This window comes from Alosa pseudoharengus, unplaced genomic scaffold, assembly GCF_046254945.1.
Source record: "Alosa pseudoharengus isolate Yale_2024_CS ecotype anadromous, Long Island Sound unplaced genomic scaffold, YU_APseudo_1.1 YU_APseudo_1.1_scf_10, whole genome shotgun sequence".
In the NCBI taxonomy this organism is placed as follows: Eukaryota; Metazoa; Chordata; class Actinopteri; order Clupeiformes; family Clupeidae; genus Alosa; species Alosa pseudoharengus.
Window position 1 is genome coordinate 19,425,349 of NW_027468565.1, and position 142,830 is coordinate 19,568,178.

General features: G+C 41.3%; 9 protein-coding genes across 11 annotated transcripts; 3 read left to right on the plus strand and 6 right to left on the minus strand.

Moving 5' to 3' along the window:
• The first annotated feature begins 1,739 nt into the window (after positions 1-1,739).
• LOC143138100 (inter-alpha-trypsin inhibitor) lies at positions 1,740-7,235 on the plus strand. Its single transcript, XM_076298540.1, has 6 exons — positions 1,740-1,809; positions 5,338-5,541; positions 5,994-6,170; positions 6,532-6,576; positions 6,851-6,929; positions 7,154-7,235. Exons 1-6 carry the CDS (start codon positions 1,740-1,742, stop codon positions 7,233-7,235), a joined length of 657 nt encoding a protein of 218 aa, XP_076154655.1.
• Positions 7,236-13,186: 5,951 nt separating this feature from the next.
• LOC143138107 (voltage-dependent calcium channel subunit alpha-2/delta-4-like) lies at positions 13,187-55,204 on the minus strand. The gene is made up of 40 exons (XM_076298553.1): positions 55,107-55,204; positions 50,341-50,422; positions 49,257-49,373; positions 48,839-48,898; positions 48,555-48,717; positions 48,098-48,229; positions 47,888-47,948; positions 45,607-45,757; positions 45,039-45,113; positions 39,585-39,674; positions 38,995-39,108; positions 33,689-33,767; positions 33,438-33,571; positions 33,176-33,193; positions 32,814-32,891; positions 32,643-32,723; positions 32,369-32,443; positions 32,085-32,174; positions 31,119-31,190; positions 30,344-30,405; positions 30,135-30,202; positions 29,436-29,481; positions 28,901-28,998; positions 28,578-28,671; positions 28,393-28,485; positions 27,638-27,768; positions 27,469-27,537; positions 20,943-21,004; positions 20,683-20,697; positions 20,408-20,452; positions 19,998-20,060; positions 18,437-18,507; positions 18,126-18,201; positions 17,898-17,950; positions 17,204-17,259; positions 16,842-16,862; positions 16,457-16,574; positions 15,920-16,035; positions 13,495-13,577; positions 13,187-13,279 (listed from the first exon to the last, which is right to left on the minus strand). The coding sequence occupies exons 1-40, from the start codon at positions 55,202-55,204 to the stop codon at positions 13,187-13,189; spliced, it is 3,303 nt and encodes a 1,100-aa protein (XP_076154668.1).
• LOC143109585 (uncharacterized) lies at positions 22,578-25,712 on the plus strand. Its single transcript, XM_076272361.1, has 4 exons — positions 22,578-22,715; positions 23,705-23,858; positions 24,110-24,742; positions 25,234-25,712. The coding sequence occupies exons 1-4, from the start codon at positions 22,578-22,580 to the stop codon at positions 25,710-25,712; spliced, it is 1,404 nt and encodes a 467-aa protein (XP_076128476.1).
• A 2,377-nt stretch (positions 55,205-57,581) lies between the features above and the next one.
• On the minus strand, positions 57,582-63,067 carry LOC143103039 (uncharacterized). 2 transcript variants are annotated; one of them, XM_076266835.1, is made up of 7 exons: positions 62,839-63,067; positions 60,447-60,571; positions 60,283-60,349; positions 60,029-60,182; positions 59,192-59,337; positions 58,619-58,729; positions 57,582-58,484 (listed from the first exon to the last, which is right to left on the minus strand). In XM_076266835.1, the coding sequence occupies exons 2-7, from the start codon at positions 60,557-60,559 to the stop codon at positions 58,287-58,289; spliced, it is 789 nt and encodes a 262-aa protein (XP_076122950.1). In that variant the 5' UTR covers positions 60,560-60,571; positions 62,839-63,067; the 3' UTR covers positions 57,582-58,286. The 2 variants fall into 2 exon arrangements, with proteins under 2 accessions (XP_076122950.1, XP_076122944.1); XM_076266829.1 differs by lacking the exon at positions 62,839-63,067 and adding an exon at positions 61,902-62,169.
• Positions 63,068-63,550: 483 nt separating this feature from the next.
• Positions 63,551-73,426, minus strand: LOC143103027 (sorting and assembly machinery component 50 homolog A). Its single transcript, XM_076266818.1, has 15 exons — positions 73,293-73,426; positions 72,688-72,798; positions 72,501-72,602; positions 72,330-72,417; positions 72,146-72,252; positions 71,864-71,994; positions 71,316-71,403; positions 67,955-68,083; positions 67,741-67,812; positions 67,494-67,580; positions 67,241-67,311; positions 66,221-66,288; positions 65,792-65,938; positions 64,119-64,260; positions 63,551-63,923 (listed from the first exon to the last, which is right to left on the minus strand). The coding sequence occupies exons 1-15, from the start codon at positions 73,311-73,313 to the stop codon at positions 63,878-63,880; spliced, it is 1,410 nt and encodes a 469-aa protein (XP_076122933.1). The 5' UTR covers positions 73,314-73,426; the 3' UTR covers positions 63,551-63,877.
• A 412-nt stretch (positions 73,427-73,838) lies between these two features.
• efcab6 (EF-hand calcium binding domain 6) lies at positions 73,839-83,907 on the minus strand. The gene is made up of 27 exons (XM_076298566.1): positions 83,763-83,907; positions 83,316-83,536; positions 83,153-83,232; positions 83,000-83,069; positions 82,740-82,876; positions 82,142-82,260; positions 81,880-82,001; positions 81,629-81,777; positions 81,449-81,532; positions 81,246-81,357; positions 80,466-80,626; positions 80,022-80,144; positions 79,588-79,762; positions 79,381-79,495; positions 78,841-78,965; positions 78,422-78,651; positions 77,945-78,032; positions 77,718-77,836; positions 77,398-77,586; positions 76,682-76,784; positions 76,355-76,549; positions 75,975-76,202; positions 75,666-75,869; positions 75,292-75,481; positions 74,404-74,588; positions 74,097-74,246; positions 73,839-73,961 (listed from the first exon to the last, which is right to left on the minus strand). The coding sequence occupies exons 1-27, from the start codon at positions 83,905-83,907 to the stop codon at positions 73,839-73,841; spliced, it is 3,942 nt and encodes a 1,313-aa protein (XP_076154681.1).
• Positions 83,908-85,262: 1,355 nt separating this feature from the next.
• Positions 85,263-95,000, plus strand: LOC143138123 (patatin-like phospholipase domain-containing protein 2). Its single transcript, XM_076298578.1, has 8 exons — positions 85,263-85,449; positions 87,514-87,746; positions 87,980-88,045; positions 90,574-90,783; positions 93,891-93,951; positions 94,053-94,166; positions 94,371-94,503; positions 94,880-95,000. The coding sequence occupies exons 1-8, from the start codon at positions 85,263-85,265 to the stop codon at positions 94,998-95,000; spliced, it is 1,125 nt and encodes a 374-aa protein (XP_076154693.1).
• Positions 95,001-95,463: 463 nt separating this feature from the next.
• On the minus strand, positions 95,464-100,944 carry tdg.1 (thymine DNA glycosylase, tandem duplicate 1). 2 transcript variants are annotated; one of them, XM_076266840.1, is made up of 11 exons: positions 100,806-100,944; positions 100,103-100,158; positions 99,240-99,394; positions 98,763-99,076; positions 98,413-98,482; positions 98,171-98,306; positions 97,986-98,068; positions 97,780-97,874; positions 97,498-97,669; positions 97,235-97,396; positions 95,464-97,141 (listed from the first exon to the last, which is right to left on the minus strand). In XM_076266840.1, exons 2-11 carry the CDS (start codon positions 100,156-100,158, stop codon positions 97,035-97,037), a joined length of 1,350 nt encoding a protein of 449 aa, XP_076122955.1. In that variant the 5' UTR covers positions 100,806-100,944; the 3' UTR covers positions 95,464-97,034. The 2 variants fall into 2 exon arrangements, with proteins under 2 accessions (XP_076122955.1, XP_076122963.1); XM_076266848.1 differs by lacking the exon at positions 100,103-100,158 and having other exon boundaries at positions 100,806-100,941.
• Positions 100,945-117,652: 16,708 nt separating this feature from the next.
• LOC143103064 (arg8-vasotocin receptor-like) lies at positions 117,653-120,987 on the minus strand. The gene is made up of 2 exons (XM_076266854.1): positions 119,915-120,987; positions 117,653-119,468 (listed from the first exon to the last, which is right to left on the minus strand). Exons 1-2 carry the CDS (start codon positions 120,786-120,788, stop codon positions 119,170-119,172), a joined length of 1,173 nt encoding a protein of 390 aa, XP_076122969.1. The 5' UTR covers positions 120,789-120,987; the 3' UTR covers positions 117,653-119,169.
• Between the last annotated feature and the right edge of the window lie 21,843 nt (positions 120,988-142,830).

The window sequence follows — 142,830 nt, forward strand, 5'->3', positions numbered from 1 at the left end:
AATACATCTGGGCCCAGGGGCCCGAAAGTTCATAATCCGCCCATGGTTGTATTGTTAGTATCATTATTTGTGGTAGCCTGTTTTCACCAACATCTTCATACACTAGGTTCCTGTATCAGTGCAGCAGAGTTTGTGTGTGTGTGTGTGTGTGTCGGCCTGTCTGTCCTGGCATCTGTAGTCCGTTTGTGTGTGAGGAGAGTTCTATTATTTGTATACTGATATGTATATTATATGTGGGTGATTGTACAGTGCCTATAAAAAGTATTCACCCCCGGCTGTGGCGCGAAAACGGATATTACAAAGTAATGTTAGTTAATTAAAAATATATAATGCAAAATAAACGATTGCATAAATATTCACCCCCTTCAAGTATTTAGTAGATGTATTTGGTCGCAATTAAAGCATGTCTGCATGGATAGGTGTCAATTAGGCTTGCACGTCTGCAATTTTACTCCATTTTTCTTTGCAAAACTCCTCAAGTTTCGTCAGGTTGCACAGGGATTGGGCACAGACAACCCTTTTCAAGTCCAGCCACAAATTCTCTATTGGATTGAGGTCTTGGGCACACAAGAACATTCACATTGTTCTTTTTAAACCATTTCTGTGTAGTTTTTACTGTCTGCTTCGGGTCATTGTCTTGCTGGAGAGTAAATCTTCTCCCAAGTCATAGTTCTCTTGTAGACTGAATCAGATTGTCCTCCAGGATTTCCATATATTTTGCTGAATTAATTTGGCCTATAACCTTTACAAATGTTCCAGGGCCTGCTGTCGAGAAGCATCCCCACAGCAGGATGCTGCCACCACCGTGCTTCAAATTAGGGATGGTGCATTTAGTCTGATGGCTCAGCATCTAGTCTGATGGCCAAAAAGCTACATTTTGGTCCCATTAGACCTTGGAGTCTCCCACATGTCTTTGGGTGAACTTTAGTCGAGAATTAATAAGAGCTTTACCTCTCGACCACAGAGCTTTGACTGTTGAAGAACTCAGGCAATAGTTATTGTTTGCATAATTTCTTCCATCTCAGTTGCTGTAGCTTTTAACTCCTTCAGAGCTGTCATACTGTAGGTGCCTTGGTGGCCTCCCCCACCAATATTCTTCTTGAACGGTCACTCAGTTTGTGGTGACGGCCTGCTCTAGGCAGATGTACACATTTGACATATTCTTTACATTCCTTAATGTTGGATTTCTCTGAACTCCAGGGGATGTTCAATGACATTTTTGTATGCATTCCCTCGTTTATGCTTTTCAATAACCTTACCTCTGAGCTGGTTAGAGTGTTCTTTTGTCTTCATGATGGAATTGTAGCCAGGATTACTGATTAATAATTTATCCAACCACTTATTCTACATGATACATACATTACTTTGTAGAAATCTGTTTTCACTTTGACATTGTGAAAATAACTTTGAGTATGTCTTGTAAAAAAGGCCAAATTAAAAGGACATATATTCCATTTAAAAAAGCAACAAAAGGGAAAATATTCAAGGAGGTGAATGCTTTTCATAGGCACTGTGCATGTGTCTTTATGATTGTGTGTATGTAGTATGTACATTTGTGATTGTATGTTTGTTTTATATATGCGTGTTTATGTCATTGTGATTGTGTGTGTGTGTGTGTGTGTGTGTGTGTGTGTGTGCATATTTGTTGTTTGTACTGTATGTGACCAGTGACAGTGACAAACATATTGGTTGGAAATCAAGCTCTGCTGCCACTTGGCAAACATGTTGTGTGGCCCGTCATGGGAAGGCGAGATGACCAGAGACATTTCGAGGGCTGGACACTGAGATGTCCACAGAGCCAGCTCAGAGGTATGTGCTTGCTTGGTTATAATTAGAACACTTGCTCAGCCCTGACCCCGTTTATTGTCTCTTTAAAGGGTCACCTCCTCAGCGCTGACCCCCCTTTATTGTCTCTTTAAAGGGTCACCTCCTCAGCGCTGACCCCCCTTTATTGTCTCTTTAAAGGGTCACCTCCCCTCCTTCTCCCCATCCCCACTCGTGGCCTTCTCTAAGTGGGAAGCTCCTGCACAGAGTCATCCCCTGAAGAGGACAGATCTCTGCCAGCAGGGATTCTGGGAGCTTGCCAAGGTGCTCTGGGTGGTATTTGCTAGAAATGTTGAGCAATGACCAATGTTAAATGATAGAGACTATCATATCTCTCCCTTTCTCTCTCTCTCTCTCTCTTAGGCTTTGAACTACCTATTAGACACGTATGTATTATAAGCTACTCGCTACTCTCTTATTCAGTATTGAAATAAATTTGTGTTTATTGTGCATGCACACACACAGACACACACACACCACTGCTTAAGGGAAGCTCACCTCTGATATGTAAGCTTCCAGACTTGAGTGCTGTCTGTCATCTCATCGAGGTTATCGGAGCTCTCATAGCCAATCGTAGCCAACCGGAGCTCTCTGAGCCAATCATATGCCGATGTTATCATGGGGAAAAAGGCTCTGAGCCAATCATATGCCGCTGTTATCATGGGGAAAAAGGCTGACAGATAATACAAGTGCAGCACCTTAGCATCTGCCAATAAAAGCTAGCCTGACAATCACTCATGTGAATGCCCTGGCCCACACAGTCACAGGGTGACTAATTATGCAGGACCATGGGGCACAGTGGTACTTACATACATAGATAACCTCCAGGATAACGGTGGCATTGCTTCAGTTTTAGGGCGGGGTTGTTTATTGTTTGCTGTTTGAACCACCAATGTGGCTAAGGGATAGAGGAAATCTATGTTTTATTTTGGATCATACAAAGCATTTGATTGTCTTGTGAAATGAATCCACTCATGACTAATTTGCTATCTTAATTAGGGCTTGAAAAAAAAGAAATGCTTCAATTTCAGTGACTTGCCAAACTGATTAAGGAGTGTACATAGTTTATTGATGATCGGGTGAAACTTGATGTCTTTGTCACAGTGCATCATTACCCATGAAACTTATCTAGTGAAAGTACAAAGTCCACTGTTAATGTCCAGCCCACTGACATTGCCCTTTATGATAGGCCTATAACTCACTAGCCTATGCAGCACCTGAAGGAGTAACATCACCATGAGGCAACTGGCGACATTTTTGGTCATTTTTTCCGCTTTTTTCTCTGTCCAGGCACAGATGAATAGTAAGTGAATTTAGCCATATCTTTGTCTTTCTGGGTGATCTTAACAAAATGAATATGAATTCATATAATTCAATAATTTAATTAATATTCAAAAGTGGTTTAACATTTTAGGTCTATACCTTAGCATCCGTTATGCACACAACCAAAACAAATTTTGTTGTGTATCGGCAGGCACTGACTAAGTACAATTTCTTTGGTAAATGCATTGAAATATATACAGAAGGGATGTGATGGCACTATTGAGTAGGGTAACATAGGCCTGAAGTGATAGAGGATTTAGATTAGCCCTGAGGAAGTAGAAATAATTTTAAAAAAAAAGTTATATTTCAACATATATGTTTTTTTTTTGCTAGTTCTAACAAACAACCCGTATGCGTCATATGGATTTACATTTTGAATGAAACATTGCTGTTGCATTGGGAACAAAGGTTACGTTTTGAACCTTTATGATTCGTGTGTCATTGGGGTCCGGAAGTGAGTGTAACGGTTGCACTGAAAGACTACTGGACTACTGCTCTGAATGGGAGTGTCCTTCCTTATTGCCTTAGCATAGAATCGTTGTAGATTAATCCAAATGGCTTCAGTTGGAGAAATCTGATTGCAAATTGTTCAATTTAGACTTTTCTCATACTGTATGAATGTGAAAACACCTTTATAGCAGCTGTGCTACTGTACCCATGTTTTAAAGCACTGGTGTTATCCTACACCTTGAACCAAGGTCATTATGTGCACTATGACATTATTGAACACAGCATACACAGTTAGTTGTGGAAGGTATCAGGGTCAGGTACTGGATACAGGATGCCACTCTACAAGAACACGCTTGATTGACATTATGACAGGCATTTAATGTGCTACCGATGCTGCTTATGTGTCCTTCCACTGGCCAATGTTCCTGAGCCATCCCCTCCCATCAATCTCCCCCTGCAGCCTGTCTCCAGTCCTTCTGTCAAAGCATCATTGCATAAACAACTCTCAGCCTCATTAGCCTGTTTAGATACGCTAAAGTGCTGGTGAACTGGTTGTCACATGACAGACAAAATATAGCACTGCAGAATAACATATTCCTTCAAATCTATGAGCTGGTTTGACCATCATGAGACAAGTTACGCTATAGAGGAAAGATGAAGCACAGGTTCAGAATGCAGCATTGGAACTAGTTGTTGTTGTAATAACAGAAGGTTAGCCACCAGTAGGTTAGCCCCTGAAGTCTATGAGGTGGAGGCTCTCTCATAATCATAAATGGCTTTATTGCAGCCGAACAGCCATAAAGCCAGGGTGTGGGGACTCTCATATAGTTAATCATTAGCGATCAGAGGGATCGGCTCTACAAACTAAAGTGTAAGAAAGCACAAGCTTCACAAGCTTGACCCCGCCAATTTTCAGTCAGACTCAGTTGAGTAGCCCAGTGTTTTTCAACCACTGTGCCGGGGCACACTAGTGTGCCGTAAGAGATCATCAGGTGTGCCGCAGAAAATTACCCAAATGTCACTCACTGGTCCAGAAAAGCAACTGTTGCATCAAATAATTTATAACCACATGCTCTCATTGATTGTATGATTGCACTATTTGTGGTATGCAGGCATTGTACAACGGGGGCCCTATATCCAGTATTCACAGAATCATCACATATCCAGTTCATAACAACAATTAAATTAGATATAGTCACCTACAAATGAAACAGAGGGCGCTTGTTTTATTGAGCAGGTCTTGCATAGAAGCCATAATAAGGCCATATCTGTGTATTATTTGAAATTTTAGGCTATGGTATGTTTATTTTTTCTTCACAACAGGATGTTAGTGTGCCGTGGGACATTTTAAGTGTCAAAAGTGTGCCTTGGCACAAAAAAGGTTGAAAAACACTGGAGTAGCCCACCACACGTTTCTCTCTAGTTCAGCTGGGATCAGGATGGCTGGTAGCTAGGCTAACAATCAATAGCTTTGGTGCTCTACAAGGCGTTAAATTCTGCTGATGCAACAGTGTGATAGACAGACAGACAGACACAACTGAAATAAAGGTGTGCATCAAGGGTATACTTCATCAAAAAAGTAACTGCTCGGAGCAGTTCACTCCATTACCACTGACAACCTATTCAGTTAGGCTAGGCCTATTGCAATTATAGGCAAACCTGTCATCTGTTAGGAACATTTATTTAAAAATAATTTAAAGACTGAACGTAGACATTGCATCTTTTCTGTCCATTCCCTAGATGATATCTGTTCTATGCGTAAAAATGAAGGAACGGCTGCTGAGGGAATCCAACCCATGGTCTACTACTACTATGACAACGTCACAGACCAGTGTGATCCATTTATGTTCTATGGAGCCGGTGGCAATGCTAACCGCTTTAATGTTGAAAAGTACTGCATGAGAAACTGCTCAAGCAGTGGAACCGCTTTGTACCCAATTGATGGTAAGTATCAAATTTAGGGATAGCACTACAGAAAACACACAATGCACAGAGAGGTATAGCATTATGGTGAACATTGAAATTGAAAGTGACTGAGCAAGGTCAGTGAATGTCCTGCCAGACTGCTGCTCATCATCAAAATCCCACCCATCACAACATACCAGGAGGATAATCTCCATCTTTCCTTACACCTCACAAGACTAGTCATTTCACCAGAAAGTAGGTTTAGATTAGTGGGATGATTACCTATAGGATTGTTATCAAGACAATTTCACGCTTTAGCCCTTAAAGCCGAGAAGAAGAGAGAGAAGAAAGGAACATTTCCTGAGTATTTCCTGACACCTAGTGGTGTAATAGCGCTATGCATAATTACAGAATCAGGTGAATTTACATGATAGCTACAGCAATAATTTATTTGTACCATTTTACCAATCGGATTCCCTCACCCCTCACAGAGAGAGAGGCATGTCACTTCAAAAAGGAAGTCGGAAAATGTCTGTCTAATTACCTGCGGTATTATTATGACCCCATCCATCGGAAATGCAAGACCTTCTTCTGGACCGGTTGCGTCGGGAACGGCAACCGATTCCTGGACAATCAAGCCTGCAACAAAACGTGTTATGGGATCGCAGGTGAGTCGGTGTGAACTTCATGTAGGCTACAGTAAATTCCACATGAATGCTATTAAACAGAAAAACAGTTCACACTGCAAGTCTAGGATATAAGAACAACTATAATAATAATAGCCTAGGCTACAATTATGTTGTTGTTGTTGCATTTATATAGCAACTATTCTCAAACTTAAGGCCAGTTTACAAAGAGTAACATACATGAATGAACAAACAAAGCTAACAAGAATGCAAGTTGAAAATGTAATCAAGTTAATTCCTCTTCCTAACAAAGTCCACAGGAAGCTGTCATGCATACAGTTGGTCTGTGATATGAACTACAGTATGAACTGTGACCTGTGTTCTCTGTCCCAATGCTGAACAGATCCTGGTGAGGGCCCCGAGGAAGATGAGTATGACACACCAGTTGGTGAGTTAACACTTGGGAATTTCTCATAATGTTGTACATATACATTTGATCTATTCATTCAGCTAATGCTTTTGTCTAACACGACTTACAATGAGGGATAACATTCTAGCTGCAGTGCAGTAGGAGACCTTAGTCCTTAGACCTCAATAAATAGTAGCCTACTATTGCATACAATACAAAAATGCTAGTATAGCCTACATATTAAAATGTTTATTCATTTAAAAAAAAAAAAAGATATATAATATCATTTCCGTTTGCTCTGGTTTGTGTTCAGCACTGATTTTGGGAGTGGTCTTTGGTCTCGTTGGAGCTGCCATTCTTGTTGGCGTTATAGTTCTTGCTCTAAAGTCAAAGTGAGTATATCCTGCTGAAATCTGCCTACTTTCACACAGAGCTGCTTGCCTGTCTTCATCTGTGATGTACACTTTCGGATCAAAACATGCACAGTATTTCCTTTTGTCTACTGCACGTTATGACGTTTTGATGGGCAGCCTGGTAATTAATATGCATTTATCATTATGAAAAACTAGAATAATGATGATTTATTTTGTGTGTGTGTTTGTGTGTGTGGATCTAGGGAAAAAAGTAAAAAGGGCCCCAAAGAAGACACAGCGAGACAGGCCATGCAGGGCGACGAAGACGTGGAGACAGCACATTAATGCTCATTTCTCACTGGACTGAACATCTGGATTGGGGGGGGGGCAAAAGGTTAAATGGTTTCTGAATCTGCATTGAACCCATGTCCCACAACTACCATTGCCTAAACAACAGCATTTAATTAAAGGTGTAGGTTTTTGAACATTCTAACATAAGATTCCGTTCCGCAACAATTGAAGGTTCTAAAATTCTATGTTGAATTCAATGAACCCAGATATTCTTTAGAACGTTCATTTCCCAACATTCCCGTCACACCGGTGTGACGGTACTCCTTTAAGGGTTAATTCAGAACTAAACTTGTCCATGAATTTTTAAGGCTACCATTTGAACTGAGCTCAGGATTAGTGATCAAATTGGACCATGATCATTTTAAAAAGTGTTGTTTTAACATTTCAACATTACTTTTGTAAAGGTTAGTTTGGTTTAATTCAGCTTGTCTTATTTTGTGTGTAATGATGCAGGTGTGAAGCCCTTGACACTTTTGTTTAACTAAATTAACATTTTGAGCGTTCTGTTGCTTGGATACAAATGTGTGTGTTTTTTATTAAATAAAACCAGAAACTATTTTTCATTACAGTGAAGGGCAAGGATTTTTTTAATTAAGTGACTAGAGAAACACCATAACCAGTTGCTTTGTGCATTGGCTTCATTAACATGTTATATAGAGTGTCTCTTTTATGTGTTTTTTAAGTGTTTTCTCATTCTTTCTCAATAAATGTCACGATACCACCTCAAGCAAGCTCATTATTATATGACTCACTCAGCATTAAGTTTAAGTCCTTGAGTCTGTTTGTATTCACCAAACAGGCTAATATAAAGATTAGCATACATATGGTCCAATTTATTGGTATCCCTTTGGTCTGATATTTTATGCGTTCAAACTTACACAGCATTCCAGACATCTTAAAAGTCCAAAATTTCAGACCTCTGAAATTCCTTCATACTCGAAGTCGGAGGTCTACTCACCAGGTCAGGGCAAATCGATGTATATTCCTGAATGTTAACTTCAAATAATTCCTCCAAAACTATAATTTTGACACTTGAAGTACTGCAGTTATTTTCTCGTAAGGGCTATCAAAAGTAGACTAAATTAAATTATAGGGCGTTTTCTGATGGGTTCGCAAGATTTTGATTAATCATACTCAAAGTTCACAAGACAGATTAATCATATCAGGGATACATAAAATGTGATCTTCATTTCCATGCCTTGCCACTGATGTGGCAGGTCAATGTTAAATAGGTTAGAACATATTGTTACAGTGGCCCTGAAGTGCAAAACACAACACATAAAAAATCACGACAGTAAGCCAAAAAACACAACAGCAAAATGACAATCACAACTCATTGTGTATCCCCTGTAGGCCAGGGGTCTCAAACTCAAATGAGCTGGGGGCCAATTCTGCCAACGTCATCTGATTGGAGGGCCGGCTATTTCTGAAAATGCGATGTTCTTTTTTTCAAATACCACAATGCAAACAGAAAGTGCAAGTGTTTTTATCTAGTTTTAGACACCTGTGCTAGCTACCTTAGCTTATAAATAAAATAATGATAAAATAAATATTAATACAAATTATAAAACAAATGAAAAGCATAAAAACAGGTATGTGTGTGTTTCACACCAAATAAAAATATTTGGTGTGAAGCAACACCATTGGATTTTTATATCAAAAATTCAAAAGGCCATGGCTTGAAAGTGGTCAGAGATAAAGTCCTACTGTAAATGTAAAAATCTTTGAGTAAAACAAAAGTTTATGAAGGGGGTAAATTTACCCATCTAAATTGGCACTGGATGGCAAGCACCTCAAATTATGCACCTTTCAATAAATACTGGATGAACATATTTGAGCAGGTTTACTTTCCTTTTTTCATATTGCCCACATAACAAATTAACAGGAAAACACCTAAGATGTATACCAACACCTAAGATGTATATGGTTTCTAAACCACAAGGCCTACAATAAAGTATTCTGGTCAAATCAGTTCCTATCGCGGGTAATCTGAGTACCCAGAAGTTCGCATCATATTGTGGGTGACTGACCTATTTCTACTAGCCCTGCTGTCTGTACCACGTCCATTACGGACACTATCATCAAGATTACCACTGCAACCTCCAAGCTATGTTGGGCAGAGGGTCGAAATAAGCATGGTATAGTGGACACCGTCGTATACACGCAGACGCACCTCCATTCAATAGACGATCGATCATAATCTACAAAAGGATATTCTCCTTCAGATTTAGAATAGGTGAATAACATAGCCTACCTAAGACTTCATCACACGTAAACGTTTTTCAACATTTGGTGTAGGCCTATTTCTGCTTCAATTTCTGCAACACTATGGCCTGCATCGCTTCCGCGTCATTACAAATGCACGTCTTTGTTTCTCGCGTGTAATACAAGTATTTCCTGAAAACTTTGTGCAGCGATTTTGGGTTTGAATGAAGCTCTGGATGTCTAGCACATAGTGGAGCAGAGTACAAAGAGATTTGTCACCGTACTTGGAAGTATCGTCTATTTTAATCAGTATCGTTGTTTGTCACAATTAAAAAGTCTCAAGGGCCGGATTACATTATTATTTTTGACATACGTCGCGGGCCGGAATTAGGCCGGACGCGGGCCGGATTTGGCCCGCGGGCCGGGTGTTTGAGACCCCTGCTGTAGGCTGTACACCTACTCATTCAACACTTCTCATTTAACAGTAATGTCGCTATCCGTGGTCCAGGTGCCTATGAATTTACAGGCCTAATCTCTGGTTGCTTATAATAACCACACTCTGTTTTGGTCACATGGGCAGGTGCTGCTATGTCTGTCCTTTTGTCCTAATGGAGTGCCACCAATGAGTCCTTTAAGAACTGTGACATACTGTATTTTGAATAGTTGAGGATTATGCTGTTGATGCATTACACCAGCAATGTTGGCGCTGGTTCAAGTTGCCTTGGAGGACAGCCATCGGACAGTGAGTATTTGACAGGAACATCTGTATATCAGTATGCTGGTGGTAATATCAAATGACCTTCGTGTTGAGTCTTTAGCTCATTACACCTCAACATGATGCCATGATGCCCTGCTGGAAAAAAAACAGCTAGAAACCAGCTTATGCTGGTAGCTGGTTTTAGATGGTCTTTGCTGGTTCCAGCTCTTGCTGGTCTCTGCTGGTGTAGCTGGTTGGGCCACCAGCTGGATATGCTGGCGTGACCATCTGAGGAAGCTGGTCATGCTGGTGTGACCAGTCTGTCGTGTGAAATACAGCAGGCACAAGATGGTCATGCTGGTGACCAGCCTGTCAAGCTTGACATTGTTGGTGTAAGATGATCATGCTGGTTTGCTAGAATGACCAACATAAGCTGGCATGGCCAGTTAAACCAGCAGTGCAGACCAGCAACACCAGCTAAAATGACATTGGTCATTGGCCCAATCAGTTACACCAGCAAGAGCTGGAAGAAAACCAGCAAAGACCAGCTAAAACCAGCATAATCTGGTTTCTAGCTGTTTTTTTTCCAGCAGGGCCTACATTGCTTATATTAAAATCATATGATAGTATTTACTGTAGTATACCTGAAAATAACTTTTAAAACATTCTGGTATTTGTGTCATTGGCCCAATACGAATATTTATTGTCTTTTCGTGTGAATCTCACATGCCTTGAAAGACCAAGAGGGGGAAACTCCTGTTACCCGACTGATCTGAAATGGTGGAGGCTGCTGGGACTTCTTACATCTTTGGGTCATTCTGTACAGACAAATGTGTTCAGGCATGTATCAGTCTGGTATCTCTTTTAGAATATGACTCTACCAAGAGCAAGCATGATAAATCTATGCAACCCATATCAGTTCTCTCACATTGGATCACAGAGAGTCACATAGTTTAAACAGTAGAGTGATAAAATACCCTTTTGGGCTACATGATGGAGCATTCCCTGGATGTCCTGCAGGTGGCGCTGCTGAGAGGCTCAGCCACTGCATCTTTGTCTTCTGACGGTCCTCTGGCCCCAGCTGCTGTGGGCATGTGAGCCGCTTGCCTGTGTAGTGACGGGACCATCTCTCCCACTGGGACGTGTAGCTGCCAAGGGTGCTGCAGCCCATTCTGGGGGGAGACGGCCAAGGAAAAAAAGGAAGGGAGGCCAGACCACACCGGCTCTCCACACTCTCTTTCCCCTGAACGCCCCGTTTAGCTCGGTCTGCTTTGGCCCAGGGTGGGCGCTGTGGCTTGAGGTTTCTTGAAGCGTCAGTTAGAGAGCTGGCCCAGGGATTGTGGGCCATGTTCCTGGGTGGGCCCTGTATGAGAACCTGCTGCTGTGCCTGAGCATTGAGGCCTGGAGTTTTTCAATATTAGAGTGGTCAGAGTTTACTAACAACTTATAGATCCACATATTTAACATTGGGTTCCCTTTAAAATACTGTCCATAACACCATTAGTAACACCTATCCATCTATAACACTGAAAATAATCTCAAGTATGTGACAAAAATAAAACAATTCAGTTAACTTTAATTCTGTCAAGAATTACTCTATAGCTCTTGTAACTCAATAATTTCAGTTCAACTCAATAGTTTCAGTTCCCATGATATAAAATATAGGCTAATAAGCCTTTCAGTTGCCTTGTATAATAGCTTTGTCTAAACAGTATTAAGTACATAGGCCCTAATACACATCTATGGTACAAAATAAAAATGGCTGTAATCAACAAAAAACATTCTAAAATTTCATTTGAAATTGTATGATTGAGATTATCATACATTATTATTCATAGACTACATATGTTATGCTCTGTTGTTATTACTTCATTAAAGTCACATTACCAGGTGTTTGTCTCAGTGACCCATGTTCACATGCTCAGGCAGGTACATGATGAGGGAAAAAGCAGCACTTCTGTGTCTGTGGTAACAATGCCATTATTACATACAATAACATAGATTACATACATTAACAGAATCTTACAGTGAGTAGAGTAGAATTTAGTAAAATGGCCCTTTATGCATCAGTGTTCGGTATCTTGTTCTGCAGTTTTTAGCAACAGATATAGAGCTTCACAGTTTACTCATACTTTAGTCGAGTATGATGAAGGGGATACCATGGTACATGGAGAAAATCGTTAGAAATGAGTTAGCTCACAACCAGTTACAACACCTAACATTTGTTTGCCTAAACACAAGTTTATAAAGTTTATTTGAAAAACAAAAAGATAACTGAAAAAAAACATACAGATGGAATAAGAAATACGTGTTTGGTACACTTGTGCAGTTTAGAATAAGTATCTTGTTTCCTTTAACTCTTGCCAACTCTATCAATGCTTTCTAAAGTGATTGTTTTCACCAATCTGTAGACATGTTTAAGATAACCACATGCTTAAGCCTTAGCAAGTCCTACAAATCAAGTCTACATGAAACACACCAGTGAACATCCATGCTGACTGCTGTTACACATAGAGTAATCTTAATAGGTAATTTGACTTGGAGCATTACATGACAGACAGTTCTGATGACCTCTGCCTTCCTTTCACTGTAGGGTAGAATTCACACAGAGTTTCTCTACTCTATGACACTATTCTGAGCATGTACAATCAGTCCATCATTCCAAAGATCTCTCTAAAATGTTTGCGGTTGCACTGCAACCTTAAGTCCAGTAGAGGTCCTCGCACTCAAGCTCCTCCGTGTTCTGTGATGAACTGTCCACAGAAGCCTTATTCTCTGGAGATCATGTGGTGTGTTATTTGGCCTTTAGTCACTGAGTTCATGAATTCAACTATGCTCTATTCTGAATAAGACTGAAGAATATGTATGATGCATTTCAGCAAAGTCCATAATTTTCTAATTTTACAAAATAGCCGTTTTCACTTGTTTTGGATAACCTGGATGCCTATTTGTTTGCATTTTTCTGATGTTATAAACAGCATTAAATGGAAAATTACAGAGTTACAATACATTTTCTGAACTCCTCTTCTGGGACATCTTCCCATCATCGCAAAGCAAGAGAAGTCACCAAGGAAACAAACAGCAGAGCCACTGATATACTGATCTCACAAGCTCCTCCACAATCCTTTGCATTTTCCTGCAACCACAGAGTACATGTGAATGTCAAGTAACACATTGCAATTATTTTGTTTAAATAGTGTATACTAAAACACTGAATTATTATCAAGTCATTCTTGTGAGGTTTTCGCAAAATAGATGTGTGAAATTTGAAATGCATTTGAACGTGTTCATTGGCTGATGTGATGCCAGTGGAAGGATGCATCTGACTCTTGCTGAGCGGGAGGCCCTTACATGAGGGTGGTAAGCGTGGCAGGACTCCGGGCGCCGGCGGATCTTCTGGGACTTCATGCGGTTACACTTGACTGTGGCGTTATGTGCAGAGGTGTTAAGGGTGAGACACTTGCAGTGGGCTTTGCTGTCAAACGCTCCTGCAGCCCTGGAAACTAAACTACATAACTGAGCTGCGCTGTGCTCACTGTAGCGTCAGTGCTCAGGGTCACTACTGAGGTCAAATGTTCTAAAGTAAAGTGTGAAACTAACATTAAAAAAGTACGACTACAGGTCATACTCTATTGTGTAGAGAAATATGCAATATTTTCATTTCTGTCACCTCTTTTTAGCCTCCGCCCATCACCAGCTGGTGATTCTGGCATTCTGAATTTTAATAAAAACAAGAGCAAGCCAAAAATAGATGAAGGACATTTGTACTTCATAAGTTCTGACCTAGGGGTCAATTCTTGATATACGGTAGTTTGATGTAGACAGTCTAGACAAAACAGCAGAATGATAATTACATTAGTGGATTACTAAAGTTGAGTACATAAGAAGTAACATCTCCCCCCCCCACACACTAATCCCTACTGTCTGCCTCAACTGCTCCTCTTCCCTGGCCTGCTTCAATCCCATCTCTTTAACTTCCCTCTCTGAGATGGTTTCTGCCATGAAACCTACTACCTGCCCCCTTGACATAGTGCCCACTCCCCTTCTGAAAGATGTCCTTGTCACAACTGGTCCCACCATCCTCTCCATCATTAATAGCTCCCTGGCCACTGGTACCGTCCCATCCTGCTTCAAACATGCAGTGGTCCAGCCCCTACTGAAAAAAACGAACCTAGACTCCACCCAGCTCAGTAATTACAGGCCAATTTCTAAACTCCCATTCATGTCAAAAGAAAAGGTCATTCTCTCCCAACTGTCCCCCTATCTTACACAGAACAACATCCTGGATAAATTCCAGTCAGGGTTTAGGACGGGGCACAGCACCGAATCAGCCCTGCTGAGAGTGTCTAATGACCTGCTCCTCGCCGCAGATGATCGTCACTGTGCTGTCCTCATGCTGCTTGACCTCAGTGCAGCGTTTGACACTATTGACCATACAATCCTTCTTGGTCGTCTCCAACATGGGGTCAGTCTTGGAGGCACTGCTCTATCCTGGTTCACCTCCTACCTCGCCAACAGATCCTTTTCTGTTAATATCGCCAACTGTTTCTCCCCCTTAGCCCCCCTGTCCTGCGGGGTCCCACAAGGCTCCATTCTGGGCCCCATTTAGTTTTCTCTATATATGCTCCCCCTTGGTTTAATTATTCAGAAATACAAAATCTCCCTCTGAAACCAAACGACCAGTCCAAGATCGACAGTCTCACGTCCTGCCTTGCTGAAATTAAGTCCTGGATGGCACACAACTTTCTGCAACTTAATGAAAGCAAGTGTGAGATTGTCCTCTTTGGTCCCCCAAACTCAGTCAGTACCATCTCCAGCAGCCTAGGCACCCTCTCCACCCTCACTAGGCCCCATGCTAGGAATCTGGGTGTCATTTTTGACTCAGAGCTCTGGTTTGACAGCAGATAAACTCAGTGGTGAAAGCCAGCTTTTTTCAACTCAGAAATATTGCAAAGATTAAGACCCTTCTCAACCACCCAGATCTTCAAAGGGTAATTCATGCTCTTATCACATCACGACTAGACTACTGCAACTCCCTCTATATCGGCATCACTGAATCATCCCTGTCCCGCCTGCAGCTAGTCCTAAACGCAGCCGCTAGACTGTTAACAGGCACAAGTAAACGAGACCACATCACCCCTGTCCTAGCCTCCCTTCACTGGCTTCCGGTTTGTTACAGAATTGATTTCTCAAGCACAGGGGCTACCGTGCCTTTGCTGTCGCAGCCCCCAAACTGTGGAACAGCATCCCTACCTCCATCAGATTCACCCCTTCAGTTGACTCTTTTAAATCCCAGCTCAAAACATACCTTTTCTCTCTAGCGTTTCCCGATTCATCTTGACCGGAGCCCTGCTTGTACTGTTGTCTCTTTCGTGTATTTGTATGGTCTGCTTTATGATGTGTTTTTGTATGGCCTGCCTCTGTCTTATTTGTTATATGTTATATGCTTGCTTCCCACTGGTCTCTGTAAAGCACTTTGGTTGATGCAAGTCATGTTTAAACGTGCTATATAAATAAATCTGATTGATTGATTGATTGATGGGTGGCAAACTGGCAGGTGAATAGTGATAAACATAAGGTGCCCACACATTGCACAACAGGGACTAACTCAGGAGGATCAATTCATTAAGGGTGCTTTAGAAATTATTGAGGAGCCATATTATTTGGTTACATTAAATGTGTGCTTAAACCGAGGGTTTTCACTATGTTACGATTCACTTGCCTGAACCTTTCACAAATTTGATAACACAGGAACAACATAACCTGGAAAGGATATATTTGACCTCCTTTGGGGTCAGTGTGATCGGTGAGTATTGGCGAGAACAGTCACAGTCTGCTTGTGCAACCACCATCACCAAGTTAGTGTTACGGACCTGCTGCAAAACAAACATCCTGGAACAAAAATAAGTATGTACGATTAAAGACTGCCCTCTATCGTAGCCTTAATCTGGCATTACATGCTTAATCTTACATGTGATTGTTAGTGATTTTTTGCAGGTACACAACATGTGAGGGGTTGGCAACACTGGAAAATGCTGCATTTGTACTGCCCCTCTAGAGTAGCACCATGGACAGCAACTGGAGCGCTCTATTAGTCAGAATAGTCATTACACTCTATAATAACACAGTGCCAAAGACTGAGCCAAACAAGAGCACCACACAGATGTGAAAGCAAAATTGCAGGCAGATTCCCTGTTCAACGAAGTGCTCTGAGTGCCTTGTTACAGGAGGATCATAGCTACTGAGATGGGTCTTCGGTGTGATGTTTTACAGGAGATGAGTCTCTTCGGGTTAATCTCTTGCAAGCACTTACTTCTGACAGCGGCCACATTTGATGATGCTGTTGGTCTCAGTAATGGACGTGTCATACATGAAGCCGGGATACTCAGTGTCACAGGGCTGCATGATTTCCACCTTCTTCTGTTTATGGCCTGGGAAGTGAGCATTCACCAGTTACACTGACTCCACATTTCTTTTCTGATTCAAACACTCTCTCTCCTGAATTCTTTCTCTCTCACACTCATACTCACACTCACACAGACACACAGAAAGAGAGAGAGAGAGATACATACCCACAGTCTATCTTTCTGATGTTTTCTATGACAGTCCCATAACTAAGGCTGGACCCAAGTACTAGTTAGTTTCTACACATACTCAAACAAAATGAGGCAAAGTGATGGCATGACAGGTGTACTCACCTGCATGGTACACAGACTTGGCTGTGTATGGACAATGAGAAAGCCACAGATGAGAGCACATCATGGAGGCACAGATGAGAAAAGCAATGATGAGGCCCAGGACATAGGAAATGAGAGGGGTTGTATGAAATGAGTGTCTACAGAGGATTTATGAAGCTGGTAACATGAAGTTACCAAGTACAAAATCCCTCCTTTTTTATGGCAAAAGAGCTCATCCACTTTGATTTTTTCCCTCTCTCACATACACATATTGACTGTCAAGTGACGCTTTAATCTTCCATCATTTTTGAAGGCTTTAAGCTTCTTTAACTTTTGATCTTTTGCAGCAAAGTCGTTAGAGCCACATAAATGCCACAACTTACCATCTGCCACATAATCTGAGTGCCAAAGTCCACAGATGTTGAACTCCAGCAAAAACCTTCAAGTGAGATCAAAACAAGTCAGCCAGCTTTTTCACAGTTTTATTACTGACTAAATATGATTCAAAACAATACATAAAATAGCTTTTTTGTAACACTTTAGTTTAGTGTGTGTGTGTGTGTGTGTGTGTGTGTGTGTGTGTGTGTGTGTGTGTGTGTTATTCTTACTGAATAGGTGATTTATTCTTTGTAAATCCTTGATAAGCAACTAGCTGGCCTTGAACTAAGGTCATTGATAAATAGAATGGATCAAAACAGAAACTTTATAGCCTTCTAATACATTGTTTTAATATGTTACTATTCTGACAGTCTATAAACTTATTTTGATCCATACTATATACTAGTAACCTAATTAAGAATTTACCAAGAATAAATGGCTTATTAAGTAAGAATACGAAACTGTTCAATAAAGACCTAATAAATGTGCAATAATGCTTAATACAGACCTTGTTGAGCACTTATACATACATAAATTAGTAAAGTATGGTTAACATGTTCTCCCTAAACTAAAGTGTAATCACAAGTAGGACATTTTTTATTATTATGAAACAGTATAATTGTATTTATCTAAACAGTAGCAAAATGTAGCAAAATTGACCAATTGAGGCAAAATATTAGAAACCCCAAGAGCACTCACATCAGGAAGTTGGACATGAACCACTTAACCACACCCATTAGTCCATAGAAAGGCTGCCGAAAGAAATGAGGGAAAAAACATTAGCAAACAAATGGGGTGTGCTGAGCCTAGTGCTCTCAGCGCTGTTTAGAGAGAGCGGCAGTCAAGGTGCCTTCCTCGGGTGTTATAGGTGTGCCAGGGCTTGGCCTGCGGCAAGCCCTGGTGGGACAGGGATATAGGTAAACTCACACTGAGCAGTGGCCGAGCATCACTCGAGTGACCGTGCGTAGTCTTGCACATAGCCTGGTAGTCATACAGTACCACCCTGCATTACAAAAATGAGTCAAACACAACAGCAAACATCCCACTGACAGACTGACAAGAACACACATTTGGACTGCTTGTGGGAACATGTTAACCTAATTTAACATAACATAATATAATAATATGATAAAAAAGATAATTGTAATATTTAGCATTTAGTAATAACATATAACAGCCGAGCCAAGTGTAAATATTGTATAATAGCATTATGACACACAGGTCCATGACTCTCTTACCTCTTGTACAAGCCCGTTTTCAGCAGCTGTGCCATCACTGACCCGTCCACCTCCCCAAAGAATTTACCAACCTGACAGGGATAGAAGAGATTTTGCCCACTCATAAGCACCTGTGTGTGTGTGTGTGTGTGTGTGTTTGTGTGTGTGTGCGTGTGTGTGTGTGCTTGTCCCTTCATATCCAGTAAAAACACAAACACTAAACCCGTTGATTTCCTGTTTCCCGGTGCCTGCCAGACTGAATTACAGTGATGTAACGGCATGCTTGATTGAGTGTCCCTGACTGTGATGCTGTTGGATGGGCCTGCGCTGGAAGGAGAGCAGAGCCTGGCGCTGAGGTGGGGCACAGCATGCACAGCAGGCGAGCAGGGAGGGAGGCCTCCCACAGTGCACATCCCAGGCAGCACCAATAACATGCAATCAGCTCCGTGTTCAGATTACGCAATCCAAATCTCAGAACCTATCCATTGTCTACAGATGCTAAGGTCTCTGCAGTGCACTCTATACTAAGCTACTCTCTCTCCGCAAAATGCTCTGTTAAGCTGCAGATGGGTAAAGAACGTTTATATTGTGTGAATATGGACACCCTACATCTGCACACACAGACACACACACACATACACACACACCGTGTCACATACACGCAAACACATGAGCACACACACTGTTTCACACATGCTCCATGTGATGTGCTGCCATACAGATGCCCTTGGCCTCTGTCCGCCGTGATGCATCTGTGCAGGATTAGGCACCATAAGTGTCCTGCTACGCCAGATGCTTCGGAGACTGTTTATAGCACATATGTTACACCATCCCCCATGTACACTCACACACTCTCACTCTTGCTGTCTCTCATGCTGATATGCCATGATACATACACACACCTGCAAATACACACGTTTATGGCAAAAACAAATTATATCTGTGTTTCTCAAAGTTCTTAGTTGCTTCCTTATTTTAATGTAATTGTAATTGTCTGTAATTGTAAAGTGTATCTGTTTTGAGTGGTAGTAAACCACCATCCACTTCTCCTTCTCCATACTGCTACTAGAACTTAATATGTAGGCATTCCTATCCTCTAGCACTAGTACTTAATATGTAGGCATTCCTATCCTCTAGCACTAGTATTGACAGATACAGCGATAACTCCTGGCTATATTCTCTTCTGCCCTGTAGTTAAACATTATTGTAATGCTGTAGCTGTAGCCCTGTGGTTTAAAAGTTTAAATATTAAAATGCTTAAATGTTAATAGCTTAAATGTTATTCTACTGCTGTAGTGTAGCTCAGTAGCTTAAACCTAAACATGCTTAAATCTTGATAGCCTAAATGTTATTCCATAGCTGTTAGTCGCTTTGGACAAATGTGTCCGCAAAATGAATAAATGTGATGTAAATATAAAAGTGCACATAAGTATAGTTTAATACTCCCGTCATTTCATATAGTATAGTTTAATACTCCCGTCATTTCACATAGTATAGTTTAATACTCACGTCATTTCTCTCTTTGGAGATTATCAATGTGATGTAAATGTAAGAGTGCACATAAGTATAGTTTAATACTCACATCATTTCTCTCTTTGGAGATTACAATGAATCCATTGTGATCAATGATGTAGCAGTTGAGGTCCTAAAAGTAAAGGAGAGAATAAAACTTGACATCAAGCTAAACTTTGGCATGCAAGCCCCAAATTGTACCACACACACACACACACACACACACACAAACACACACACACACACACACACACACACACACACACACACACACACACACACACACACACACACACACACACACACACACACACACACACACACACACACACTTACAATGCTTTCACAAGTAAGAGTGATATGATAACTTACAATGCTTTCACAAGTCAGAGTGATATGATAACTTACAATGCTTTCACAAGTAAGAGTGACATGATAACTTACAATGCTTTCACAAGTCAGAGTGATATGATAACTTACAATGCTTTCACAAGTCAGAGGACAAACACCCTCCACATTGCTGCACTGCAGAGAAAAACATTAGAGGATAAATGAATAACTTCATACACCGTATATGGATAGAGAAAAACATTAGAGGATAAATGAATAACTTAATACACTGTATATGGATAGAGTTAACTGCACAGGGCGTAAATGCGTAACTTTTGATCTCGTATAGATGTATGTGTGTATAGAATGCAAAAAGCACTGGAATTCTACTTGAAGGGATACAATATATGAAGCAGGCTACTTACGTCTGTATCATTGGGCTGCTCAAAGGGGTGAAAAGAGAGATTATAAATGGGAGATGCATTGTGAAGCTGAATACCAATGAGGTGTGTGTGTGTGTGTGTGTGTGTGTGTGACTATGATGTGTGTGTGTGTGTGTGTGTGTGTGTGTGTGTGTGTGTGTGTGTGTGTGTGTGTGTGTGTGTGTGTGTGTGTGTGTGTGTGTGCGTGCGTGCGTGTGTTAAGAGACAGAGAGAGCTGTTGGCCCTCCACAACAGTAAGTTACCTGAACTGCAATAGAAAGCAGCCGGGACTCCAGTAAAGTCAGTGACATTTGCACTCCAATAGCTGTGTTAAAAAGCAGAAAAAATCGGGGCGTGAAAATGGGAAAGTACTAATCTGTGGGTTCAGTGAGCTGTGTGCCAGTGGCCATTGTGCAATGATGTTTTTTTTCTCTCTCTGCCATTTTATAAAAAGGTCTGAGTTGGAGAGGAAAGTGTCCTCCTCCGAGCGCCACATCCCACCACTTTATCAGTCCTCCTTTCCCTCCCCCTCTTTTTGCCACATGCCCACTTTCACAGTAAGCCGTGGCACACACACACATGTTTATCTCCGATGAGCTGCGCTAAAATCACACACTTACACACACACACACACACACATATATCAACACTTGCAGAAAGACGGAGAAAGCGAAAGAGAAGGAGAGACTATATAGTTGTGTGTCAGTGTGTGGGGGTGCAAGTGTGAGAGAGAGAGAGAGAGAGAGAGAGACAGAAAGAGGGAGAGGGAGAGGGAGGAGAGAGGGAGGAGGCAGGGAGGGAGGAAGGGAGTGGGAGATGTCCTAAAAGAGGAACGCATTTCCCAGATGTAGGGATGCACACTGGCTAAGCCACAGTCTCAGCATCAGCCACAGAGACACAAGACAAGCGGACTCAGAACCGGACTTCTGGACATGAACATCAAGTATTCATTTACCCATGTGGAGAACGAAAGGGACTTTTTCAATATCATTTGAATGTATTTGTAAACAAATGCAAAATTCAGTTTCATTTACTTTAGAGAAGACACAAGGAATATAGATGGGAAGCGTGCGGTGAGTACAGGCACATTATCAATCTTTCTAATCTTGGTCTACAATTAAAAACGGAACATTTGGTGTTAATGATGTGAACTCTTACATCACTAAATTAGAATAAATGTAAATAAATAAACTACTCATAGTACACTGTATATATTTAAAAAAAATGAAACTGTAACCATAAACAGTAAATACTACAGTAAAAAAAAAAATTTGCACATACATGTTTATGACAATAACAGATCCACGTTAATGAGTGTCATTATGCTTTTCTGTGCTTCTGACAACTGGACATAGTCACTGATCAGCTCAGTTCCACTGCATTATTAAAGCTAATCTGAAAGTCAGACACAACGAACCATTTAGATGTCATGCTCCGGCGGGACCTTTTGATCCACGCTCTGGCATGGAGAACCTCAACCCTTTTACTTTGATTAAGCCCCCGCTGCTTCCAATGGACTCATCAGCGCGGTGCGGCGTGTGAGCAAATGGGTTTTTAGCTGTCTGATCTGGGTTAGTTTACACGTGGGTGAGCTATGAAACATAATCTAAAGCAGTTAAGACCTAGTAGTGATTACTTTATGCCTGGTAGATTACTGATAATTATAACGGCCAGAAAAAAAACAAAAACACTTAACTACAAAGACAGGAAAAGGCCAATAAATGTTTCTCAAGCAGCCAAAGCTACAGCAGTGGCATATTCTGGTCTTGACAAAGAGGCCAAATTAGACTCACTGCGCTAATGAAGTTTAAAACAGCTGTCATCGCTGCACAGTTCACTAGGTGTAATGCTTACGGTTATTAATGTGCCTGCCACCAAAAATCGGAGAAGTGCCACTCATGACTGACCATCGGGCCCTTAAGTGCACCTCTGGGAACGAAAGTCTTCGTTCGGAGAAAGAGTTGCGGCTCCATGCTGCCATGACAAAGGACAAGCCTGAGGGCCAGCACTTAATGGCTTTCTACAAGAGCCGGAGAGCATGAGAGGCCATCTCGCTTGCGCCCTCAAAAGCCATTCAGTCATTTAGTCAGTGTGCTACATTGCACATGTGGCTGCTCCAAGGGACGCGTTTTATGGGAGATATACATGTTCAGTGTGAGGCAAGAATGCCCGACATCCTAAGAGGACTAACCAAGGTGCATGACCAAGATAGTAACCATACAAAATGAAAAAAAAAAAATGTAGTAGTATGAAAATCCAGATTATCTGAGAGCTAAAGAACATTGCAAACTTATTGTACCATTATCACCTTCTCAGTGACAACAACGCATGTCATCCTTTCCATGCCATCCTTTTTGAAAAACAAAATACTTTAAGCATACTGTATACTGCTTTGACACTATAAGTATAAATGGTTGTAAGAACAACTCTCTTCCCCCTTCACTTTAAATACCACACAGTCCCTGATCTCCTGATATACTCGCAGTTCAACTATGAGGCAAAGAGTACCATCAGACAACAAAGGTATAACGTTGAATCTCGGCTGAAACTGACAAACATACGTAAAGATTCTCCAGTGTTAAAAGCCATACACCTATGCTATATTAAGGATGTGACCGTTTCATTTTGAATAAGATAGTGATTTTTGTTTGCATGAGGCCATCAGCATTCACACTGACTTGAAAATGTTAATACAGCCAAGTCAAATTACCAATAATAATAATAATAGGCCCCGGCCGTATCGCAGCTGGCTGGGGCACCTGCACCGTACGCCGGCGACCCGGGTTCGATTCCCGCCCCGTGGTCCTTTCCGGATCCCACCCCGACTCTCTCTCCCACTCGCTTCCTGTCATTCTCTACTGTCCTGTAAATTAAAGACATAAAAGGCCAAAAAAATAAATACATATAAAAAATAAATAAATAATAATAATTTAAAAAAAAATCAGACAATAAAAATTCCAAGTTTTGTTATCTATTGTGTGGTTTGGTTTGATGGTTTTCTGTTGTTCGATCTGATTCTCTGTAGCAACACCAGATCATAGAGGGGCAACTGGGGCCATCAGAACCGAGCCGTGTCACAGGGCCATCAGGATCGAGCCGTGTCACAGGGCCATCAGAACCGAGCCGTGTCACAGGGCTGATGAACAGTTTAGTGCTGGGTCATGATCCACTGATCAGACGTGTGGTACCTTACTAAGGGGACCAGGAGCAGCATGGGCCCACTGTGTAAGTCTTACATATTTCAAATAGATTAGCAGTAGAATATTATGACATGAGTGTTTGTGAAGCAATGATTTTTAGATATTAATCAACATTCCCATGCCTACTGTAGTTTAAGGAGCTTCATTCGTTTTCAGACATTCAAATACTTCTTTCTCCATCCTAGCTCTTGCAGCAAGTGCATCTCTGTGTTGCCTACTGGGGACATTAGCGCTCGCTGGGGGCTGCCCCGCTGCATGTGTCTGTGCGGGCACGGATGCCGTGTGCAATGACCAGGGCATAGCCTCCTTACGCTACATGATGGACCAGCTACCCAAAGACATCTCCATCCTCCAGCTTTCAAGAAACAACCTCAGCGCTCTGGAGCCCGGGGCCTTCTCTAGCGTGGCCAGCCTACAGAGCCTTGACCTGTCCAGCAACAACATCTCTGTGCTGCACGTGAGGGCATTTGGCAATCTGAGCCGGCTCGAGCGGCTGGACCTCTCCGGCAACCCCTTACCCGGCCTGCCAGTGGGCATCTTCAGTGAGCTGGGGAAACTGACCGATCTGGTCCTGAGCGACGCAGGCCTGTACGCTCTCAGCACTGACCTCCTCCAGGGCCTGACGCAGCTGCGGCGCCTGGATCTGTCTCTCAACAGACTGACCTCGCTGCCCCGGGGGCTGCTCGGAGGGCTCCAGGAGCTGACCTGGCTCTCGCTGGCCGCCAACAGTCTGCGCAGTGTGCAGCGGGCCCAGTTTGAGCACCTGTCAGAGCTGCAGAGCCTCCTCCTGGTGGGCAACCCCTGGGAGTGCGACTGCACTCTGGTGGAGTTCAAGCACTGGCTGGAGTGGATGCTCTACAGGGGTGAGTCAGGCACACTGGACTGCATATAACATATATACATATATAGACCACAGCACACTGGACTGCATATAACATATACATATATAGACCATACAGTAGGTACTGGTGTAAAAGAGTCTAATGTTGATTTTACCTGATCTTTGTAGCAGTGCAATATAATCAAATACATGCCTACAACCCCAGGATGCATAGCTAATTCCAATCCCAGGATGCATAGCTAATTCCAATCTCAGGATGCATAGCTAATTCCAATCCCAGGATGCATCGCTAATTCCAATCCCAGGATGCATAGATAATTCCAAAACGTTGCTAAACTGAGAGATGACTTTCTAAACAGAGATACTCCACCTTCTATGTCACTACTTAGCCAACGCAGAGCAATTTAGACCAGACCACTGGATGTGAAGGTCATTGTGAGGTCTCTACTTAGCTGTAAACTGAGATGTTTTAAATAGCTCTGCTGACTAAGAATTTGCTCCATGAATGAACAGGGGGACAGGTGGACGCCCTGGAGTGCAGTCTGCCCAGAGAGCTCTGGGGCCGAGACATACGGGCAGTCCCGGCCGAGATGTTCAGCCACTGCACGCGCGACAGCTCACTGCCCTGCTTCAGGGCCCCAGATGGTCAGGAGCCGGGGGGCGACGACGGGGCCGCCGACTGTGTGCGCCAGCGCTACCGGGCCGTGAGCGTGCGGCGGGCAGCAGCCACGGTGGTGGTGGCCGGCGTGGTGTGCGGCGTGGTGTGCGTCATGATGGTGGTGGCGGCCACCTACGGCTGCGTCTACGCTTCGCTGGCCGCCAAGTACCAGAGGGAGAAGAAGGGCAAGGCACACAAGCCGCCGTCAGATGGCGGCGAAGAGAAGGACCCAGAGCAGGAGGAGAAGAGCGAGCTCCTGCCCGACGTGGCGCGAGAGACAGAGGTGACCGCGCCTGCTGTTGAGGTAGTGTTGTCACGAGAGGTGTGTGTCTGACTGGTGGGACATCATCATTGTCACTGTTTTTTGCCAACCCTCTGAAAAAGAAGGAGCTGCACCCACCATTCCTTCCTCTCTAACAGAAATAGACAGTCTGGTTTTTACACCTGATGTCCTCTTGTATCTTGTGCTATTGTCCTCCATCTTATTGCCCTGAAGTTGGCTTAGTAAATAAGTCATATTATTATTATAATAAGATGCAAGTACTGTTGTCTGAGAAGATATATTTAGGACTCTACAATAACAAACTATGAATTATTGTACAAGAGAAGGGAGAATGGCATGCTCTTTTCATGAAAAGAACAATCAGTGTAGGACTTATGGAACTGTATGATGGTACCGTATAGTGGGAAGTGAACCTAATATGGGACTCAATGGGTTGAGTGGAAGTTTTCCATTCCAATGTGTCAATATGATAATGTCACTTCATAGATCATGGGCTGCCTCAGTTCCTATAGAAGGGGTTGACAACTATAACTTTGGAGGCCGAAACACATAGACATCTTTTTAAAAATGAAACATAAACAAGGGAATTGATTTTAATTAAACTAAGTTATCATCCGTTTGAGTTGCATTATCAAACCAAGAGTCCAAAGATTTCATTGTCTCTTAAAGTACACAATCTGTTTGTTTGTTTGTATATGTCTACAAATATCATATTGTGTTTCCCATACATTGACTTATTTGTGGCGGCTCACCACAATATCAACATTGACCACCACACAATGATTTTCCAGGTTGTACTAAATTGTGCTTAAATCTGGTTAGCATCATAACCACGCTGTGCTAATTTGTTAAAAATTGTTGTATTCAAGTTAATTCTGCAAACCAACCACCACAAATGGAATTCAATTCTGTGGGAAACACTGTCATATATATATGAAATCATTGAGCATTAGTTGTTTGATTGTTTTTGTTCATGGTGTTTGTGTATTCATCTAAGAAGTTGTTGTTGGTCTTCCTTTTTGGGAAATGCATCAAAATGATGAATGCATCACTATTTCTGTCTCAGAGTTGTCATGATATTAGTTTTCAAGGTCAAATCTCAGTTTTGTATTGAGATTGTATACAAATAAATAAATAATATTTAGAAATTCAGGCTTCTGCTATTTTTGAACCAGTCCCTTGTTTTGAAATGGTCATCTAATCTTTGCATTATTCACATGATGGCAAACAAAGTTTTTGTTAATCAGCATCACATACAGTATTACTCTACATTTGGGGCAGCCGTGGCTTACTGGTTAGCGCTTCGGACTTGTAACCGGAGGGTTGCCGGTTCGAACCCCAACCAGTAGGGACGGCTGAAGTGCCCTTGAGCAAGGCACCTAACCCCTCACTGCTCCCCGAGCGCCGCTGTTGTTGCAGGCAGCTCACTGCGCCGGGATTAGTGTGTGCTTCACCTCACTGTGTGTTCACTGTGTGCTGAGTGTGTTTCACTAATTCATGGATTGGGATAAATGCAGAGACCAAATTTCCCTCATGGGATCAAACGAGTATATATACTTATATTCATTTCACTGATCACCAACTGTCTCACCACATACAACAATGCCATACACCAAACACTTTCAACACAATCACAATAATCATCACAGCTAGATATAGATGTCTGTTTTTCTGTACGTCTCCCATTTAAAGGATCATTGAATGGAATTATAACTGCCAATGTGGCATTAAGATTAATTATAATGGATTTAGGTGAACTGTAGATGTTACACAAAGAGGAGCAGAACTACAAAAAGCAGGTTCTTACCTCCAGCCAGTGCTGTCCGTGGTCCAGATGTTACCGTCACACCCGTAACGGCAATGACATACTTCCCACCTGTGTGGCAAAGGGGGATAAGTTAAGCTTAGGCTATCTTCACCAAATGGCAATCAACCACACAGACGTACACCAGCCAGCTACAGTGACAGGGGTGTACCTTTGCTGTCCTCGTCTGTGGGCACGTAGAATAGGAACTTCCCCGGGGGATTCTCTGCTGCCATCCGGTACCACACAGGGAAGTGGTCCACAGTGAAGAGGTTCTTCTTGTCTGATGCAGTGAGGAACTTCCTGTGGGATTACAGAGGAGAGTGGTCAATGCACATCTAGATTTCTGAGGTAGTGAGGAACTTCCTGTGGGATTACAGAGGAGAGTGGTCAATGCACATCTAGATTCCTGAGGTGCTGACCACCTAAGTGAAGCCTTGTGAGCCTGACCATGAAGTAAAATTTAAATATAGAAAATGATTGCATTCTGCTGCTGCATTTTTCTTTGAAGAAACTATTGGTCTGTAAGTCACTTAGAATAAAAACGAAACTGCCACATTAAAGCTGTAAGGAGTAAGAAGTTTTGGTCTAAAACTAAGTTTCAAATTTTTGGGGCGACCCAGACCACAGAACTATAGTGCATATTTTAGGTAGCTAGTGGACGCGAGGTGTTTATCTGTGCTTCACATGACCATATGCCATCAAATGGAGCTTGGAAATAATACCAATAAAACCATTTTGGTAATACCAGTTACCATTTCAAACCATACCTGAAAAGCATTAGTGCATAGTGTTGCTTTAAATGTAAATGCCATGATAACAAACTATGAGTGTGTATGCTGTCTATAAACCTCACGTACAGCCACTATTGCAAAGGTTTCCACGTGTCATTAGTCCATTCCCACTTGTTCTAGGTCTGTCACTTACTTTGCCACACGCCTTTCACTGCCTGCATATCTGGTGACTCGCAGCAGTCCAGACCGAGTCCCCAGGAAGGCCGTCTCAATTCCTGGATCCATTCTGGGAAGACAGAGGAAGGGATATGTGGTTGGGTTTGGATGGTCTCACTGGTTTAGAGCACTTGCCATGACACCTAAAACATCCTCTCGTACCCTGCAGCATCCATCATCATGGCGGTCCAGTAGGCCTCCATCGGAGCAGTCACCACAGTATCAAACAGCAGCTGCTGCAGCAGAACCTCATCACCTGAAATGGCAGAAATATGTCTGTAAGACATCTGTATGCAAATATATCTGCCATCTGCTAGAACTCCTACAAATGTCTCTGACTCCAACGTATAATGGCCCATCAAGATAACTGACACAACATTCAAGGGAACAGATAAATGTGAACCTTATGTGTAACAAATGTGTGGTATATTTTTCCATCATTTTTTCATCATTTTTTTTAGTTTCAGTAATTTTTATATACTTACACTCCAGGTCAGGGTCCTTCCCTGTGAGATATTTAAGAACAGCCTGCATCTGAGTGAGCTTGCGATGATCAGGGTCAATGTCCGTCTCACAGTAGGTCCTGGAGAGGACCGAAACCACAGAGCAGTCAGCGCCATACAGGTGTCTCCGAAAACACACATTAGCAGTCAGCGCCATACAGGTGTCTCCGAAAACACACATGAGCAGTCAGCGCCATACAGCTGTCTCCGAAACCACAGAGCAGTCAGCGCCATACAGGTGTCTCCGAAAACACAGAGCAGTCAGCACCATACAGGTGTATCCGAAACCACAGAGCAGTCAGCACCATACAGGTGTCTCCGAAACCACACATGAGCAGTCAGCGCCATACAGGTGTCTCCGAAACGACAGAGCAGTCAGCACCATACAGGTGTCTCCGAAAACACACATGAGCAGTCAGCGCCATACAGTTGTCTCGGAAAACACACATGAGCAGAAACAAAGATCCAGGAAACAAAAGGCTGTCTTGTCACTTGCCATGGGAACATGAACACTTACCAGTCTTCTGCGATGCTGAGGTCTGGCTGGTTGAGATCATGCAATCCTAAAGGAAAGCATTACGGTTAGTTTTACTGAGCCATACTGAATGTACTGTAGTACACACTTTGTACTGTATACACACTTTGTTTTAGGCCCAGAGGACAGATACTAAACATAAATACAGATGAATAAACAAATCAAATACACAATTCAAAGATCACTGTAAGAGGCAATCACTGGGGTCCAAGCAATGTTGTAATGCTTATGACCAACCAATACACCCATCTATTATTACACTTCCTATCTATGAAACGTGGAGAATGGAATGGGAATTTGGCAGAGATTGATGGAAATTAGTCCAGTGTATTCTCAAGGAATCACACAGAAAAGCATTTGGCTACACCATATGTCTCTTGTGATTAATAAAATCTACATTTGCAGATTATAGCGGCCTATAGTGGCCAATAGATGTAATTGCACTACAGAGCATGGGCATCTCAGGCACCAATTTCCACATTTGGTGTCAGTACATCTTACAGATTTAGCTCCCCACACATTTTGACAAAAAAAAATGAGGAGTAATAATATTGGTAATAATAGGAATCGCACAGAGTTAAAAACCAACACAGCTTAATGCGTTAAAAAACACGGTACAGGGCAGCTTCATGTGTTTAAAAACTATACGTGTAAGGCAGTTGAATGCAAAGATGCTATTACCTTCCTCCACGGACACGTTCCCGAAGAATATATACTCGCCATGGCCTCGAGTGAGCACCATTCCAAAACTGGAAGGACAATGACAATTTTATGAATTTTAATTAAAATATTCAAATGACATAAAACAGTCGTCATGACAGCACCAGGAAAGTGCTACATTTCCATGGAGCGTTTGGTCACAGATGTGTTAAAACAGGGTCCCATAGTACCTGAATGGAGTATCATCAATGACTGTGTAAAAATAATCATTTTTCAGGAACAATGGCCGTTTCTATGGAAAGACAAATGCATCAGGATAAATAGAGCTACTCAGCAGGTGTTTTAGCTCACATTGCAACAGAAGTCTTCTGATACAGTATACTAGATCCATATGAATGGTTTAAAACATAGGTTCTCAAAGTGCGGCCCAGGGGCCAATGGCGGCCCGCGGAAACATTTCTGGCGGCCCGCGATAACATCTGACAACATCTGTGAAACTGTTAAAACTGTACAACTGTACTGTGTGATTTGAAAAGAATGAATCTCCGTTCAGTGGTTTTTCGTGGCCGTCAGGTTTTCCTGTGGTGCTTTGGTAGCTGGAATTGGCCCTGAATAAGGCCTATGCTGATAAGAAGCAAGGCACACTGAGAGTTTGTACTTGAAATGGACTGCAACCAAAACTGTTATATCCCAAATTTGTCTGTTGAGGGTAGAGAACCGCAGGGATTGTGTGTGCATTGCATTTTAGCCAGGTTTAGCCTCAGTTATGAATTAAAATCTGTTTAATGCAATAAATATAAACTGTAGAGATGCAACCTAGTCATTAAAATGATTACAAATGGAATTTTTTTTCCAGGTTTTTCTTTTTTTTTTCTCCCCCCACCCCTTTGGCGGCCCTCAGTTCAATGTTGGGTTCCTGAATTGGCCCTCACCAATCAAAACTTTGAGAACCCCTGGTTTAAAAGGAAATGGCTTTTTAGAACACTCAGAGTAGGGTTAACTTACTCCTTTGTCCACAGACGCTCGCACATCTAATGTCAGAGTACCGGTCTCTCCTTTCACCATGGAGGTTCTCAGCTGTGCATGTAACACACACAACAAAACCATTGTCAAGTGTGAGAGGATATTTATACAGTTTGAGTGCGTGTGTGTCTCTCTGCTCCTGAATGTGTCTGTATGTGTGAGTATGTCTGAGTTCATGTAAATGTGTGTGTGTGTGTGTGTGTGTGTGTGTGTGTGTGTGTGTGTGTGTGTGTGTGTGTGTGTGTGTGTGTGTGTGTGTGTGTGTGTGTGTGTGTGTGTGTGTGTGTGTGTGTGTGCGCGCGCGAATCACTCTCTGGGATTGTGTGTGTCTCTGTGTGAACTGTGTGTGTGTTTGTATGTGTGTGTGACTGTGTGCACGCGAATCACTCTCTGGGATTGTGTGTGTGTGTGTGTGTGTTGTGTGTGACTGTATGTGTGTGTGACTGTGTGCGCGCGAATCACTATCTGGGATTGTGTGTGTCTCTGTGTGAACTGTCTGTGTGTGTGTGTGTGTGTATTAGTATAGTATAGTATATATACTTTTTTGATCCCGTGAGGAAATTTGGTCTCTGCATTTATCCCAATCCGTGAATTAGTGAAACACACTCAGCACACAGTGAGGTGAAGCCCACACTAATCCCGGCGCAGTGAGCTGCCTGCTACAACAGCGGCACTCGGGGAGCAGTGAGGGTTTAAGTGCCTTGCTCAAGAGCACTTCAGCCGTTCCTACTGGTCGGGGTTAGAACCAGCAACCCTCCGGTTACAAGTCCAAAGCGCTAACCAGTAGCCCACGGCTGCCCCTGTGTGTGTGTGTGTGTGTGTGTGTGTGTGTGTGTGTGTGTGTGTGTGTGTGTGTGTGTGTGTGTGTGTGTGTGTGTGTGTGTGTGTGTGTGTGTGTGTGTGTGTGTGTGTGTGTGTGTGTGTGTGTGTGTGTGTGTTGGGTCTTACATTCTCCTCCGTGTCTTCCCACTCAGCCTCAGACAGGTCTACACTGTTGTAGTTGGGCTTGGGCTTCAGCCTCTTCTTCTCATCTTTGTACTGTGGGTCAGAGGGTTTACCACAGAAACACACTCAGTGCATGCAGGCAGAACAGAGATCACATCTGTAGTGCTCACAAAGCAACAGTTTTCAGAGCAACATTGAATCCTGCCATTAAGTCAGCACGTACATAGAACACATTGTGTTAACAGGTTATAAAATACATATACATGAAGCTAAAGGGGTATGCTCACCAAAGGCCGTAGGTCTGGGTGTGCCAAGATGTAGCCATTGTTAGTGATGAGGAAGGCATAGCCATGAGCTCCCAGCTACAGCAGCAGCAAGGACAACATACAAATAGGAAGCTAATGCAACACGACAACCATAATCATTTTATATTTTATTTTATCCATATTTTACATTACTACACATTGAACACACCCCCCCCCCCCTTTAGTCTACTATATATAGAGTATTGGAGTCCACAAAATGCACAAACTGTAACACGGATGGTTTAACAAAGCTGACCTTGTATCGGGGTGCCAACTTCATCACCTCTACTAGGGGAACATCAGTCCCCACCACACCCAGAAGAATACCATGGGAAAGCTGGTGAAAAAACAGACCCATAATGAGGATGCAATAAAACTCCCACCAGGGGTCCAGTATCAAACCCATCAACATAACAGCTATACTGACCGTCTCCTTCTTCTTGCTGAACACTGGCATGGCCACAGATGTCATTAACAGCAAACTGTGAGCCATGGTGTTGAATAGCTAAGAGAGAGAAATTTAGTTAGCATCAATATTATCCAGACACTGTGAAACAAACTGCTAAACAAAATTACCTCAACTAAAAGGTCAGTCTAATTAGAGACTGGAGTGGTGAGAGCGGTCTTCCTCTACAACAGGGCCTCTATGGAGAGCTACTGTTTTTACAGGAATCTGACACTAGAGGGCACTACACAACTACAACTCTATCAGTCTGCACCTGCAGGGCTGTCGGATACCCCACAATATTATTGACGCTACATCACTATGGGAGCCTGAATAAGCTTTACCTCCTTTGTGTTAGGGAGCTGTAAATATGAGAAATGGACACAGGACAAAGCACAGATGTGAGAGATGAAATGTTCACAATGAAATAAAGAATGAGGAAATGAGTCGGAGACTGAGGCTGTGTGGCAAGTCTCTTAGGAAAACAATAATAACACTTAGGTAAACAATAATAACAGGTAGCCATCTCTTAGGAAAACAATAATAACACTTAGGTAAACAATAATAACACTTAGGTAAACAATAATAACAGGTGAGTCTGCTTACCACAGTGTCCATGTACGCCTCTGTCCAGATGATGTCATGGTCATGGTCTATGACCATAGGTCGACTCAGCACATGTAAGTATTCCATAACATTCTCTTGCACATCTGCCAGTGTGTTGATATGGGTGTAGTAACCTGCAATATAAAAATGCAAAAAAATAAATAGAAACATGTCAAAATCTTACTGTACAAGATATCTTTTTTATTGTGTAAACAATAAAATCAATAACTCATCGTCAGATATCACTTCACCTTTGTTGTTGCAAGCAATCCATTTGACATTGTTAGAAAAAGTCATATCACGTCCAATAAGGTAAGTAAAGACTCGGACCTGGAATGAAAAAAGCTGAATGTCAAAGTTCTGCTGCTGTTGGAAAACAAGTCCCATGTTGTTAAGATAGTGAAGGCAGTCCTACAAAATTGGGTATATTTGTTCCACTGTGAGCTAGGCTGACTGATCACAAAAGAAGGTCAAACTCCAATAAACAAACATTATTTCCTGGCTTTTATTGTCTTTTTTTCTTTGGCAGCACGAGTTCTAAACAGACGTTTCAGCCACATGGCCACATGGCCTCCCTCAGTGCGCGGCTTCCCTAGAAATCATACAGGACTACGCACCCAGCCACCATCAAAATGAAATAGGACTACGCACCCAGAATCATAAAGGACTACGCACCCAGCCACCATCAAAATGAAATAGGACTACGCACCCAGAATCATATAGGACTACGCACCCAGCCACCATCAAAATGAAATAGGACTACGCACCCAGAATCATATAGGACTACGCACCCAGCCACCATCAAAATTAAATAGGACTATGCACCCAGAATCATATAGGACTACGCACCCAGCCACCATCAAAATTAAATAGGACTACGCACCCAGAATCATATAGGACTACGCACCTAGCCACCATCAAAATGAAATAGGACTACGCACCCAGAATCATACAGGACTACGCACCCAGCCAACATCAAAAGGGAGAGTGCAGTGTTAACGACTGCTAATGTCAACCAGTCACTCACTATATATTTGATTCGAAGCCAGACGTTGTAATAAAAATATGTGCTTTCACTCTTTACCTATAAGCCTTTTATTCTCTGTACGTGCACATTCTAGATATGAATTGAACATAAAAGATGTGGCATTTGCAGGAGATCAACATAAGACTTAAATCTTTTTAAGCTGCCAGGCGTCTCCAGTGGATAAAATGCCATCCTTCAAATAAGAGCCTTATAGGTGGGCTAAATAGTCTGGAAAAACTATTTATCCTTATCCTAACTATCTATCCTTCACTTGAAACAAAATCCTCTCACCCACTACATTGAAAAGGCACAGTTGGGTTGGGTTAGAAGTTAGTTTAATCAGTAAATAATAACTGTGTATGACCTTGCCTTTATTAAAGCAACACCAAAGAACTTTCCCTCTGTCGCACGCACGCCGTTTGTTTATCCAGCGGCTTTGCAAATAAGAATGTCCACAGACAAGGTAGAATATGTTGCATGATTTATGAAAGTACGATGTATTGCGACATCAAACGCAAGTCAAATTTGTAGTTTCTTATGTCTCATTTCATCGAACTACAGATCCGCTACCCGATCTGGCAAACTTACATAGTGCGGTTATAGCCGATAGAGGGCTGCGAAGCGAATACAGAAGTGCCGTTCACCCTGTTACAAGTTGATGAACCACTGAAACGATTTTGGAAACATTATTTTAAGGTACAAAAAACTCTGGTGTTGCTTTAAGATACAAATTGATTCATATGACATTGTGGAACTGCCGGATTCCAACACTGTAAGCCTACAGGATTCTTTAGGTGTGAGCTACTGGGGCTCTAGTCCATCTGTCATAGTACATGTTGGTGGATGTATGCTTCGTATTACTCTCACTCACAGACATATTCATACAGTCAAGCAAATACACAAAGGGGCCGAATTAGATTCCCTGACGCTCTTTTTACATTAATTTTTTTTTTACATTACATTACATTTGGCTGACGCTTTTTTAGCCAAAGCGACTAACAACATGGTAAACAGTTTAAGTTTTAGAGCAATTCTCAACAATTTTAGTTTTTAATTTTAATTTTAATTTAAAAAACATTAGAGTAGGCCTACAGTAAGAATAAGTGCATCAGTGAGTGCTGTTTTTAACAGTTACGTGTCAGTTTAAGACGGCTGGTGAGTGCTAGGATCAGCAAGACTTGTTGTAAGTGTTGCTATGAGAGGAGATGTTCTCTAAAGAGCTGGGTCTTCAGGAGTTTTTTGAAAATGGAGAGGGATGTCCCTGCCCTTGTAGGAACTGGCAGTGTGGTTCCACCAACGAGGAACAGCAGATGAGAAAAGTTTGGATTGGCCTGAGCGTACCGGTGGTAGAGCTAGACGTCGTTCGTCTGAGGAGCGCAGCGGTCTGGAGGTAGCGTATGTCTGTATGAGGGCATTCAAGTAGGTGGGAGCAGAACCGGAGACTACTTTGTAGGCAAGCGTTAGAGCCTTGAATTTGATGCAGGCCGCCATAGGTAGCCAGTGTAGCTGGATGAGCAGCGGGGTAACATGTGCCCTTTTGGGTTGGTTGTAGACCAGGCGCGCCGCCACGTTCTGGATCATCTGAAGTGGTTTCACTGCGCAGGCTGGGAGACCTGTCAGGAGGGCGTTGCAGTAGTCGAGTCGTGAGATGACTATTGCCTGAACCAGAAGTTGGGTAGCATCTTGAGTCAAGTAAGTCGTGATTTTCCGTATGTTGTAGAGTGCGAAACGGCATGACCGGGCGACTGAGGCAACATGATCCGAGAAGTTTAGTTGGTTGTCGAGAACAACTCCTAGATTTCTTGCAGTCCTGGTAGGTGAAACAGAGAGGGAGTCAAATTTGATGTTGATGTTGTGGTGTATGGTAGGTTTAGCTGGGAGGACCAGCAGTTCAGTCTTTGAGAGGTTCAGCTGGAGGTGGTGTGCCTTCATCCATGTAGCTATGTCTGAGAAGCAATCCGAGATCCGTGCTGAAACCAAGGGGTCATCAGGTGGAAAGGACAGATAGAGCTGTGTGTCGTCTGCATAGCAGTGGTATGAGAAGCCATGCGAACGGATAATCTGTCCCAAGGAGGTGGTGTAGATAGCAAAGAGAAGGGGGCCCAGCACTGAGCCCTGGGGGACCCCTGTGGTGAGATGGTGAGGTGCAGGTAGCTGACCAAGCCATGATATGTTAAACGAGTGTCCTGTGAGGTAGGATTCAAACCAGGAGAGAGCAGAACCGGAGATTCCCATGTTAGCGAATATAGAGAGAAGGATGCGGTGATTAACCGTGTCAAAGGTAGCCGATAAGTCAAGCAGAATGAGTACTGATGACCGAGCGGTCGCCCTGGCTTCTTTTAAGGCTTCTGTTACAGACAGCAGAGCCGTTTCGGTAGAGTGGCCGCTTTTGAACCCAGACTGATTTGGATCCAGAAGGTTGTTCTGTGAAAGGAAGTCAGAGACCTGTTTGGAGACTGCTCGTTCAATGCCTTTGGATAGGAAAGGCAGGAGTGAGACAGGGCGGTAGTTCTCGACTTGAGCAGGGTTGAGAGAAGCTTTCTTAAGTAACGGTGTTACCCGGGCCATTTTGAACGCTGTTGGAAATGTGCCGGAGGTTAGCGAGGCATTGATCAAATGTGAAGTGCTCGTGCGATGCTGGTGCGATGGTCGGGCTGATGGACTGAAGTAGGCTCGTAGGTATAGGGTCCAGCGAGCATGTGGTAGGACGGCTGCATGTCAGGAGTCTAGATACTTAATTATCGGAGAGAGGCGTGAATGCTGAAAAAGATGTTCCAGCAGTCCCTAGAGCAGTGGTCCCCAAACTTTTTCTTCCGAGGGCCAGCTCACTATGCCTGGCTCTAAGAGAGGGCCAGAGACTCGGAGTATATCAACCATAAATAGCTTAGTGCTGTGAACAACAGCAGTCTACCTTAGTTGAATATTCCATTACATTTAATCATAGGCTACTGCAATTTAATACCATTGCTAGCTGTGTTTATGTTGCCACCATGCCATATCAGTGTAAAATGTAGCTCAAATGAAATAATGCTAATAAAAAGACTCTGTTTCTTTGCATACATAGCTCAAGTTGTGAACAAGCAATATCCTACAAATAATGTAAAGTTATCAAACTATGACAGTTTTATGAAGTGCTGGCAAACACATCTGAAATGACCACCATTCTAACTTTCACTTAGCCTACCTGATGAGAACTTTGAACTCTGTACATTTGAAAGTGTGAATAAAAAAATAGAAATAATTATCCCAGAAAGTCCCAGAAATATGACTTGAATAGAAGTTAGTTAGTTATTAACAAATACTTGATAAACGTTTAGAATACTTTGAGCACTGATGCAGTCAGCATAGGCCTCTTACATTGTTTGCAGGTAGGCCTACATTTCATTCCGTTTTCGATGGCAAACGCGAAACAGCGCCAAAACAACCACCAGTGGGCAAAAGGAGTATTACATGTGTACTGTTAAGACTCGCCATAGAGAATGAATGGGGAAATTACGGAAGTTATAGTTTGACGATGTCGTACTTCTATGCGGGCCAGATGCTATATACCACGGACATGTTTTGGGAGGCCACGGACATGTTTTGGGAGGCCACCCAAAATGAGTTGGCGGGCCGTATTCGGCCCGTAGTTTGGGGACCACTGCCCTAGAGGTTGAAGGAGTGCGGTATCTGAGTCAGATGCGTTGAGTGGGCATGTAGAGAATTGACTGCTGATTGCCGACACTTTGTTTGTAAAAAATGAGGCGAGGGTATCTGCAGCAAGGCTGGATGGAGGAGGAGGCAGCTGAGGGTTGAGTAGCGATTTGAAGGTTGAGAAAAGTTTTCGAGTGTCTGTAGCGCTGTTGATTTTGTCATTGTAGAAAGCCGTCTTAGCAGCAGTGAAGCTGGCTGAGAAGGAGGTCAGGAGTGGCTGGTAGTTTTTGAGGTCATCAGTTAGTTTGGATTTGTGCCAATTCCTCTCCACGGCTCTGAGTTTGGTGCGCTGCGATCGGAGGGTATCATTTAGTTTACTTATCTATCTATCTAAATCAGCAGAAACCTAATATGACTTCCTCAAATTACAATCTAATTCCATTCCTCCAAGAGGGTTATGTTTTCTGTGCAGTTTGTCTGTCTGTCCGTCAGTTTATTAGCAAGTATGATTACACAAAAATTAAATCATGAAAATTGCTGGAAAAGTGTAGCCTATCCCCCAAAAAAGAACCAATTCAAAGAGGATCTTCACATTAAGTTTCACATTATAGTTTGGCTGACGTTATAAGATACACCATGTGGCCTAGGCTGAGGTCTGCACTCTCTAAGCGCCCCTTCAGTTTCAAGTAATGAAAAGCAGTCTAATGCAATTTAAAATGTCAGGTGTAATTAGAGCAATTATTGCATTAGGAAGTGCTTGTTTTCAATACATTTGTTTCAATACATTAGTATAAGGCTGCAGATGGTTTTCTTAATCTATTGTTATTGACATTTAATAAGTATGTATTTACAGTATCAGTGTGTATTAGCCATAGGCCATGCTTGGTTTAGCTTTACCTTCTTTTCTGGCCAGTTGAACTCCTCGAACACCTCCTGGAAGTCCTCCATGGCCCCATCTGTGATCAGCATGATGGCCTGGTTACAGAGGCTGCCCTTACCATTGGCTGAGGCCTGAGAAGACGAAGGATCGCACTGGGAATCACAGTTTTGTTGGCAGCAGAATCTCTCTCTCTGAGATTGTGTGTGTCTCTGTGTGAACTGTGTGTGTGTGTGTGTGTGTGTGTGTGCGTAGGTGCGTGTTTGTGTACATATGTATACGTGTGTGTATATGAGTATGTGTGTGTGTGTGTGTGTGTGTGTATAGTACGTGTGTGTACATGTGTGTGTATGTCTGTAGATGTGTGTGTGTGTTTGTGTATGTGTGTACCTACAGTATGTGTACGTGTGTGTATATGAGTATGTGTGAGTGTGTGTGTGTGTGTGTGTGTGTACATGTGTGTGTATGTGTGTGTGTGTGTGTGTGTGCGTGTGAGTGCGCGTGTGTGTGCGCGTGTGTGTGTGTGTGTGTGTGTGTGTACGTGTGTGTTTGTGTGTGTGTGTGTGTGTGTGTGTGTGTATGTGAATGTGTTGGTGAAGATGGCACTGACCTCATTGAGGACTTTGAATGACTCCTTCATGGCCTTCTTTACTTTTCCCTCACCCTTCACGTGCAGCTCATTCACAAGCAGTTTGAAATGCTGTCAAGAGAATGGAGGATAACGGGCGGGATTAGACAATCTGGCCGCAATCTCGGATCCTACTTGATTTGATCCGTCTGATTACTATCTGCCTTCAGTGAGCGGTCAGTAAACATGGCCAATCCTGTCCAAATCAGATTGTGATTGAACTGATTTCAGTGTCACAGTTTCTACATCAAGCACAGAAATCCATGACTTTGGTGTGGAAGCACCTTAATCTATCTAGAAAATAACTCACAAAGTACATCATATCGCCAGTCAGGCAACCTGCTGATACAGGACGATGTGAATCATTTGAACCGATAATGTACACAACATTGCTGAATTATATTATGTACTGTACCCTCCTGAATTATTGGCACCTCTGCTAAGTTGACTAAAAACCAGTATAAAAAGTAATCTGTTGGTGATATATTGTAATCTCAACCTTGAAGGGAACGAGAAAAAGGAAAATCTCATAAAGAAATAAATATTTTAACAAAAACACGTCGCTCACAATTATTGGCATTCCTGCTTGTAATACCTTCTTAAGCCTCCCTTTGCCAATAAAACAGCTTGTAATATTCTCCTATGACACCCCATAAAGTTGGAGAAGCAAGGGATTTAAGACCATTCGTCTTTACAAAATCTCCCCGGATCGTCCAGATTCCTACTGTACTGTAAATCCGCACTTGTGCATTCTCCTCTTCGACTCAACCCACTGTTTTTCTATGGAGTTTAGATCAGGGGACTGAGATGGCAATGGCCGAATATTGATTTTGAGTTCAGTAAACCATATTTGTTTTAATCTGGACGTTTGTTTTGGTTCATTGATCCAATCATGGCCAGCTTTTAGTGTCTTGGCAGAGATTGACAGATTTTCTTTGAAAATGTTCAGGTTTTTCTTGGTGTTCATGATCCCATGCACAGCCCCACATAGCACAGCACTTCCACCATAATTCTCATTGGGCATGGGGTTATTTTCAGTATAGCATTCTTACGTCAAACACACCTAGTGTGTTTCTAGCCAAAGAGTGCAATTTTCATTTCATCTGACAATTAGACCACACTTCCAGACAAAGTCACTGTACCATTCAGTAACTCCTGCCATTTACATTGGTAATTAAATGACTGGACAGGCTTTTACCTGGCATGCCCTCTAAATAATCTATTAGCACCGCGGTCACTTTTCAAGATTTTCTGGGGGACCCCAAGATGATACTTTTTTCTGTAACTTTTTTTTTTGCCTATCTTACCATCCTCCATACTGTGCGTGGGGGCAAGATAACCATGGGTCTTTGACCAAGCATGTCTGTCACATTTCCAGTGGATTAGAACCTTTCAATCATTGTTTTAACTGTAAATATAGGCATTTTCAACAAAGTATCTAGTTTTTATGGGAATTCCCTGACTTACAAATGTCAACACACTTTCTTTTTATTTAAATTTAGTGTATTCTCTTGTCTTTCCAATGTTGAAAAATGACTAATGGATATACGTGGCCTCTGTGTCACTTTTTCATAGCTTAGTGAAAAAGAAAGTCATGAACTACTTCTGAATGTTCACAGACACTCTGATTAACTTAAATAAGTTGAAATTAGATAGGAAAACGCTTCTGTTAGGTTTTGTGTATAAGATTTTTCTAGGGGAGCAAGAATAAATTCACTTTCCTTCAAGGGTGGATTTTACTCGTTTACTTGTCTTCATTGTGAGGGTACAATAAATTACCAAAATATAATTTTTTATACCTGTTTTAAGTCAACTTTACCGAAAGTGCCAATAATTTTGGAGGGTACTGTAAGGTATTGATATTTATCACCCAGAGAGAAGAAATACTCTTCTGTTTGGCTGGTGGGGTGGCTATAACTGGTTACACACGTTTTCAAAACTCTGTGTCTATTTTTCAAAACTCCACACACAAAACCAACAATTGCTCACACAAAATGCAAAATGCCTCAAATCTCCAGCAAAATGACACACAACATTCAAAATGTCATAAACACATCTTTAAATCAAACATTCGCCTCACATTACAAACACTTTTGTCATAATATGACATTTTGGATACATCATGTACACACTGTTGCTCAAAACCTAAGCCAGTGAGACCAAACACCGCAGCAGGGCACCTGCACTCTAAAAGGTGCAGCCCTGCTGCCTGGAGCACTTTCCATCCTCACCCCTCGCTGGGAACTCCCAATGTGACATACACACACAGTTGTTACATACAGATGCTGCATGTAGCTAACATGCCATACTTATCCTCTCCTGGAGTCTGATGTTCAAGCTTCGTACATTGTAGTGAACATTAGTGGCTCAGCCTTCACAAGTGACTGAAGAAGGCACCAATAGGAAGGATGGGTGGAATCATCCACGCATATATGCACCAATAGGAAGGATGTGTGGAATCACCTACGCATATATGCACCAATAGGAAGGATGTGTGGAATCACCTACGCATATATGCACCAATACGAAGGATGTGTGGAATCACCTACGCATATATGCACCAATAGGAAGGATGTGTGGAATCACCCACGCATATATGCACCAATACGAAGGATGTGTGGAATCACCTACGCATATATGCACTAATAGGAAGGATGGGTGCACCAATAGGAAAAATGCCCACAAATGTTGTATACGTGAGAGTGTGAAAGGACCCTGCGTAAGCGTGTACATATGGTCAGTATCCCAAGATGCATCAGGCGGTGTGCGCGAGTTGATGTGTCTGTGGTCGCCATGCCTGTGAACCCTTGCGTATACTGGCAAAACCTGAAAGTTACGGTATCTACAGAGAGAAGTTGAAATACACAGTAAAAATGCAAGCAATATTGAAACCAAAAAATAGTGATTTTTTTCCAAATAATTTGCTGTTGTGAATACAGTATTTTATAGCCAACAAGAACATGCAAAGCAAAATAGAGTGGCCACCAGATGTACATGGAGTTCTGAAAAAGCTGATTTTGCCTATGGAAATGACTGACTACTATCAAATTACTTTGCTTTTTCCAAAGAAAAGTGTGTGTGTTTATGTGTGTGTGTGTGTGTGTGTGTGTGTGTGTGTGTTTGTCTGTATGTGTGCGTGTGTGTGTGTGTGTGTGTGTGTGTGTGTGTGTGGGGGGGGGGGGTTGTGTATGTATTCATAGGTGTATAGAAAAATGACACAAAAACACAAAAAAGACACAAAAATATAGTAAAAAAGACAAGTTTTACTGTACATAAAGTCGTCTTTTTGTAGAACATTCCTTTCAAAGTATCTGCATTGGTTCTGAAATCCTCTAGAGCCAGATTGAAAGGGTCCATACCTACATATAGAGTATCTATTTATAGGCCTATACTAAGGCAATGACTGGATGGTGTTCCGTAAAGTAATGAGTGTTTACACATGTGAAGAGAGAGAGTGAAGCACTGGTGATTTAGTGTGGCATTTTGATGGGTTGTGTTTGAAAAATGAAATGAAGTTACTTCCTGTTCGATTTTTGTGTGTTAAGTAGAAAATTGTGTGTGGTGTTTTGCAAAATGTGTTTTAGTCAATTGAAAACTGAGTCAAACACTGAGAATTAGTGTATGGTTTTGCAGATTTGGTGTGGGGTTATGATGTTTGGAAGACATGATTAGAAAATTGTGTGACAAGCAAAGATTTAGTGTGTAAGCATTTGAAAAAAACTGTAATTCTGAATGACACGTATGAAGTAGATCTGGTAAAAAAAAAGTTTAATCACCGTTCCATATCAATGCTTATGAATGGTTACTATAACAACCATAGTAGGACGACGGCTGAGCCTGGAAGTAGACTTCGCAAACAATGGAAGCAACTGGAAACAAGCTAACTGTCCATGTTATGGCTGTTAGGGCCAAAGAAAGTTGTACAACAAACTGAACAAGTTGGCTTCTTTTTAAACGGAACAGCTTGTTTCCTTTGTGTGCTATAAAGGCATGACTATTGCCACTCGTGAAGATGCTGTCTACATCTTCACTGTTTTAGGACACTGTTTTAATTGAATGCGCTTTTGCACATGGCCTGTCGGACTATTAACTGCTAATTGTCTGCAGGTGGGGTAATGGGTTAATTGGGAGACACCCACTCTGGTGCCTTACAAAAGGTCCAGGATTTTGGTGTGTGGAGGCAGACCGATGTAGATGTGCAAGTTGTATGTGTAACAGCCATTTTAAAACAGTTTGTTAAATTAAAAAAGACTGTTTTCTACAAACACATAGCTGGACAGTGTTTAATCTTTTAAAAATGCAAGATGAAGGTCCATATTTTTCACACCACTATAGGCAACCGGGTGAAATTTTCACCTCTAAAAATGATGAAACAAGAAGGTATAGCCTAAATCAGAGAAAGGACGCAGAAAACCTACTGACATAGGGCACCAACACAGAAACCCTACTGATACTGTAGGCCACCATAGGGCACCAACACAGAAACCCTACTGATATACTGTAGGCCACCATAGGGCACCAACACAGAAACCCTACTGATATAGGCCACCAATGGCTCACTGTGGTTCTTTGGCTCTTGGAAGAAAAGTATGATTTGTACTGAATTCAAGGGGCACTTCTGGGAGATGAAGTCAGACTCTTGGTGCCCTGAAGTCTCTGGAGGTCTCCTTAGAGGATCTGTGACGACCATATGCTCCTGAGCTTAGGGTCAGGATATCATTACCAGCTCTGCTTGAGGATAAATCCATCAGCACCACCATGGAAACTGAACTAAGCCTCATTCACAAGGCTGAGCGGTCAGTGGCACACTGACCTACGCAAGGGTTCACAGGCATGGCGACCACAGACACATCAACTCGCGCACACCGCCTGATGCATCTTGGGATACTGACCATATGTACACGCTTACGCAGGGTCCTTTCACACTCTCACGTATACAACATTTGTGGGCATTTTTCCTATTGGTGCACCCATCCTTCCTATTGGTGCATATATGCGTAGGTGATTCCACACATCCTTCGTATTGGTGCATATATGCGTAGGTGATTCCACACATCCTTCCTATTGGTGCATATATGCGTGGGTGATTCCACACATCCTTCCTATTGGTGCATATATGCGTGGGTGATTCCACCCATCCTTCCTATTGGTGCCTTCTTCAGTCACTTGTGAAGGCTGAGCCACTAATGTTCACTACAATGTACAAAGCTTGAACATCAGACTCCAGGAGAGGATAAGTATGGCATGTTAGCTACATGCAGCATCTGTATGTAACAACTGTGTGTATGTCACATTGGGAGTTCCCAGCGAGGGGTGAGGATGGAAAGTGCTCCAGGCAGCAGGGCTGCACCTTTTAGAGTGCAGGTGCCCTGCTGCGGTGTTTGGTCTCACTGGCTTAGGGTCCCTCGGCTTAAATGAAGCAGATAATCGACTTACCTCGCGATTGTCCAAATCGGCCTGCACCAGTGTGCCTCTGAAACAGGGCTCCACGTACCGAACGTAGTCAGTGTACTGCAGAGAGAAACAGTTACCACCATTAGAGTCAAAGTTAATGGCCAGATCCTGTATACCTGTTATACTGCAATAACATGTATAGGACCCATTGAGCATTTCTACATAACCTTGACATCCTCATAACAAAAAGCATCTAGTTTTAATGAAATGACTGCGTGTACGGTTCATTCCCTCCTGAGAAGAATCATAGTTAGACATTTTTTGTCTATTCCACACATGGCAAGACAATGGATTTGATCATTTCTTAGACCAAGTCAGGGAATATCAGGGAACTTGTTTGTAGCATGTTCAAAATTTACTTGCCATAATATCAGAAACATCTTATCAGAAATAAATGCAGTATTTTTATTTTGTGGTTTATCTCACATGCTTCCTGTGATACTCTGTCTCTTTTTTGTCTGCTCAGCATAAACTGCTTTTGTTACATTCACATGTAATGGTTAAATGTATTTATGTCCATGCATGTTAAGTTGTTGGTGTTGGCCCTTACAGCAATGACATTGACAAAGTCGTTTTCTCCAAGTGTGTCCAGGATGGTGTTGATGGTGTGCTTGGCGATGGTCAGTTTCAGCCCTTTCATACTTCCACTGATATCCACAACAATTATGATGTCCTTTGGCGACGTGGCGGCCTGAATGTACCTACCGATGAAAGTGGCAACCAGACTCATTAAAACATGCCTTGGTTCTGAAATGGACAACCAGACTCATTAAAACATGCCTTGGTTCTGATATGGACAACCAGAGTGACTGTGTTTACATGCACTTCCATTTCTCGGTTATGAGGTGTATCTGCATTTTGATAATATTCATGATATAATATTTACATGAACATAGAGTACATATGTATATGTATATATTCCAGTCTGTTCTGCTAACTGCAAATAGCGTCTCTTTGATTTATAGATTTTTTTCTTTTTTTTCTTTTCTTTTTCGCATGTCCAAATTTCCGTCAAGGATTCCCGGGACACTGAAAGACCGGGGTAGACGAAACTTGGTGGGCATGTAACCCCATATGGATAGCATGGAACCATCGTTTTTCGTTTTGATCTGTAGCCCCCCCGCTGGACTGCACCCCCCGAAAGGAGGGTAGGGCAGACACAGTTTTCTGTGAATATCTCGAGAACCGTAAGGTTTAGGAGGACCATTTTTTTTTTTGTATGTTGATCTCAAGGGGCCATGTCAACCCATTCCATAACCACTCATTTCATGTATAGCGCCACCTAGTTAAACACAAAAAAGTACAAATGAGGTGTTGAAATCGCAGGTATCTGTGACCTAACATAGTCAAAACTGCACGAAATGGGAAGTGTAGGGTCATTATGACACCCTCTGAATGTACGCCAAGTTTCGTGGAATTCCGTTCATGGGGGGCCACATAATAAATTAATTTATGTTACTATACAACAACTGGCCTGTAGGTGGCCGGAGACAGTTTTCTGTGAATATCTCGAGAACCGTAGGGCCTAGGAGGTCCACCTTTTTTTTGTATGTTGGTCTTAAGGGGGCATGTCAACCCATCCCATTACCACTTATTTCATGTATAGCGCCACCTAGTTAAAAATTAAAAAGCAAAAAATTAGGTGTTTTCATCACAATATCTCTGGCTGACATGGTCAAAACTGCACGAAATTGAAAGTGTAGGATCATTATGACACCCTCCGAATGCATGCCAAGTTTTGTGATCGTACACCAACAAGGATTCCCGGGACACTGAAAGACCGGGGTACACGAGACTTGGTGGGCATGTAACCCCACATGGATAGCATGGAACCATCGTTTTTCGTTTTGATCTGTAGCCCCCCCACTGTACTGGACCCCCCGAAAAGAGGGTAGGGCAGACACAGCTTTCTGTGAATATCTTGAGAACCGTAGGGCCTAGGATGACCAATTTTTTCCATATGTTTGCCTCCAGGGGTCATGTTAACCCATTCCATGTGCACACATGTGCATAAACAGATACACACGCACACACATACATTCACAGTAATCATACGTATGACACATACTCACACAGTAGACATATGTACGCATATGCACAAACACACATACGCAGGCAAACACACAAGCACGCGCACACACACACACACACACACACACACCCACACACATAGACATAAACGTGTACACGCACACATGCAAACAATTCAAGAATTTCTCAGAATTATAAACAGGCAAGATGGGGGTGGGGTTGTATAAAATAAATTTTACATGTGAAATCTATGAACTAATCATGTTTTGGTACTTGTTGTCTAGCAGATACCAGTGAGAATTGAGTGTGGATAATGCAATTTAGTGAGACAGTTCGAATCATATAGGCCTTTCAGCGTGATTTATTTTTGAGGAAAAAATGTGCTGGACTGGGCGGCGGTCATATTTTGTACCGCTCTGCGGTACATCTAGTTTGAAATATTACTGCAAGCACATGGCTACTTGATTAGACTATTACTTAAAGGTACAAACACCTACATATGGTGCCCATGTGGATCCTACTGACCTGGCTATTTAGCAGCTAACCACTTAAGGATGAGATTAAAGTCTTTCTGCAGGATCATGACAACACTGTACTGCTATACCTATAACTAGGCAATTGGGTGCTATCCGTGTACATAGTCTGCCAGACTATCCTTAGCCAAATGTAAACTTGCTGTGGACAGCTAATCTACATGGCACCTGCCCTGCCAGTATCAAACTATGTTCTCTTTCCACACTCCTGGTGACCTCAGGTTACACAGAGGCTTCATAATGAACAAGCAGTGATTTTAGTCTCACCAGTTCCTGTTCCTGCAGTCAAAAGACACCACACCGTTGGGATCAGGGGTCCATTGGATGCCTTCAGAGGAAATACAATGGTTGACTAAGTCATATTCACATTTAACACAAAACATGACTCAGACGCAAACAAGTTTGATTGTACAGGTCCACTCCAGTCCGAAAATCCCCTCTAGTTCTGTGGATGAATGCCTGGAGTCATCACTGCACCTGGATAGAGTCTGAAGAATCCTGTGGAACTCCCGAAGTATTGCCATGTGAGCGTGGGGTCTTTTTGGAAATTGCTAACGAAGACATCGTTCAGGGCCTCTGACATGTACACACCATTAAGGATATTAGGTTCTGTGGGGCGACACACAAGAAAAGGCAGAACTAGCATCAGAACCCTGCTCTATGACTATGCTAGCCATGACATTCAAGTTACACTTGGCAATCCTTGATTATCATAGTATATTTCTCAAGAAGACAACAAGACAACAATCTTTTTAAAGTTAATGTCACAACTTTGACAAACTATGTCACAGGAACAGTATTCTATCTATGAACCACTTGGCCATGAAGATGGTGATATGATTTGAGATAACCTACACTTTGTTTTATGTATCTTACACCAAGTTATTAATTAACTTAAACATAAGCCATGCACATCAAGTTATCATAATCACACCTTTATTGTAGACATTTGTGGGCACTTGGATGTCGCTCTGTAAAGTGTTCACAGGTAGTTTGTTGAAATGCTCATTTTCCTCCACTATAAACTCGCCACCTAGTTCGATGGGGTTTCCCTCATCGTCCATTGTGTTAATAAGCATTGCATTGTAGTAATCAAACTGTAGGTAAAGGAAGTCACAATTATTTTTCAAGACCAATGAACGAATGCATCGTATAAGTACTTTATTCACATTACCATCAAGATAAACATTTTGTAATGAAAATACACATAATACAGACCTGTAATGTTGCATTGTAATCATGGTAGTAATCAGCATCTTCTGCAGTATCTGCAAGCCTCTGTGGACACATCATTTAATGTGCTAGTTAGTACACATGTTGAATATTAAGTGTGCTAGTTAGTATGTATATTGGCTATTACAGCACAACACCCCTGTTATCTCAGATTCCACTTAGTATAAAAAAAAAAGTTCTGTGGCAAAAAGTGATTTCAATTCCAGCATTCTAGTTAATATCGGTCATAAAAGGTTCAAAAAGTATCTTTTCCCCACTGAACATTCTGATGAATCAGCTTTGACACAATAATTAAATGGAATGTCACTCTATGAACCACACAACAGTAACTACATGTACTATTGAGAATACATCCAAAGCCATACACATGAAATAATGAGAGAAAAGTTACTGGGAAACTTACCTTGACAGATTTCATTTTACTGCCCAACATCCTTTCAATCTCATCAGAGAACTCCTTCACAAGTTCCCTTCCATCCACATCTTCAATTTTGACTATGGGCTCCACATCTTTAAGTTTCTGTGGTGGAAAATGATGTCAGGTACTTTTCCCCTTGGTTTTCTGAGCACATTTATGATTCATATGATTCACACTGATACGATCACACAAATCCTTAATATAATCCACAGCACATTCCTGTCTGGCATTGGTGAAGGTCGCCTAACAATTTCCAAGCAAGCACGTGGCAGTGCTGTATCATTTTGAAATGAAAGGAAAAAAGATTGACAGTGTGAGGATGCAAACCCTTCAGTGATATTAAAGACATATGGAGGATGTTGTTTTCATTACCTAATAATAATAGTAATTAACTAAAGAGCAATTTATCTAACTACACCTACATTCAGTGACAGTAAACCAGAGTGCCTCGAGATTATCCATTCAAAAAGCTTAATCCACAAAACCTGTGTTAGCATTAGGTAAAGATCGCTAAATTCTTAACCACAGCTTTGGTCTAATCTTGTTAGGGTAAGGTGTCCACTTCATGTTGTTCCCAACCAAGAAGATAATACTTTTACTTTGGGAAATCATACCAATACCTTCAAAATAAGGAGAGTGTGTTGCCACTGGATAAAGACAACAATTTCTATTCAGTGTAATTAAATGTTTAAAGATTCAATCTAAAATGTACATGTTTGTATTCTCCCTTACACTATCACATAATCAAACTCACTCTCCCTCTAACCTCACAGGTGCCACAACAGATTCTCATAAATATTTAGGGCAACATGTACTTCATTCTGTGTCCAGAACACCAGAACATCTAAATCCCTGTTTTGTAACAAATCACAAACATCCCTCAGTGTGTCTGATGGGGATGGAGGGGGTGGGGGATAGGGGGGAGAAGGGGGGAGCTGAACATGAAGCCTTTTCAGTATATTTAGGAGAGGGGTCGGGCATCTGGTTTCATCCTGTTTCAATAACAGCTGGTGGATGGTGGAATTTTGCTCAGTGCACTTGTTCATACCATAAGGCTAAAGCTATTTACCTTTTGCAAGAGAGGCGCTCCAGAGTATTTGGCCGCAAGGGCAGTTACTTGATCAGCAAAGATATTGGCCCACACCTGAACCCTGAAGAAAAAACAGAAAGAAAAAAATGAACAAGGAGTTTAACAAAATGTGCTTGTGTGATGTATAATAATAATAATAATAACAATAATTAAATTTTATATAATTTATATTGCGCCTTTCAAGGTACCGAAGGTTGCTTAACAAAAAAGATGAGGTGGGGGAGTATGGGTGCCATTTAAGTGACACTTGTGGTCCTCCATAGGGGAGGGAGGTTAGGTGAATAGGACTTGTACTTTGGGCACATGTACTTTGTGCCATGTACCATGTACTTTGATGTGCTTTTTGCCCAGAGAGGGGCACTACGTGGAGTGGCAGGTTATTCCATAGAGTGGGGGCAGCAAAACAAAAGGCTCTGTCCCCAATGGTTCCACAGTCTACCGCAGGTGGTGGCAAGCTGATCCTTGTCAGAGGAGCACATAGACCATGATTGGATGTAGGGGTGGAGATCAGTAAGATACTGGGGTGCAAGTGCATTGAGCGATGTATAGGTGAGGAGGAGGATTTTAAAGATGATGCATGTGATGTTCACCTTAAACTGGCATCATATAACTGTGTCAATCAATCAGTCAATCACATCTTTCTTGCAAAATTGAAATACAAAAGTGCTGAACAAAACATCAATACAGCATATAAAAGAACAAGACATGGTAGAAATAAAGCAACCAGTAAGACACAGCAGAGTCATTCTCATGAAAACAGTAAGCCTTTCAAATAAATAATTAAAGAGAAAGGTAAAATCGTGATATATTATCGATAAAAATTGTAACATGGATAAATATACAGTAAAAAATTCTAAAATAGATACATGGAAATGAAAGATCAGGGGAAGGCTAGGCTGAAACATTTTAAAAGTCTTAAAATGTATTTTAAAAGTATTTGCTGATTGTGCCATCCTTACAGAGGCCGGGGGTGTGCGTACTGAGTGCTGCTTCCCCATATTTGTTGACCTCACCTTTGGAACAACTAAAAAGCCTGAATCGGCCGATCTAAGTGGCCCTGAGGGAGCATATGGTAAATGCAAGTATTTGGGTGCAAGACCATTGATACAATAAAATACCGTAATCTAAAAATAATAGGCCAATAGAGACTTTCAGATCAGTATGATGTGGGATCTCTTTTTGGTCTTGGTTAAAGGTGCTCTAAGCCAGTGTTTCCCAAAGTCTGGGTCGCGACCCACGGGTGGGTCGCAGGAGAATTTATTTGGGTCGTCAACCCAGCACACAAAATGTTGTGTTAGGTCTAACTGATACCATTTGTCATTTGATACCAGGAAAGTTAACAGTTTTCTATTAGGATGTAGTTTGTTAACTACCACAGTTACGGGTTTGTCATAAAAACTCATGAAACTGGCGCATGAAACTGGGGGACGAACGCATCGCAGAGGGGGAGCCAGAGCATGGATATACCTCTCAAAATGAAACCGTTCTCTGCGGCGCCTGCCATGACCTGTAGGCCTACCTCGCAGTTGCAAACTGCAAGAGAATCCGCCTATTTGCACGAACATTAACAGATACCTCCTCAACTTTACCGATTAAAATCTAGTGACCGTGCTGTCAACTAAAGCAGACATCCATAGACCGGATAAGGATATTCAATTTGCATGTAGATAGTTTCGATTGTAGATGCAATCTTTAAAGTTAATAGCAACCTCCTCACATTCTTATTTCTGATTTAAAATGCACAACAGTGCATTATATTAGGCTACAATTTAAATAGACTATTTCTCTCGTTTTCTACCTCGCGAACTCTAAAGTAAATGCGCATTCTTCCGGCTATTGCCCAAAAGCCTTGTTCTGATATAACGACTATATAATATAATACAATACAATATAACGACTTGAGTTATTTGCTGTTTACATCGGAATTGACGCCCGCAGTGTTATGGGCCCATTTGTCTGCAACGCAACGTAGCCCACAACATTTCTTTTAGAAATACAGGAACAGCATTACTATGCTGACGAATGCGCAACATGCGAATTTCCCCAAACTCTCGGATGCGCATTAAAACGTATCTTTAAAGTAGTCATTTCCAACTTTTCACCCTGATGGTGCTCAAAATGCAACACTACCGTGTTCAAAGCAAGATCTATCTATCTAGATCCTATAGCAATGTATGGTTGGGGGAGGCATAGAAAAGTTGGAGAACCTGTGGCCTAAAACAATATAGGTGGTTGCAAATGGGTCGCGATGGTCTGTCATTTTTAAAAAGTGGGTCGCCAGAAAAAAAGTTTGGGAAACACTGCTCTAAGCGATGTTACGCGCTTTCTAAGCTAAAACATGTTTTGTCACATACAGCAAACATCACCTCACCATCCGCTAGCTGCCTGTGCCCTGTAAAAATAAAAGCCCAGGCTCCAAAAACGGCAACAAAAACAACTTGGTCCAGCCTGGACCAAAAACAACATAAGACAATGTTCCAGCCGATCACCGACGAGATGCGCGTTTAGGAGAGTTGCACAGGAGGAAGGGGGAGAGAGTAGTGAGCAAGCTCTCTGTTTTGTTTGAACGTCAGCAGAAGTGACGTTACCCAACACCGCTTAGAGCACCTGAAAAAGAGCAGGGATTATGGCAAATGTGCAGTCACTATTTTGTCATAGAAAAATCATCATAAAAAAAAATCACATACAAATTGAGTTGTGAGTAGAGAGCAATCAGAAGTGTACTGCCACTGCCCACTAGTTAGTAGGATTCAATCTGTGAAGGCTATATATAGTACTATACCCCCTGCAAAAAACAAATGTCTGGACAGGATCCATCAGTTTCAAGTTCACTCTCCACTGGTAGTTGCAAGTGATACACAGTAGGCTTTAAGCGCTTTCTCAAGCTTTATGAGGGCATGTCTCTGGCCTTAAACATACTTTATGAGGGCATGTCTCTGGCCTTAAACATACTTGGTATCTAGTGTCTGTGCCCTGAAGAGCTCAGCAGGTCTTGGCAGGATTCTGGATTATGACACTATCAGGATCTCCCTAGGGATTACCGAAACCCTCAGGGAGACACAAATAGAAACTCCCAGTCATTAGACTGTAGGGATATCCTTAAAAGACATACGCCATATAGTCCTTTCTAACATTAAAAACAAAATTAATTTGGTGACAAATGTCACACCACCACCAGGAGTACCCCAAGAAGGATCTCAAACATCAAAATCACTTAACATAACCTAAAAAAACCCAATGTTTTGCTCGGGACATGAGAACTGGCGCCAGTTTAATGCTCAGGCATGTTGCACTAGAATGACTGGTTTTCTGAAGAGGCTCTTCATACATCTCCAAACAAAAACAGATGAGATCCAGCCAAACACTACATGTTTACAGCCTGAACACCTACTGTAAAGCATGCATTGTGAGTCCCACCAAAACAGCACAGACACAGCACTCACAGCACTTTGGCACTGATAATGCATGTAGGCAAGAGGGAATAGGGCAGACCATCCAATGGATGATAAATGGATGGGTTGCCTGTTTGTTATGTACCTATGTCAAAACTGTAAAGCGTCTTTGAGTGTCTTGAAAAAAAGTATTATTATTCAAACATGTATCAAACCAAGGCAAAGATATACAACTGGTCATATCAATGTAGTATACATGTGGGTGTTCTTTGCGCTTTTGAAAGCATCTGTCTGATCTGTCACACAGCACATATGATCTATCATCTAGTCTTTCATGTAAACTGTTTAGGCGGTATGCTATTTAATGGCTTTCACACCAAAATTGTAAATTCGACAGAAATGAGTATAACAGAGTGAAGCGGGTTACGACCTCTGTGGCCTGGTTCACTTAAGAACGGCATGATTCCAGTCAGACAGCAAAGCTGTGAGCCTCCTATCCAAAATTTGCTCAAAAGTCTGCATGTGCATGGATTATTAGCGAACGCAGATTCCAGCCCAAATAATCTCTTGATGGTGGCTGTTTTTTTTCCCTATCCTGTCTATTTTGGTGTCAGTTGGATGTTGTTCAGTTTCAAAAGGGTAGGAACTCGCAATCAGGGTCACTGTGTAATCAGGCCTTAAAACCACATCTGTGGGGAAACCAGTTTGCTAGCCTGACAACCAAAATGGAGTCGAAAGATTACTTGATAGCATGTGAATGAAACAAAACAAGGACATGTTCTTTGCATTACGCTATTAAAGAACTGTGTGGCACTATGTGAATCCAGTTAGTCTGAGATGAGCTCTTCATCCTCAAATGGCTCCATATGCTACTGAGCTCTGCTAAGCACCAAAACAAAGCATAGTATCTGGTGGTGGTAAACAAGACAGGCTATTTGGTGGAATGGTGGTGTAGTGTTTGAAAAAGTATACACTGTACACACTGTTCTTATATCTGAAATGTCTCTGTTCATTAGTGAATTTCCCCATGGTGCTATTAGGCTATTATGTGAAATCCAAATCACATGCAAACTACATAAAAAGCTAAATGGACGTAGGTTTTTTCTTTGCCGTTGTCATAGTAAATACCTAAAACAGGGCCAATGTTGGCCCATTTGCTATGTATTTGAAATCAATGATTTAATTGAGTTGAATCTATTAACAGCCCTGGTAACCTCTGGGAGAGCGGACAGAGCGGTGTTAAAGGGGTCATGTTCCATATCAAGACAGAGACATTCAGATATCCACTCTTAGTTCATCACTGGCTAACTAGACATGCAGGTGTGTAAGGTTGTAGGTTAGTAGCCTACTTACGTTTCTGGTGGTATCTTCATCTGTGCATTCACCAGGAGGCAGAGCCAGCCTGAGACTATCCACACTGAAAGCCATCCCTCGACCCTTCGATGTTGCATGCTGGTCATAGCTAGCCTTAGCAAGGCTTCTCGAGGTGAAGAATGCAATAGTACATGTAAGTTTAAAAGTGCATGGTACAATATCACAACAGATTCATTAAAGAGCAGCGTTCATTAGTAGGAGTCTTTTCATGATGACAAAAACCATCATCTGTGGCCTTAAACTGCCATGGTCGGTATTCCATGACAAAAGCAACCCATCGTGCATTCTGGGCCCTGGATCCTCCTCATCCCATTGCCAGATATTCCTCAGTCCACTTCCCTCATTCTGATCACCATTTCCAACCGTAGATCCACTTCTTCATCGTGCAGTAACACAAATCTGCAATGAAATCCAAAGCCACAAGTTGGTCTTGAAAAAACAAAAATCAAAAAAGGCAAAAAGATATACTCCTTATTTGGAATCCACTTGGAAAGCCTTTCTGTCTACTGTGCAGAATGTTGTGGCTCTCTGGATGAGCTATGACCAGGCAGGTGCGTCGAACCACGTGTTGATAAATCTGTGTTGAGACTGACTGCCATAGAATAGCCTAGACATCCAAACTGATGGGCTTCAATCACACAGAGCCCAATCCACTGTCACCCAATTCACTGCGTAATCCATTTGGATTACACTCTCCTCCCACTTGGACTTTGGCAGGCATCAAGATGGGAGGGGGTACACCAGGAAGGGGGGGGGGGTGATGGAGTTGAGGAGGGAGCCAGGGAGGGAGGAGATAATAAGGAGAGGCTATCCGCTGGGATTGGTTGGAATTTTGAGCTATCTAAGAGGATTATTAGTGATTTCTGGAGACGGGCATTCGTCCATCCAATCAGTGTGAGTGAAATAAAGCCCCTTCCACAGGCTGGTTTCAAATGGGACTGGGGCATCTAGTGGTACTGATAGACCTCTTTGGCATAAACACATCTAGTCAGGCCAACTGCTTTGGCACTGCAGGAAGAGGCACAGGGCTTAACATCTGGGAATAACGAAAGGGAGCACGCACACTAAACATCAGCTGCAAGGATGCGTTTCACATTAGCATGAAAGAAATACAAAGATCTACACCCAGCCTGAGCTGGGGCAGCACTAGCCAGGCTAACAAACACCTACAAATGACAATGCATGCAAGTCTGAGATGCCAAGTGTCCATCTGAGAGGATGCCTCAAAAATGTGATATCCTGCAATTTCACTGAAGAAAAAAAAATCCTTTCCATGCTATTTAGTGAGAAAAAAGTTTGCTGGTCTAAGTTAGTGTGTCCACTAGTGTGGACTGCTAAAATACTTGAAACATCTGACATCTACTGGCCAAATAGGAGAAGTGAATTGAACTCCGAAATGTAAACACTGTTTAACTATTCAAGTGGTACGCTGATCCGTTTTGTCTTCTGTTTGTGTCAAATGTCCCATTTCAGCAATATTCCCTCAATTCCTGCCACTGCAAGCTCTTTATAGCCTAAGCAAAATTCTGTTATGTTTGATCTGAATGGGACAGAACAAAATCAATGGGGGATTTGTATGGGACAGAATAAAAACTTTCTATGTCTGATTTCTTTGACATCGCTCAAATCTAAATGACCCATAGACCCATAGAACTATCACATTATGTCCATATTATTTAATCAAACAAATTATACTAACTAAAAGTTTTCAAATGACGCATTAAACATCTTTCTCATAGAATTGATATATCCATGTATAGCCATGTGACAGGTCCTATAAAGTGCCTTGGGATGTATTATTATGTTAAAGCTGAATTGAATTGAAGATATGCACACAGCCATCACTGTGTGCTTTCAGCAGGCCAAAGTAGAATTTTTCCTAGGGGGGCATTTCTCTGCAAACGGATATGCCTATCAAGGGACAAAAAACATTATATTCCCTGCATGTGTGTAGGCTCCGTACAATTCTCTTCATGATCATGCAGGAAGTTGGAATGCAGACTAACATTAGGAACACTTAGTTTGACCTCTTCATTTGTTATGGTGGAAGATAGTGCTACACTAACAACAGCAAATTTGTAGTGTTTACAGGCTATAATTATTATGCATCTTATCGACTACATCCATACACCCTCCATATTAATAACTACCATTATCATGGGGTCCAAGCAAACCGTGTGCCTGTCGTGCTTCTTCGTCCTTTCTTCCGTTTCTACTTCTTGTTCTCCTCCAAAACTGTATGGGCTCAAGATCACAAGTTGCATATGCAACGCATAAAATCTTGACCATGGATTTGAAATGGGTGAAGTGATTCATGCAGCAAAATGACAGCCATGCCACTACTGCACTAAAAGCACATTTATGTTTTGAGAGTATCTGGAGAGAGCCCATTGGAGTGGAGCAAAAACTCTTCAAAAACATTTAAATCTACAGGACCAATTTCCGCATGCCTAAAACACAACAACCAACCAACTACCGGTAACTCAATCTTGGCCATTAGGCATTCTTTCATGAAATGATTAGTTGTCAATCATCTAGAGACCATCCTGGCATGAGATAGTTCAAGTGATATGACAGTCCATACCACATTTGGGTCCACGTGCCCATGGGAACCCGGGCTTGCAATGGCACTATAGGAAGCAACAGATCCCACATTGTTTGGTCAAGTCATGCAGTAGTTCTTGCACAATACCCCATCTTATGGTGCCATTATTCCACTGAGCCAGTAAGATTAGTCAGTGTCAACATTTCTTCCACACATGTACCTAAAATGGTGTGCTTTTATTTGGCTACATTTGTTAAGATTTCCAATAATGATATGATTATTGCCCTTTGGAGCACATTGTGCTGTTTATTTACCACATGACGTGGGGTATTTATAGTTTAGTTTAACTTTGCTTCACGAAAAAACATAGAGGAGAATTTTTTTATTGCTTTAATTGATAAGACAACTTCCAATATTAAAACATTGTTATAAAAACAATGATGACATTAGAATTATAATCTGACATTAATCTACAAATATCCCTACAGTAAAGCAAGTCTTTAAAAAGAAATCAATATTTGGTCCCATTTAAATTATTCTTGGTCATATTATTTTTTTCAAAATAATACTGCTAGAATTCATTCTGATTATAAAGTTTCCAACCATTTTATAATCTAGGATTCCATGGAGCCTGACTTACGTCCATAACTTTCTTTAAATCTTTCCGTAAGGTAATACCCTGATTTTACAGGGGGATACTTGTTCAAGCCATCACAGCAAGTAATCAAGGCCTCATCATCAGGCTGCACAAAATAGGCCAAAGACTGGCGTGTGGTTGAATCTCCAGGAGAGGGTAGCAGCACTCGATGGATCTGACCAAGACAAAAACATACATTAAAAAATAAGGTGAATGGAACCGATGGAATGGAAAACTAAAACATTCACCTATAATGCGTGTGGAGAAACATCACAAGGAGGCTACGAGATCCTGCAAAGCTGAACTTACCGCAGAAATAAAAACATCACTGGTCCACCTCTGCATTAGATCAGCAACATTTAGTAAAACTGTCCCAGCGATAAATGGAGCTGAAATGTACTGTCCTGACCGTGACAAAACCTATAGGGTATAAACCATATAAAATTACAAAACCTATAGGGTATAAACAAGATAAAATGCTGACAAGATTTCAAAACAAACATGACAACAGCAGCTCAGTGCAATGCTCTGCAATGTTCTGACGGCAACAAAATCAATTTACTCCACAAACAGAAACACGACAGCGATAATTCACTGTTATATTTCTAATAATTAATTCAATCATTTACAAAATACAAAACAATGTATCACACTGAATGTTAACAGCCCCAAAATGCACATGCACATCTGGAGGCTCAGAGCACAGAATGTGAGGAGCTTCTGACGAGATTCTAATGGTTTTCACAGTGTTGCTCATTCCTAATACACATACTTCCACTATTTCATGTGACTCATCATGTCACATGACAAGGCCCTGGACAACTCATGATTTTAGTGAGAACTGCGATAGATGGTTAATTGTCTTCTTCGCTCTCCAGTTACCTGCAGTCCTCCCTCTGGGCTCTGGAAGACGAGAGTGATGCTGCCGTAATCGGAGTGCTCCCCACAGCGCAACTGGCCCTCCTTCACATGACCACTGTCCACCGGGGGATAGTACAGGGTCCGCAGAGTGGAGCCATTCTCATCAGCTGTGAGAGACAACACACATACATATGACAAGGTGGGCTTTTCAAAGCTACTGTATATTATCCACTGTTACCATTTACTTACAAAGGTCAAAGTTTAAAGGGCTCCATAAGCTTAGCCTCTGCAGTACAATTAACCTATGGAGTTTGTGAGCAGTGGCTTTAAGAGTCGTATTCAATGCGTGTTCACGCCAGGGATCTAATAGTATTGATGTTTATTTTTGCTTTACCTGTCCAAATAAGGTAAAGGTCAACTGATCACACTAGTGGCCAAACTGATAATGGTTACACAAGCAATATCTGGTGACGTCCTCAGTATTGATGATTATGGATGCAAATGTCTCTGACAGCTTGTCCACTCCAACTCTCAATCTTTTCAACAACTCAATACCGTTTCAACTCAAACAACTTTTGGATTCAGATCCATGCTAACATGCTACAGACATACTAACCATACTGACCAAAACTATTCAAAGGTTATATCAGCAAAGAAATCTATCTTAAAAGCATAGATAATATTGTCATGGTTCAGTTGCACTGCTTACTATTTCTCATCAATAATACTGGTTTCTAATGACCCCAAGTTGAATGAATCATCACAAACATTCAAACATCCCATTCATTGTTTGAATAGTTCTTACATTACATCTTGCATAGAGAACATTCAATGGCTAATGGGCTATGTGCTACTTACTTCCAATTTGTTTGTGTGCACTGACAAAGACATCTGCATCTAGGCCTAAACTGAGACCCATCAGTCTGAGAACCCTGAGAGAAAGCTCTTTACACCGCATGAAGAAGGAAACTTGCTTATCTCTAAAACCAGGGACATCTTCAGATGGCCATTTCTGAAAAAAAGGACAGAAATCCAAAGAGATCCTTTTCAAACATACAGTATCAGATATTATTTGGAAACTTTTGTGTGGATATAATATGCGGGACAATTACTATATCAGGGTGTAGTGAGCTGGTGTTGAACGCTTCCTTTAGATCACCAGGTCTCGCTGGATTTAACCTGTATAAATAATTGTTGAAAAAAGTTGTACAAAAATTACATTCTTAATCACATAATTTCACCATATGTGCTTTGGTCAAATTTCTTGGTAGCATACCTCTCTCTTTCTAGGGAGACCCAACCATGATTGGGGTTATTGTTGTAACTGCCCCTGCTGAAAGGAAGTTTCTTCTCCTCAGGAAGGTAAAATAATTCCTTAGAAATGTTCATCACCTCATCTACCTAGCAGAAAGAATAACGTCTTGAAGTCTGACCTACACAGACTTCATCAATCAGTCAATTCAATCAATCATTAATTAATTAATTAGGAATACAACGCAGCGTTGAATTGGCTCATATTGGTTTGCCCAGAGCTGTAGCAAAAATGGTTGATTACGAAGATACTTCATGAGAGGCCATTTCCTGTCCCTGGAAATTTATGGTAGCAGTACACGCCCCCGCACATTTATGCAGTGATCGGGCTCTCTTTTTAACATTGAGGTCTATGGCAGAATCCAAGAATTTCCCAGAATTTGTCAAAGCCTTATTTTTCTGAGCAATGGATGCACATTTCGGACACGGTATCATGATCTCCAAACCCTCCTCCCTATTTCAGTAGAATGTCGTGATAGTATGACCCTCCAGTCGGGAGAAAATCTACAATAATGAAGGTGTACACCAAGTTTATTTTGTACTCCGGCTTGTCTGGCGTGGAACCGAGGCGTTCAAACGTAAGTCATACGTCAGTGACACTGTGCAGGCGGAAAGTGAACCAGAGCTCAGCTCTAACTGAACTCCACTTTGCCCTCATAGACACATGAACTAGGACGACCCATCTTGCTAAGCATTCATTATCTTTGGCTGTAGTGCTCTGGGTTTGCCATACCACCACCACCAGGAGGCCGGAAGATTGCAATCAGCCTTATTTTGTGCCATTAAAGGGACACTAGGCAACGTTTTTGTGTTAATTAATCATCTTCGTAAGTCGGTATATGGTTAAATGACTCATTACGGGGCGAATGAAGGCTCTCTCGCCCGCCCCTACTGCCTGTAGGAAGAATATCCCACTTGCAAGTTCGGTGTATCCTACCCGCCGACCGAAGCAGAATCAGTTTACAGCACAGAGGCAGGCTAACGAAACGCTAGAGATTGTTGCAAACGTGTGTATAATGGCAGAGCCGGCGAAGAAGCATCGAAAACCCTTGACGGAAGACGCAAAGAAAAGGAAAAGAGCTTCAGACAGAGTGAGGGGGAGTTTCGTAGATAAAAAGCATCAGGCTTGCCTGGTGTCCCTTTAAAAGCGTAGCCTAATTCATGCAGCTAAATCAGAAATGAGGTTGCGTTGAGTATGCGTTGTGAGGGAAAGAAGGTAACATTTCTTAGTTGGGTGATTTTGCATATAGTTTGAAAATCGCGGAATGGCGGAAAAACTACAGGGACTACAGATAGGCAGATCAGCAGCCATGTGCTATCTAATCTTTGGTCGAGTCTGTGTTTACAACATGATCTTACATTGGCAAGCAGGTAGTTTATATAAGAAGTTAAGTCTATCCAACATCTGTTTTGTTCTAACCTCTTGCTGCGTTATTCCAGTGTTCTTCAAATAAACAAAACCAACTTCTATGAACGCTGTCTTCAGGCTGGCACATAATTCCTGCAGGTTTTCGGCAGAGATGTTTGTTTCTCCTAGCATGTAGTCCTCAAAGTTTACAATGGGTATATTCATGATAAATGTGCAGTGTATTACTTGTAATCTATTGCGATTTCACAGTAACAATTACGCACAGCAAGGCTTTCCACAACAAGCTGACTTCATGCACCGCTGCACAGATCTGACTGAACGTGATGCGTGCTGGACCTTTGTACAGTGCAAACTGTCAATAGAGCTCAACAGTCCCGCCCCTCCTCCGATTGTTTAGTCAAATCCATAGGATCTAAAACTCTTTATATCCTCAACTTATTTTGAGACGTCTCATCATGAAAACAAGCAAGTTTGGCTGCCAGTGAGAGGTCTCATCATGAAAACAAGCAAGTTTGGCTGCCAGTGCGTTGAGCAAATTTGTCTTTAAATCAAGCTAATGTCTGCCAGTGCGTTGAGCAATTTGTCTTGATAAGACTCCTTAAAACTCTTATTAAATTACGACTAGATCTTATGAGAGCGCTAGGTAAGTGTCTTTATACCAAAAACAATACAACATATTTTTTTTATACATCTTAATATAACATGAAAAACACTCATTTAGATTGTAATAGATAAAGCAGTTTCTGCAGTGCTGCTTAAGTATAATGGTGGGTCTGTGATGTGTGACTCTAGAAACCTCCTTTTGTAGAGGCATACTTATTTGTAGTCTTCTCAGTAATCATCCTTCTATGTACACCAAACCACCATGAGTGTTTGTTGCACACATTTGTTACACACCTATCTTCACTGAGGATATACCATGTCTAAAACTAACACAATTGATCACACAGACACGGTTGGTATTGCCATACACTGTTTCTCTTCTTACCTGACCAATTAACAGTTCTTCCTTTCAATTAGTTTTTTCTCCATCCTAAAGTATATTTTTTCCAGGCCAGTGTTTTCCTTGATCTGCCCTCTCTTGAAGAAAAGTCAGTCTTCAAGTATGTAGTTTTCTGTCTTTTTTGTCATGTAGTTAAACAGTTTCATTATACAGACTCCATTGAGGATATGCTACCACAACTATCATTAAAGGAGAACTATGCAGGTTTTTTTTTTTACTTCATTTACCTTAACAGCTTCTGAGTCATTGGAATGGTTATATTACTTTTTCCAGGTTGAATGATGGCCGTCTCGCTTCCCCCTAGTGTCTGTGAGCGGAAAAACCAGCCTTGCAACTTTGGTCTTCAGTCAGTCTCAGTCAGAAAGTCTCACCAAAGGTCCTTGATTACTAACAGCGAAGAAATTGCCAAAACTGCACAGGATCCCTTTAATATTCCACTTCACTCAAACAATTATACATTTCCTTACCTGCTCTACTTCTCAGTCCAGATGCTTTTTGCTGGTAGTGATCCACTTATCTCACTATGAGGCAGAAAGATCCAGAAATATACACTAAAACTAAACAATGACTTAACATACTATTGGGAAACTGTTACACTCAAAATGTAGTTTATCGGTCTTTGTCACCAGACACATAGGTTGCTGAAACTTAAAATAAACTTCTACCCCCAGGGAAAACTGATCATGGCCAACATGAATAGGATGGGGGATTGGGGAATTATTTATTGAATTACATTCATATTACAAATAAATATTTTGACTTAAGAGCACTGATGGCTGATATCTCTCCTGCAGAAGCTTCCAAACACAGTGAGCAAGAGCGGTACTCCTGGACTGAAGGTCCTGGCCTCCTCAACTGCTGCGGTCTCACCCTACTTCATTTTTTAACTGGGCCATGACGCCAGGTTTGATCGATTTGTGAAACCTGTAAGTGCTACGAAATCCTTCTGGAATCTTCCAGCCATCAGAAAGAAATGTTTCATTCCAATGTCTATGCGCAAGACTACTGGACCACAGGTCCTGCCTCACAAAAATCGAATGCCTGCTCCGAACTGGACACCGTCACATATCCTGAGAAAAGAAAAGGCTTATCAGCATCTACGTCAATTAATGGATATTTTCTCTATTATTTCTTTTCTGTGGCTACTCAAATCTAGTGCACACAGCACATTCTACACACCATGTCAAATTACTGCAATATAGTACTGTCAAATTTGGACTCATTTGGACATTTGATGACATTTAACAAACACGCTCAACAGTTACCTGTCTCCACTCTGGACACCCATGGGAATGCAATAGTTCAGTTCCAGGCGAGCGATGTTCCCAAGGCGCAAGACGATACCTGCTCCATAGGACCAGCGGATACACTCAGCCAATTTCTTCAGATGTGCCCGTGGTCCCTCACCTGGACAATGAGGAAATAAGTTATATTAGCCAAGCAAGACCACCGCAAAGGACTGAGACATTAACTAAGACTGATTGAGTGCTGGAATTACTACTGAATATGCAATGAATTCAGTCAGTTCAGTCAGTCAGAATTTATTGAAAATTCTAGATAAAGAGTTTTGAGGGCCAGGCTGCCATTATAATGCTTAGAATGCCCTCAGGTCGTGTCAAAGCTGGCCTGGTACCAGGCTCTGGCCTTTCAGAAGTCTTAGTGCTGCGCTGTTCTGCAGTCAACCATGTTGCTTTACGGTCATGAATGGTGCAGTTGTAAATTCATTTTCAAATATCAACAACCTTTCTTTAGTGTAAACTCTATTTAGACTGTTAAGATTGAATTTCTGCGTGATGTTCTGATCAGTTTGTGTTGATGTATTTGTGGCTGACACTTAACCAATGCGGTTTACAGACATCAATTAATTACTGGGCGCGTTTTCAGCAACTCCGGGTTAAGGGCACAATGGTGGCAGCTGGGAAATCGCACCCACCAGTGATGCACGCAGCCCACGCTCACCAGACATTAAAATCAACTTGACTGCAACTCGAACCGCGAATATGCACCTGCAGGCGCACTCTACCCATGACATCCCTTATCAAATGCTCACAAACACAAAGCGTTTCACTTGTACATCACTGGCTGTAGGCTACAAGTTTAACGTGGGCCACACATGACCTGTGTGGGATCATAAATACAGGTAGGCTGACGAAAGGTGGTAATGTATCAGCATTACTTTACAGAGCTCCTTGTCATTAGGTCTTGTGCCTAGTAGTACTGAGCTTCTTGTCATTAGGTCTTGTGCCTAGTAGCCTAAAAAAAGCTGTTCCAGTGGTCAGTGTGCATGAAGCAATCTATTGCTTGAGGTCTGGGAATTGCACTTGAAGTTAGGCTACTCGGTTAGGCTAGGGGGGCTTACCAGTGCCACATTTGTGACGAGCCACGTTGGTAGTGCCTGTTTTGTGGCGGTCATACTTTTAAATGGCTTTGCAAGAAGTGCACGGGACATAACCAGCACTGCAGTCATCTTATTTAAGAACCTCTCCTACTTCCCATACTTCCTGGAGGAGTGCCTTTACTATTTTAGATTCTTGTGTCTCAGGCTTCTTGAATTTTCCCTTGGGGATCAATAAAGTATCTATCTATCTATCTATCTTCTCTACCATCTCGATCTTCATACTTCTATCACACAGCTAGCCTATGTGGCAAGTTCATGCTGCATCGATTGAAGTCATTTAGCCAATGATATCTTTGAAAAGCAATTATGAGTTAAATATTGATGTTAGTCTTGTCTTGATATTTTAAGTATTTTCTAAAAATATATTTAATACATTTTAATTAATGTATTTTTTTATGACTGCGGGCTTAATTTAGATCAGCCTGTGCACCACTGGCACCGACAACTTTGTTATTTTTTCTGCGTGCTAGCCTTGGTCCTTAGCCACTAACCCACCAGCTCCCCACATGCTGGGGGTTACTTCCTCTGCTTGCTACTCACCATAGTTTAGGTTACACAAATTCCCAGCATTCAGGAAGAAATGGGTCCTGAACAGGTCGCCAAAGCCTCCTCTGCCCGGGCGAAAGGGGAGTGGCGTGTACATGTGGACCCCTCCTGCCCAATACGCTTCTCCACCAAGATAGTCGCCTGTCCACCAAAAGGAGATGGATTGTATTGAAACATTTCACGAACTGCAGCATCCGGTCTTTTGATGCGTTACTGGCAAAATACACCTGCTATTCGTCTTGAGTGAGGGAGATATTTTACACTCACACCAGAGAATTAATCAGAATAATCTGTTCAGCAATTATGCTAGATATAATTTGATGAAGACATCTCGAAAAAGGTCTTTTAGAAGAGGCTTGTAGTGCCACAAAGCATAGATATGATGCTCTCAGGTTTTCAGAAGACAATGCAGACAACACGTACCTTCACTCTGTGGCCCGATGCTGTACATACTGAAACCTCTTACACTTGTGGGGCCACCCAGATAGAATCTGTAGCAAGAAACAAAGAAACAATAATACATCTACAGAAATACAGACAACAGTGGTTAATACACTTTCAAGGCATTGCAGTGATTATTTGTCTTTATTTTACACAACCTGTCAAAAACTTTTCTTTTCCTGATTCTTTTTAAATTGTAGAACAAAACTCAGAACTATCAATTAACAAACAGGGGGTTAAGTTATCAACAACAACAAAAAAAGAGTAAATGAAGCAACAAATTGTATATTTTAGGCTCGTCAAAAGACTTTGATGAGTGATGACAGCATTTCATGATGACTGCATTTCACACTTGTGGCAATCTCTCAACACCCTGAAGACAGTGAATGATTTTCCAACAGTCCTGCACGAGTTCCCATACATGTTGGGCACTTGTTGGCTGCTTTTTGTTTACCATGTTAATTGATTTGTATGTACACTCTTCTGTTATATAGCCCTGTGTATGTTATTTCAATAGTCAGAAAAAGAAAGACTCATAAAAGAAAAGGTTTTAAAACTTATGATCGTAGTGTAATTCTTGTTGCTGACAAAAATATATTCCAACTACTACCTAACTACTGAACTTGAATAGTTATGTTCATCCTACATTCCATGCAACAGAATTGTACCAGTGCCCAGAAACACAACAGCTGATAGAGAGATAGATAGAGAGATAGAGAGATAGATAGATAGAAATTCAAGGTCCCTGTAGCTCAAGACATCACACACAACATACACTACAACATACATAGGATGATAAAAAAAATAACAAATCCACATTACTAATAAAAGATACTAAATCAACTAAATCAAGGATCCACATGAATGTACTAAGGATGTATAAGCACGAGGCACTTGCAGTGACAGGGCAGGGACTGACCCTGTGTTTCAGTATGCAGTGGTAAGGTGCTCTATGAGGTGCGTGTCATGGTGGTAGTGATACACACTAGTTAAAGCACTAACCTGTCAGCAATGCTGGTGGGCTTCTCTCCAATAGGCAGGAGCATACCACCCCAGAAGGAGGTAGACAGGATCTAGAAAAGATAAGACAATATGGCTCCAGAAAGCTTTCCCCTACATCAACAGCAATTCTCCAGCTGAATCGTGCCAACTGAGGTAGCATTCTGATGACATGAGGAGACCATTTCAATACTCTTTTTACGATTTACTTTTCAGAAACATCTCCCTGATTAATAGTGTTTTCTGTGCTACTCACCGAATCGAAGGGGAGACGTCTGTTGAGCTGGATTTCAAAGTCCTCCTTAAGGTAGCTCACATCTCCACCTGTGTACCCAGCCAGCTCCTAGAGTTCACATGACACACAAAATCACATGACCTGTAAGCATCATCGTGCTAAGTAACCCTTTGGGGGCCTATTGACAAACGGCTTCATTTAAATGAGAAATCAATGAGGCCTATTAAGTGAGGTGTGTGTAAGTGCATCTCACATAGAGGAAACTAACCTGATTAATTTTGAGTAAGGCACCCTTTCTTGGAAGAATAGAGGAGTTTCGTGTGTCAATGACCATGGCATGCTGTAAAAAAGAAATCCACAGAATGAACCAATTGCTGATATCACACACACACACACACACAGGTCTTGTCTATTTATTGCTCTTTAAAGTCATATACAATCTAGACTAAACACAAAAAAATGTAGCCCTGAAAAGGTTGTACCGAGAGGGAGGATTTTAGCGAGTGGCCACTCTCCTCACGGACAGCAAAGGAGGCAGTGCGAGCCAGACAGCCCAGTTCTCTCCACACTCCCTCCCACTTCAGAGTGTGGTTGGTCCACCAGATGGGAAACTAGGGAGGAGATGGGTACAAGACACACACAGAGGGAAGAGCATTTCATCAATTGTACAAACCATGGCACACATCAAGTGTTTATGTTTAATTAAAAAGTTTAATTATCAACAACTTATTTTTTCATTTTATCAACTACTTATTTTGAGATTTTCAGATTGGTGAATCACTATGTGTTAACATGTTTCACAATCGTTTTATTCAGGGCCGTAGTCACCATAGACATTGAGGGGGACGTGTCCCCCCCAATATTCAAATATGACCAAAATGTCCCCCCCAATATTCGGACATAGAAAAATAAAGAAAGAATAAAGCGCTATACTAGGCCTACAGGAAACCAACACGTATCTGAAATGTAATCAAACGTAAATAACGCACAAATTAGTGACCTATGGTTCCAGAGTAGCCTACACCCCTGAGTGGTTTGTCCTGGTGATTTTCCGTTTTCGTTAGTGGCGTGCGCTATCAAAAGCTTCCATTTACTGCACCCTACTGCGGTGAGGTAGGGCTGTCAACAATATCGCAAAAGCTACCGAAACAATTTTCACAAAACTTCTTAGAAAGGTGTAGCACAGGCTAAGGAAATCCCATACATGTTTGGAGCCGATCAGACTGAAAGGGAACATTTTCCATATTGTAGCCTATTCTCGCAATGGTAGCGAAAGTGAAACGTTTCATTTTAAATGATGAATTTGTGCAAGCCTGTGTCATTTCTTTCACGTCTTTAATGCATTCATATGCTAGTAGTAATGCCAGAAATTACCGTGTATAGGCCTCTTAGAAATGATTGTTGCATCTTGCATATTATTTAGATGCGCACTCAATCGCGCATCCATGCAGGCAAAACATGATCAAATGTGGCGACGTTTACAATACGTGATAGCCTAGTTAATGTGAATCGCGGACAATAACCAAAGAAAGGAATTTGCACCTCCATTCACCAATTAAAGGCTGTAGTAGGCCTAGTTTTTCTACATGTTGGCACAAAAAACGTCATTTCTGTCAGAAGCCAGTCTATAATGCATACAGGGGTAACATGATGTGAGTCAGACAGAAGAGGGGCCTGTCTTAGTAGCCTACACACATCAAGTGTTTATGTTTAATTAAAAAGTTTAATTATCAACAACTTATTTTTTCATTTTATCAACTACTTATTTTGAGATTTTCAGATTGGTGAATCACTATGTGTTAACATGTTTCACAATCGTTTTATTCAGGGCCGTAGTCACCATAGACATTGAGGGGGACGTGTCCCCCCCAATATTCAAATATGACCAAAATGTCCCCCCCAATATTCGGACATAGAAAAATAAAGAAAGAATAAAGCGCTATACTAGGCCTACAGGAAACCAACACGTATCTGAAATGTAATCAAACGTAAATAACGCACAAATTAGTGACCTATGGTTCCAGAGTAGCCTACACCCCTGAGTGGTTTGTCCTGGTGATTTTCCGTTTTCGTTAGTGGCGTGCGCTATCAAAAGCTTCCATTTACTGCACCCTACTGCGGTGAGGTAGGGCTGTCAACAATATCGCAAAAGCTACCGAAACAATTTTCACAAAACTTCTTAGAAAGGTGTAGCACAGGCTAAGGAAATCCCATACATGTTTGGAGCCGATCAGACTGAAAGGGAACATTTTCCATATTGTAGCCTATTCTCGCAATGGTAGCGAAAGTGAAATGTTTCATTTTAAATGATGAATTTGTGCAAGCCTGTGTCATTTCTTTCACGTCTTTAATGCATTCATATGCTAGTAGTAATGCCAGAAATTACCGTGTATAGGCCTCTTAGAAATGATTGTTGCATCTTGCATATTATTTAGATGCGCACTCAATCGCGCATCCATGCAGGCAAAACATGATCAAATGTGGCGACGTTTACAATACGTGATAGCCTAGTTAATGTGAATCGCGGACAATAACCAAAGAAAGGAATTTGCACCTCCATTCACCAATTAAAGGCTGTAGTAGGCCTAGTGTTTCTACATGTTGGCACAAAAAACGTCATTTCTGTCAGAAGCCAGTCTATAATGCATACAGGGGTAACATGATGTGAGTCAGACAGAAGAGGGGCCTGTCTTAGTAGCCTATTCCTGAATCATGTCCCTTTCAAACTACGTTAAAATTGTGTGATTAGCCAGCATAATAAAATCTAAATTACAAAAGACAAAATCTCAAACCTATGAGTCTAAGCCTTAGTTTAAAAAACTCTTCAGGTGTAAGTAATAAGTCAAAGAACCACATTATGTGTAATATAGGCTAGAGGTTATCAAAAGATACTCTAGTTTGTAATTTCTTTTAAAGTATATTTGGGGGAGGGGGTGGGGGGTTTCTGTTTGGGGGTCCCTCAGACCCCATTACAGATTTGGTCCCCCCCAATGTTGACATCATGACTACGGCCTTGGTTTTATTTGTAGTCTAACCCTGCCCGCCTAGTATCTCCGTTCATTTTCATTTCACGGAGATACTGCTCTGGTATCTGACAACACACTAGCGCTTCCCTCGGCCACCCAGGTGCCAGGCCAATCAGCAACGTGAGGGGATGACGATAGTTTCGAAATCGAAAGTAGGCCTGTGGTAGGCCTAAATACATTGTTTCCTGACTGACGACATGGTTTATTATCAGTTTGTAGCGAGTTTAGGCGAAATAGGAAAGAACGGTAGGATCCTGATCAATGTGACTGAAATCATTGGTCCAGCCTAACCAAAGTTAACACAAAGTCTATGCCCGTTACGATGCAAGAGTTGGAAACATTTCACAATGATGAGAGGCCAGGCTCTTCACAAAGTGCAAGTAGAGAGTCTGGAAACCTGGATACTTCGTTTGCAACAACACAGAAAACCTAACATACCTTAAGGTTTGAGCAAACACCACAAAGATTTTATAGAGAAAGCTCTTCTTTGACAAGTTACCCTGCCATGATGCTAGATTTGCAATTACATTGGATAGATTGTGTAATTAACCATAGAAAATCATAATGACTTTACAGTGTTTAACCTGTCACTTAACATCAATATTTCCTTAAATAATCAAAGGGTTGTTGGATCATGGCTGAATAATCAAATCTAATGACAGGCAACAACTTGAAGTATTTTCAGGCAAAACATTTTCAGAATGGCTCATCACTATGTGGGACATGTACAGTGACAGATGCCAAATACAACAGGCCAAAAGCAATTTTTTGAAAGAAAATGCAAACAGAATGTAACAAAATGAGCTGGATTACTTACACTGACTTCTGTAGAGATCCCTCTATCAGTCTCTCTGAGTGAACTCCACGGGAACTGGCCAGTGACTTTATATGCATTGATGGAGAAACTGAAACACAGACACTGTCAGTGGAACTCACAAGCTGAACACGCAACACAGTACACCACTGGGGAAAACAGAGCCCTTTTGATGAATCTAATTAGTTTGGGTGAACCCAGATGAACCGGTTAGCAAATCTGAATTTGCTCTGCAGGTTAGTCTGGAAAGGAGCCCATTGACGCTCCGTTTCCGAATCACCAAAAACCCAAGAGTGTGTATTTTGAAATTGAGTAAACAACTGCATTTAAAACCTTTGTTTACAGAAAGATATGTTTGCTGCACTTCTGGAAGTAGTAAAACTGCAAGTTCGGAAACGGGTGTCAATGGGCTTCTGTCCAGACGGACCTGCAGAACAAATTCAAATTTGCCAAAAGACTCATCTGGGCTCACCTAGGCTAAAATCAAATACAATTTAAAAGACAAATTCAGTTTTTAAGCCTCATTTCACTTTCTCTGAAACCAGACATACTTGCGCTCAAAGTGTCCTGGCTGGGGCTTAAAGAATGACAGGCCGTAAGACGTCTCTTTTGTACCATAAGAGAACTGGAAGGTGAGTTTTTCTGCACGCCCAAAAATATTTGGAAGTTTAAGACCGAGTACCTGAGATCAGAAAAAACATAAAATATAAGAATGTACTATAAACTTCAAGTAATTGAAAAACAATTTATTTTACTAACAAGCACAACCCTTGAAGTACAAGAGCGAAGCAAAAAAAATTAAGAATTGATGGATGCCGTAGGACGTCCCTTACCATGCTTCCTTCATTGTTTCCAACCATGGTGTTGTAGCTGCCAGTCATCCGCCTCAGCTCCTTCACTTCAAACGTCACATCCAGCCCATTCGGCAATGCATCAACACCTGTAGAGATACTGTTGTAAAACAAGCGTTCCCCCACAGAAAACATTTCTGTCCTTGTCTCCTCACCGACTTCTTACCCTGAGATGTGTCGATAACAACTTCAACCTTTCTGAATATTCCCAGTCGCAGAAGTTTCTGTCTGGCTTCATGGGACTTCTTCATGACCTGTAAGCATCATCATGCTAAGTAACCCATTGAGGGCCCATTGACAAACTGTTCTGGTAGAATTATGCACATGAGATACTCACATCAATCAAGTTCCTAGCCTTAAAGACATCTGCGATTTCATATGTGAGAAGGTCTTCCTTAGTGCGACCAAGACCATCTACATGCACCCTTTGGACAACAATCTAAAAGTAAAATACGTTAGAAACTAGTGCACAAGAAAAAATACATTTACCTAAATATCATGTTTCATATTAAAAACAAACATACATCTTTGTTTTCGAGAACTTCTTGTTTGGCTTCTTGCTCAGGCTCTGGCAAATCAATGTCATCTGCCTGGACACCGAGTTCAGGACCATGCATCGGCATAGGGTCCAGAGCCTACACGAACAATACAGCAAATGTTTAAGATCAGGAGGATTGTCAATTTTATTACAACAATTATTTCAACAGCAAGTGAGACCGTCTTTCTGACAAGAATTCTCTTCTTCCACGTAGTCCTAGGTAGCCTTCTACGCACCTTAGCTAATGTTTTGGCACACAGGTGAGCAAGCATTACATTAGTGTCACTGCAACGTAGAATAGCCATGTACAGAGCATGACTACCTTCTGAAAAATGCCGCCAAGAGAATTCAGTTGATTCACAGATATTCCCATCTTCCTACATACGTCGTGATTTAGGGCATAGTCTAAATGCGGTTAATGTTAAACATTAATTGTGAAATTGTATCCTTTGATTCATTCATTTTTTCGGAAGATACCCGGTTCGGCCTAACATTAGCTGAATACTGACTGAGCAGAGCTAAGCTAGCTGCACATGCTGTAATCAGAGGTCATGTAGTGGTCATTTCTTCACATCATTCTCACAGTCTTACCCGTGCGTGGACAGTCCCCATGTTAATAGTTCTAGATGCAAAAGTCCTTTAACGAAAGTCAATAAAAAGTTGGAGGTCCAGTTGACACGATATGGAAAGTCAAGCCCCACTTACAGAGGCCGCCATGACAGTCGGTTGACCCGCCCTTCTAACGTCTGATTGGCTATATGGCTTGGACGCAGAGGTAACCTAATCTCTAAAATTAAATGGATAGGCCTGAGCAACATAGACTATACAAACAATAGGCCTATATTTTCTGGTAATGAATGAGCTGTGTAATTTTCAGGTGAATATTTATTTAAAATTTGTTTCAATAAAAAATATATAACTATAAACTATATAAATGCCATTACACACTGCAACAAATCACAGGAGCCAATATTCAAGCTGTTTATTAAGGCACTGTGATCTTAAAAACAGCTTTGGAAAAATAATCAAAGTACAAAAGTAGTACAAAACTAAATCTCATAACTCCCAAGAACTAGTCTTAATCAAACCACAGACATAATTCATAAACTCTATTAATCTCTAAATGGTTATTTGACTTCATCCCAGGAAAGTGCTAAGAAATTCATTGTAAGATATCTTCCCCGACATTTCCTTGTCAAAGAAAGAAGTGACATGGAAGAACTCTTCCTCTGTTAGGTTAACACTGTAATGCCTTAGAACCTGTAGAAATGACAGGGGGAAAAAAACATGAAGGGGAAAAAATTACCAAAATGGCATAAAATTGACTAAACTGCATGTTAAGTCAATGCACTGCACAGCTACTTCTCACAATGAAAACTGGAAAACAAAGATTACTTTTCTGAAGTCTTGGAGAGAAATCTTTCTACTGCGGTCTTTGTCAAAAGACACAAAGGACTGCCTTATGGATCTCCAAAATTGTTTAACAGGGCCATATATCCTAATCATGGCCTCTGCACACTGAGTGGTCAGCGGTCCAGCATTCAACTGGCAACACAAGAACAGGAACAAGAATATTAGGTAATCTACTGTAAACATCTACACAGAAACTACATATTACACAGACAGGGCTTTTATCACTACAAGTGTCATTACATCACATATCTATGAGATACACATTTACAAACTATGTTTTCCATCTTACTGGCATCTTTGGAAGTTGGAGTTTATTCCTGCTAAGCAAACTGGTGGCCAGAGGTCTATGTGGGAGGACAAAGTGATGCAGGAAGTCCGAGTAACGAATGCATCCATTACTCTTAAGGTCATATTTTGCCATCAACTGCTCAAATTCCAGTGGAGTCATCTGGATACGGAGATCCTCCATGATACCTTAGACACAAATAAAACCAAATTTACCACCATGCAGTGCAATTCAATGCGAAGCACACATTTGGCTGTTTTGACCACTGGGCCTTAAATAACTAGACTGATGCCTGAATTGGCACGCCTGGGCGGTGATTGGGCAAAATGTAAATCCAAAGCAGAAATCCACTATTATGACAGAGACGGCTTATTTTGTAGCGAGAGAGAGAGGAATTTTACTGTAGCATCACAGATGTTTAAATTTCAGATTTTTATTTGAATGTGCCAACATAAGGGACTAACGTTTCGACGTTCTGCCACGTCTTCGTCAAAGTCTACTAAAGATGTGGCAGAACGTGGAAAGTTAGTCCCTTATGTTGGCATATTAAAATAAAAATCAAGTTTAAACATCTGTGTTGCTCCGGTAAAACTCTCTCTCTCGCTACAATTAGTCCTCTCCCGTTGACGCACCAGCTAGTTAATTACAGAAGCGCGGAGGAACTACTGCTTATTTTGTCCATGATATGTCTTGTAAACCATAGCAGACATCAGATCATATACAGACATGTTAACAAGGTTAACCCCTTGATTTTCACAAGAGGTGGATTTTAAAACGAATATGAATCTACTAGCAAATCTTCACTCAATTGTTTGCTGCTACCATGTTTTCCCCCTCATGAGGGCGGTAACTTTAATGCCTGAAGAATCTATATCCACTATTCCACCACACCTAAAAAGGTTCCAGTTTCAATCTCCCCACGTCTATCAGGGTCCACCTCCCTGCAACTCCTCTGGATAATCTTCCAGCAGCTATGAATCTGGCATCTAACCCTCCTGTTCACAGTCTCTCCATTTAGTGAAGATGCTGTCTTCGCCCCCGCTGAATGTGGCCGCTTGGTCTGTTTAGGGACCTCCGTTGCCTATGGCGAGACAAGTGAAGATGCATGGTCATAGACTCTTCAGAAATCTTGAGGCATTCTTTAACTACTGATGCTACCAACAGGATTTAGGTTGCACTTTAAAGCCATATCATAGTTCATACATTCTATGAGGAGCAAAAAATTATTTTTAAGGTGCTTTGTGAAGAATTAGATAACTGTTTACCTTGTTAGATCTGATGGAGCAGGAGGCAGTTTTAGGACGTTTGAGGATGCTTGCTTTAGAGTCAGGTGATAAAGGTGCTGGAGATGTGGATCCTTGCCCCTCTTGAGGAACATCACGCTCTTTCCCACTGAACTTAGTCAGAAACTCATGGAAGTCCAGGTTACCATAAGCGTTGACTGGCAAAATGTTCCACAAATTCTCAAACTGAATGGATTGAAACATAATTAAACAAAAGCTTCCAAAGCACTTCTCTAGCATTTACCTGCCATGTTTAGTCTAAGGTGCCAGGGTGAATATAGGAGAGTATACCTGCTCACTGGTGAGCCTCATGACATGTCGATCACAGATCTGCTTGAAGTCTTGTTTGGAGATCGTGTTAATGTGAGCATAATCAAGGGCCACCATCTCTTTGGTGATCACATAGAGACGGGTCGACACTACGTCTTTAACTCGTTCCAGGATCTCATTGATGGACAGTGGACGGGCTTGACTGGGGAAGTGAACCTTCTCTAATTTTTCCAGCCATTCTTCTGCTGTCTACTCAGTGACACACACACACACACACACCAATATAGATTTAAGTGTGAATAAATTCATGTTAAACATTATTGTCTCAAATCTAATTATAATGCAGGTTAATTATGACTTGTCTACAATGTTACTTATTTTCTTCTTTCTCTTCTCTTCACCTCTTCCCTGTTGAACTGAAACGTCTCAAGAAACTGTCTCCAGTTCACCATGCTATTTCCCTCCTGTCTGACCAGCTTCATCAGTAAGTGGTTAAATTGCCGATCAGACAGCCTAAAGCAGAAGTGGTCCAAGACTCGTCGAAACTCCAGTAGTGAAACAACTCCACGTCCCGTCTTATCAAACGCTGAAAAGGCCTGTGACACACTTATGGTATTACGTAAAGGTATTTATGTAGCTGAAATCATTTATCACACATTAAAGCATTTATCATCACAAACTGAGTACAGCACAGTGTTCTAAGTTGTCATAATGTGAAGGTATCATACCTTATGAAGATGATCAGGGGCAGCAGTTACAACCTCTCTGATTCTTTGCACAGCTCTGTCTGGACTTAGATCTTCAACACTCTGGGGAGACTGGACTGAATGTCTGATAAAGGGAAAGTCAGCCAAAAGACTTTAATCAAGACCTGTGACAAAATTATTCGGGAAGTCCTGGTACAACACTGTCTTACTATCTTGATATCGAAGTTGACAAAGAAGACAATTATACTTAAATTCATAGTGAACAGTAAGTGTCATTTAATAGCACATTATTATTTTTGTATTATTATTATTATTTTATTTTTTATTATTGTTTTTTTTTATTACACACTTGCACATGGACTGTACACACACTGCACGTTTTATTCTCTCTTGCTATTTATTAAAATATTTCTTGATCTTTCTTTCTTCACACTTGCACAGAAAAAGCTGAACACCAAACGAAATGTCACTACATGCTTTATGTTAGTATTGCTATGTATGGGACAAATAAACCTCCTTGTATCCTTATAACAATCTTTGATTGTATTGTAGCATTACATTGCATTTCTTGATCAAAATAAATATGCTAATTATTTGAAAGCATGTTTTATTTGTCATCCTATGGTAATACAAACTGTGAATCTTAGACAAATTATATAGGGTTGTGCACAGACATAGGAACTTTTACATAATATAATAAATAATGTTATAGGCTATTCTATCTGGCCTTGGCTGACCTGAGGTCCTGTGAGATCACATCCCTGCAGGGTGGGGATGCCTCTCTGTCCACGTGTTGCTCCAGTTGAGTATCCAGCTCTCCTTCTGTAATTGGAGGTTCCAACAAATGGTCCTGTCCCTCAGGCACGATGTGTAGCGTCTCAAAGAACTCTGTCTGGGTCAGGTAGCCCTTCCCTCCTTTATCATATCTGTTCAAAGACGTTTGGAGAGATCAAATGTTACTAACTTTATTACATTTCACAATATTCAATAATGTCTCTTTGGATGTTAATACTGCATAATTTAGTACTGTATCAATTTAGTAAAATATCTCATCTACCTCATCCACAGTTTCTCAAAGTCTCTGGGCGTGATTGGTAAAGAGTACTTGAAGAGATGACGTCTCAAACCTATTTTATGGATAATGGCTTCACCATCTTCATTAAAGTGGCAGAGATCCTACAAAAACCAAAAGTGAGGCATGTCTACTTATTCTTTGTTCAGATGTCCAATGCTGTTCTGAATCCTTTAAATATTTCTGCACTGGTCTAGACAAGCGGCACAAACCTTTGAAATCTCATGCCAGCGATGACGTATGTCTGCTACCAGATGAGCATGAACTTGTTCACATGCTAAATCAAGCAACTGATCAGGTCTAGATGGATGTCCCACACTGTCACAAGGTTCTCCACTCCCAGATCTGGCCAACAAATGTACACAACTGGTAGCACAACTGGTAGCGCAACTCTATACTAATAGAAATGTGGTATTTTTCAGAAGATGTACAAATCATTTTTCAATGAAATCTAAACAAAAACATATTCTAATGTCTGTGGTTATTTAAGTATGTTTCAGATGTACTGTAGGTTACAGTACTTGAAGAATAACTCTGTGGAAACCTTATATGTAAATGAACTGTAAATGTAAATCTAAACATACTGTATTCTGTGATATTTTTTATAATGTGCAGGGCGCTTCACATGGGCCTGCCATGATTCTGCTACTGCTGACTGATCATGGTGTGTCTAGCTGTGGAATCCTCACTTTTTGATTGATAAAATGGCTGCTTCCTCCTTGCTATTGCGATGGACTATGTCGAAGAACTCTGCATAGTTCAGTGTTGCACCATTTTGAAAACCCATGAGGTCTAAAAGCCGTTGGTACTCCTTCTCCTTGATGACAAATTGGAGACTGTCAAACAGTGGCCTGAAATCCCTCCAGCTGACCACACCATCGCGGTTTTTATCCATCACACGGAAAGCAGAGAGGGCATCCTGGGAACAGGAACATGGAATTGAAGTTTCATTACTTCCCATCTCTGGACTGGACCAAGATACTTGTGCACACTGATATGGAAACTTTACACAACTGCCTTGCCACTCGCAACCACAAATCAACGGTATGATGATATTTGACTAAGGACTGCCAGAGTAAGACTATGGCAATATTTCACTGAAAGCTACCCCATGAAAATCTTTAATTTTCTTCTTGAGCTGCTGCAGACATTCTTCTGCTGAAATGAGGCTGGTTGGCATCCCTTCCAAATTTTCCCTTTCTATCTTGTGATTTCTCTCCTTGGCTGTGCTTTCTGCAAAAACAGGTCAACCTGGTTAGACATGTTGCACATGGGCTACATCAATAGTCGTCACAGTTGTATCACAAAACAGTCTGCTGCAACCCTAAAAAGAGGAAAGGATGTGATTTACAAATGGACTAAATTGACTAAACTTGATGCTCCCGTTGTGGGGAATACATACAGTATGTTTCAAGTAAATAAAAGTCGAGACTGAAATTAAATGTCACCGTTTCTTTGAGAATATGGGTATTCTGCTGCTTTGGTGCTACACTACAAAGCACACCCAAGCTGTCCAGTGCCAGAGCCTATATAGAGATCTCTATACAATATCTCTATATACGGCTCTGTCCAGTGCTGCACAGGCCTGCCCCCTACTGGACAATGTTATCTCAGAACATGTTAGTGGAAATTTCAAGCATAGACTTACTTTTAAATTTGCCAACTAAGTCAAAGTGTGATATTTGTCCGTTGTGAAACCCAAGAGCTTCAGTGAGAGTTTGAAATTGTGGTTTGTCCAGCATAATTCTGCAGTCATCTAGAATCTATCAACATCACATACAGGATGAGCATACATTGGTTAGAGTCTACTGTAGTATCTCATTTTGTTCTTGATAAAGTCTGTGTTTGTGCTCACCTTACTAAAATCTGCAAGAGTGAGGGTTGCTTTTGGGCCTCCTCCTGACATCTTCAGACAGTTCTGCAGGCTTACTCCACGACCATCCAGGCCATTTTTGAGTTTCTTAAGGACAACATCCTGTAATGCCTGTCCCTTGAGTTTCTTGAAGTGAGCATGATAAGCACTTCCAGTCCTGCAATAAATGTGACCATGTTTTAAAATGTATCATACAACCATTTCATTCTGCCAGTTTAGTGCTTTCTTAAACTGATAGTTACGGTCCTTGATTGTGATTGGGTGAATCACATTCTACTCCGCTTGCGCGTCGTGCCTAACAACGCCCCTTAGCTGTTGTAGAATCAGTGTAACCTACAGCCTCTCGGGGCTTATTGCTTAAATCTACCACAGCTGCATCAACATTTTTTTTCCTCTATGAATCTACATAATTTTACCTCTGGAAAAGGCTCAGGGAGCCATGAGTACTGCTGTCTTCAGCACTGATGTTCTGAATGCCTAAGCCCTTCAGGAACCGCTTATAATTGATCCCTCCAGAGTCTTTGAAGTTTACACACAGCCTGAGGAGGGAAAGTTCAAGTTCAAGTTCAAGTTACTTTATTTGTACCCAAAGGTAGATTTTGTTTGCAGTATAGAGTCCTCATACACACACACACATGGGGAACAAAAGAGGCACATATCACACATCATTCAACTTAAGACAGTGGGAGTTAAAAGTGGCAAATAAAAATAAAATGAAATAAAACTAAAAGTTAAAAGTTCTTACAGGTCCAGACTATACTTAGATATTAATGTGAACTAATTAAAATATAGGCAACATGTGTGGAAATGGACTTTTAAAACTACACAGTGCAGCCATCTGGAAAAAGACAAAGTCTCACTTTTCAAAATGACTGTCAGATACAGGCAATCCATATTGCTGAACAACCCTTTTGAGTTCCACAGAATTGACAGTTCCATTTTGGGTATGGTCAAGTTGGTCAAGAAGATTCAGGACTGCATCCAGCTGTTCTGACAGTCTGTCCCTCAAAATGGTCTCCACCTGTGTCAGTCAGCATACATTTAGTCTGTATGACACCCATTTAATTAAATTTGTTTTTAATTAGATCAATTAGTAATTAGTCATTTAATTTGTCATATCTTACTGTGTTCCATGTATGAATGGAAACAGAGGACACTGGGCTCTGATCAGTTAGACTCCTCCCTCTCAAATAATTCCTTTGCTTGTGCATTTCCTGCAGACCAAACACTGCTTGTCGCTGCGCTGCTGACTACATAGAAACATATCTGTGAGCAGTTTGTTTTAAATTGTCAGGAAGAGAACAGGTGCCATCATCGTATTGTCACTATTGTTTTTTTTCTAACCCGTTAAATGATTACCATTGGTCTTGATTTTGTATGATTCTGACAAAGCTCGATGAATTGGCCGTAATTGATAACTCCAGAACATTCAGGATCTAGAAGATCAACAAGGCCTTTGAATTGCTCATCTGTCAGACGAAAGGTGAGGCCTTCAACCACTCTCCGCAGCTCACCCCATGGAAGGACTCCAGTTTTATTCTGGAAAGAGAGAAAAAAATGCATATTTATTATATAAAACTAAAAACATGTAGGTCAGTACATATGCATATGGCTGTGAAATCATGGATATACTTTAATACCTCATCAAAGATCTGAAAGCCCCGTTTCAGTAGAGTGTGAACCTGCTGAACTTGATGCTGGAGCTTTGGCAAGATTCCCTCAACACCGGGCATTATGGGCGCACTCCACTTCCTGAAAGAAACAGGGCATTAAAAGTAAAGGGCATTTTAGGCCGCTGCTTTTCTATACTAAGATGAGGGTGATGAGACAACCTGTTGCCCACCTTTCTGACAAGGGCTGCTGCCTATCTTGGAATAAGGCTAGAAACTGGCTCCAGGATATGGGCTCTGTAGCTTTCACTCCAAGCCTGAGTCACACATGGGGGCATATCAATTTCAGTTGCAAGTATGCCAATATGCAATAAAATCAAATCCCTATTTAAAATGTGTTCATGTCATTATACCTGTTTAAAAGCCCACTGAAAATTCGCTCATTCATAGGAAAAATGAAACTACTGAGGACTGACTTGAGATCCTCTGGAGAAATCAAACCACTTCCAGTGATGTCAAATGCATGAAGAGCCTTCAGAACAAGATTGTAGTTCATGCTCATCTGTGTCAAGAATACACATAAAATTACTGTAAACACAACTCTAAACACTACTTATTACATCAATATTTATGTTAATTCTGACATTAAAGAACAGTATCCTACTTTTTTCAGAAATTTTGTCTGGATTTCATCAAAGTTATCTTCATTCCTATCTGTGTCAGCCCAAGCCGTTTTTATACTTCGGTTTGTTCTTCTCATTTGATCACAGATATCCCAGTTCAAAGCTGAAAAAAACATATCCTTTATCATAAGTTCCAAAAGACTTTTAGATTCACAACCTTAACAAAATATTGACTGTAACCTAATTAAGCACTTCTGCAAACAACGCATCTGGTTTACCAGACATAGAACAACAGTATCCTACCTTGCTGAACACACTCTGGTGTTTTCTTGTGATAATTTTCACAGTCAATACCAAGTCTTTCAAGAAATTCCTTGTAGAATACCGTCTCTGTATTGCTAGCTCTATAGTGAGACCAAAGTCTGTTCGGGAGAAAGTACATATTTGAGAGGCATCACAAAAAGTATCTGAGATCTGAGACTTCTAAATCAAACACAGAAATTAAAGCAGAGCAAATCAAGAGACAAATGGATCACATAAGTATGGAATTATACAGTATCTATGTAATAAAAAATAGGCTTTAATATTGTAAACTCATTATTTGTTTTACAATAAACTTTAAGTAACACAGTGTCCATGGTGAGGCCATCCATCATGAGTGCAAACACTGCCCCGTAAACAATAGCACACAACCACATTTATAACCTCTGTTTGGGTGTCCATGGAAACTTAAACACAATACCTTAGTTTAGTGCAAAATAATGCCTATCACAGAGTAAAACAATATCCGATATTTTGATGAAATGTCTAGGTTTTTTTTTCATGATATGCAATTTGTTGTTTCACCTACTGCGTACAGTATGTGTGACACGCTGCCAACATAGTTTATTACCAGACCTACCTCTGAAAATCCTGGTCACTGAGAGGAAAGCAGTACGCCTCCAAGACTCTTCTGAACTCATGCTGCTGAATCTGCCCATCAAGATTGAAGTCAAATAGGCGGAAACCTCGTGTAACATTCTTCAAGTTGCTTCCAATCTGTTAAAAATGTCAAATTATGAATTATGAATTGAAAGTCATACACAGTCCTATGTTTTGATTAAAAACTAAATCGTTAGCCTCAAACATTGTGCTATGTTTGTGCTGTTTGGAAGGATGTACCTTATCTTTTAGGTTGCACTGTAGTTCCCCCAAGGTCTGGTTTTGTTGATTCTCACAAATGTTGGGGATTCTGTAAGAACATGCAAAACACTGGATTGAGTGGTCTTTATAATACAAGAAGGCATAATGGTCAGGATCCTTAATCTGCAGTACCTCTGCTTAGCTGATGAAATCTTGCAGTATTTTCTGAGGAATTCCATATAGGCTACACTGCCATTTGCTCTCTTTGGAACCTGAAGTAAGGACAAGAAATCACAATGTATAAACGTGAACAGTGTCTAATATGAGTATAATAGGAAGGAATCATGCTTCAAACCTTGGTTAGCAGCATTTCAAACTGGGCCTGAGTGAGGGTAATAAGAAAATGCTCAATGACACGCCTGAATTCCCCTTTGGTGATGGTGTAGTTTCCTTCAGTGTCAAATGCTTGAAAGGCTGCCTTTAAGTCCTCTTTCTTGTCCTCGACCTTCTGAACAAACATTCTCTTAATGTCTGTCAGTGTTAGGTCTTCATCTGCAACAGACTGGACTGAAGTAGCTGGGGACAAGAAACATTCTTTAATCAAACGTTTTGCATTTGGACCAATGGCTCAAGCCTGTAATAATGTTGGCTTCTATTTGTCCTGAAATCTTAAGTGACGGCTAAAGATAGCCTAGCCTACTAATTTAATTAGGTACAGTTATTCTTTATTGTAGCCTACTGCCTTTCAGTAGCCTAGTTTTCCCCCACTGTGTTAGATGAAATTTACAGAATGGCTTCTCACCAGAGTCAGATCTGAGGTCACTGGCTCTGGAATCCCTACTCTGGGACAGGCAGCACTGGGAGCTCCGGATCTTAGGGGCCATCAACATTCCCCTCGAGATTAGGCTCAACTCCGAAAGATCAGCGTTCAGGGTGCCCACATACATGATTGTCAATTACCTAAGTCTGAGCAGACACACAAGAAAGCAACCATTAGATTTACCTGAATAGTATGCATGGCCATTAGGGTAGCCTACTGTAATGTTCATTAGAATTAATCTAACGATAGGCGTAACGTACTAACCCTCGTCATCCCCAATCGTAGCTTCTAGGCCTAGAACTAGTCATAGATTTCGATAAACATTTTACTCAAACAGATCATGATAGCTTAGAAACTGATAGCAGCTATAGTTCACCGATTAACATTTAGTTGAGTAGGCCTCCTGTTAACTGTATCAAACAAGTGAAGCTTCTTCACTTTAGTCGCCGGACATCATTCCTCCATTTCTCAGCATGTGAAACGTGTTATCCTCCAAAGATCCCTGCAATTCTCTGACTGAAAATTCTTCACATTCAACAAATGAGCAAGCATTGCATAATTGAGACAAACATGATCGTGTGTTACGCCAGTTACCTATTCGTCATACTAGAAATAGCACGGTTGCGGTAGTTTTAGCGAATGGTTTGTCCTGGATGGTGCTAAACACATTGTAACTTGAAAGGACGCTTAATGGTTGCCATGGAGACAAGCTAGAGTAGTCCCGCCTCGGTCTTGGCCTTGCCACCACAAAAGCACATAGAGCGTTCTAAGATTTTTGCTGTAAAGTAACACCGAGACGGTTGATAAAGTTAACTATAGAATCTTTGGTAACACTGTTGCATTGTGTTGCCTTGTCTAGAATGTCAGACAGCAACATCTAGTTGCCTCGTTTTTTTTTTTTGTTTTTTTTTTGTATTAGGGTCCTGAAGAAATGGAGAAAAAAGAACAGTGATGTAACCTAGAAAATGACACATGATGCGACCGTGATATGATTTTCCTGGTGTCAAGAGTAGAGTTGGATGCCTTAAACAGGGCCTTGGGCTTTTCGGTAGTTTAATAACTTAGTAGGCTATATAGCCTAACATCAACATTTGCCTTTACAGACATTTTGTGGCATGAAGTGGCTGATAGCCTATCCATAAAATAGGCTACATAATCGTCAACATGGTTTATTTTGACATCTTGAGACTTTGAAGTGATGGAGATAGAAAATTATCGAAAGTTGATTAGCCAACAATATGCCTAGTAGGTTATTCTAGCCTAGTTGACACCAGGCCCAAATTCCAAATTTGCCGGAAGTTCGTCTGGGTTTCCCAGGCTATATGCCTATAGGCTACCATCCTTTTTGTCCATTGAGTAAATGGTCAAAAGGTCAGGTACACCTAATGGCTCAAAGGTTACTCTGTTATCTTAACATTTCTAGTGATCGACTGGTCATAGAGATATTTTCGCTCTAAGACGTTTTACATGTCTGGATTCAAGATGTTCGAAACGAAAAACGGATGGAATATCTCAGTGGCCGGTTGTGGTTTTATGGGCATTTACTATATTGGCGTGGGGAGCTGTTTACAGGAAAGAGCCAGTTATTTACTTGATGGTGCTACCAAGATCTGCGGAGCCTCGTCGGGTGCCTTGTTTGGGGCGGCAATTGTATGTAAAATATCAATGGGTAAGTATCCAATGATGTCACTGAATGAGCAGAATAGAAATATGTTAGACCAAAGGTTCTCAACATATTTGGGGCTAAGACACACTAAAGGTCAAACCAAAATGCCATGGCAGACCGACTTATGGTTACTGATTATGAAGTACACATTAGACACAAATTATTATACGTAAAGTTTAATATGCCCATTTTTTATATATTTTTTCTATACAGTGTTCATGAGCAGAGCCAACCAGGCTATTATGCTCACATACTATAGACTAAGCTGCATTGCATAACATATTTATTCTGTAGCCTTAGCATGCTCTATTACTACTTTGATTATGAGCCTGTATAAAAACACATTTGGTTCCTCAAAATTTCACGGCACACATCCCTTTGTCTCACAGGCAAACTGTTTGAGAATCCAACGTCAATCAGCTAACCTGACTCCGCCAGATGCTATCAATCAGCCGTATCAAAGCTGGAACGTGGATGTGTTAAAAATGGCAGTCAGTGTTTCTCACATGTAGCCTATGTCAACCAAAACTTCATGTAAAAGGGAAAAAAACTTTACATTGGTAGAGGTTAACAACAAAACATTGCATTCATAGCATTGGTAGGCTATGTGCCTATCACTTGAATGACTCAGTCGTCATTGCTCACCTGCCCATAGAAAACCAGTTGTATTTGCCAAACCCCAAAAATCCCAAATTCTGATTCAGGGATGGGAGAATTACATCACCCTCAAATAAATACCTACACTCCCCCTCAAAAATTCTACCTGAGGAAAATGTCCATGTTGACGCTGGTGGTCTAGGTCGTGGATGTGCATTTGCCTGTATAGGGCTGGGACACGTAGCAGAATGTTTTCTTACCGCGGTCGGTAAGCAAGAAATTACCGCGGTTCCGTGTTATACCCCCCCCCCCCCCCCCAAAAAAAAAAAAAGAAAATGGATTATGGATTATGAATTGTGTGCCGCCATCACAGCCAATTAAACTTTAGACAGCCGCAGCAACTTCAAAGACCACTGGACCAAATGCTTCAGACATGAATGAAAGAAATAAGTAGTTTATCAACAAGGATATCACGATTTTATAACTGTTACATTCATGACTCTTATGCTAATGTAACAACAGTAGGCTACCGCACGTAATGGCTGCGTCAGGATGTAGGCTAAAGGTATCGATAGGCCCTAGACCTACATGTCGCTGTTAAGTTAAATTCTTAACAAAGAACATATTTTGTAATTCTTTCATGAACTATGTATGACTTCTTTCTGGCCTAATTTCACGTTTGACGTTTAACAGCTTTATGTAAATCGAGTTTGAACGGAGAGAATAGAAAAGTGTTACGATTGTGCCAGTTCTCCCCTACTCTCGCATAGCTAGCCTAGTAAACAAATGGAATGTTGGAATATTGCGCTCCCCAACACAAACGCGAAAGGTCGGGTTTGCTTCATCTTTTGATGATAAGTTTTGAAGTTTTGTTTTGAAAACGGAGGGTTAGCCTACTTAACTTAACTGTGGTTCTCTGAGTGTCAATGTCATAAGATGGTTCATCACATTACACATTAGGCTACGTGCACACATGTGCAGGCAAATTGGGGGATTCACTTCATGTAGCACCTGCAGACGTCTAAGCTGCATAACGTGATTATCTCGGAGATTCTGCTACGTTTTCAAAACTGAATTGTGCATGTCATGGTTGAAAACGTCGAAGTCCAAATGTTTCACAGATTTTTTATTTTAATTTTATTTTTTTTGCGGTGATGACGGTGACGAGCTCAGACCCGCGGTAGGGGTCACGTGACCGCGGTAATGCGGTTACCTTCCCAGCCATATACCTGTACTTAATGGTATTGTTGTCCCATTTCTCTTTGCCCAACAGGAAATGTTCATGAAACCTAGTGTTACCACACTATGCACATTGCTTTTGTATGCCAAGGAATTGTTTTCAAATTGGAACTAGTAAAAGTACAAATGTAGGAAGTAGTACAAGTAAAGATGGTTTGGCAGGTACATTTCTTGTGATAATCAAATAAAACAATGATTGCAGCCACTGATAACTGTGAACCTATCTTTAAGGCAAAACCTGTGCCATCATGATGGAGATGGCCAGAAAGGCCGGCAAGCGAAGTCTCGGTGCTTTGCACCCTTCATTCAACCTGCTCAAGCTTGTCCAGGACTTTATGGTCCATGAGCTACCAGATGATGCCCATCTGCTCGCCAGTGGCAAACTCTGTATATCCCTGACTAGAGTGTCTGATGGAAAGAACATGCTGGTGTCCCATTTTGACTCCAAGGAAGACTTCATGCAGGTAGTGGGGAAAGTATCAATCAGATCTAAATAACATGACCCTGCCATAAAGTTACATAACCCCATGACTCACATTTATGACTCATGCTCAGTTTCGCTCACTCTACGCAGATTTGTTTGGTTTGAGGAGATATACATACTGCCTGTGTTACTTGATCTGATTACCATTGCATGTATTCATATTTTGTTTGCATATTGCTATCATGTTGAATGTGTATTGATTTGTATGTCTAGGCTCTCATTTGTAGCTGTTTTTTCCCACCGTTTTGTGGCTGGATGCCTCCCTCCTTCCGTGGCAGAGTAAGTGTGAGAGCTGTTCTAGCTTGGACAATAACAGACTGTAAAAGATAGCAACAAGTTATATGATAGCTTTTCCTGTGATTGTGAAACAAAGCTGCTGATGTTTTCATAATCACCCACATTATTATGACCGCCTCTAGCGAAGCTAGCGAAGCGGTCATATAGGGATTGTCAAAGTTTTTTTTTTTTTTTTTTTCGTCATCTACTTCCTGAAATTTTGGTCAATGATACCCGGGGCACCGAAACACCGGGGCACATGAAATTTGGTGGGTATGTAGCCCCACTAGACTTTTACGGAAAAATTTCGTTTGGTCCCCGGGGGCCACTCCCCCTCCGCGCTGGGCCCCCCGAAACCCAAAAAATGCAGTTTTTCCTAAATAACTACCTGAACCGTGGCACCGAGGATGAAGAAATTTTTATGGTATGTTGGTCTCAAGGGCCCACATCAACCTAGCCCATAATCACTCATTTGTGATTTGCACCCCCCCGGTAAAAAATGAAAAAGCAATATCATTCTGCTTTAATCGCCCCTTTCTTCAGTGAAGACGTTCAGAACTGCATTAAATTGTATGTGTATGATTAACCTGACATTCTCTGGGGATATGCCAAGTTTCGTAGAATTTCATCCATGGGGGGGTCTAAAAAATTAAGTTATGTGTACATTTAGTGACTGTACACTCATTGGCCTGTAGATGGTGGTGCACACATATACACATGCACACACACACACAGGCACCCACATACTATCGGTATTAGAACGGCCGATACATAATTACAAATTCAGTAGGATTAAAAGAAAGCCAAAATTAATATTCATCATCATCATCATGGCTGCATTTCCAGTATTGGCGATAAGTAGTTGTTTGTCCACTAGATGGCGCATCGTTGCAGTGAGACGTAATTTTGTTGGAAGTTAAAGGACAATTCCGGCGCAAAATGAACCTAGGGGTTAATAACACATGTGTACCGAGTTCGACCGTTCGCTGGGATTTGTTTTCATGCTAGTCGAATGTGACCAGTTTTATTGCAAACCGTTTATTAGCATTTAACGCTAGCCTTCGGGGCACACGTACAGTAGAAAGAAATCGCTATTTCTATACCACTAACAAGGCTCAAAATAGCACCACACTTACACAGTAGCATAATGAGGGTCTCTACATGTAAACCGAAGCATTGAGAACTTTGTAAGTGTACAGGCAGTTTATTAAAAAGAAACACATTACCGTTCACGTCTGGTTCACATACAGGCAGGCGCTCAGAACTCTGGGATGTGAAGTGAATCTCGGGTGAAACGTTGTTGCAGAAGGACTGTGCAAAAGAGAAGCACTGAACGCAACAGGAGACATAAGAGATGGCAGGTTATTTGAACGAATTTGAAGACATCGAGGATGAACCCTTATTGGACATCTTTTCGAGTCGGAATATACCAAGGAAGAGCTGCGGAGCTCCGTGAAAGGGCTATGAGAGAGAGAGAGAGCTAGAACTTGAAGCTACCTGTAGTCAATGCCACACAGGCGGCGGCGATCCATACCAGAGGGACCAGATGGACATCCACTAAGTAAGTACACTATACAAGTTATGTTACATCGGAGCTATTATTTCTGATAGGCCTATATTGAGCAAATTACGTTTGATTTTAGTTCACATCGCCTGCCTGTATATGTGAACCAGACGTGAACGGTAATGTGTTTCTTTTTAATAAACTGCCTGTACACTTACAAAGTTCTCAATGCTTCGGTTTACATGTAGAGACCCTCATTATGCTACTGTGTAAGTGTGGTGCTATTTTGAGCCTTGTTAGTGGTATAGAAATAGCGATTTCTTTCTACTGTACGTGTGCCCCGAAGGCTAGCGTTAAATGCTAATAAACGGTTTGCAATAAAACTGGTCACATTCGACTAGCATGAAAACAAATCCCAGCGAACGGTCGAACTCGGTACACATGTGTTATTAACCCCTAGGTTCATTTTGCGCCGGAATTGTCCTTTAATCTAAAGTGGGTTGGAAAGACACTACGCTTCCTACAAGGACAAGACTGTAGGCTACAGTAGTTTACGGAATGGATGTGCAGGACTGAGCGGCGGTCATATTTTGTACCGCTATGCGGTACATCTAGTTACTCGGTTACTCGGTACACATGTGTTATTAACCCCTAGGTTCATTTTGCGCCGGAATTGTCATTTAATCTAAAGTGGGTTGGAAAGACACTACGCTTCCTACAAGGACAAGACTGTAGGCTACAGTAGTTTACGGAATGGATGTGCAGGACTGAGCGGCGGTCATATTTTGTACCGCTATGCGGTACATCTAGTTACTCTTTGCGTAGACAAAGAATCCAAAACTCTATAAACAGTTAATCGAAACACTGTTTTTTCAGAAACAGCTAATTGTGTGAATGGCCTACTGTAGTTATGGTGTTTAAATAAGTGGACAGTTTTAAGACAGTTAACTTGAGGGAGAAGTCTGTTTGGATACTGTGTCTAACGATAGCAGTCTCACACGAATGCTTTCTTATCACATCTCTTCAGCGGTACATTGATGGTGCAATCAGTGACAATCTGCCCTTTTGGAAGCTGAAGAACACCATCACTGTTTCTGCATTCTCTGGTGAGAGTGACATTAGCCCACGCGAGACTCCATTCTATTACCATCAGGTCCAGTACAACAATGTCAGCATACACTTGAACCTCAACAATATATATCGGGTGGCTGGTGCTTTCCTGCCCCCAGAGCCTGAGGTAATTATTTTTACTACTAGTATAATTTTACTGTTAACACAATGCACATACTGTGTAGTCTATATTGTTCATACAGCATATCCATATTTATTCTACTCTTATAATGTTACTGTTACTGCACATACTGTAAACTATGCCTCTTGCTTAACTGTATACTACTGTCTACACTGCACCATGTCATATACTGTTTAGGGCAATACCCGTCTATACTGTTTACACTACACCATATACTGTTTACAGCGCACTACCTGTCTATACTGTTTACACTATACCATATACTGTTTACAGCGCACTACCCATCTATACTGTTTACACTATACCATATACTGTTTACAGCGCACTACCTGTCTATACTGTTTACAGCGCACTACCCGTCTATACGGTTTACAGTGCACTACCCATCTATACTCTTTACACTTTACCATATACTGTTTACAGCGCACTACCCGTCAATACTGTTTACACTATACCATATACTGTTTACAGCGCACTACCTGTCTATACTGTTTACAGCGCATTACCTGTCTATACGGTTTACAGCGCACTACCCGTCTATACTCTTTACACTATACCATATACTGTTTACAGCGCACTACCCATCTATACTGTTTACACTATACCATATACTGTTTACAGCGCACTACCTGTCTATACGGTTTACAGTGCACTACCCATCTATACTCTTTACACTATACCAGTGTTTCCCAAACTTTTTTTCTGGGGACCCACTTTTTAAAAATGACAGACCATCGCGACCCATTTCACTTCAAATCTACCCTGCAACCACCAATATTGTTTTAGGCCACAGGTTCTCCAACTTTTCTATGCCTCCCCCAACCATACATTGCTATAGGATCTAGATAGATAGATCTTGCTTTGAACACGGTAGTGTTGCATTTTGAGCACCATCAGCGTGAAAAGTTGGAAATGACTACTGAAAAGATGCGCATCCGAGAGTGTGGAGAAATTCTCGCATGTTGCGCATTCGTCAGCATAGTAAGCTGTTCCTGTATTTCTAAAAAAAAATGTTGTAGGCTACATTGCATTGCAGACAAATGGGTCCATAACACTGTGGACGTCAATTCCGATGTGAACAGCAAATAACTCAAGTCGTTATATTGTATTGTTGTATTATGTTGAATTTCCCCTAGGGATCAATAAAGTATATCTATCTATCTATCTATATTATATTGTCTAGTCGTTATATCAGAATAAGAGGCTTTTGCGCAATAGCCGGAAGAATGCACCTTTACTTTGGAGTTAGCGAGGTAGAAAACTAGAGAAATAGTGTTTAAAATGTCCATTTAAATTGTAGCCTAATATAATGCACTGCTGTGCATTTTAAATCAGAAATAAGAATGTGAGGAGGTTGCTATTAACTTTAAAGACTTCATCTAAAATTGGAACTATCTACATGCAAATTGAATGTCCTTATGTCCGGTCTATGGATGTCTGCTTTAGTTGATAGCATGGTCACTAGATTTTAATCGGTAAAGTTGAGGAGCTGATATCTGTTAATGTTCGTGCAAATAGGTGGATTCATGTCCCTTGCAGTTTGCAACTGCGAGGTACATGGCAGGCGCCCCACAGTACGGTTTCATTTTGAGAGGTAGATATCCATGCTCTGACTCCCCCTCGGCGATGCGTTCGTCCTCCAGTTAATGCGCCAGTTTCATGAGCTTTTAAGACAAAACCGTGACTGTGGTAGTTAACAAACTACATCCTAATAGAAAACTGTTAGCTTTCTGGTATCAAATGACAAATGGTATCAGTTAGGCCTATAACACAACATAAATTGTGCTGGCGACCCAAATTAAATCTCCTGCGACCCACCCGTGGGTCGCGACCCAGACTTTGGGAAACACTGAGATAGAGCACATGGACATGGTCCCTGGGTGCCTTCTGTTGGCTGCCTACCTGAGTGTCACTGCTTAGATGGGGAAAAACATACCTTTGCCATGCGACTATTATATAGTTATTACTACTAACTAGTTACTAACCCCTAACCCTAAATAAGTGAAAGAGCAGTTATGTTAGGATGGAATTAATAACTATAGTGATATGTGTTATGTTAATGTTATGTTAAATATAATTTGTGTTACAACCTGGTACATTAATGAAGTAAAATAGCAGAGACCACCATCTACATTTCCGCCCTGACATTAAAGTATTATAACTTGTGTAGCATTGCTCTCCCTACACGCTTTACACTTGGCTTGACTCATTCCCATAGGGGTACTGTTTTAGGATACTATGTTATGTTTCCAAGCTGATATTCACTTTGGAAAATCTTAGGTGGAGGTGTTTTTTTCATGTTCTGGTTCTGTTGTATCTTACACTGTACAATACATTTTCATTCTGACACTTCAGCAGACATTATGAGTGTTGGCTTTCATTTGATACCATTTTTATGTATATGGTCCTTGTGGTTGTGGAGATATTCAACATTTATTGTTGCCATGTTGTGTTGAGCAAGCAAAAAAATTGGCCTGAAATAGCTTGTACAAGTCACAAATAAAAAATCAGCTTGACAACCACCCTAATATCTTACCTATTGGTGTCTTCTAACTAAAAACATAGGGTGACAGCTTGCACCAAAACACGTCTGCAAAAGTCTTAACAGAAGCCCTTTTCAGAATTGGCCCCCTGTATATTAATCTGTTGTGTGATTGTGTGATTCACTCCTTTATAAAGTTTGGTTCATACTGTTGACACCTGCTGTGATCATCTTCTCTGGATCTGCTGCCTCAGGCCAGATCATAGCTGTGCTGACACAACAATGCCCCTTGTAGTGTGATTTTCTTGTGGTATTTATTGATGATTATCATTCTTGTACATTGCACATTTGCCCAAAATTACAGCAGGTAACATGAAAGAAAATGGAAGCACTTTGGGGGGAAATCTTTTACCACTTTTTCAAAAAACATTTTCTAAGCTGACAACCTGGCTAGAACACATGTTGAGGGGCTAAATATTAATACTGTATAGGTTGTATGCTTGTACCAAAAAGTGCCCAACAAAGTTTTAATATCAGTTTTGGCCCCCTGACTATGTTGAATGTTCACCTTTAACAGCAGTTAAGTAAAGATAGGGATTATCTACCTTAGGTTCTGGGACAAATGTGTCGAGATGGATACAGAGATACACTACAATTCCTATATGAGAACAGTAAGTATGAGCCTGATGTATTGCTTTATTTATCCATTCAGGATAAAAAAATTGTTTTATATTCATTGGTGTTTTCCATCAGCTAAAAAAATGTTTCTCAGACCTTTTGAAGATGGACCCACTACCAGAACTGTCTTTGGCTGAGGTCCCTTTCACACCCACAACCTGCAATGAAGTGAAGCAGCTCCTAGACTCTGAAAATAAAGAAATGAATTGTAATGCCATACAGCAGAAAAACAGCCATGTTAAACATAAGCAACACTGGCAAGAGGAAGAGACTACAAACTTACTTCCCGTTCCCATTGAAAAAGGTATAGGAGAGAGCTGTCCTCTCCAGAGCATTACTCCCAGCCTTATGAATGAATTAAAACACCATGCTTACCGTGTCTGATGTGAGCTGCTTTGCCTATGTTCCTTAGTGATTTCTGAGTCGTGTATGCAGATGGATGGTCCATTTGCCGCAGCAAGAGAGTATGTTTTTGTGCGGGTGTTGGTCGAGATCCTGATGCTGTGCATTCTGCCTGTGGAGTTTGCCTTTGCCTTTGTTTACAGGTATGGTGGCAAACCTGTCCAGAGGGCATGTGATTTAAGGGCTGCCGTGTTTTAAAAAATCTATTTGACTGTTGGAACAGCAGTCTCACTTGGTAGCGCTGTCAATCATTTTTAGTATATTTTCACATAATGCTGTACAGTATTTGTAACTCGACATGTTGGCATAGCAGACTGATCGAGTGGGCCCCAGAGATGACCTTAGATTTGCAGTGGATGTGCAGTCTAACCTGGGACCTTTGTAAATTGATATACAATGGATACACAAACGGGTACAACAATTTCCATCTAACACATTATTATGAGTTTTCTGAGATGAGTTTCCTACTTAGTTCAGAGAGGATTTTAAAGAGATTGTTTTTCTTCACATTCTTTGCAGAAATGAAGTCCAACAGAAGAGCAGTCATGTGTCTTGTCTTGATCTACAGACGCCTTGCTCTCAAAGTCTGTCTGAATGGGACGACTCAGATGTATCACCTCTGTATCCTAAAACACTATAGTATACAATAGTACATTTGTCTCAAGAGCTAGTCACATTATTTGTATTTGCCTTTGTAAATAGTTGATTCGTACTCCACCACGGACTGGTGGTGTTGACTAAATGATGAAAATGTAGCATGCACTAAAATGGTTTGTAAGCATCAAAACAGTATTATGAGTAACTGTTAAAAAAACAAACATTTTGCTTGACAGACTAAAGACAGGGGAGAGAACAGTTATTTGTGTGTCAATTGTGGTACATTATACTGAACACATTAAATTCCTACCATAATCTGCCATGCTCACATCTCCCATCTAGATAACTACTCAGAGGCTTCTGATTTATCACATTTTTTAATAGAAAGTCTAATTCCTTTTTTAAGATAAATTATCCTTGCACTCATTTAACCACAAAAGCAAACAGAAAAACATATTGCCTCACACAATCCACATGAATTGAATAAAACACCATAATCACTGCAATTACTGCAAAAGTGTTTTAATGAACAGAAATGAAATACAAATAAAAGAAAATAATAATAAAAAAAATAGCACCCATACTGTATACACACCACAAAAGGCTTGTAATCTAAACCAGTCTTCAACAGTTTGTTAAATTGTACCTGGCAATGATTATCAGTAAACATGGGCTCTAGTTCAGAAGCAGTAAAGTGGTGTTAAAGGTGTCCATTCCACAAAAGGGCATCTAAATATTCATTCAGTTTACACAGACCACCATGTGCTATTTGTGCTTGTGTATTTTATTTCATACCTTTATTTAACAAGAGATACGATTAGAATACCATCCTTGTTTTGAGTACTGGCTTTTATGCACTACAAGAGTCTGGACGTAGATTCCGGATCAAACATCTGATGAATATTTGGACACACTCAAGCAGGCTTGGTCAGACTTAACGGCACATTACACTTCCAGAACACAGCCCAGTGCTTCAGAGACTACCAATCCAGCCATGTGTGTTAGACTGCAGATGTATTATTTCTTTAGGGATAAAAGGCAACCGTTCCTTTAAGACTTCCTAATACCCTAGAGGCCTTGGCTGATTACACCTTCATCAATTTTTCAAAAATTCACAAAATTAATCTATATTTTATTTCACTACAGTTACAGTTGTCTAATTGCATAAACTAAGAAATGTGAACACGATGTTGTGTTGTACTTGTAACGCGTCACAGAAATGTTCAACAGCATAAACCTTTATGCTTCAACATTTCCAGCAACCAGCACATAAACAAACTCAACATGAAACAGTCATTTAAATAGTGAACATTTTCCAAAGAGCGCAACACAATCAAGTACTATTCCCTGATTTATGATAACATTAAAAATATAGCAGTGATGAACCAGCCACAAAGGAAACGAGATGTAATTTCTACACCAGTATGAGGTGACAACTGAAGTACCATGCCAATCCAATGTAACATTACTTCCATAGTTTAAAAATGAGAAAACACTGTTTTCATTCATTAAAAAAGGGAAAATATTTTTTTGCTGTTTAAAAAAATGTTACTTACCATTATCAAAAACCCAATGGTTTAAAAATGTCTGCACCACTCAACAGAAAAAAAAGACTACTTCCTAAAACCAACTAGTTTAAATTCAAGGTACAAATTGTGGAATTCATACATTTTTTTCAAGGTAATTTCTGTTAAAAAGGCCATTTGTTTCCAAGAGTCTTCAGCTGGTGTACTGAGGTACAGATCATTGCAAAAGTAAGGAAAGAGGTTGAAGATGGAGTTGATACAGCCTCTCTCAGTCTTGGACCTTGGCCCATTATAACCCACTCTCCATTTAGGCCCATCATACCCCACTCTCCATTCAGACTCCAGGAGACTCCTATTTGTCCAATAGATTTGAAGACAGTTCCAGGTTTCATGAAAACCCAGCTTGATTGAACGCTCACATAAACGGGACCCACCAGGTCAAGAGATACTCCATTCTCAACAGGAGAGCACCATTGGCTATTCCTCGGAAACGACTCACAAGCAAACCGCTATTCAGTCTGGTTTTGAGCCGATCCGATTTCAGTTTCGGATTATGAGGTGCTTATGTCCGGTATCTGATCATCAAAGGTTTGAGTCATCCACCCGCCGTCAGGGACCAGTCCTGCTGCAGGGGGAGTGGAGGGCTTCTCTGCAGAGTCTGGAAATGGTCAGGCAGAAACAGTGTGAGACACGAATGTGTTGCAAACTCTGACAACGTCTGTGTGAATTGGTCCTGAAGAGTTGCACTTACCCATCTCTGCATTAGACGGTACATTAGAGAAGGTGCAGTGACCATTGCTCTGTCCTGCCTCAGCTTCATTACCGACCCCTGGCTCCGCATACGCGCCTCCATAGGCTGCCTCGTAACCTGGGTCATACTGCTCCTCTTTGACAGCCATCTTCTTGGCATCCTCTGTTACCACGCACACATACGCACACGCCGCACAATAAGAATATGGCTGATAACAATACAAACCACACCAATTTCTACATCCACAATCGCATCATCCTTACCTTTGGCCAATCCCAGGTCGAAGCTATAACTGACTTCTTGCACTTCTTTTGCCTTTGCTTGACCCTTCAGTTGGTCTCGTAACTCCCTCAGCTTGATATAGAAGTGCACTTTGTCCTGGGCGCGTGGAAATTGTGCACACCGCGCACTAGAGGAAGGCATCAGGTACAAGGCCTGCAAAGTGTTGGTAGAAGGCAATGGTAATAGAAGGCGATGCTTTTTTTTTTAATCAAAATACATAAAAGTAACCTAAGCTTTTCTTAGTTGTCAGGCAGATATTTTACCGTTTCACAGTCAGGAATCTTTTGAGGCTGCAAGCCAAAGTCAAGCTTCTTTGGCTTCTTCCCAAAGATCTCCCTGCAGAACATCTCAAAGATACCTTTAAAAGATCGATATCAGAAAGAGATATGTGAACACAAACACACAGTTACACCTTCAAACAAAACAAATGAGGGCAAGCCTCCATTTGCATGCAATACTCAGGACTTACATTTTCCATTGAATACTGCTATGAGAGGCTTGAATATCTTTAGTTTCTCAACCAAAATTTTGCCTCCTTCCCTGAGTTCTTTGCTAAAAAAAAGGAAGAAAGAACAAATAATAAAACACCCATATACAAACGCAAAGGAATCTACTTCAGCAAATTCTTCCTTTGAAAGCTCCTTTAGCACTCACGTTGAGAGATCTTTACTTCCTGGGGTGGCCCTGGCTACCATGTTTGTGAAACCAATTCCATATTTCTCGGGTAAGGTCTCATCAGCCATGTGGTTGAGTAGCTGATCTGTGAATCCGGAAAGGAACAGGCACTTCCCTAGTAAGGGGGAGAAAGAAAAAAAAATCAGCACTTTCCCAATTCACTGCAATATTTTGCATGAAGGACTAGAAGTGGTTACCTTCCGAAAATACACAAAACTTACAGAAATGGTTTCCTGGACCAGGGAACCATCTTCCTATGTAAGCTGCCATTAGTCCAGGGTTTATTCCAATCTTGAGTAGTTTACATGAAACAAACACACACAAATACATTTTGATCATATTTACAGCAACCCTAAACATTCAGAAAATGTTCTTATTAGGAAAAGTTCACATTGCAGAACTCGTATGAGGACCTGCTGCAAACCACCCGGCATAACCGCAATAGTAATTCATGCCATTATTATCCATATGCGGTACACATCAATAACAGATTGTTTTAGCCCCTGAGGAGATTGTACTGAAATGCTATCTGCAATATAAGCCAACTGAGCTGTTAGCATATGCAACTTACAATCACATAGTCCAGATTCTCCCTGAGGATGTCTGGAAGTGTCTTGGTCATAACCTCCTCCTCGGACATGCCTTTGAATCGATCCACTTTCCTCTTCACTTTCTTGAACGTCTCATCAATCTTCTCCTGACCACCCTCACCCTCTGTGGCACCCTTATCCAGCTTGGCCTTTTTAGGCTTTGGGCCTGGTTTGGCTTTTGGTTCAGACTTTGCTTTGGGCGCTGGTTTAGGCTTTGGTTCCGGTTTAGGCTTTGGCTCCGGTTTAGCCTTTGGCTCTTTATTAGCTTGACGCCCTCTCTTGCCCTTAGCTGGTGCTTCAGAGGGGAAACAACAAATTTTGATGATGAAGTCAATAATATGTACCTCTATAACACATCTGTGAGCATCTCAGGCATCAGGCATGAGTCCTAACTATTCAAGGCATCTCAACATTCTAAATAATTTTGTACTGGTCAGTTAAAACAAGAAGATGCCCACCTGGCTGAGGAGCTTGTTGGACCATGGCCAGTGGGTGGCCAGGCATCTCCATCATACCCCCATTTTCCATGGTGCCGTCCATGTAGTGTGCACCGTTTGCCAAGTGAGGGTACTGGGACTGTAATGTCTGCAGGTGCTGCTGTGCAGCCTGTACCCTGTTCACACAAGAACACAAACCATTTCCATGAACAACACTGACAGAGCACAACTGCTTAAGAACGGCCATTTCTAAATTTCCTCCGGCACTGTGAAAAACATGTAAATGTCAGAAATAATCTCACATGTTTTCCTGTAAAAAGTACAGAATGCAGTATTTGTTGACAGCAAAAAGTATGCACAGCCTTACTACAACAATGATGAGTGGGAATTAAAGACAGGTTGCATACAAAATCATCAGAAAACATTTTTCAATGTTCTTTTGAGTATTAAAAATGTAATGCAAGTCTAGAGGGATTTTTGATGACAACAAAAATACAAACTGCACCTAAGAGACCTTACAAACTCACTCATGTGAATAAATGAAATGTCTGTGACAAAATTAAAATCGTCTGTGATATCAAAATATGCTACTTGAAACACTTTTTTCTATCCTCTAAAAGTGGATATGAAAGTCTGTGCTAATGGAGTAAAAACAACATGAATATGGCCAATGAATGTAGTAGTATGTATTAACATACTACAATTAACCCAAATACAATCATTAACATCTGCATAAAAAACACGACCAGGAACACCCATTTCTCTTTTCAGATTCAGAAAGTCGGTAAATATGTAATCTATTTATGAGTGTACATAAGAATTGGAAGCCAAATGGAGGGAACTGCACGATCCTGTGCCACTGGTTGACAAAGGGGTGAACTCACCAGTTTTGTAGATATTCCGAGGGGACAGGCACAGATCCATAACGCCTCTCTTCCATCTTTTAAGGGGGATGTCAAATTAGTTCATATAAGTATCACTGTGATATTGCAAAATTAGAGGGAATAAACTAATCCTGGGAGTGGATCATTATTATCTAGAAGATGCTTTGATTAACGTTAACGTTTTATCAAGTTGCTACGTCAACAAGCTATTGATACATTGCTTATGTCTTAACTGAGCAATTTAGGCAAATGGGGTTGTACTTGTCTATTAACTGGTATCTGAAAACAATATAGCGCATATTGAAACAAATTACCTAAAATAAGTCTTCCGTCTTTTAAAAGAGCCCTTTCTAAACACTGCGAGTCACAGACGACATTAGCTTTAACTTCTCGTAACGTCATGTCCTCCATTGATGCTGTTCGCTAATTTCGGCTAACCTAGCATAGACAACGAAACAGTGAGTAAACGGACAATTTACTTAGGGGTTTCCGATTCTTAACGAATACAATATCTTAATGCCTAGTTATTTCTATTACCAAATGTTAAAGGACCTGAGTACGTTATCTTTCCCACCAGTGGCATAGTTACTTGAAGAAATGAATGGGTTTCCATAATGATTTAGCTAACACCAGCTAGCCAGCTAGCTATTTTGCTTACTAGCAAGATAGCTCAATGGGGTCACCAATAATAAATAATACATACCGTTAAGCGTTCAACACTACTTGTTAATATACATGCAAAAAAACCAAGGTACGATTCCTTAAAATTGTGTTCGCTTTGGGAATCCTGTAGCGACCAACAACCATACAATTCAACAAAGAGGCTGAAAGGAGCAAATCAACTTTGACACGAAGACGTACCAAGTGAAAAACAGGGTATAATATTTCCGGAAACATGATCATTTTTGCATTATAACGCTGTAAGAATAGGGGCAATGAAATCCTTACTGATATAATAGTAAACATATATTAATTTGGAAATAATGACAACATCTATTTTTTTCTCTAAATTTGACCGGCGGACTGTAAAAACACACACACACACATTTTGATCTTGGTTTGATCTACACAGTCGTTCGAACTCGTGGCTCGTTTGTCATTGGTTACATTATTGCATATTTAAGTAGGCAAGTGGAACCTCACCACAACCGTGATGGACGGTTCCGAATGCAATTTTTTTGCAGAAAATGTTCAAGAGGTGCTAGTTCAAAAATTGAGCATGTCATTAAAGTTACATCATCATCCCATGCCCCCTTTTTTTTACCACATACAATCTACAAAATAGTAGCCTTTTTTTTTTTTAGAGATGAGCATGTCATGTTTGCCATCAAAGCCAAAGCTTTTTGTATTTAGAAATAAAATATGACTATGGAAAGGTTCTTAAGGTAGTCAGATGCGTCTTACTCCACACATAATTTTCTTAAGAGTTGCCCAGTATTCTGCGTTCCTGCGCTAGTGTTGGGACTTTCTAGAGAGGTTTAAAGACTCATCTCTTCAGCTTACATTTAATTAATTAATTCTCTTAGAGTTATGGTTGTAGGCCTATACATATGGTTTTGTTTATTTGTATTATTGATATTTGATATTGTTATTGATTTTTGTTATAACCATTACCATTTTGTTTAATTTAGGCTTACCTAAAAAAAAGTAAAAAAAAAAAAATGTAGCCTAAAAAAAGTCCCTTGGACAAAAATGTCTGCTAAATACTATAACCATAATAACCATGACCTAAACTTCAGGCACTACAGATGAATACGGGGAATATTTTAATAAATAGATATAATTATGAACCTTCATCAGTTGTCTTCTCAAATGCGTCAGCCAAATGTAATGTATGCCTAATGTAATGTAAAGGACATTAGTTTTTGTATTACAAGTTTTCAGAAATGTTATGATATAATTTTCCGATGAGGCATTATTGATTTGAATCAATATTGAATAAGCAATAATTTGGCTCTGCACGTACCTTAGTCAAGTACAGCTGGCTGCTATGCTCAAGGGCTGGTCAGCAAGGGCTGGTCTGAATGTGAAGTTTGTCAGTCAAGTGTTTGCCGACAATGGAAGACATAAACCTGTCACTAAATGCCAGTGCGAGAGAAAGAGTTTGGGGATGCCTGGCTGCAGTGACCTAAGGCTCTACACTTACTACCCCATGTTCAGCAATGACCGGCAAGAGGAGCTCACACTTCAAGCCTTAATTCAGGTCTTGCAGTAGCTGAGATCATGGCTTTTGAAGGTCTTGCAGCAGTAGCTGAGATCATGCAGGCTATTGAAGGCCTGTCAGCTGAGCCAATCAAACAGGAGCAGAGCAGAAAGTCCAGGAAATGGTAGAGGCCAGCGTCACTGAGCCAGGCAGTGTTCCCTGGCCACGCCTTGGGTCCTGGAAAAGAAGAAAAAAGAGGGTTTGTTGCACTTCTGCATCAATTACAGACGCCTCCATACGCTTGTCTCGATAGATTCCTACAACAATATATTGTAGGCTCATCATTACCAGTCTCCAGGCTATTTCAGGATGGATGCCACACAGGTCATGATGCCTAATATCCTCCTGAGAACCAATCCATAGACCTATGTCCTCTGTAGTGGACATAAGTTCTAGAAGCTTACCCCTTTGAGCTATTCTATTAATTCCTGTGGTCTTTTAAAGAGGACATCCTGGGCTTTCTAATGATATATCATGTGATTGGCTGGGTTGCTGGGAACCTCCTCTTCCTGGTTCTCAAAAATGGTTGACATCAAAACAAGCACATTTTATGGAAGGAGGAGAGATAAGTCAAATAGTGTCTTCTTATTAAGCATTCATTATGATGGCAATATATGGTCTTGTTAATGAAAATGTCAGGAATCATATGATTTAATGAATTATCGCAGATGAAAGAAAAACATAAAAATGAAATGAACAATCCAGAAAAAAGAAATACAACTGTCCAAAAAGGCAAATAAAGTAGTGTAGAAGGATAAATAATTTGGTTAAGTTTACCCTTAATTTAATACCACTAAAAGCACAATTTGTCCATTTTTGTCTATTTTCATCGCTACCTTTTCATAGTAAAACGGTCCTTTTGTCCACCACAGGGGACATGCTATAAAATGTAAAATAAAAATAAATTAAAAAAAATAAAAATTGTAAGATGTTTTTTTAATCCTAAATAGAAAGGAAATCACAAAAAAAAAAGAAATTGTTGGACACTTTTTTTCTTGGTTCCCAGGAGGATATGAGATGAGCACTGATAACCAGTGACATCAATTGGCTAACACTTGGATGGTGAACTTTGAAATACTCCTGGCCTCCACTCCACAGTAGCTGAGTTCTTGACAAGTTCTTGAGAATGTGATCCCATCTGCTAGCACTGAGTGAAGCCAAAGTCTGATTTTCAGAGGAGACACTGAATCCCTCTGAAGTAGGCCTATACTATAAAGAACCACATTACATGATTTAGACTATGACCGTTTCAAAAACTTCTCAGGCTTTCTTTCCCTGGCTAGGCAGTACTGTTGAGCACAGACAAACGGCAGAGGTTTGACAGTATACTAAGACTGTTCATAAACATGTTTTGTTTCAGGCAATTTATTAGGAAATTCATTGTTGTTGTAAACCCGGAGCCTGTAACTGGAGACTGCAGACACTGCAATTGAAACATGATGTTTTCTGATTATGGATGGATCCAAGCCATATGGCATAGCTGATCAAAATCAGTCGTGCTCCTCTTTTATCAAAAGGCCAAAATACAAGAAGTTGATTATTAATATCACAAATAATTTGACAGGGATTATGGCTATTTGATAAATCGCCCACATATTTCCATCCAAATATTGAGATATTTATAACAAAATGTACAATCTAATCAGTCTTGTATAGGGACTAAATATTTTTGCCTCAATATGCATTTGTCACACTGTCGTTCTCTAAAGTTTGTCTTTTCTCAGAAACAAAAATATTTCTAAGGATTGTGAGTGAAGTTAAGAGACTGCCTCAGAGGCTCTGGTCATTTTGTTCTTGTGTTGTCCCAGACAAGCATGCAAATACTTTGGCCCCAGTCTTTGCTGTTCGGTTGGCAGTCGAAGTTGTGTTGTCTGGGGCTGTATAGTCATCTCTTTAATGGGCCTTTATTTGAGCAGACTACAAATACCCTGTGATGTGTGCAAGCCAGAGTAAGCACCGCTAAATCTCTTCTGTCTTCTTTTTGTGTCTGCAGGCAGCACAGTGTCTGCTCACTCTCTCACACTTTAATTCCTCTCCCCCCCCCCCCCCCCCCCCCCCCCGATCCCAAAGGCCTGAACTCCCAGCTTCTTTACGTAAGCGATTGAGAAAGCTTGTCAGGGAGGTCACTGAACCACCAAGGCCGTGTTGAGTTCACTTTTGAGAGCCTGACATATTTCATGCTACCACAACATCCATAGCAGACAGCAAGGATAATTACTTGCGTGGGCACGGGCACGGAGCATGTACGGGGTCGGTGTGGAGCTCTGTCCGACCATACTGTCTTGACTGCTGACCAGGCTTGGAATTTTACCATTTTAGGGGCAAGGCCACTTGGCCTTCAGTTGGGCATATTTGGTGGGGGGCACAAAGGCCACATGTCAGGGCACCAAGGCCAAAGTTAACTATACAGTAGTAGGCTATAAAAATGATCAAAGTTGTATCTAGCCTATTCACAGCAGTAGACCTGCATCACTGTAAGAAACATTACAAAAACATGAAACATGACATATTACATAGAACTATAAATCATCTGATCATCTAATATTTACAGATATCTAGGCTATATTTAACATTTATTTTATATGTGGCCTGTTATGAAATCATGTATTGAACAATTTAAGCACAGCTCAGCTTTAAGAAACTCAAATGGCCTATAGATGCATGCTTAGCATTTTGTGATCATTAAAGCTACTTTCACAAACTCTTAGTCAGCTGTATATCCTCTGATTTTAATATTTACTGATATATCTAGGCGATATTTGTAACATTTATTTTGTATTTGGCCTGTTATGAAATCGTAGAAAAATGTAACATTGTGAAACTTAAAGCCCAAATTTGGAGCATGCATGTCGAAATTTGCTGCAAATTCAAAACTGGATTACTCTGGAACGGCAAACTGTACAGGGGACTGCTTTAACTTTTGTGTTCGGTAAGGTCTGCTGTTTATTTTGATATATGGTTTGTCATGTGTTGAACGAAGGGTTCGTGAAGTATTCCACCGAGATGAATGGGTAGGAAGATAGGCGCAGAACCTAGAATTTATTCACCACAGCAATTAGCGGCTAACATTGTTTAAAACAGGGGTCTCAAACTCAAATGAGCTGGGGGCCACTTTTGCCAATGTCATCTGATTGGAGGGCCGGCTATTTCTGAAAATGCAATTTTCTTTTTTTCAAATACCACACAAAACTGCAAACAGAAAGTGTTTTTATCTAGTTTTCTTTATCTAGACACCTGTGCTAGCAACCTTAGCTTATAAATAAAATAATGATAAAATAAATATTAATACAAATTATAAAACAAACAAAAAGCATAAAAACAGGTATGTGTGTGTTTCACACCAAATAAAAATATTTTCCTCTCATAACTTTTTTAAACCTGGCAAACTAGGCGTCAGGGTTAAAAAAAGCAACACCATTGGATTTTTATATCAAAATTTCAAAAGGCCATGGCTTGAAAGTGGTCAGAAATAAAGTCCTACTGTAAATGTAAAAATCTTTGAGTATAAACAAAAGTTTATGAAGGGGGTAAATGTACCCATCACTGGATGGCAAGCACCTCAAAGGGCAGAGGGTCGAAATAAGCATGGTATGCTTAGTGGACACCGTCGTATACACGCAAACACGCACCTCCATTCACAGACGCACCGTGACTATCACTGTTAATAGACGATCGATCATAATCTCCAAAAGGATATTCTCCTTCAGAATCAGAATAGGTGAATAACATTATGGCGCGGGAATCGTGCCTAAAACCTTCCGACCGTCCATCTGATCAACCAACCGATCGACCAACCGAACGTCATACCACCCGCCTTACTTACATGTATCAGAATAATTGCCTTTTTATAAGCAGCCTACATATACCTACATTAACCTACATGTATCCAACATGTGCCCAGAATTGGTGCAACATGTAGGCTACTTATTCTGTTGGAACATGATGGATACATGTAGGCTTGTGTTGGAACATGAATACATGTAGGAAAACTGTAGGAAACTTCATTAAATGAACATTCATTATCGTCATGTCGTTATTAGTGACAAGCTATTACTGTTGCTTAAACTATTATGCGTAGGCCTAATAACCATCTGCAAAACAGGACTAGGCTACCAATTATCTGCGAGATATGATAAATGCCATAGGCTGGCATTACCACATGTTTTCTTTTTTTAGGCCTACATCAATATAGAAGCATATGAGCCCACTTCAAATCATCTCCAAATATGTGATTATGTAGCCTATCCTAGCCTATAGGCTAAGTTTAAAAACGTTTTATGGACAATATCCCTCGGACTGCAATTTGAATAGATTTTGCTGTGCTGTAGGTACTGTAAAAGTAGGCCTACGGCCATTTCTTAGAGTGGCGAGATTAACATAGCTTAAATACTGTAATGTTGACACTAATAAAGATACGTTTATTAAGTAGGCTAACAAATGAAAAGTGTTTTCAGCTGAAATGGCATGAAGGCTATATGTGGACCGCCTGGACCTTTGAGCAAAACATCAGCAGACAGAGAAGCCCTCAGTGTAGCAATGCAGACTGCTCGGGGGAACCTGCTTATCCAACTGTGGGTCGCCAGTCGAACTGACAGGCTATCATAAATTCGCATTTATTTCAATTTGGCTATAGGCTACGATTAAAGTTCCTATGGTACTCGCAATATGCTATCGACACTAGTTAAAGGAACCATATGTAAGATTGTGGCCAAAACTGGTACTGCAATCACTTTCAAATTACTGTAGAGAGGTGTATCCCCTCCCCCTCCCCCCTGACTCGAGGTTGCCAACCCGGATGCCGAAACACTACTGACTTTGTGATTAGTAGATAGGTGGAGGGTGGCGCAACAGGCCAAAACACAACATGACATGACAAAACACAACATCAACATCAGTTGAGGGCTGCAACTTCACTTTTTAAATGACAATATCCTGGCCGGACTACTGTTGTCAGTGATATAAGTATTTGAAATGAACATGATTTCTTAATGTCTAGTGACATATTAGGGCCATTTTATGATTAATTGAAATACATTTCTTACATACGGTTCCTTTAACCACAATTTGTAGCCCTATTGGTCATGTTAAGCGTTACTTGCAATGTGAAACTAAAATCTAAGACAGTAGAAAAATATGTTTAAAGAAAAGTCTTTAAACATAATTTTCTACTGTCTTAGATTTTAGACAAACAGACAAAATGCACCAAAAACAAAACCTCCGGAGAGGTAGCTACACATTTGTTGTTGCATGATAAAGCATCAACGTGCTGGTAGGCGTTTGACATGACGTTTGATGGATCCACCGGTTGGTAGGAAGGGAGGTTTTTGGCATCATTCCCGCGCTATACAGAGGAGCCCCTGTCGTAATGAAAGGGATAATGGGAGCTCTCAAGGTGGACTCCATGCATGTCTGTGCCAGGGAGTGGATGAGGTCAGAGCTTAGCCCACTTCACGTGCTCTATGGCTCACGCTTACGCTAACATATGCCTCAGCACAGCAGTCAATTGATTCAGTCCTTGAGGTTTTTTATAAACTCGCAGAGGCTGTAAAAGAGCGCAGAAGCTGCAAACTGAATTTGAAGACTGTCATATTGATTCGTTAAAAATAATGGGGTTTCCAGTGCACAGCTTGCCCAACTGGCGGACTGCTTCTTCCCAACCAGCTCGCACAGCGGGTTACCCAACCAGCTAATACAGTCCACCCTATAATTAAGCAGTAATCGGAGTAACTGAAGATACTGAAATAATTGAAGACTTGCTGTCCACCGCAGGTCATGTAGGTCTACTTGGAACCAATATACACACCATGTGTTCTATTTTCCCCCGGCTTCTTTTAATCTCACCTGTAGCCAGGCTATAACTCATACATCCGTGGAGCCAAAGATGATGACATTTAATTCATTTAATTGCAGTTTCTCGCCGTGTCTCTGGTTCCTGCTGGTCCATTCCAGTTCAGCTTTGCGTCAAATACCCAAAACATGTTTTCCAAAATGGACCTCATCACAGCTGGGGGTGTTGGTATGCGTATGCGAGTATGTGTGATGTTATGGCATGTGTTGAAATGTTTGCCCCTCGCCCTATCCATATGCTGCTTACGAAGTCAGGTTTGCTATCAGGAAGGGAGGAAACATCTCCTGTTCCTGTCTAAAATCCCTCAAGCAACAGCTTCTGCCTCTCATGTAGATATGTCTGTTATTTGTCAAATCCATATGGAATTTTTCTCTCTCTGCCTATGCAAAGTTATGCCTAGAACGAGTGCCATGGAGGGTGATAGGCCTACATGATTTTATTTTTACAAGACTGAAAAGCTTAATGAGTGTGCATATGCTTAATTATAGAGATACATTAAATCAAAAAGAAGCTAAATGTTCAAATGTTGAATGTTCTCCTCATGGCCCATTCCGATATATAGTTCAGTTTCAAGTGTCAACAAGGGGAATGGGGAACAGACTACAAATTTATTTATAGATGCCTGCACTGTTGTAGGCTACTGCATGGATCAATTATTCTGTGTATTATAACCTAAATAGAGTCACTCAGATCAGAACTGGATGTCCAATGTAAATGACCAGTCACATTTCTAGAAAAGCCATGAAAGTACAGTGAAATCTGCAGAACATGTCAGTTTCATCAGCCACAGGTGATGTGGCATTCCCTTAAGTGTGTGCACACACACACTCACACCCACATTGCATTTGATAGATTGTGTTTTTAGAGGGTGTTTCAGGATAGGGTTGACGGAGGGTCCTCCAGGACTCACGGAGCAACTCATAACTTGGAGAGTCCATTATCTGTACCTGAGTGAGAGCAGGGAGTCCTTCCTTTGGACTGTGTTTCCCTTCCAAAAACACTCTCACAGGCAGCTGTGCGGGGAGTTTGTGCTGAAAACAAGCCATGCTTGTGTGTTGATGGAGAGATTTATCGGCCCAACATGCACAAATTCCACTGACATCTGCTACTTTGCGATGCTAAGCTTAGGATGTTCTGCCGCTGACTTCAGGGATTTGCCCTCGGAGCAGTTTATTATTTTTATTGCCTCTTGGCTCAAACACCCTCTGTCCAGCGTGGAAAAAGGTTTTTGTATACTCTTATGGGGGGAAAAAGTAAGGAAACTGGGAACACTTGCTCTTCTGAAAATATGTTTTTTCTACCCTCTGAGGGAAGAGGGTATGTGGAGATCTATAATGTCATTGATAGACGTTTGTTGATTCCTACATTTCACAAATCTAACTTTTTCCTGTCTAGCTGTTGAAACACGGTTATTATAATAACTGCATCTTTTCATTTCTCAGTTGAACCATGACCTCATCGGTGCAGCCATAGCCTACTGGTTAGCACTTTGGACCTGTAACCGGAGGGTTGCCGTTTCGAACCCCGACCAGTAGGCACGGCTGAAGTGGCCTTGAGCAAGGCACCTAACCCCTCACTGCTCCCCGAGCGCCGCTGTTGATGCAGGCAGCTCACTGCGCCGGAATTAGTGTGTGCTTCACCTTAATGTGTGTACACTGTGTGCTGTGTGTGTTTCATTAATTCACGGATTGAGATAAATGCAGAGACCAAATTTCCCTCACGGGATAAAAAGAGTATACTATACTATACTCATCTCGTCTTACGTGGAGACTGAGGAGTCAACTCTGAAGACAAAATCTTGTTCTGTATTCAGTCCGCCAGAGGGGGGCAGTGCATCCTAGGGTTTCATTCTAACTAGTGTGTTGCATTTATGGCCGAGGAAGGTGTTGCATACTCTCTGGCCATGCAATTAAGAGCATAGAGTCCTGCTCCATGGCTCTCACAGAGTCTGATCCAAGCGCAGCCCCATAAATCATGATTTTTATTACTTTTAATCCTCCTGGACCCATATCAACTGTGGAAAATTTAATTGGAATTGCAAGAGGAGGATGCGGAGGCAGATGTTTTGTTGCAGGATGTCATCGATTGCGCAGAGCCCCGTCCCTTGAGACTCTGACAAGTTGCGATGATCTTCTCCCAGTCAGCCGAGCACGCACCAATAGAGGTTGGCGTTTTAAAAATAATTTCTCTCATAGACACATCAAATTACCAAGACCGATGATGCCACCACAGGGCTCCCTCGGCAGGGCTTTCACACAATAAATCCCTGATTGATCCCAGATTGAGAGACCTCAGTTCACCCTGAGGCCCGATAGTCCAGACAGTTGTCGGCCACAGTACAAAGACTAGGTCAGGGAGCAGCCTCGCGGGGACACCACAAAGAGCCTGACATTTTTAGAATGAAACATCTCTCAAAATATCAGATGGGGTTTCCTCTCCAACATGACTTGTCGTACTTTCACTGACTGACTTTCTCTCTGTAGTTTGCACCAGACTGAAATACTCCTTAATGAAGACAAATGGTGAAAATTATTCCCTGGCATTTTTTGAACATGTGGCTGATTACTACAAATAGATGGAGAAAATGTGTGTCAACTCTGGGAAGCAAACTTCTTCTTTTTGACAGCAAAATATTGATCTTTGATGGTTTCGCAAACACCACAGCCGACATTTCCTTTCAATCACACATGACAGCAAATGTCAGGAGAGATAAGCAAAGATGATGCCTCAGAACTTACACACAATATAAACATCAGAGGCATTGCCTCATGTGTCGTTTGAAGTCTGTGATGGGTTGGTGCTCTCATCAGTGGCACCTTGAACGGCTCTTCCTCATGGGTTCCTCTTGACAAGGACAAGGCCATGGTTACAAGCCCATCTGAGTAAGGGGTAGGTAAAACAATGCATTTACATCTGCAGGGACATAACGTACCCATGTTGTAGCATCAAAGTCTTCCTGTTATGCATAAAAGAAAAGTGAAAGGTTAGGTGTCTATAGGCCAAGGCCATCGATTTACAAAAGACTGTTACATTTGCATCAATATTTATGGTCACACTCAGCAACATATTCTGTTCTTAAATTCCACATGTTGATCTTAAAAGCTCCATAAAAAATAAGTACACCATGACAGTTTGTTTAACATGTCATTTGGTTGTAAGTTACTTTGTGTCCTGAGCACTGCTGGTGTCACTTGTTTATATCTTGCATTAAGAGTGGCAGCAGTGTGCAATGAAAAAAAAAATCAACATGAATTGAAGTCAACGACAAAATATTTTAAAATCTTCAATCAAGATCTTTCATCAAGTCATCAAGCACCCATAGTAATAATTATGAATCATGTGAAGTAGATTTCATAAACATGCCTCACCTTCCACTATGGATGAAGAAAAAATATTCTCTGTATCTGATTGGTTATTTGTCATTAATGCAGCCTTAACTGAATCTATCAGTGTTTCTCCTTCTGAACCCCTCATTACTCTGATGATAGGTTCATTCTAAATGGATGTAATCATGGATGACTCAGATGCATTTTGCTGTGGCATTTCACCTCTCGCGTGTTTTTTCCTAATACAGTCACAGTGCTAATGAGGATGTTATGTGCTCCTCTCACTGTGCTGTGACAAATGTGCTTGTTAGTGTGTTTAGAACAACCCGCTTGCCATTAGCTAAGCTGAGCTAGGTCAGGAGAATATAACTCTGATTAGGGTTTTTTCATGGGCTTAACAATAGAGACAATGGCTTTTTCGCAAAAAATATTGGAAACATTATTTTGAACATAGTTTTGTAAATTTTCTGCCTGACCTGTAAGTAGTTACCGACTCTTTAAATCTGTGTAAGGTTTACACATCACGTTCTTGTCATGAATAAAATGTTTAGCCCCAAACAGTCATTTTAGTTCAGAACTATGCTATCCAGAGAGTCTCCTCTTGAATACCTGAGTGATTGCGTGTTCGTGGCACGGGCATTAAAGCATCTGCAGATTTGGATGTCAGCGGCAAATCAATAGCTGTTTTCATCCTTTTTCCTCTCAGCTGCTTGTCATGACCTTTTGGAATGGGGGGCCCCATTGCACAAACGATAGTGGACCCTGAAAACTCAGAATAACCCTTGTGCTGCTGCGGTTGATTTCATCCCAAAACTCTCCGCTTTGGAACAAACACAACTTCCAGTCTCCTCCACTCCTCGGGACACAAGTGCACGTTGGAGATGAAAGGTTCCCTTTTTTCAGAGATCCTTGAGGAGAGCCTTGGGATCTCTCTGTCATTTTAATCGGAGCAGGCCTTGCTCATCGGGTCTTGTACTATCACCAGCAGCACACAGCTGGTTTCGCTCTCTCGCTCTCTCTATCTTTCTTTCCTTCCCCTGCTTATTTACTTCAAGCAGAAGTCTGTCTGGTTCAAAAAGATGAACACATGGTTTAATGTGGCGGGAGAGACACATTTGTTTACTGCGTGCCATGTCAGTTGTGTGTTCATAGTCCCAAATCAAGATGGAGCCCTGCTAAGCATGCTTGCTACTGCACCGGGCCCCGTTCCCAGTGCTAGATGGACATGCGGAGAGAACGCAGCATGCAGTTCTGAGAAGCCCCAATGACTTATGAGCTGTGACCGAATATCTCTGAGCTCAGAGTGACTGGAGTGTTTGCCTTCGACATCCATTACCCACAAGAGCTTAGAAATCAGTGGCAGGATCCCTGGCCTGTGGAATCTCTCAAGGCCAGTCCAAAAGCCCTTCCAGTGGAGAGTGGCTCAGAGTTTCCCCCCTATTCTCTCTGGCCTCCGCTGGAAAGGCTGGCAAGCCCTCCGAGCCTCGCTGGCAGACGCACGTTTGTACATGGCGGCCGTTCTGCTGTCGTAAAGAGTGCGGGAGAACAATAACAGGGGAAGGGGAAGCGTGCTGTTTTGGGATTGGAAGTGCACACGTTGTTGGACCGTTTATGCGGGAGCAGGCACTTTCATCATCATGCGAGCCTTAGGTGGGGTTGCATCCCAACCTATAACGGACACTGCCTTCCCTTTGCCATGTTGAACACAGCCCAATTCCCTGTTTATGAAAATGAACAGTGCGATAATCAACCAAGGCTTTATGTCCTGTCAGGGTTATTTTTATAAGACCTAGGAGACACTGGCTTCAAAAGACACTAATATCGGTCTATTAGTGAAAGTCCTAAATCACAGATTTGTTTTGCTGGTTGAAGCCATTAATCAGTCAAATACTTATTAAAAACACAGGGAAAGAATGTGTGTCCATATGACAGTGACTGACCATGCTGAGCAAAGGCCAGTGAGTGAGAAACGTGAGTGAGAAAGTGAGTGAGTGATAGTGAATGAACTGTATTCTCATGCTGTATTGTTTACCCTGAGGCCAGTTGGCTTCAGGAAATAGTCCATTTCGTAAGCACTCGCTGAAATGTAAACTTTGGTGCTCACCCAGTCGTAGACTCCATAATGATAGCATTACACAACTGTATAACTGTGAGAAGAAAACGTTGAGTTTGTGTTCGGACTATCAGTTACAATTTTGGCATATTACTGTACCTATAATTAAAACCTAGTTGCTTATTTTATATTTATAATATTTTCTTCATATGCCTGCCTTCTATCTATCTGTCTGTCTGTCTGTCTGTCTGTCTGTCCGTCTGTCTGTCTCTCTGGCTGTTTGATCCTAAAAGCACGTGTAATCATTGCATCTTTTGAAAGTATGGTTCTGCCACGTGCAGTGTGCAAGTAGCATTATGTGCATTGCGTCGTCAGCAATCCTTAGACAACTAGACAGCTGTGAAAATGATTCTAATCCTTAGGCATCATCCCCCTTTATTACAAAGACAGCTGCTGTGCACTTGACCCACAAATGGATCTTCTTAATAGACATCACTTAACAACAATCAATACATTTGAGCATGTTCTGAATCTTAACAATAGAATTTGCAGGAGACTTGGGCTTGTGCTGTGGCATATGATCTCATGATCAAAGTGTGTACTATTTTCCATGTGACCCAGATTCTGCTGTTCTGCTGACTAGGTGAGTGAACGAATATGACAGTAATTTTGCTCCTATGCGCATACCTCAGGAACAAGGGCATGAGTGTAATCACCAAGGCACTCGAGTCTTTGTTCCAGAAGTGTTCTTTTTTATGCTGTGTAGTCTTGATCTTTTACAGCGAAGTCACAGGAAACACTAGATGCAATCTGAAACATTTGTCCTTTTCTTCTGATATCAAAGGCATGTATTTCATAATTTCATTTGATTACACACCTGGCTGCCGCAACTTCACAGGGATTTGAAAGACCAATATTTCAAATTGAAGACTGGTTCTTTTTCATTTTTAAATCATAAGATGAGTGTGTGTGTGTGTGTGTGTGTGTGTGTGTGTGTGTGTGTATATGTGTGTGTGTGTTGTGTGTACGTGTTTGTGTGTGTGTGTGTGTGTCTCTCTGTGTGTCTGTGTGTGTGTGTGTGTGTGTGTGTGTGTATGTGTGTGTCTGTGTGTGTGTGTGTGTGCGTGCATGTGTGTATGTGTGTCTGTGTGTGTGTATGTGTTTTTGTGTGTGTGTGTGTGTGTGTGTGTCTGTGTGTGTGTGTGTGTGTGTGTGTGTGTGTGTGCCTGAAACAGATGTGGGAGCTGGGGCCCCTGGAGCTTAAGAGTGCTACAGTGATCTGATACGGCTGGTCCAGCACTCATTCAGTTCCATTACTTCCAATCACTGGAAGTCATAAGGACAAGGACACACACACACACACACACACACACACACACACCCACACACACCCATATCCAGCCCCCTTCTTTCCCACTACTCCACTACAAACACACACACACACACACACATCCAGCCCCCTTCCTTCCCACTACCCCACTACAAACACACACATACACACACTCACCCCCCTTCCTTCCCATTCCCCTGCTACAAACACACACACACACATGCACATACATACACACAGTGTTGGGGAGTAACGGAATACATGTACCGGCGTTACGTATTCAGAATACAAATTATGAGTAACTGTATTCCGTTACAGTTACAAGTTAAATAGTTGGTATTTAGAATACAGTTAGATTGTTAAAATCAATGGATTACATGACGATACTTCTCTGTTTCATAAGTTTATTCACTCTCTAAATAAATGAAGGCAACTCCATTTCCCAGAAGCTCCTGAAAGCAATCTGATGAAATTGTTTCCATGTTAAATTTCCAAGCCCCGCCGTCTTGCACTAGCCTCAAAACGCACCGAGACCCTGAAATGACTGTTTGCACAGCAAATTAGGAGTAAAGTAAGTGGAGGTAACTCCTGTTCCTCACTGATCGTGGTTCCTGATGTCTGTTCAAACGATATTTTCCCAAGTATTAATAGCTCAGGCTACTTCAGCCAATCACAGTTTGCTAATCAATAAACAAAGCCTAGTTCACGTGTTGATTTAGACCTACAATAAAAACCAATCTCTAAAATAGGCACTGCATTCTAAGTTTTTTTATTCTAACTTAAAATAGCTTTATGGATTATTTTTTTTACATTTACGTTTTAAAATGAATTATATGGTGCAGCCTCTGAAGAATTATTCTTGCTAGTAGCATATTTTAACGTGCGGTTTTTGATTGTCATTTTGAGAGCACTGATATAGTCTACAGTAGCATAGTGTTTACATTTACAAGTCATTTGCGTTCCACCTGTCATATGCGCCCCTCACTTGTACTGGGTTGATGCCACCGAAAAATCTCACAGGCACACCTTAATTATAATTTCTGGCTACGCCCTTAAAGTAGCCTAATTATTTTGTTTGTTTTAATTAGCCTAGTCTCCTGCTGTAGTTTTAGTGGTCACCTTGCTATTTTAAAGTTGTATCGCTTAGTTGACTTTACATTCTCCTATGTGGGCCTATAACACTTCAGCCATTTGGGACAGAAGAACACACCAGAATAGGCCTGTTTAGTAGGCCTAAGCAGGATTTGATGGCCGCATTCCTACATTTATAAAATGCTATTCAATGCGGAAGTAATCTAAGTATTCAGAATACGTTACTCAGATTAAGTAACGTAACGGAATATGTTACAAATTACATTTTTGGGCATGTATTCTGTATTCTGTAACGGAATACGTTTTGAAAGTAACCCTCCCAACACTGGAGGTGGGGGAGGGGGGTAACCGTCCCGCCGGCGGGACACTGAAGATTATGTGTCAGTCAATTAAGGTATTTCAAACTTTTGACGGACATAGACATGGATGGAATATGAATCCCTGGGCACCAATGTGGAAGTTACCAAACTTAGTGTTTTCCCCCATAAAGGACTATAGTCCTATAGGAGAAAGAAAAATAATTGTGTGTGAATCACCTTCAGCTATAAATGCCCAGTTTTAGGTTCAGGGCTGTTTGCTTTTGATGCTTGTTGTACATAGGCTATCCCCTACAACATTTTTTTTCGAGGTTTACAGTTCAGTTATACTACAGTAGGCTACAGTGCAGTAGCCTAGTAGGCTACTTTCATGTCCAAAACACTAAGTATTCAGAATACGTTACTCAGATTAAGTAACGTAACGGAATATGTTACAAATTACATTTTTGGGCATGTATTCTGTATTCTGTAACGGAATACGTTTTGAAAGTAACCCTCCCAACACTGCATACACACACAAATATACTAATACACACAAACACACTCTTTCCCTCTCCACTTCCATACTGGGCAGGAGACAGGACGCTGTGAGATGGGCCCCCTCTTGTCAGGTCGGTCTGGAATGTATTAGAGGGCCAGTGCCGGACAGGGCAGTGTGGAGGCCGCGGTGATGATGAATGCTCCGTCACATGGAGCTGGGAGGGGGGTCCTCCTCTTAGGGTCACCAGCCCTTTCCCTTGGCCCGGCCTGGCCTGTGGCTGGGCTCGGTCATGGCCAGCTGGGGATAAGGAGCTGGTTAATTCAGGGCAAGTGAAGCTCATCACTAGAGCCAAGGAGAGTTTGTCGTTTTTGGAAGGCACTAACTGACTGCTGGCAGTGTATCTCTTTCACTTTCTCTCTCTCTCTTTCGCTCCCTCTTCTCTCTCTCAGCATGGCACTCAAGCACACACGCACACAGAGTTTATACTTAAACAGGCTGGATTCTCTGTGTCATTAAAGCAATTTGTCTTCAACATCTTCATCTAGTCACATTTAAGTATGCCTCTCATACATCTCATGGAGGTATTCCTCCTAATTATTGATGATTTCAAAGGCTCAGACGTTTCACCTCAGGTGTCTGCTAGCAGTGAAGAGCCCACTGACTTTTGCCACTGTAGCACATTAACAGAATTAACTCGATTGTCCTGTCACAGCCATTTTAAACCCCATGTGAATTCTAAATCCCTCTATTGCTGCTTCCAGGACATGCAGAAGTGTAATTCAAGCGAAAATTGTAGCAGTGTTTATGGGTGGATATGTCTTCTGTTACATTTTACATTTTTGCAAAGACTCAAAACAATTCTGTGTGGTCCAAGTCAGAATGAACAAAAAATACGAGCAGTCAGAGCATAGCATCCTTTTATATTACGCAATATATATTTTCTTTACACAGTGTACAAGCAGAACAGCATAAAGATCACTTAACATTGAAATGATTAGGTGTTACATACAGGTAACATCATTTGTGTTTTGACTTGATGTGCAATTTCTTCATATAGCCTACAACAAGTATTATCTGAGGACAAGGATTTCAGAAATGATGAATAATGTTTACGTGTTGACAAGAATGCACAATCTCTAGTTGAGGTGAAGGGGACAAGCTCCCTTGATAAATAACATTACATTTTGTCAGTTAAGAGGACTTTAGTGGAGAACCTTGACATAGAATTTGCTTGACAAAATAGCCTATAGATTCCTATACCCCAGACAAAGTCATATGACCGTAATGGCAAAGCATGCTTTCTTTATATTGCCCTAAATGTGAAAAATGTGTTTACCCCTTTCCTCACACCATATAACTGCAGAACAGATTCTGCAGTCGCTTGGCCACCAGTTCCTGACCCCTATGCATTGGTCTCCCGCCCCCACATAGTTCATATACATTCTTCAAAACCCTGCTGTGATTTCAACTAGTGCTTTTGTACACTAACCACTAAAGAGAACATTTATATTTATATTTACACTGCGTGCACTGCGTGGTGCCTTGTGAAATACAATAGAGCAAAGGGGACTTTTTTCAACATTCTGGAGTAAGAAGCAATGTGTGTGGAGTTGATGGAAGTAATTTTTAAACATATTCATTCCCACCATGATTGTGCAACCACAAAGATGTTTTCAGCATAGTGGAAGAATGGAGAAATACCCTTCCACCTCAAGTACAAGCACACTCATAGATACACACACACACACAGACACATACACGCACACACACACATGTTTACATTCATGTGTAGCACATATGGAACATCTCAAGTCTATATACAGTGATGGACAGATCCAGGGAGCGCTTTCACAACCTCCTTCGACTGACCTGTTTCGTGCACTGTGAATTCCCGGCCAATAACCCCGAGAGCTATCAAATCTTTGAAAACTATACTGCAATCAGGACTGGTATTTTATAGTTGGCTTGTCACTTTCTGGTCTCATAAGGGACCGGCCATCTCTCCATTAGTAATCCCCTCTTGAGCTGCTCAAATACCTCTGCTGATGCACGTGCCCCTGCTGCCCCTATGAAATCTCAAACGGTCAGACTTGGCATTTGGAAAGCAGACTAAGGGATGGAGGGTAAATGTAGATAAGCAAATTCTGTCTGGACAGAATCAGACAGATTGGGCTCTCCGGTCCAGACCTATACCAACGAGAGACCTTGGCTCAGACCGATTCACACCACATTGTGCCTTTTCCCCCCCAACACTCTTTAAGTCAGACATAACATGCCCCTTAGTTCAGACAGGACATGCCCTAAATGTGGCAGGGCATGTCCTGCAGAGTCTATGGCAAGATCACATTCAGTTTGAGGTACCTCGTGCCACCATTTTAATAAAAAAGTTAATAAATATGGAGCACTGATACAGGGAATCAAGACTGCAGGTCCAATGGAATTGACCTGTCTGACTTCGGTGAGTTATCCAGATCTTTCCATGTCCCTGAACTGCACGTGGGACTTCTGTTTGTTATTTTAGTCAGGAGCGTGGTTCTCCTGATACTGCTGTCTGAGTCTTCTTTCTTGAACTTCTGGTGGATTTTGTGGCAACACGGAAAGCAGTATGCAAAGTCCTGCAGAAGGTGACCACTGAAGATCATATATATCCAGGGGTTGCAGCAGCTGTTCAGACTGGCTAGCAGTGCAGAGAGAGTGACAGCGGTGTTCTCAGAATCTGACATGGAGGAACAGCGGGAATGGAAAAAACATTAAGAGGTGCTTAGTAGGGTAATTGCGAGTTCCTGTAATTTTGATGTTTATCATTTAAAAAGTAGGCTGTTGTGGTACACAAATACAGTCTATTCAAGTTAAAGTTTTTATCTGTCAGTGTGAAAACGTAAAATGGCTGAAAGTTCGTTAATAATATTTCTATAACAAGGCAGAGATGGAAACTTGTTTTGAGCTTCAGTGCACAAATTCAAAATAATCAATTTATTTACAAGAAAACTCTCTTGATCTCCTTAAGAAGAAAAAAACAAAAAATCAAATACAAATTAACCGAATGTAAAAAGCAATTGCTTTTCATAAGAAAGATAATTTTATGTTAAACAAAAACAGAACAAAGAAACCTATGGCAAGGGATAATCTGAATCTACATAGTATATTCATAAAAATACATACCGGCCCATGAGAAGTTTTCATCCCACACCGACCACATCTGGACGGTAAAAAACGGTGCCCAACAAATAATATATGCCAGAACAATAACAAAAGTCATTTTGACTGTCCTCAGCTTCGCACGGGATATAGTGGTGATACTGCTAACGGAGTTCTTGCCAATTAAACCCTTTTTATGCGTGGCATCGGACGTGGTTTTTTTCGTTTTATATTTAATGTTTTTCCAAATACTGTGACATATGAATCCGTAACAAACCATCAGAACAGAAACTGGGATTAAAAAGATCCCAATTGTGATCCAGGTGATGTAGGTCTTCAAACCCCACGGCTCGATGAAGTGCCCCCAGCAGTCGTACACGTCGGACCCGTTCTTTATTTCACTCAGGGAGAAGATGAAGGACTGCGGCGTGCTGAGCAGCAGGCTGCCGACCCAGGTGCTGATGATCATGATGTAGGACCTGCGAGTCGGTTGCTGGAGAGTCTTCAACGGGTGGCAGATTGCGATATAGCGGTCTACAGTCATCATTACCATCATGTATGTAGAAGCAAACATTCCCAGCACCTGTAAGTGTTTTACAATCCTGCAGAGAAAATCCGGTCCATAAAAACGAAATGTAATCTCCCAACACAGTTGTGGCAAAACCTGGAAAAAAGCGACCACTAAGTCGGCTAAGCTCAGGTGTTTGATGAAAAGATGCATTCTGGAAGTCTTTTTCTTGGTATTGTACATAGCTACCAGTACACTAATGTTACCAATGACTGCCACAACAAAAGTAATGCTCAAAACGGTTATTTCAATTTTAGCGACTTCTTCATTTCTTCCAAATGGGTCGCTGTCGTTTTTTGAAAAAGAAGCATTGAGTTGTTTTAGTTCCATTTTTAAAAGTGTTTCGTTGTCAGACCTGGTTGCTTATTATGATCTTTGGTAGAAGGTGAATAAAAATCCTTTCAAGTAAAACGCGTATGCGTAAAAACGCATGGCAGAATGTCTCCAGTGCGCTCTGTGTGGTTGGCTATGTGGCGTAGAGAATGCGTCTCTCGTATCAACGGTTTCCAGACTCAGACAGCGTCAACTGGCCCTCCTAGCGCACACTGCCTGCGCTCTGGGTCTCCTTGTATTTTAAACTGGAGTCATATTCCAGCAACCATCAGGGGCGTGCAGAGACCTTTGAAGGGGCAGGGGCTCAAATTTTAAAAAAAAGGGCACATGGAACAAAATTTTCAGAAAACGTGTTAACTTTATTTAAAACTTAATTTTGATTACAACCCAATAAAGAATACATAGGCTACATGCAAATTATATCAAAATAAAACATATTCCATCACACTGTATCCACATTTTATAAATTTTTATATTTATTCATTATGTATCAAGGAGAATGGGTGTAAATAGCAGACAGAGCTGTAACACATTTTTCTCATTTCTCTCCTTGGTTCTGAAGATTCAATAGGAGTGCATGTAGTGTAGGCCTACTGTAGCCAGGGCACAGACAGATAGGTCTTTTCAGTTTTCATTAGGCTATTGTCTACACAGAGATCATAGGCTATAAGGCTACATCTTATTGATTACATTCAAAGCTAATTTTAATAGCCTAGAAATCTAGACGCACCCTAGCGGCAGCAAATATGTTATTGCCTAGTCTGGCTTGTCAGGCTATAATTTTAATGTTTATCACAGTGAACTACCACCATTAGCAAGCTGCTAATGTGCGTGTGGCCACTGAGTGAAATGACGCGTAATGTAGCCTTCTGTAAACAGAGAACGACGTGTGGAGTTGGGTTAGTTAAACAACTACAGTAGCCTATTTCGTCGGCTTATGACGATTTAGAAAATGTTTGCCTACTCTGATTATGAACTAGGTCTACTAACCTAAGCTACTATAACATAGTAACCTAATCAGAATATGTTATGAACGTTCAGCCTTCGAAGCTGCCAGGTTATTGAAATGGATGGACCATGACATGGTTAAAACGGGTTTGATAGCCTACCTACTTCATTAAACATGAAACAACTTTAAACATTGTATTCTCTATCTCTAAGCTGAATACTATTGCATGTTCAGATAGGCTAACTGCCAAGTGACCTTACCGTGCTCCTAAACGTCTCCTGCAGCACTGTGTCTGCGTGCACCTTCTGAGAGTTCACTGAATGTATGACGTCAGGGATTGGTGGCCGCAAGGCATCTTTAATTAACACAGAAAATTGTTATTTTTGTAAATTTCTAATTTCACAAACTATTAATGAGACATTTTAGCGAATATTCACGTTGGAACTAGCGGAAGTATTGCAAATTTTAAAAAGTAAAAAACGGGTCTTGTCAAAAGGGCACTTGGACATCAAAGGGGCAAAAGGGCAGGTGCTAGAGCCCCTGTAGCCCCCCCTTCTCTGCACGTGCCTGGCAACCATGCGCACTGTGTCATGAACCAAACCCACCCGATGTTTACTTCAGTGACCAGTCATATGGCGCATATATGGCCACTGCCCTCTTGTCCTGATAAAGAGTGCCCACCCATTCTCCAGCATAATATTTTGAATGTAAGGAAAACACTGAATGGCACTCTGTGCCCAACATAGGAAGCATATGCAGTCTGGAGTTCCAGATTAAGATTTTGAGTTTGACAGCATAATCAATCCTGTGTAAAACAAAAAGAGTGCAGTAGTTGATCTTAATTAGCACTTGACCATATCTACAAGTTGTGTAAATAAAGCATTTCCCTCATCAAAAAAAGCATTGAGGATACTATTTACATAGCATGTGTGTGAGTTGGAAAAATGTCATATTATCTTCTCTCAATCCACAAGTACCTAATTTCTGAGATGCAGTCTTTCTACCCTAACATACATTTTTTTTTGTTTCAGTTACATTTCAGTTTTTTTATTTACATGTTTTTTAAGTGTGATAAATAATCATAATAATGCCTCCAAAAGTAATTATACAATATTAAATTAATGTTATTTTCATTCAAGGAATCAAAATATTTTGTGTATGTTATTTAATTATTCATATTGAAAATAGTCTGTTGTAATCCTTCAGGTATCTGACATTCTTGCCTGTGAGAGTTAACAGACTGTCCTGACAGGAGAGAGAAAACGTCCCCTTGGTGAAGTCTTTCATGGGTTGTGTAATAGGAAGAGGAAATTCCATTGAGCTCACCTAAATCCCGTTCTTTTTGATGAATCCCCTCCCTGGTGTTTTAAGGTGAATACTACCTGAACCCAAACTTTGCCTATTAATCAACTGAGACAAAGTTTTGTGTCAGCACTGCACTGTTTAGTTTGGATTCTGAGCAGCCATGGCAACGGTGTCTAGGCATGCAAAGATTCTGGAAGAATCGTTGCATTTTGGGTCATGGTATGTCACTGCATCGTACAGTAACAAAGGAACAATATGTGGAAGTCAGGCAGCCCTGATAAGAGATAAGATAAACAGAATGCGGACAACAAAACGGTCTTCAGCGTGACAGCCTTGAGTTGCTTCTAACCTGTTGTTCAGCAGAGTGTATTTTAGTTCTTTTGCTTAACCACTACATTTATTCAAATAATTAACACCAGAAGCACCCAAAGGGTATTCTTTAGTGTTAAACGGCTGATTGTTCATCATAGTGTTATTAAGAATAGCCTGTGATGGGTAGTGATGTGTGGTGTTTAGCTGAATTTTTTTTATCAATATCCAACCTTTAGTTAGGAGTACTCTACAATTCATCACATTTGCAATCTTTATTTATAATTTTAGATTACATTTGTGATAATAATCTAACTGGAAAATGTCCAGAATTATAAATAAGAGATTTGGCCAAAATGTTTCAGCGCAACAACAAATCACATGACTTTCACACAAGCCTCAAGCATTCCAGCTCATTTCAAGTAAATCAAGTATTGATCACTGATACCCTGACATACCCTCTGAGAAAACCACCTGATGGACTAACTCTTTAGAGTGGAACTCAACTCAATATATGTTTAAACTTATATAGTCAGAAAATATAATTATCCCAGTCTCCCAGCACTTCCAGTCAGAGCCTGTATGTTATATGTCGTAGTCCTTTGAGACTCAGCTCGATTTAGCTGTGGCAGTTAACTCAGCCTTCGACACAGATATGCAACCCAGACCGAAAAGTAAAGATGAACGAATATTTTGAGTTTTGTTCAATTCCATGTTTTGGTAATGAGATGAATTCCCAGGGAAAGGGCTGCAGGAGACTGCTCTCCAAGAGACAGTGCCAGTATCAATTGAATAGGCCTAGTCAATCATGCAGTCATCGGAAGATTCGTGTACACATTTGTGCAATATTCTCTTTGTGTGAACTCCCCAGATCACTCTAAATGCTAAGCCAGCCTCTCAGGCCGAAGGGTTTCCCTCGCTGAGAGATGGGACCCTGTGCTAATCTGTAGCTGTCAGCATCTCTGCGGCACCAAGGCATGTTTGTCTAATTCCGTCTCTTTATTTTCTACAGATCCCCACTGACATGGGAAGCAGGCTTCGTTTCATAGCAGAGGACAGTCTCATATGTCTGTGGTCAGTCCCGTCCCGTCATTCCTCTGTCCTCTGCTCATCACCCAACACAATGTTGACTGCAGTTCAACCGTTCCTGACTTTTCCATTACATACAGTAAAAAAAAAAATTGATTGTATTGAGGGGAACCTTTTGAGATGATTCATTGTGAACCTCTGTGGATTTTGTTTTGGGAAGCATGCAATATTTACCCAAACTTTCAATATGATTGGCATATGAAGTCTCTTAGGAGCTCCTTTCCAGCAACACTGTGGTTCCTCCTGCAGGTCATTACACTCATTTTAGGACACAATGACAGTCATGTCTTACCAAAATGACACTTGCCTAAACTTTGTGCCTACCCACACAATGTCCTCTGGACTTACCAGCAATTATTTTATCGATGCCAGATGTAACCTTAAACCCGTGTTCACAGGGACGCCAAAGTCATTTCAACTGAGTTATTGCAGTGAAGTTATTGTGGATTTGTTTACGTGACATTTTACCGGTGTCAGAGTGAGTCATTCTTCTTAGTGGAGCCACAATTCAACCCAACTGAACGGAGGACGATACATTCCTATGAGGAAATGAGTGGAGAACTGAACTGGTGCAGACAATAGCCCATTCAGCCTGCAGGGTGTTTGTGTGTGTGAGAGAGTGTGTGTTTCTTCGCCTCGTCCCTGATGATCACCTCTCTGCTCTCAGCAATGGCAGAAAATGACTTTGCCCTGTGCCCTGTGTTGTGTGGGTTGACACTAGTGGTCCGTTTTCCCCACCCCTCTCTCTCTGCCTTTTTTTCTGCTTCAGTGCGCTTCATTAGTGACGGAAGCTCCTTCCCAGCGATCGCCTGTTCAGTGTCAGCCGTGTAAGCAGTGTGTCTGGGAAGAGAAAAATGCTCACGCTGAGGTGAAATTTGTTCCAGGACATTTCTGTGATTAAAGCCCTGTTTAAACTTGTGGATGTTCTTTACATAATACCCCCCAACTATTTCATAGGTCTTAAAGGGAAAGGTCAGCTAATAAATTGAGGAAGTATATATGTCATTTGCTTCTCAATCTTTAGCCAGTAGACATTCCTGTTAGGCTTTTGCTTTATGTGTGGAATATACTATAAAAGACTGCAGAACCTCTCAGCTAGAGGGTGTGGGAAAGATGGCCAGTTCTTTTTTTATTACAATAATAAGCTTGTCCAGTGACTGACCACTGAATTGAGGTCAATCATATAGAATTTTTATTTTGAAATATAATATCTCCCTAACCCGTATGCTCTCCCCTTCACTAGCCATACAGTGCTGATAAAACGGATGTGGAGGTAAAGTTTGGTGATATAGTTTTTCACTAACAGGTCAAGTTGATGAGGTTTTTGCCAGTTAAACTTTCAAAAAGTTGCATCTTGTGTTCAATTCAGTCAATCAAGTCTTGATTGCCCCAGAAAAAAAAGTGTTTGCCTCTCAGACAGTGAGCAGAGTTCCAGCTGCTTTAAGTTTTTTTTTTTTAATCAATCAAGGTATCATATTAATGAGTGAAAAAATGGGAAAATTATTGTTTCACAGCATGAGCAAATGATGGAAGAGTCTTTGGGACTGCATGGGAGGGAGAAGATTACAATAACCCCCAACAAGTTGTCTTCTAGTTTACATTTGAGCAAGTCTCAGGAAATTGCTTTATTGCTGCTTTATTTGTGTTGTTATTTTATTTGTTGGACTCTGGCTCAGCAGCAGGCAGCAGCTCCAGAGGCCAGTGTGCTCGGATATCTTTTGTGATGCTCATCAGTCTTCTGTTGGTTTCCCACAGTTCCCTTTGCCAGGGACCCAACTATAAAATAAAACCACTCCACAATCACACACACACACACACAGAGTATAAAAGGATCACCTGAAACTATCAATAATGAAATAACAATAATAGCACATAATAGTTATATATACAGTGCATACGGAAAGTATTCACAGTGCTTCCATTTTTCCTAATTGTTTTATGTTTCAGACTGATCTTAAAATGGATTTCTTTCTCATCAATCTACACACAATACTCCAACACTCCACAAAAAAGGATGCACCAGAGCTCAATTACAAGCGTCATAATAAAGGGTCTATACACAAATTACTGCTTACACATACGTCATATGTAGCATGATAATAAGTTGTATAAATGTAAATTTTGGCAACAAAATTTCTATTCTAACAGGCCATATTTTAAAGATAAAAATGCCTAAAAAAGTATTTAACATTCCTCGGATCTGCCCCACCACCTTGATTATGGGTTAAACAAATAGCATCACAAGGGTGGAGCATTTTATTGAAATTTGGCAGAATGACCCACTCTTGACGAAGAAGGAAATTCAATTTCAGTTTTTATGAGTTTGCTGCAAACTCAACTGGACACTGATGGAGATCGATAAAAGCAATAAATGAAGACTTATGTAAGTTTATATGTGTTGATATGTGTGCTTTAGTTTTTGTACAAGTGCACTAGAGAAAGCTCAGCAAACAGGGACTGCCCTTTTTTATAGATCAATGACAGACACCTGTAGGGTTACGGGCTTATATAACCTGCAATCATGGAACTTTATGAAAGGCTTATTTGACGTTGTCAGTCTGTCTTTGTATTGCCAAGATTTCCAACTAGCACGGCTCCAGCTAGTCAGGACATGTTGTATGTGTACTCGCTGTTGTATAACTAGAGCATATCAGACAGCTGATACAGCCACTGACTTGGACATTGATTACAACACAGACCAATGCATTTCAACAATCCAGGCAGGATACTCCAGCTAGTATTTATCTATCCCTGTAGTCTCATGTTGCATTATGGGTTTGTGAGCATTTTAATTAAAGTGCTATTGCTCATTCAATCCACACTTGTTCAAGACATGATGGGGGAAAAAAATCAATAGCTGCAGTAAATTCACTTCAGTCAGTGTTATCGGAGAGTGATGTGTAACAACATCTAGTAAATGACATGCTACAATATCTAAACATTTACAAAATTTAAAAAGTTGTTTTTGTTTGTCATTATTTTCAGAAATGTGTGTTTTTCATCAAATCTGATCATGTAAGAGTAGAATGGAACATGTGTCTTTAAAATATATATTATTCGTCTGAGATGTTCTTAGAAAGTACTCCCTTTACTCACAGAAAACATAAACACAAGCTGATACATGTTGGTCTGCACCAGAGGAACTGTATAAAAAAGCTAAAAATAGCTGTGGAAATAGACGGCATGTGAACAGCTGGTCATTTGTTGCAATCTAAAGGGAGCCATAATTATGCCATTTATCATCGCTAAGGTCTACGTGACTATGTCAGCTATGTTTGATTTACACGAACCTTCATTCAGTCACTTTTTAACTGCTAGATATGACTCTACCCGTCTCCCAAGAAAAGCCTTCCTACCACTCTCAATTTCACCCTAATTGAATTCTAATTGGGGTCAATTTGTTATGCATGTTCTGCACCGACCAAGGAATTCAGTGATCTTATGTACCTAAAACCAGAAAGCAAGAATGCAAATCTGAGTAAATATGAAATAACAATATAAAAAAAACATGAATCAAATGTACTGACATCAACTAATGTGGATTCAAGGGTTATGTCCTCACCCTCCATCTATGGACTACTGGGAGATAAATGGGTTTGTTTTATTTTAATCTCCGTTCGGTCCAATTTCAGGAGTTACTTCCAAAATGTTCACACAGCACAACAAAGTTTTAGGATTTTCCCGCTCCCTATAAACACTGTTCGGATTTCAGCCCACATGGGAGGGACCCTGTGTAAATAACATGCTCTTGCAAATGGAAGTCACTCCACTAGCCCTGTCTGGACATTGTATCTCTAATCTTTTATCCCAGTCCAAAAGGTCCCAAAGGTTTTTTGGCCTTACGTCCACCCCACTTTCTCAACAGTCACTCCCCTTTCATGTGAGTCACGTCTTAATTCGGCCACAAAAAGGAATGCCTTCCAAGAATAGCACAGCTCGAGTCTTCATTACTCGTCATTCTGTGGGGATGATATAATGAGCCGCCTGCAAAGGAAACGCATCCTCCTGTGGCTGTGGGTGTCATGTGAACTTCTGTCTGGACAGGGGCACGTGGGAAACTGTGACCGTGGAGCAGAGCTCATGTGAAGGAGAAGACATGAGGGTTTATGCTGGGTTTTGCCTCAGTCAAACATCTCCTCTCCTCTCCTCTGCTCTGCTCTCCTCCCCACGCCCCGTCCCCGCCTCCACCCCTTTACGTCTTGGTCACACGGGAGGAGCTTCATCCCTTCCTATTTTTCACTCAAATGGAACACATGTCCGCTGCTTCTGCCAAGTCATTTCATGGTAGAAACAAGGCAAGATTGCTTACATTCCTGCTGGCACAAACAACCTACTCTCTCTCTCTCTCTCTCTTTCACACACACACACACACACACTCACACTCACACACACACACACACACACACTCACTCACACAAACACACACACACATAGGAGCACAAATACATTCAGAAATGCGCTCACATGTCCACACATCTGGGCACAGCTGAGAGACTTCTGACAAGTGTGTGTATGTGGCTGGGAGTGAGCTTGTAGTGTAGTAGCTGAGTGGTGGAGAACGGAAAACAGCACGGTTCCACATACCCCCGACCCCCTGCGATGACCACCACCGGCCCCATATCTCAGCCAATCCTGTGAGCGCACGCTGGGCTCTGTTTTCATGTGTGGTGTCCAGTCCGAGTTTGAGTTATGTCGGCCGACAGCCGCCCCCACTGCCCTGCGGCCTCCCAGAGCAGCCCTCACCGACGTGGTGAAAAACAGGCCCTGGGCCTCCGCGAAAGAAAATAAGCATAAATAGCTGTTTTTATGAGCGCCACATATCAGCCTCGAAAATCTGGGTTGTCGGCTGTCTGAGGCCGCGAGAACGACCGCTCTCTGGCCTGTTATCGCTCTCGTGTCGCATCTTGCGCGAGCGGTGCCTCTCCTGACGCCTCCCCGTGAGGACACGGAGCGAGCACGCTGTGCCCAGAAATAGCCTCCGCCAGGCCCCTCTGGAGAAAGCGCTTGCGATAACAGAGCACAAGGCCTTTCCAGGTTGCCCCTATCGCAAGCCAATTAAAATGCTTCCTTTTCCCCTCAGCGACTTCTGGCTGGTGCACCACGCTCCACTGGGCCATGCTGGTCCGAGATTGATGATTAAGCTAAAGCGCCCGCGCCGACTGAGTCCTGCCGTGCCCGCCTGAGACTGTCTGGACACAAGTGCCTGCCCCGGGGGAACAGCGGACGTGTTTTCCTCTTGTTGTTGTTGTCCCCTAACTGGTCAGTCTCTCACGTTCTGAGGACTTAATAGCAGCTAAGCCGCGATCTTAAGGGCAGCCTTATTAGCTTTGACCCCTTTTGCTTTTTGTGGTTTACAGGAAGTAAAGCTCACGTGTGAAACAGCAAAGCTGGATAAAAAAAAAAAAACTATTTGCCAGTGAAACTCAGGGGACAATGCACTGAGCTTCCTGGGATGTTGATGGTAGCCTACATCCTGTATTCCCTACAACAGAGACCACTCTCTTCTCACAAATCTCCGTCGTCCAGATGGGCTATGCAGTGTCCTGTGAGCAGCAGATGCAATTGTTTATCTGTCCACAGAACACACACGACCTATAGATAACTGTGAACATGAGTGGGAATAGTCCTTGTGCTCGGCACCTCAGTCTGGCAAGGCTGAGATCATGTAGGCTCATGCTTTAACCCCACATGATCCACTTTTATGTTTGACATTGTTCTCTTCAGTCTGTCATCTCTGTTTTTTTCCTACCAACTGATGTTGAACATGTGACACATGACAATAACTCTTAATGCATTGTATACTTTGTAATATTTCATTGCTTGCTTATGTGGGAACAGTCTCCTTGCATGTGCAGAATTCTGCTTGTGTGTACTGCTTTTTGTCTCCGTGCATATGGACACAAGGGCAAATACCATACCAGTGCCTACAAATGGTCCATGGAATTTCACGGCATCATTTTTTCTGCATTGCGCGTATGTATGCTATATTTGAATAGGGAGTATTATGTAATTTCCACCGTTTCACTGAGCACAGTCCATTTGACCCGTGCCCTACACAATGAGCAAATGAGTCAGCTTTACCTGTCCGTAATCTTCTTGTGTTGAATGAAAACATAGCAACACTAATGTGTTATAGAAGTATAGAACTAGCGCAACAACATAGTAAAAATACATTTTCATAACTTCATTCCCCCTCAGTAAGTATTGGCCAGAGTTGTATTTCACATTCCATCTACTTTCTACCTTATTAAGAGAGATGTAAGTTATATGTCACTTGTCAAAGGGTTGTTAAGTGCTTAACATCAACAAAGGAAGTAACTGTTCCTGAAGGAGTGCACAGAAGCATAGCTGCAGTATATGACAGAATTGGAGTGTATTATACACACACACACACACACACACACACACACACACATGCAACCGTCAGAGGTCTCACAGGGAGCTGTGAAATTCTTAAATACTATAGGAATGAACTGCCAAACCACTCTGACCTAGGTGACGTCAGCACTTTTTCAAATCTTTTTTTGTTCATATTAATATTAATTTTAATATTAGACTGGCATGTTCTGGATGTTTACAAAACAATCGGTGAGGTTAAATGAATGACTAGGAAAAATACAGTATATCATGCACATAATGGCACACTACCAGGTGCCACTGCTCTGACCATAAAAACAGATTTCAAAAGATTTCCATAAATTCACCAGCAGTGGTGTATTACTGATTAATTAACATGGCCTCTGAGAGGCATAACTTATCCACACCTATGGTAACTGAAATCGTCAAATGGTTGCTCTTCTGGAAAATGTGATAAGCAGTGTGTTAGAATGGCCAAGGAATTGTCTTCCTACATTGTGAGCAAAACCCAAAAGCCGGAGCCTGATGAAGTGCTGATGTCATGAGTAATGATGACAGAGAGACAGTGTGTCACTACACTGTCTTCCTTTGTTGACATACTTTCACCTCGAGCAGCCTGAATTACATCACGTCTACCAAGAGTGGCATTTTTCCAGGCCAAGGCTTTTTTTCAGAACACCTCACATTGGCCAGTCACCCATCTGGGAGTGTGCCATGACTGCGCTCAGAGCATACCAACCTGTGAGCCCAGATTAAGGCAGAAGGGAGAGGAGGGTGGCTGCCATTTTAATACTCTTTCCCCTCTCTGTCCTGTCCTCCCTCTAATACTCGTGGAATTCTCTCAGCAACATTTCACCGATAATGATCCAGCTTAATGACAACTTTTATGAGAGCAGTGTTTGCCTTCGTGAGCATCTTAGTCAGAATGATGGATTGTGTTAATGTAACCTTGACTCATGAAGAACTCACCCAGGGGCGCATTGTGAGGGAAGGTTCAAGGGTCTACTCTTGTGAGATCTCTAGTTCTGCTTGTTTTGCTTCATATCAATCTTATCTAACTTATTTTATTGGACATTACTTATTTTTCAGCTCACAAGGAGTGGGAGAAAATAATGTCTCCGAGGACATAGTGTGCATAATCAGAACATTGGCGCTGTCCCCGAAAATTGTTCAATATGCAGTTATCCACTTCGAGAGCTGTTTGTTGTTAAATATGCAGTCATCCACTGCTACTGTATTTGCCTACAGGAACCCATTTTATAGGGCCCTCCAGGATGTAATCTGGTTTCGGGGAAAGATTAGTCTGGTTTCGTAGAAATACTAGGTGGAGTTGGCATTCTAAGGCCTGGGTTATACTTGTACTCGTTATACATCATGGCTGCAACATCCTGCATCCATTTGGCACGTTGGTTGTGCAAGTATATTGGTCAAAAAGCAACCATATCCACGTTGGTCAAAAAGCAAGTATATCCATTCCCAGGCCCAAATGTTGTCCACTGGTGAAACAAAAGCTTGGCAGGATGTCCTACAATGACCAAATTACCCCAAAATGGTGTGTTTATAAAAAAAAATGGATTAAAATTCCTGTGCGAACTGACTCACAGCATACAGTGGCACCTGTTTTAGGCAGAGAGAGGAGCATGGAGCCGTCCTCTTGATGCTAAACAACAGTTAACTCATGCACGTGGTGTTGACATTGGCATGACTTCCAGCACATTCCAAAGTATTAATCCATTTATTTACTCAATGGTGTGACAATTTAATTAACTAGATGTACCGCAGAGCGGTACAACATATGACCGCCGCCCAGTCCAGCACATTTTTTCCACAAAAATAAATCACGCTGAAAGGCCTATATGATTCTAACTGTCTCACTAAATTGCATTAGCCACACTCAATTCTCACTGGTATCTGCTAGACAACAAGTACCAAAACATGATTAGTTCATAGATTTCACAGGTAAAATTCATTTTATACAACCCCACCCCCATCTTGCCTGTTCATAATTCTGAGAAATTCTTGAATTGTGTGCATGTGTGCGTGTACACGTTTATGTTTATGTGTGTGTGTGTGTGTGTGTGCGTGCGTGCTTGTGTGTTTGCCTGCGTATGTGTGTTTGTGCATGTGCATGCATGCGTACATATGTCTACTGTGTGAGTATGTGTCATACGTATGATTACTGTGAATGTATGTGTGTGCGTGTGTATCTGTTTATGCACATGTGTGCACATGGAATGGGTTAACATGACCCCTGGAGGCAAACATACGGAAAAAATTGGTCATCCTAGGCCCTACGGTTCTCAAGATATTCACAGAAAACTGTGTCTGCCCTACTCTCCTTTCGGGGGGTCCAGTACAGCGGGGGGCCACAGATCAAAATGAAAAACGACGGTTCCATGCTACCCATGTGGGGTTACATGCCCACCAAGTTTCGTGTACCCCGGTCTTTCTGTGTCCCGGGAATCCTTGTTGGTGTACGGTCACTAAATGTACACTAAATTATTTTATTGTAAGGCCCCCCATTAACGAAAGTTCACAAAACTTGGCATGCATTCGGAGGGTGTCATAATGATCCTACACTTTCAATTTCGTGCAGTTTTGACCATGTCAGCTAGAGATATTGTGATGAAAACACCTAATTTTTTGCTTTTTAATTTTTAACTAGGTGGCGCTATACATGAAATAAGTGGTAATGGGATGGGTTGACATGCCCCCTTAAGACCAACATACATAAAAAAGGTGGACCTCCTAGGCCCTACGGTTCTCGAGATATTCACAGAAAACTGTCTCCGGCCACCTACAGGCCAGTTGGTGTATAGTAACATAAATGAATTTATTGTGTGGCCCCCCATGAACGGAATTCCACGAAACTTGGCGTGCATTCAGAGGGTGTCATAATGATCCTACACTTCCAATTTCGTGCAGTTTTGACTATGTTAGGTCACAGATACCTGCGATTACAACACCTAATTTTTACTTTTTTGTGTTTAACTAGGTGGCGCTATACATGAAATGAGTGGTTATTGAATGGGTTGACATGGCCTCTTGAGATCAACATACCAAAAACAAATGGTCCTCCTAAACCCTACGGTTTTCGAGATATTCACAGAAAACTGTGTCTGCCCTACCCTCCTTTCGGGGGTCCAGTCCAGCGGGGGGGCTACAGATCAAAATGAAAAACGATGGTTCCATGCTATCCATGTGGGGTTACATGCCCACCAAGTTTCGTGTACCCCGGTCTTTCAGTGTCCCGGGACTCATTGACGGAAATTTGGGCATGCGAAAAAGAAAAAAAAAAAAAGAAAAAAATCTGACTAAACCTATATGACCGCCGCTTCGCTGCGCGGCGGTCATAACTAATTAAATTTAAGTTGACAATTTATAATTAAATAATGCCAGTGTGGAGGCATTCATTTGTTTGCGTGGCACTTGGTTTTGATTTGTTTGTGGCATTAAAGCTGTCCGGATGGCCAGAGATGTTTGTGTTCACCCTCAGAGCACCAGCCCAGAAGAATTGCATGCCGGAATGTGTGGGATGTATCAAGTGTAAGACGACTTTTAATTTATCTTGTTCTCGCACCAACAGGACCAGGCAAACATAATGTTTGGTCAGTGTAAGTGATTGTTGGGGCATAGAAGATATGACCAATGGGCATAGACCAGTGTTTGTCATACTTTTTCAGACCAAGGACCACTTAACCAATAAAAATAAAAAAATCTCAGACCATCTAGCTTAAAAAAAAAAAAAAAGTAGACCTACTTCAACAGTACATTACACAATAGGCCTACTCACTGAACCACCTTGCTTATTGTCTTCGCACCTTGCTTATTGTGTCAGAGGATTCATATGAAACTGGTGTAGCTTACATAGGCAGTGTTGCAGAACTGTTTGGATTTACATACAAGTTGGTTCAATACTTCAAACAACTAATCTATATTATATTTTACCACGTCTGCTCGCGGACCACTTGGGATTGCTTGCTGACCACACTTTGAGAAACACTGGCATAGACAAACTATCCATCAGATATCTGTGTGTAATGTATTTTGTGGATGTCTACCCCAAAATAAGGAGTTTTTTAGGGCCAAGGCAAAATTACAGGTCAAAATTAAAGCAAACTGGCAGAGAAAGCAAGAACAAAAGGCAGGTTACAAAGGAGGCAGCTCTAGACACACAAACTGACTGTCCCATGTGACATCAAGTCAAGATTTTGCAGTTTACATGTTATATAGATAGATCGATAGATAGATAGATAGATAGATAGATAGATAGATAGTCCAAATTTATATACACTGTCTGGCCAAAAAAAAGGTCACACACTCTAATATTTCGTTGGACCGCCTTTAGGTTTGATTACGGCACGCATTCGCTGTGGCATCACTTCCACAAGCCTCTGCAATGTCACAACATTTATTTCCATCCAGCGTAGCATTAATCTTTTGCCAAGATCTTGTATTGATGACGGGAGATTCGGACCACTGCGCAGTCTTCTCCATCACTTCCCAGAGATTCTCAATGGAGTTAAGGTCGCAAGGTCTGGACTCTGTGGTGGCCAGTCCATGTGTGAAAATGATGTCTCACGCTCCCTGAACCACTCTTTCACAATTTGAGCCCGATGAATCCTGGCATTTTCATCTTGGAATATGCCTGTGCCATCAGGGAAGAAAAAATCCATTGATGGAATAATCTGGTCATTCAGTATATTCAGATAGTCAGCTGACCTCAATCTTTGGGCACATAATGTTGCTGAACCTAGATCTGACCAACTGCAGCAACCCCAGATCATAGCACTGCCCTTAGTTAAATCCAGGAGGTGACCTTTTTTTGGCCAGGCAGTGTAGAAGTGGTGCAGGATCAGGTGACCTTGGCCAAATGACCAGTGCCCAGGTGACGCTGAGCGCTGATTGGATGATGAGGGGAGAGGGGTGGAGTTTTGCACTGTGCCTTTCTTCAGTTGGCCACTGTTCATTTCCATTTTTTCGTTTCATTTCATTTCAACACAGCAAATGCAAATTCAAACCAGAACATGTAATTGTCCTTTTTCCTCTCATGTCTCAGAGGTTAGTGGTGCTAAAAACAGATTTTGATCCTCACTCTGTTTATTTGGCTGTTTTAACATTGATGTGACATTATAGAAATCAATTCTGCATTCGTCAAGCGCAGATGTACGCAGTCGATGGACACTCTGCTGGCCTTGAATATGATTACCGGTATGTGGGTTGTGTTGCAATTAGCACCGTCAGCATGGTCGATGGTGTGGTCAGGCAGACTTCATGGTTCAGTGTAGTGTGTAATCTAATCTGTTATACAGGAAACTGCTTTAAGCCTTGGGGTACATTTTGTTTTGAAACTGTCAAATGCCCCTGAAAGCGGACACTTTTCTGTCTGTGTCCTTGACCATCTGACAATCTCTTGAAATTCAGCAGCCTGTAAAGACATATTTTCAAAGGTGCTAAACTAGGCAAGTACTGGTCAAAGTAAACAACCTTACAAATATGATTGTAGCCTCTTTTAGAAAGGACCAGCAAAGGGGAAGAATCATATAATTTATTAAGTTTTGGCCTTGGAAAATCTGCACCAAGGACAGGCCTGAGCCCAAATCAATTTGCTGACATTTTAACCTGATTATTCAGAGAAAGCAGAGAGAGGCATGGTGTTTCTCTGAAGGCAAAATGAAAGAACTAGTCCTGTAGTCTACTTTGTTTTGATGTGAAAACATGACTCAAGCAGTAATTCGCCTGGTGAGGCTTCATTAGCTTTATCATTTCTGAATTTCTGGGGAGTAATTCAATCACAGCAACTGTTGTCTGCATCAGCAATCCTATTCTGTTCCTGTGACATATTGCTCATAGGCCTGCACTGCAGGCTGTGTTATCAGAAAATATATACTAATCTCCTTGTCCTCACGTAAAACGTTTTAACTGTCTGAGCCTCAAAGACTATTATCCATATCATGTGAGCAGCCCTATGCCGCTCTCAAAGACACCATGATGTCCAATGCCTTATAGTGTGCAGTTGCTTAGCCCTATATTTTCTCATCTACCACCTGTCAAGACCTCATCAGACACCTCTATCCTTCAAAGCAGTGGGTGGAATGGGAGTATTTCACACAGTCTGCCCTCTGACACTTCATCATGCTCTCGTCATTGTGTTTGGGAGGAATGCTGCACGGCTCTATTGGTGAGGAAAGGTGCTTTTGGATAATGGCTCACAAGTCTGATGTGAGTGGGAGGGCCGTTCCACCGTGGCAGAGCACATCAGGTGTTCAGGGATGTCCATGTTTTGAGGAGTTTAAACGATGTAAAGACTAACAGATGTAACAGAAGCTGTGCTGAATCTTGAATGACCACAGAAGACCTGAAAGGATGTTTGAGTGGTATGATGGTCACAGCTTTTCGTTGCATATATAATACAAAGTGTATGGGTCTAATTGGGGTTAATGACATCAGTATTATCCACTTTACATTATTCAATTAGGCTAAATGAAATGAATTACTCTCTATCATTTCTATTATTTTTGTGCAACTTAAATAGGCTTAGGCAGTTAGTGAGAGCTCTATCTGATTAATGTTCTCTGTCTTTTTCTTATCCTTTGACATGCACTAATGTACCCACAGAGTCTCCAATATGAAGACTAGAGCGGTTTGACCTGCACAATTACAGGAAACAGCCAACTCCATCTTGAGGAGCACTCCATCAAAATGGCATTCACCTTGTGACACTGAGAGGAAAGATACTTTACTGCAATACTGTGGCCAAGTAGTCCAGGCCCTTTATGTCTGTTCCGTTAATCAGGAGCCTTTGTGTTATCTTTATTTAAAGCCACCTCTTTTGTAGGACTTAGCCCAGGCTTACGCTGATAACAAAGTTTAGATGGAAATCCATGAGCACTTGCTGAACTACTCAAATAATCATCCAACTGAAAACTGAAACCATAGAGAATTATGAACACAAATAATGAAGACACATTCTCAGCTTCTCCCCTGAACAGAGTGTTCAAAGTTTCACTGAAGGATAACTATTGCTTCTTATTATTCACACAGGTGAACCTTCCAAGTGAACTCAGAGACTATAAAGAATGATTAATTTGTATGTAAATTGTTCATTGTTGACTGCATAGGCCTGCCATTTGTTTGCCACAACATCAATTTACATTATTAAGACTTTTTAAGCAAGGAAGGAGACATGAAATAGCATGAAAGTGCACCCTGCTGGGAAACCGTCATTGCGCCCATATCTGTCCCACCCTGTGTACACGTAAGCTAGAACAGTCTTCTCTGCCAAATGCCTGATTCTGAGTTGGCCTAGCATGTTTACAGTTCAAGAGATGTCTACACACGCTTGAGTTGATTTTGAAACTTCAGAGCATAAATTCAACTTTTCACCCTCTTCTCACATGTGATTTCACAACATTTACTTACTACAAAATTTACTAACAGAGGGATTGCAAAACGGTACCAATGCCGGCCACACTCCGAAAAATTAATCACGTGTTATCTGGTGTCTTATCATAGAGAGTGAGCGGGGATGAAAAAAGTCCATGATTACCCAGCACTATGACAATATAGTTGCTGTACTTTTCACTCCTTGTTCAGGAAGAGTCTAACAAGACACTCAGATGGGGGTGCATGTAAAATACCTGCCCTGCTGCCAGATTAAATACTCCCTTTCTGATAAGTTTGCGAATGAGAACAGATGATCAGATTAAGGTTACACAATCTCCCATCTGGACATTTCAGCAAAGAAATGACTGGTCGAAGGATGTGTGTGGACCTCAAGAGGTTCAACCCGACACTCAGGTAGAGTTATATAGTCCGTAATAGGTGCTCTTAGGGAAAAATCCAATGACACAAAAAAAGCAGGTCCCAGGCACTCAGTCAGACGTAAAAAGAGGAGAAGAAATGTGTGTGGACCCTTGAGAGGGCTCCTCTCACTGATGTGCCTTGATCATAGAGTGTCATGGTGTTGGAATTGAGGGGCATATTGGCTCTGGTTTTGAAGTAGACCGAGGCCCTAGCGGGGATAGGGATGGCGTCTCAGCCTTGGCCCTGGCCAGCCACCAAAGAGTTTGATGTGGGACGTGCGATATAACTGGCAGTCCCATAAGGTGACACTCTCACGTGGCTCTCAAGATTGAGTGTGTGTGTGTGTGTGAGAGAGAGAGAGAGAGAGTGTGTGTGTGTGTGTGAGAGAGAGTAATGCCACCAAGGAGTGCAGCTTTGAACAGGGTACGCAAAATGTTATTTCATCCTCAAAGCTTTTGTTTTATAATCCCTATTTCAAGACGTGCCCTCCAACATGAGAGATTTCACATAGTTTACTTAATCCTGCTCCTCTGGCTTCACTGAACCTTCAGCCCCCAGACAAATTCCACACCTATCAAAACTCAATTTGCTTTGATAAAAAAAAAACATAACTTGACATGTTTTTCCTTCTCATGCAACCTTTGCAGGATTAAAGACAACTTTACATTCTAAAAACATTTTTAATATCCTTTTATGAGTGGAGATCAAAACTGTTAGTGTTTGTCAGGTTTTAAATAGCATTACTTAAGGGGCGTAATCAGGTAGAGGTGTGCGTCATATACAGTGCAATATTTTGTTCTCTGTTATCCTTCATCAGACATGTCACTTGTCATTAAATCGGTCACCCAGACTTCACCTCAGACTTCTGCATATAAAGATCGGGAGAACACAGCCACTGGAGCTTGGGGTGATTGGTTGTCATGGTGCTGTCTCCTGATAATGTGTCCAATCTCAACGCTTCATTTCCTGAAACTTTTTATCGGCTGTTGTAAAGACGCATAGAAATATTGATTGAAAGTGCATGGTACACAGAGCAGCTGTTTTCAAAAAAATAGAACACGTATTTAAATTAAAGTATAGGAGGTCGGAAAAGTCAATATCTTCATTGATTGGGTCAGAAGCAGTGCAGATAAAGCAAATGCACATCTGACACTGTGTGATTCCACTGAGACTGCACACAACAGGAAGAGTGCAGTGTACAAGAGCACTGAATCGGCATGCATCAGCACACTGTAGTGCACTCTAAGTTTAGTTTGGCTTTTAGTTACTTCAGCGAACTTGTAACTATTATGTATGTATGTATTATGCGGAGCGGTGGTAGTGTAGTGGTTAAGGAGCTGGGCTAGTTGCCTGTTCAATTCCCGGCTTCCACGGTTGTGCCCTTGAGCAAGGCACTTAACCCCAAGTTGCTCTGGGGACAATGTAATCCCTTGAAATATAGTTGACACAATAAGTCACTTTGTCAAAAAGTGTCTGCTAAATGTAACTTTAATAGAATTTATTATTTAACAGTGAAGACATGCAAGGAAATGACAAACATTTGTCACTTAGTGAAATAGTCTGTTTCAGGCCGAAATCAGGAAGTTGAGCTTTTGTGATAAAGATCTGCATAGATACTTACTCAAAACTGGTTGGACGACTGGAACTGGGAAAGAATTGCAATATGTCACTAAAATTTCGAGATATACCACAACTGGAGTATGTGACTGAAGGACTCCAGAAGACTACATTTACAAGATCCAATTGACTTTATCATATTAACATAATCATTACATCAAGAAAACATTTTCTTTCTGTATACCTCATGTAAACTTAATTTAAACTATTTAATTGGAATTTAGTTGCTCATATTGTGTTTTAAAGGCATGAATCAATTTCATAAACCAAAAGAGAAATGCTGCATTGATCTAACACATTTCATTTATGAGCAACTGACATCCAGGAAAAAAATAACCATACTGAGAATTGCAGGTAAGGCTAACCCTCTTGAATCTTTTTTTAAAAGAACATTCAAGTACCGGTGATATTGTATTTTTTTTTTTTTTTTTTTTTTTTTAAGTGAACAAACATTTCCTTTGCTGTGAAGAGTTAGAGGACATTCAAACATTTCTTTCAAAATAATTTTAATGAGCTTTGTATTTTCTGGAAAGAGAAACACCAGATATATGGTGGTGTGCCACTTACTGCAAACTTTCACTCAGCTTTTTTCCCACCTACTGTACTGTAGGTGGAAAAGTGCTTTGCATCCCTTTCAGATCAACAGGAAGTGGACAGTTTCTTCAAACAGCAGCTCTGGGGCCCTGTGAATTCAAGGACTTCCAGACTTTCTCTCCAGACTCGCACTTGGGAGGATCTGGACAATAAAAACTATGGACATAGTCTTCCTGTTGACTTCAGTGACAAGTGAGGTCAATTTCGCATGACTTCTTGATGGGCCTCCCATGCAGTAAAATGCATATACAAAAGTCTCATAAATGCATCACAGCCCTGGTCTCATAAAAGCATCACAACCGGCGAGGGCTCAATCAGCCATTAGTCTGAGCGAATTAGGGCTGGTGGGAGTAAATATAGCTAAGGCATATTTGATACCTGGAACTATCATTTTATGAGAATATCAAATGCCTGCAACAGAAAAAAATGTCAGAGTTTTCAATGAAACACATTCAAACGAAAGGTACTCTAAGCGATGCCACGCATTTTTAGGCTAAAACATTTTATGTCACTTACAGCAAACATCACCTCACCATCCGCTAGCTGCCTGTGTCCTGTACTGTAAAAAAACGCTGTACACTGTAAAAAAACGTGATCTCACTAAACAGCCCAGGCTCCAAAAACGGCAACAAAAACAACCTGGGCAAACCTAGCCCATAAAAACATAACAAACTTTCCCAGCAAAAATCACAGACGAGATGCGCGTTTAGGACAGTTTCAATTGTACGGGAGGGAGGGGGAGGAAGTAACGAGCTAGCTTTCTGTTTTGTTTAAACGTCAACAGAACTGACGTCATCGCTTAGAGTCTAGATACTGTGCTCATTTTACAATATTGTGCGCTTGTTTTACTAAATTAAAACTTTGGTAAAATGTGTGCACAATTTAGTTAAATGAGTGTATGATTTTAGTAAAACGAGAACACGATTTACTAAAATGAGCACACAATGTACTAAAATGAGCACACAATTTACTAAAATGAGCACAAAATTTACTAAAATGAGCACAAAATTTACTAAAATGGTGGCATAACACAGAATTAATTAAGCATTGCTGGAATCCTATGACCACTCATCCTTCTTCAGCTGTTGAGTGACATACTGACAGAAGCACATGCCACCTTTCAAGTGGCCATTTGAGCTGGTCATGTCAAAAGGGAAGTGCCTTTTGGCTAAACAGCATACCCTGAAGAGAAGAGGAGCAAGGCCCTTTGGAACATCTCAGCAAGGGCTGACTGGATCGTTTCATTAAACATGAGCTTGCATCCATCCAAAGATACAAATACGAGATACAGCTTGGTTCGTGACTGACAGCCCATTAGAATCTTCTCATCAGAAAGAGCAACATTAGCTTGCGGTACACTTCTGCATTTCATGTGTTATATATTTATCATTGTGTACATGCCACAAACATAGTCTAAAGATAAAAGCTACGGCAGGGAAAAAGTAAATTACTGCTGATGCACCATAATGTGCAATACATACACTTATTAGAGGGGCTGAACATAAAAGAAATGCTATTCTGAGAAAATAACAGCATCCTAGAGGATAAAGACCGGAGCCACACTTTAGTTTGAGAGACGCTGTTAACCATCCTGATTGCTGCGATGTACCTCTCCTCATTCTGCACCACTAAGCGGAGCTGCTCTGGAACTGCCTGGTCACTGAACACACCTGCCTCCCACCTGTGCAGGCCCTCCTCGTTCACAGCGGAGAGAGGCGGCAGAGCTTTGCCATTGTAGACAGACGGAGGCTGGAAAGGCACCACACTGGAACCTCGCAGCTGGTGATTTGGGGTGCAGAGCACTTTTATCAGTTTACTGTGAAAGTCCGGGTCTTTAGCGTCCAGGTATGTTATGTGGCAGAGGTGCAGCGGGATAGTGACGTCAGGTTCCAGTAGCATCGGAAATAAAGGCTTGCACTCCAGACAGTCTCTGAACAGGGACATGTTAGCCTCCAGCAGACACCAGCGACTCCTCACAAAGTCCTGACTGAGGACAAGGAGCACTTTCTGACT

What these genes read in the sequence shown, in the direction of transcription:
- LOC143103039 (XM_076266829.1), bottom strand. Translation starts at nt 62,054, where the DNA reads ATGAATATACCCATTGTAAACTTTGAGGACTACATGCTAGGAGAAACA. An exon ending in CTGGAATAACGCAGCAAGAG is followed by an intron (nt 60,572 to 61,901) that starts GTTAGAACAAAA and finishes TCTTTCTGCTAG; the next exon opens with GTAGATGAGGTGATGAACAT. An exon ending in GCTCACTACACCCTGATATA is followed by an intron (nt 60,183 to 60,282) that starts GTAATTGTCCCG and finishes CCTTTTTTTCAG; the next exon opens with AAATGGCCATCTGAAGATGT.
- LOC143109585 (XM_076272361.1), top strand. Translation starts at nt 22,578, where the DNA reads ATGACTGACCATCGGGCCCTTAAGTGCACCTCTGGGAACGAAAGTCTT. An exon ending in CTTTCTACAAGAGCCGGAGA is followed by an intron (nt 22,716 to 23,704) that starts GCATGAGAGGCC and finishes GATTCTCTGTAG; the next exon opens with CAACACCAGATCATAGAGGG. An exon ending in TCATGATCCACTGATCAGAC is followed by an intron (nt 23,859 to 24,109) that starts GTGTGGTACCTT and finishes TGGGGACATTAG; the next exon opens with CGCTCGCTGGGGGCTGCCCC.
- LOC143138123 (XM_076298578.1), top strand. Translation starts at nt 85,263, where the DNA reads ATGTTCGAAACGAAAAACGGATGGAATATCTCAGTGGCCGGTTGTGGT. An exon ending in TGTATGTAAAATATCAATGG is followed by an intron (nt 85,450 to 87,513) that starts GTAAGTATCCAA and finishes CCTATCTTTAAG; the next exon opens with GCAAAACCTGTGCCATCATG. An exon ending in CTCCCTCCTTCCGTGGCAGA is followed by an intron (nt 88,046 to 90,573) that starts GTAAGTGTGAGA and finishes ACATCTCTTCAG; the next exon opens with CGGTACATTGATGGTGCAAT.
- LOC143138100 (XM_076298540.1), top strand. Translation starts at nt 1,740, where the DNA reads ATGGGAAGGCGAGATGACCAGAGACATTTCGAGGGCTGGACACTGAGA. An exon ending in CGCTTTGTACCCAATTGATG is followed by an intron (nt 5,542 to 5,993) that starts GTAAGTATCAAA and finishes CACCCCTCACAG; the next exon opens with AGAGAGAGGCATGTCACTTC. An exon ending in AACGTGTTATGGGATCGCAG is followed by an intron (nt 6,171 to 6,531) that starts GTGAGTCGGTGT and finishes AATGCTGAACAG; the next exon opens with ATCCTGGTGAGGGCCCCGAG.
- efcab6 (XM_076298566.1), bottom strand. Translation starts at nt 83,907, where the DNA reads ATGTATGTGGGCACCCTGAACGCTGATCTTTCGGAGTTGAGCCTAATC. An exon ending in AGACAAAATTTCTGAAAAAA is followed by an intron (nt 81,778 to 81,879) that starts GTAGGATACTGT and finishes TTCTTGACACAG; the next exon opens with ATGAGCATGAACTACAATCT. An exon ending in GTGATCTCACAGGACCTCAG is followed by an intron (nt 76,785 to 77,397) that starts GTCAGCCAAGGC and finishes TCCCTTTATCAG; the next exon opens with ACATTCAGTCCAGTCTCCCC.
- LOC143138107 (XM_076298553.1), bottom strand. Translation starts at nt 55,204, where the DNA reads ATGCAACATCGAAGGGTCGAGGGATGGCTTTCAGTGTGGATAGTCTCA. An exon ending in GAGCGTCTGTGGACAAAGGA is followed by an intron (nt 30,406 to 31,118) that starts GTAAGTTAACCC and finishes GTCTTTCCATAG; the next exon opens with AAACGGCCATTGTTCCTGAA. An exon ending in CTCTGACTTGTGAAAGCATT is followed by an intron (nt 20,061 to 20,407) that starts GTAAGTTATCAT and finishes CTTTACTTTTAG; the next exon opens with GACCTCAACTGCTACATCAT.
- LOC143103064 (XM_076266854.1), bottom strand. Translation starts at nt 120,788, where the DNA reads ATGGAACTAAAACAACTCAATGCTTCTTTTTCAAAAAACGACAGCGAC. An exon ending in TGAAAACTTCTCATGGGCCG is followed by an intron (nt 119,469 to 119,914) that starts GTATGTATTTTT and finishes CCTCCATGTCAG; the next exon opens with ATTCTGAGAACACCGCTGTC.
- LOC143103027 (XM_076266818.1), bottom strand. Translation starts at nt 73,313, where the DNA reads ATGGGGACTGTCCACGCACGG. An exon ending in AAGTTCTCGAAAACAAAGAT is followed by an intron (nt 72,603 to 72,687) that starts GTATGTTTGTTT and finishes TTTTACTTTTAG; the next exon opens with ATTGTTGTCCAAAGGGTGCA. An exon ending in CCCACCAGCATTGCTGACAG is followed by an intron (nt 66,289 to 67,240) that starts GTTAGTGCTTTA and finishes TTCTTGCTACAG; the next exon opens with ATTCTATCTGGGTGGCCCCA.
- tdg.1 (XM_076266840.1), bottom strand. Translation starts at nt 100,158, where the DNA reads ATGGAAGAGAGGCGTTATGGATCTGTGCCTGTCCCCTCGGAATATCTA. An exon ending in AGAATCTGGACTATGTGATT is followed by an intron (nt 98,483 to 98,762) that starts GTAAGTTGCATA and finishes AAACTACTCAAG; the next exon opens with ATTGGAATAAACCCTGGACT. An exon ending in ACCGTCTAATGCAGAGATGG is followed by an intron (nt 97,142 to 97,234) that starts GTAAGTGCAACT and finishes GACCATTTCCAG; the next exon opens with ACTCTGCAGAGAAGCCCTCC.